Source organism: Mustelus asterias, unplaced genomic scaffold, assembly GCF_964213995.1.
Source record: "Mustelus asterias unplaced genomic scaffold, sMusAst1.hap1.1 HAP1_SCAFFOLD_102, whole genome shotgun sequence".
Classification (NCBI taxonomy): domain Eukaryota; kingdom Metazoa; phylum Chordata; class Chondrichthyes; order Carcharhiniformes; family Triakidae; genus Mustelus; species Mustelus asterias.
The window spans coordinates 343,341-453,330 of NW_027590149.1; the positions used below are offsets into that span (position 1 = coordinate 343,341).

Genomic DNA, 109,990 nt, shown 5'->3' on the forward strand with positions numbered 1-109,990 from the left:
TGATGGAGAGGTTTGAGTTCAGGGAAATGTAAACCGACACAACTTAGATTGAAAAGGGATGGGACAATGTACTTTAATAAATGATGAAAAGTGGAAGCTCAAAATGTTCCGATATTTCACAGCTGGATTCACACAATACACAGAGCAATGTCTCTGATACTCTGGAATTGCTGCAAATGTGGTTAATCTCAGTACGGAGGCTGCTTTCATGGTTCAATGTTAATCTGATCACTCTCATCAAAACAGGGTCAACATTTCTGTACAATGTGAGGGATTCGTAAGTTAATATAGTTCAGTTTCAATGTTTAAAATAACCAGTCACTTTTCTGTGGCTGCTTTGGGAGTGTCAGTGGAATGTACTTCACAGTAAAGTGTGAACAATTGTATTGGGGAATAACTGGAAGCAGTTTCCATTGAGAGCTTCCTGCATTCTGGAAATGTGTGTGATCTATTCAGAGATTGGAAATGACGGATGAATAAAGATACAGTTTGTTGTTAGTTTCATGACATTGTCTGCCTTGAAGGTTCACAAGTTCCATGTGCTGAGAGAAAGGAATGATTAAACAATGTCTGTAATTCAAATCCGTCAGACAAGTGAAAAAGCAGGAGAACAACTGAATCCACAAACGCTGCCACAGACAGTATTCGAAGCTTCAACTTCATGTTTGAATGTGAAGGGCTGATTGAAATAAACAGGAGGCCACACTGGGATGCTGAGCAATTTGATTCCTGTTTTTCCTAAACTAATAAAAACCTGTGATGAAACATTCCTTGGACAGAGCAGAGGGAATTTTACTCTGTATTTAGGCCATTACAGTATTTGTGTTGGGAACATTTGATGAACAGTGCAGATTAAACATTATTCTTAACCGCTGGAATTTAAATTAGAGCCTGATTTAATCAAACATTGAAAATAATGAGGTAAAGGGAGAGGCTGATAAAGAACAAGTTTTTCTGCTGGCTGGGAACTCCAGGATTTGGGGACATTTGGATGTAGCCTCAGTTTAGGATTTTAGAAATGTGGGAATGAAATCATTGCCAGATGTGGTGTGGAGTTAGTTTGAAACAATCTTCTGCAAATGGCTATTGATGCTCAGTCACTTGTTATTATTTTTAATCTGGGGTTGATAGATTTCCCTTAGTCCAAGGGGTAAAGAGGTAGAGAGTTAGATCACAGATCAGCCATCATCTTATTGAATACTGGAACAGGCTTTCAGGAAGATTATTCCAGATTCCAAGCAGCCTCTCGGTGAAGTGATTTTACTCACTTCACTTCTGATCCATTTCCCCATCATTAATAATCTGTACCCTCTTGATCCTGACCATCTCTTGAGAGGGAAGATTTTCTCACTCTTTAACCAGTCCATACCTCTGAGGATCTTGAATCTCTCTATCAAGTCTCCTCTCAGCCTTGTTTTCTCTGGGGTGCGGGGAGAAAACATTCATTTCCACATCCTTCCCATTATTAAACTCTGACCAAAGGGGAACAGATTTCAAAATGAAATGAAGGTGGTAATGCCTGGTGACTGTCCAGCATTAAATTAATTAAACACATCAAAGCATTTTGGTGGGGGGAGTGGGTGGGGGTGGGTTTACACCAGAGACTGGCAGTAAAGAAACAGGGGAGGCTCCCCACTCCCCCATCCCTTCCCTGATCTGTGTCTCCCCCTCTGCGTTTAACCCCCACCTCCAGCTGTGTTTCTGACTCATTTTACAAACCGCACCAACACTGAGAATCTCCCTCATTCGATATCAATACATTCAATCTCAGCAATGAAGCTTCTATCACCCCCGCCCCCCTCTCTGTCTCTTTCACTCTCCCCCCAGATCGAGACCTATCCAATACACAATCTCTGCACCCCCTTCCTCTCCTGCTCTGGATAATCTGTCCTGATCTCTGCTCTGTTTCTCTATCTCAGTGTGAATCTGGATGAAGTGCTCTCTCTGATAAGTTGCTGTCTGACCGTTTAAAATAATGATGTACGCTGTGCATCATGTTTTAAAGCTCAGAATGAGAAGAGAACAGTGGGAGGGGGAGCAGGAAAATCCACAATCCCACCCTGAAGTGGCTGCTGCACATTTTATTGAACCATTGAATTCAGCCACTTCAACCCTGTTCGGGAATTAAGGAAATACGAAGGTGCCCCTGAGATTAGGCCTTGAATTGAGACCCAGTCACATAGGCCTTGAATTGAGGCCCAGTCACACAGGCCTTGAATTGAGGCTCAGTCACACAGGCCTCGAATTGAGGCCTACTCACACAGCCCTTGAATTGAGACCCAGTCACACAGGCCTTGAATTGAGGCCCAGTCACGCAGGCCTTGAATTGAGGCCTACTCACACAGGCCTTGAATTGAGGCCTAGTCACACAGGCCTTGAATTGAGGCCTAGTCACACAGGCCTTGAATTGAGGCCTAGTCACACAGGCCTTGAATTGAGGCCTACTCACACAGCCCTTGAATTGAGGCCTAGTAACACAGGCCTTGAATTGAGGCCGAGTCACACAGGCCTTGAATTGAGGCCAAGTCACACAGGCCTTGAATTGAGGCCCAGTGAAACAGAACAATCCTTTCCATCCACAAATCCCAGTGCCCTGTTTAAAAACACAAGGAGGACTCTGGGATTGAGAACAAGCCTTTCCTCAGGCTCAGGAATGTGAATTTCAGCCCCCTCTCCCTCCCGAGTGCTTCACAGTGAGAGAGGCAGACGGAGAATGTTACAAAGAGAAACTCAGTAAAAGTAGATTGAAGCGCTGCCCTGGGCTCTCACACAGCACCGTGACATTACTGAGAGTAAAACACAGGCACTGTCCAATTGGCCAATTAAACCGGGTCCCAATCGCAGCCTTTTTCATTCCAAGCCCCTGTGAGAACTCGATCGAAACGCCCTCTCTGCAGCTCTGCCTTACCCTGTTCCTCTCCATATCCCACCCTCCTTTCCCTCAATCTTTTATGTTTAAAATGTGGACACTGATATAGTGTTAGGAATATGGGGCAGGGAGGAGGCACAGAGCATGAGTGCACAGCAAGATCCCACACAGTCTGAACATGATACAATGTGATATTTAAGTGAGGATTGAGGTGAAGTCAGTGGGAATGAGGGACCACACCTCTCCCTCTCTCCGCCCCTCTTCCTTCCACCCCTCCCCAGTTAAAATAAGGGGACATCACTCCTGCTTTGGTGCTGTTTGTACATTTGACATGAACAGGGAACCTTCCACTTCTAGCACAGTCACTCCTCTCTGATTCCCTCTCTCTTTTACCTCCACCATCTCTGCCCCTATCCACCCCCCTCTTCTGTCTCCTGCAGTTGATGATCTATCTCTGTTCTCTCTCTCTCTCTGCCTGTTTATCTCCCCCTATCTCTGTACGTACCCATCGCCCTCCTCTCTCTCTCGCCTGCTCTGGATAATCTCTCTCTCTGACGATGAATCTGGATTGAAATGCTCTCTGAAAGGTTTCTGTCTGACCATTTTAAATCATGTCACCCTGTGACCACTGTTTGTGTTGATCACTGATTCACATTGAGAAATGAGGCTGGGGGCAGTGGTGGGAGATGGAAGCAATCACAGTCAGTTGTCAGTGCACTGAACTTGGGGAGCAGAACCACGGTCTCCCAGCAGGATAGGCTGCAGGGAAAATACACACAGCAAGATCCCACAAGCAAACTGCTCTGTTACCCTCCCGTTCCCCCCGCCCCTCACTGTTACCCTCCATTTCCCATTTCTCTCACTGATAACTCGCAATCAGAGGAGAACGATGGGAGACAGAGAGAGAGAGAGAGAGAGAGCAGGAAAACCCACAATCACATCCTGAATTAAATGCATTATTTTGTTTTTAACCATCGAGTTCTCCCACTTCAGCACTGACACTGTTCGGGAATGAAGCAAATACAAAAGGACATTCTGAGGGCCCTCTGAGATTAGGCCTTGAATTGAGGCCTAGTCACAGAGGCTGCATTAAACCTCGGGGACAGAGAACAGTTTTCTCCCCCCTCCCCCAGTGAATGAGGACAATCCTCTCCAGCCCCGAAACTGCCCCAGACACGACTGGAAGGAGTGAGGGGGAAAAGGGAGAGTGGGGATGAGGGTGGAGCCAGTGATCTCCAGACCCTGCCCCTTCCACCCCCCCCCCCCCCCCCCCCACATTGAAACAACAAATCACGTTGGGATTTTCCTCGACTTTATTACAAGATGCAACACAGAAGCAAATAGGTGGAGCAACGGGGAAGGATTGCAGGAAAGTGAGTGAAAAAACACCCTCGCCCTCTCTCTCCCCTCCACCTCATTCTCTCCCCCTACTCTTGCCCTCCCTCTCGCGACCCACATTCTAGAACCTTTGATCTCTCCCCCTTGCACACTCTGCCTCCCTCACACTTTCCTCTCTTTTCCACTCCCTCTCCCACTGATTCTCTTCCCCTCACCCTCTCTTCTCCTCACTCCCTTCCTCCTCACTTAATTTCTCCCTCCCCCTCACTCAATTCCTTCCCTTTCACTCTCTTCCCCCTCAGTCTCTGCCCTCACACTCTCCCATTTACTTTCCATCCCTTAGTTTCTCTCCCTTCACTTCCCCACTCGCCCTCCCCTCTCTCTCCTCCTCACTTTGTCTTCACTCTCTCCCTTCCCCTTCAGTGTCTTTCCCCCTCAGTCTTTTCCGTCACACTGTCCCGCCTCAGACCTTCCACTCTCTTCCCCCTCAGTCTTTTCCGTCACACTATCCCGCCTCAGACACTCCCCTTCACTATCCGTCCCATCAACCTCTCTCCCGTTTATGCTCTCTCCCCTCAGTTGCTCTTCACTTACTCTCCCCCTTACTCTCTCCTGACTCTCTCCCTCATTCTTCACCTTTCTCCCCCTCACTCCGTCCCTTCACTCCATCTACGCTCACTTTCTCCCCTTCACTCTACCTCTCATTCTCTTCTCTCTCCTCCTCACTCCGTCCCCTCTATCTCTCCGCTTCACCCTTCTCCTCCCCCTGCGTCCCCCGCACTCCCCTCTCATTCTCTTATCCCTCATGCGCTATCTTCCCGTCACTCTCCCTCCCCTCCTCACTCTCCCTCCCCCATTCTCTCCCTCACTTTTCACCTATTCTCCCCCTCATTCGACCTCCCATCGCGCTCTCCCCTCACACCATCTGCCCTCAACCTCACTCCCCCTCACTCGTTCTTCACTGACCCTCTCCCTCACTCTTTCTGCTCACTCACTCTCTCATTGAGTGTATTTAAGACAGAGATAGATATGTTCTTGATTGGTCAGGGGATCAAATGTTATGGGGGAACGGTGGGAGAATGGGTTTGGAAACTTATCAGCTGTGATTAAATGGTGGAGGAGACTCGATGATCAGAATAGCTGAATTCTGCTCCTGTATCTTATGGTCTTTTCAGTTTCACGCTCACTGTTAGCATTTACACTATTTACACTATTATTATGACACAATTATTTACACCAGTCCCCCGCTCTTTATTAGCTTGTGTATGTATTAGTTTCAGCATTCCAATGATTCACAATTAACATTTAACTAATTAACCAATAAGCATTTAATTGTAAATAACTACAGTTATACATATTATAAAATCAGGAATATCCATTACAATTACAGAGCAGCAGCATTAACCCTTTCTCTTCCAAGACTCAATAACATAGATCATGTCACAAACTGAGCAGTATTCAGTTAAAACTAGCCCAGACCAGACAACACAAAGTTAATTTAAATTGAAATAATAGGTGATGCGAGGAGATTGTCCTGAAGAAATGATATTAATTTGAAAGTGATTAATTCATTGTCTTTGAAGAATTTCCCCGATCCAATGTGATGCTTTTAATGGTGTAGAATATCTACCCACTTTTCAGCGCCGGCATCTGCAACTGTAGATGGATGAAAAGGAACAATCCGACAAACACCAGGTAATATCTGTCATGGTAAAATAAACAGTTTGATAAATAATGGTAATATCTGACATCATGCATCTGTCCTGAGATCTTTGGGATAATCCAAAATAAATCATACATTCAGAAATTAAATAAAGCTGAGGTGAGTGTGCAGGAACAGAGTGAAATTGTGAATTCTACCTTTCTATGCTCTCGCTCTGCATCTGCTCAGTGAGATATAAGGAACAAGGAAAGAGGGAATCACATTTCCGAGGCTCTGATCCTGTGCAATGCTGCACCAGTGTTCCTGTGTTGCTTTCGTTCGAGGGATGTCGGTTTCAGAGGAAATGTTATCACTTGTTGTCCAACTTAAATGTTATTTGGTTACAGAGCGCTGCGATTTCATTAACCGCTGCAATGCGTGGGTTTGTTGCTTGATAGTGGTTTGTGATGTGCGTTTCTGTGGGTTTATGGCTGCGTGTTGAGAGTATTTAAGAGAGATTCTGTGTTTCTCTCTGTGTCAGTACGTGGATAAGAGTGTACAATTGTCTGTGTTTGTGAGTGTGTGGGTGTCAGTTTGGGCCTGTGTGTCTGGAAATAGGTGCAGGTGTGTTATCTTGGAAACAGGAATTACAGAGTGCAGCAGAGTTTACCCACTCCCATTCTGAATGGGATTAGTGTCTGATAACTGCACCAAATGTACACATTACAGTCTGAGATCATCCCCAACTACAATCTCCAGACAATATCTCCCATAGGGAATGAGGGAACAGAGTTCATGGACAGTGTCTGGTGATAAAAGGGTTAATTCACCAGCCGGGGTTCCTGCTGCAAACTCCAATCCCTGTCAATATTGTTCAATATTCACGCTGCAGGAACCGGTTCCCAGATGCAGACATGGGACTTACTGAACTTGTCTGAGGCTCACAGAGAGCAGCGCCTGCAGTAGCTGTGAGCCGCCAGCAGATGGTGGCATTGTGTCACTTTAATCACCAGATAGTGAAAGAGGTTTTGAGGAGAGGCTGGTGGAGCCTTTAATTCATTCACAGAGACAGAGAGGAAACTCTGACAAGATTGACCAATCTGCCCCCTGCTGGGTACTGTCAGAATCACACACACACTGTTCTCTCTGGAGAATGATCTCTGCTGCTCCCTTTTGAAAGGAGGTTGAAGACTCTGTTGCTGAGAACACTGACAACACATTGCTGCTTAAACAATGGTTTGCAGCAATCTTTCCTTCAATGTGGAGACTAAAACTACAACAGTTTTCCAGCTGGGAAACCAGGTAAGCAGGGAAATCAGTGCCAGGCTGGAGGGGCTGATGGAATAGGGAGGGAGAGGGGCAGGAATGAAGGGTTTGGAAGGAGCTGTCGAAGATCTTCACAATTCAGGATTTCACTGTAACCGGTGGAGCAGCAATGTTTATAGATTGAAATGTTCACACTCGCACTGTCAGTCCCGGTCTGGATTCCCGCAGCGACTCCAGCTGTCTCTCTCCATTTGGACTGAACGGATTCACCTCCAGCCTGAAACAGATTAAAGATGAAACAGGAAATAAACAGATTGAACAACAGAGTAAATAACAGGAGACTGGAGTTAATGGGACAAATCTTCTGGTCCTTGGATCGCCAGAGGCCAGACACACATCCGAAGATGAGCATCGGGACCCTGTGGATGTCCTGACGCACTGATCTACCTGGGAATTGTCCCAGAGGTATTAACTACTATTGGGGAACCCCCCTGCTGCAGTTAGAGTCAGATACTTGGGACAGATCCACAAAGTTTACCTGGATAGTTACTCAGGTAATGTTAGACAGCTCACCACCTGGGCTAATACCTGAATAGCACAACCAAGTCCCCCAATCACTTCCCACTGATCCCCATACTCCACCTCCCACAGTCTGACTAGACCCACTCAGAGTCACAGAGGTTTACAGCATGGAAACAGGCCATTTGGCCCAACTTGTCCATGCCACCCTTTTTTAAAAAACACCCGAAACTACAGTTCCACCCATATAGACTCAGTGGCTGAACCCTCGGATATATCCCCCCTCAGTACGGCCGTGATGCTTTCCCTAATCAAAAGTGCAACTCCCCCTCCTCTCTTACCTCCTGTTCTATCTTTCCAATAGCATCTGTACCCTGGAACATTGAGCTGCCAGTCCTGTCCCTCCCTTAGCCATGTTTCAGTAATTGCTATAATATCCCAGTCCCATGTACCCATCAATACCCTGAGTTCATCTGCCTTGCCCGTCAGGCCTCTTGCATTGAAATAAATGCAGTTTAATCTGGAATTCCCTTGCTCTCTGTCTTGCTTCTGTCTGATCTGTCTGGTACTAGGATTACTGACACTGCCTTTACTAATTAATGTGCTCTCTTTAACTTCCGTGCTGTCCTCAAACTTCTCTTTTGTCTCCCTACTGCTTTGGATCCCACCCCCCTGCCAACCTCGTTTCAACGCTCCCGAGCTGCTCGAGCAAATCTCCCCGCCAGGATGTTAGTCCCCCTCCAGTTCAAATGTAACCCATCCCTCTTTAACAGATCAGCCCTTCCCCAGAAAAGATCCCAATGATCCAAAAATCTATATCCCTGCCCCCTGCACCAGCTCTCAAGCCAGTCATTCATCTGCCTAATCCTCCTATTCCTACTCTCACTAGCACGTGGTACCGATAGTAGTCCTGAAATTACTACCTTCGAGGTCCTACACGTTAGCCTTCTGCCTAACTCTCTGTATTCACATTTCAGGATCTCATCCCTTTTCCTACCTATGTCGTTGGTACCAATATGTACAACGACCTCTGGCTGCTCACCCTCCCCCTTAAGAATGTCCTGCAATCGCTCAGAGACGTCCTTGACCCTGGCACCAGGGAGGCAACACACCATCCTGGAGTCTCGATTGCAGCCACAGAAACGCCTGTCTGTGCCTCTAACTAGCGAGTCCCCTATTACTACTGCTCGCTTGCTCTTTGCCCGACCCTGTCCCACAGCAGAACCAGCTGTGGTGTCACAGGCCTGGCTACTGCTGGTATCTCCCCCTGACAGGCTGTCACTCCCGTAAATCATCTCTCCCTCCCCTCCAGCCCGACTACCTCCCACTAGCCCTTGAACAAATCTGACTAAACCTCCCAACTTGGCCTCATCCGTCCAAACCTCTCCTGTCCTGACACAGAAACATGGAAGATAGGAGCAGGAGGAGGCCATTTGGCCCTTTAAGCCGACTCCAACATCCATCACAATCATGGCTGATCGTCCAACTCAAAAGCCTAATCCTGCTTTCTCCTCATAACCTTTGATCCTGTTCGCCCCAAGTGCTGTATCCAGCCGCCTCTTGAATACATTCTTGACTATCTCTCTGACTTAAACTGATTACTCAAGAACCAACCCAAACCCACTACTCTCCAAAGCTATTAACCAATCCCAACCCCCGACCTCGCAACCAAATCTAACTAGACACCCAACAACATTACCAACTCCCAGCCACCATCCAAACTGCTGATTAACCCTCCAACCCAACACAATACAACCCGACCACCCTCCCGACACCCAAAACTAATCCTTGAACCTCTCCTCAGCTCCCTGACTAACCATTCATCCAGCGACACACCAACCCATTCACTCCCACAATCAACTAACACTTATGGAGCTCCCCGGGGTCACTGTGCTGTAAATAAGGTGTGCTCGCTCTACGTGACTCCACTCCGCTATGATGGAGCTCCCCGGGGTCACTGCTGTAAATAGGGTGCATGCTCTCTCTTCCCCGACTCTACTCCGCTATGATGGAGCTCCCCGGGGTCACTGTGCTGTAAATAGGGTGTGTGCTCTCTCTTCCCCAACTCTGCTCTGATGGAGCTCCCCGGGGTCACTGCTGTAAATAGGGTGCGTGCTCTCTCTTCCCCGACTCTACTCCGCTATGATGGAGCTCCCCGGGGTCACTGTGCTGTAAATAGGGTGTGTGCTCTCTCTTCCCCGACTCTACTCTGCTGTGCTGGAGCTCCCCGGGGTCACTGTGCTGTAAATAGGGTGTGTGCTCTCTCTTCCCCGACTCTTGTCTGCTCTGATGGAGCTCCCAGGGTCGCAGTACCGAAGATCCTGGGAGAAATATGCAGCAGTTTCAGTTTGGGGGAATTTTCACACATACCATTGCTGCTACTTGGAAGATTCAGGCCCATTTATACTTTAAATCGATTTATATTTTAATTGTTACACTAAAAATTCACACAAACACTCACCAGATCTCCTCCAGACTGCTGCAGGTCAGTATGAGGCGGCGGAGAGCAGGGACAGATTGATCTGTGAAGGAGTTTGATCCCAGGGACAGAATCCTCAGTGACAGGTTTGTACTGAGAGCGGAGGCGAGATCCTCAGCACAAGAATCTGTGAGAGCGTTCTCATACAGACTGGAGACCAGAGAGAGGAATAACAGGAATCAGGCTCAATCCCCAGTGTTTTAAATAATACTGTCAATAACAATAATAATGTATTGTATCAGACATTCCAAACACACAACCTGCATTTCTGTAGAATGAGGAAATACTCAATGCTGAAAATGAAATATAAATAAACTGGAAATGCTCAGCAGGTTCGCTAAATACATGTGAAGAGAGAAACAGGGGTAAAGTTTGAGCTTCCATTGGAACTGGGAACGGGCAGTGAATTGACAGGTTTGAAGTGACAGCGGTGGGTGGCTGGGGAAGAAACAAAGAAAGGACAAACTGGAATTACAGGAGTGATTAAATGATAAAAGTGATGGTGGGACAGGACCACAATCACAGGATCTCCATGTCCTTACTCGGAGTGGCTCGGGAGGGACATGGGATGGTCAGTGGTTTGGGAATGCAGTTTGTGGTGAGGTTGAAGATAATGGCTGTGATTTTACCAGAAGCTCTGAAGTGCCAGCATGGGGATTGGAAATGGGTGGTGTGTCCGTGTGGGCAGGATAGGCAGAGTTATGAAGGTGATATTGTCAGAGGGGGACAATTAACGGCTGGCAGGCAGGGGGAGCTGCCCACTGAGGCAGCCTGGGCACGGGGCAGTCCCGGTTCAGGCAATGCTGGCACCATCTCCAAAGGCAGCAGGACTTTCAAACACAGCAGCTCTGGAGGGAGCAGCGAGGGAGCTCTGCTTACTGAATGAGGGGCTGAAATTTCAGACAGCAGAGCAAGGCTTGCGCCCCCCCCCCCCCCCTCCCCTCCCTCCCTGGAGGGGCTCCTCCCGGCTGCTCGGGTTCAGAGGGAGGTCCTGTTCCCTCAGGATGGGAGGAGATTATCCCATCGGTACAAGCCAGTCTGGATGGAGATTGCTGGGAGGTGAGCAGGTTTCAGACACGTGGTTACAGAGTGGAAAAGGATCAATGTCCTGATGTGTTCTGCCACGGTGAGTGCAGCACAGCCTGATATGTGAATAAGAATGAGGGGGAAATTGTGGAAAGAACATCTCCACCCAGACACTGGCAATGCAAAGGACTTACAGAATCTCACTGGCTGTCCTGTCTGGAGACAATACACATCTCTGTAACCTGTGCTTAATGCTGCCTTCTCTCACATTATCTGTCTCTTTCAGACCTGGTTGGCTGTCGGGATTCGCATTCTAATCAGTATTCTGGAACTTGATTTTGTGTCTCTGTGTCCTGTTTGAGAGCAGATTTCCACTCCATCTGACGAAGGAGCAGCGCTCCGAAAGCTAATGGTATTTGCTACCAAATAAACCCGTTGGACTTTAACCTGGTGTTGTTAAAACTCTTACAATGCAAAGGCAGCAGCATTGACTGTCAGAGACATGTCCGTTAGGCTGGCACCAGCATAGGCTCGAGCAGGGCTGACCAACATATTCACTGGGCAAACACACGTCAATGTTTTTCTCACTCAAGCGGCCGATGAGTAAATTTCAGAATGATAAAGTTTGGCACAGCAGAAATTTCAATTAAAAACTAAACTGAGATATGAAAAGAAACAACTTGCTGAGCACAATAATGAGTAATAAATAAAGATGATTATTAGAGTTTAATCCTCATCAATCACAAATTGTTTCTCGCCCACATTTGCAGCAGATTGGCTCAAAAACCTATCAGCAGCAAACATGGGAAAGAAACGGGATGTGATTGGAGGAGCAGCTCCATGCAGATTCTTCCATTCAAACTGAACTGTGTGACTGAGATTCTGGAAACTCACTCCGGGGGCCGCATTGAGGGGCTTCGAGGGTCACATTCCCCCCTTGGTCCACACGTTGGACAACCCTGGGCTACTGCATGTGTTTGATGAGTGAGTAACAGTTTATTTGTTTGGAAAGAGAGCAAACATCATCAGGGAATAAGTGAAGAAGAGTGGAGACATCCAGGTCTTGCCATCCTTACGCCAATGGAAGATGAAGTGCTGGATCAGGAAGGCCTGGGGGCAGAGTGGGTAATTACTGCTGGTGAGATGGGTGGCCTAGTGAATGGGGACAGGAGAGCGTCTGGTGAGGACAAAACATAGAGCTTGTTTATCCATCACTGGTCACAGAGAGCAGTCTGAAGGACGTATTGGGATAAGAACAAAATAACTAGGAGCAGCAGAAGGTCATTCAGCCCCTCGAGCATACTCCATCACGGCTGTTGGAATTGTAGTCACAATTATTTTCCCGCTCGCTCCTCTGTAACCCTTGATTCGCTTCTCAATCCAAAGTCATTGCTAACTCAGCTTTGAATATATTCAATGACTCTGCCTGCACTAGTCTCGAGGGAATAGAGTTCCACTCTCCCGCGACCATCTAAAAAAATAAATTTCTCCTCATCTCAGTCTTAAGGGACCGACAATTACATTTTAAAATCTGTCCCCTTGTTCTAGTCTCTCTTACAAGAAGAAACAGCCTCTCAGCAACCACCCTGTCTCATCCCCTCAATGCGATCACTCCCTGAGCCTCTCCACATCCCCTTGAAATATTTTTGCATCCTCCTCACAATGGTGCGAGGGGCAAGGTTTAAAGGAGATGCAAGAGACAGATTTTTTACACAGAGTAGTGGGTGCCTGGAACTCGCTGCCGGGGGAGGTAGTGGAAGCGGATATGGTGGTGACGTTTAAGGGGCATCTTGACAAGTACATGAATAGGATGGGAATAGAGGGATATGGTCCCCGGAAGGATACGGGGTTTTAGTTAAGTCGGGCAGCATGGTGGGTGCAGTCTTGGAGGGCCGAAGGGCCTGTTCCTGTGCTGTAATTTTCTTTGTTCTTTGTGTTTCTCTCCAATAGAGAGAGACAGTTTGTTACATGTAGCTTCAGGGATACAATTTAATAAACGTGCGGCAATGGGAGGAGATGGGACTCCATGAACCCCACAGCCGGTAAGAGGACCAAACCCTCAGATTTAGCATCATTCTACATCACACTCTAAACACCAAACCAAATGAACTAACCAACTCCACATATACCCAAACAGGCACATTAATATCTGACAGGTTCGGGAAATCCATGCACTCAGGCAGCACAGGCAGAATCACAGAATTGTTACAGAGCAGGCGGAGGCCATTCGGCCCATTGTGTCTGCACTGACTCTCCGAATGAGCAATTCACTAAGTGTCATCCCACCACCTTCCCCCAAATCCCTGTGCATTGCAGAGCTTAACCACTGGCTGCAGGGGACAGCACAATTCTGGCAATGCTGGCACCAGATTTAAAGGCAGCCAGCAGCACTTTTAAAGGCTCTGAAGGGAGCAGTGAGGGAGCCCTGGTTAATGAACAAAGGGCTGAAATGGCAGAAGGCAGATTAAACCCAATTCGCTGACACTAGCCTGGAAATTCTCAAGGATATATCGGTTTGGAGGGATGTTTTGTTCCCTCAGGAGTGGAGGAGGAGACCTGTCACATCAACCCAAGCAAGTCTGGATAGAAACTGCCGAGGGCCAGAGCAGGCAGCACGTGGCTGCAGTGAGGCAAAGGATCAATAACCTGATATGTTCTGACAAGGTGAGCGTTAAACTTACAGGCTGATATGTGAATAAGGATGAAAGAGGAATGGTGGAAAGACCATCTCCACCCAGACACTGGCAATGTCCAGACAGCAGCATCAATCTTCAGGAACATGTCAGCCTCTCTGTGAAGGGTTCCGGTCAGTCAGAGATGACTGCTGCACTGCCGACACTGAGTGACCATCCTGGTGGTCCCATGATGGGCAGTCTGGCAGCACCATAGGCTTGTGTGTGTCTTTGATGGGTGAGTATCAATGGAAATTTATGTGCTTGTAGAAGAGGGCACACAGCGTCAGAGAAGGAGCCAAGAGTGACAGTGTCTGGATTGTGTCATCCTTATGCCAATGGAAGATGCAGTGCTGGAGCTGGGAGACCTGGAGGCTGGGTGGGCAATCGCTGATGGTGAGATGGGTTGTGGATCCAGAGAGAGTGAGTGAGTGAGTGGATGGGCACAGGAGAGGCTCTGCTGCTGAGTCCATAACTTGGAGCTTGTGTGTTCATCATTGGTCACATGGAGCTCTGGGTTAGGAACAGTCAGAAGTTTAACAGCACCAGGTTAAAGTCCAATAGGTTTATTTGGTAGCAAATGCCACTAGCTTTCGGAGCGCTGCCCCTTCGTCAGGTGGAGTGTAGAAATGCTCACAAACAGGGCATACAGAGACACAAACTCAATTTACAGAATAATGACTGGAATGCAGTCTTTACAGATAATCAAGTCTTAAAGGTACAAACAGTGTGAGTGGAGGGAGCATTAAGCACAGGTTAAAGAGATGTGTATTGTCTCCAGACAGGACAGCCAGTGAGATTCTGCAAGTCCAGACAAGCTGTGGGCCATTCGGCCCATCAATCCTTCACTAACAACAATCCCGCCCAGGCCCTATAACAGTAACCCTACATATTAACTCTGCAAATCCCCCTGACATGAAGTGTCAATTTACCATCGCCGCTCAAACTAGCGTGCACATCTTTGGCATGTGGGAGGAAACTGGAGTAACTGAAGGAAACCTGCGCAGACACGGAGAGTACATGCAAACTCCACACAATCTGTCACCCAAGGCCGGAATTGACACGGGTCTCTGGCGCTCTGAGTCAGCAGTGCTAACAGCTCTACCACCCTGCCGACCATGATCAGCCGTGGTTCGTCCCAATTGCAGTGAGTATAGGACGAATAATTTCTATATTTTTTCATAAGATAAGCCTGGCATGCCATGAAAGACTCAAGCCAACATTTTCTCAAATGTTTATAAAATACGTTCATAAGGTGACCAAAACTATATACGTTACTTCAGCTATGCTGTGACCACAAACCTATCAGATTTGTGACTGGCGACCTTTGCTCCCAGGCGAATTGTCCCTCATTGCCTTTTCTGTTGATTTGTCAAAGCTGTCGGATCTTATAATATGAAGTCATGTGACTGGATCAGGTTGGGGATTCTGAGAGTCAGCACACCCGAAGGTAGAAATTCAATACAGTTTGCAGTTGCCAATGACTGGACCTCAGAGGGTGAACCATAACATTATTCCCCCACTCCCTCGACATAAGGATCTGTGGGACTGACATCCCATTGCTCAGGGATCAGAGAGAGAAGCAACAGGAATCAGAGGAAAAGCAGTTTTCCTGATTCATAACTGACGCCAATAGTAACGGGCAGTGTTTTTTTATACAAATACCAGTGGTGAAATTATATTGTTGAATATTCAGTTATTATAAACACAATCTCACACAGTCTGCTACTTACTACAGTTTCTGTATTTTACAGTCCGGATTCCTCAGAGCCACAGACAGCAGTTTCACTCCGGAATCTCCCAGTTTATTGTGACTCAGATACAGATCTATCAGTGAGCGGTTTGTACTGAGAGCAGAGGCCAGGTCCTCGGCACAAGAATCGGTGAGATTGTTACCAGAGAGACTGGAGATCAGAGAGAGAAAAATAACAGGAATCAGAGTAAATCCACAGTGTTTTTAAGAATAAGATCATTAACAATAATAATGTACAGCGCGGGACATTCAAGAAACACAACTTCAGTTGATACAGAAGGCAAAATTCTACTGATGCTGTAAATATGAAATATGAATAAATACGTTGGAGACTCTCATCAGGTCAGGCAATATCTGTGAAGATAGAAACAGATTTAGTTTCAGTTCAATTAGCTAAAATTAGAAATTGGAAATAGCGGTGAATTAAATAGTTTTAAGTGACAGGGAGCTGGGGATGGGCGGGTGACAAGGAAAGAACAAAATGGAAGTGCCGGAGTGATTAAATGATAAAAAGGATGATGGTGAAAGGGAAGAGCACAGGATTCCCATGTCCTTACCCTGAGTCACAGGGAGGGACATGGGATGGTCAGTGGCTCAGGAATGCAGTGTGCGGTGGGGTTGAAGATGATGCGACAGAAACCTTTCTCACACTGCCAGTGGTTCGGGTCTGGAATTCACAGCCGGGAAGTGTGGTGGAGGTCGGCTGCATCGAAGCAGTCAAAAAGGAATTAGATGATTCTTTGAATATAAAGAATGAGCGGGGATACGAGAAAAACGCTGGAGAATGACTCAAATTCCTAATGCTAATTTGGTGAGCTGGTGCAGACACGATGGGCCAAATGGCCTCATTGTGCACCGTAAGAATTCTGTGAAGATAATGGTTGGAAATGTATCGATATTTCAACTGGAAGTTGGTGATGTTGCCGTGTGGACAGTGTTAGTCGCCATAGTCCTCAATAAAATGTTAATACTGATAGGCAAAGGGATCTGGGTGTACAGGTCCACAGATCACTGAAAGTGGCAATGCAGGTGGGGAAGGTAGTCAAGAAGGCATACGGCATGCTTGCCTTCATCGGCCGGGGCATTGAGTTTAAAAATTGGCAAGTCATGTTGCAGCTTTATAGAACCTTCGTTCTGCCGCACTTGGAATATAGTGTTCAATTCTGGTCGCCACTCTACCAGAACGATGTGGAGGCTTTGGAGAGGGTACAGAAAAGATTGACCAGGATGTTGCCTGGTATGGAGGGCATCAGCTATGAGGAGAGGTTGGAGAAACTTGGTTTGTTCTCACTGGAGCGACGGAGGTTGAGGGGAGACCTGATATAGGTCGACAAGATTATGAGAGGCATGGACAGAGTGGATAGTTGGAAGCTTTTTCACAGGGTAGAAGAGTCAATTGCTAGGGGGGGTACAGGTTTAAGGTGCGAGGGGCAAGGTTTAAAGGAGATGTACGAGGCAGATTTTTTACACAGTAGTGGGCGCCTGGAACTCGTTGCTGGGGGAGGTAGTAGAAGCAGATATGGTGGTGACGTTTAAGGGGCGTCTTGACAAGTACATGAATAGGATGGGAATAGAGGGATATGGTCCCCGGAAGGGTAGGGGGTATTAGTTAAGTCAGGCAGCATGGTGGGTGCAGTCTTGGAGGGCCGAAGGGCCTGTTCCTGTGCTGTAATTTTCTTTGTTCTTTGTGTTTCTCTCCAATCGAGAGAGAGACAATTTGTTACATGTAGCTTCAGGGATACAATTTAATAAACGTGCGGCAATGGGAGGAGATGGGATTCCATGAACCCCACAGCCGGTAAGAGGACCAAACCCTCAGATTTAGCATCATTCTACATCACACTCTAAACACCAAACCAAATGAACTAACCAACTCCACATATAACCAAACAGGCACATTAATATCTGACAGGTTCGGGAAATCCGTGCACTCAGGCAGCACAGGCAGAATCACAGAATTGTGACAGAGCAGGAGGAGGCCATTCGGCCCATTGTGTCTGCACTGACTCTCCGAATGAGCAACTCACCAAGTGTCATCCCCCCACCTTCCCCCAAATCCCTGTGCATTCCAGAGCTTAACCACTGGCTGCAGGGGAAGACCCCATTCAGGCAATGCTGGCCCCAGATTAAAAGGCAGCCAGCAGCACTTTTAAAGGCTCTGAAGGGAGCAGTGAGGGAGCCCTGGTTAATGAACAAAGAGCTGAAATGGCAGAAGGCAGATTCAACCCAATTCGCTGACACTTCCCTGGAAATTCTCAAGGCTATATCGGTTTGGAGGGAGGCTCTGTTCCCTCAGGAGTGGAGGAGGAGACCTGTCACATCAACCCAAGCAAGTCTGGATAGAAACTGCCGAGGGCCAGAGCAGGCAGCACGTGGCTGCAGTGAGGCAAAAGGATCAATAACCTGATATGTTCTGACAAGGAGAGCGTTAAACTTACAGGCTGATATGTGAATAAGGATGAAAGAGGAATGGTGGAAAGAACATCTCCACCCAGACACTGGCAATGTCCAGACAGCAGCATCAATCTTCAGGAACATGTCAGCCTCTCTGTGAAGGGTTCCGGTCAGTCAGAGATGACTGCTGCACTGCCGACACTGAGTGACCATCCTGGTGGTCCCATGATGGGCAGTCTGGCAGCATCATAGGCTTGTGTGTGTCTTTGATGGGTGAGTAACAATGGAAATTTATGTGCTTGTAGAAGAGGGTACACAGCGTCAGAGAAGGAGCCAAGAGTGACAGTGTCTGGATTGTGTCATCCTTATGCCAATGGAAGATGAAGTGCTGGAGCTGGGAGGCCTGGAGGCTGGGTGGGCAATCGCTGATGGGGAGATGGGTTGTGGATCCAGAGAGAGTGAGTGAGTGAATGGATGGGCACAGGAGAGGCTCTGCTGCTGAGTCCAAAGCCTGGTGCTTGTGTGTCTTCCACTGGTCACATGGAGCTCTGGGTTAGGAACAGTCATGATGTGGAGATGCCGGTGTTGGACTGGGGTAAACACAATAAGAAGTTTAACATCACCAGGTTAAAGTCCAACAGGTTTATTTGGTAGCAAAAGCCACACAAGCTTTCGGAGCTCTTAGCCCCTTCTTCAGGTGAGTGGGAATTCTGTTCACAAACAGAGGAACAGTCTGCAGGACATGTTGGAATGTGTATTACTCTCTAACATTCTTCACTCTCTCACAAATCAACAGCTGCTGCGAGAGGGAGACAAGTGTCTACCTCAGAAAAAGAGGAGGGGTTCACAGAGGGTGCTCTGTCGCATTATTCCCCATAATCTCCACCAGAGCTGATACTGCCTCACACGATTCGCAAAGGGGTTTCAATCTGGCAGCACAGAGCAGCACACACAAACCTGAGCAGCTGATGGAGGCAGCAATAGCTGAGTTCACTCACACTCGAGGGAACAGGTCATTGTCAGCTTCAGGAAGATGAAATGTGACTGGAGTCTTTAACAATGCAGCAGATACTGGAGCTGCAGCGTAGGATACTTTAACATTTGGTGGAGTTTCCAAAGGCTGTGTGTATCCATACACAAAGGATGGAGGAGTCAATCCAGGCCAGCAGTGTTACCATGTCTCAGGTCTGAGCACAAATAGCATCCTCCACAGAGAGATTGGTGACATTCATGGAGAGTCACATCCAGCCTATCACCCACAGGAAATACACATGAACCTGCATGTTCCCACCACCTCCATGAGCTCTGTGGAACATGGGCTGTGGGAGGGGTGGGAAAATGTGTCTGGAGTAACTGTCAGGACCTCCCCAGCTGAGCAGGGAGGGTCCAGTTTGCCCTGAATGGATAGAGGAGCGGCTGCCTGCAGTATTCGGGAGCTCCTCTCAGGATGCCCCTGGTGTGGGCAGTGGGTCCTCTTCTGCTCCGACTGTGACACAAGCACCTCACGAAGCTATGATGACAGAGACAACTCCAGCATCTGTGCAGAGGACCCGCAGTTGGCCGGATCCTTCCAGGACTCAGGAAATCCGAGGACAAAGGCCACGGTCATCGAAATTCCCAGAGGAGAGGAGAGAGGTAAGATGCTGCCTGCAGCTCAGCGGAAAGTGCGGGGATGGCGGTGGTTGTCATGGTGGGGTTGCTTCCTTGGGTTTCACAGGATTATACTTTGTTATTACTGGTCACTTTGTTATGTCTGTATTTTGAGTAAATTCAGAGATGGAGCACCACTAAAAAAATGCTTCACCATATTACTGGGTCTTTAACAGTTCACTGGGAATGTGAGATGGGAAATACAGCACTGAATCAGGTCAATACAATTCCAATACCTTTGTTTCATGCCGTGACGGCTCAAGGGAAATTATAAAACATTCACAGAAACAGCAACAGGGCTGGAGATGGTGAAGATTTATTACACTGAATGGCTGTGAGAGTTAAGGTTCTTGGAAAACATGTCTGCATTACTGAATCTCCATCCTCCCTGACACATATCCCATGTCCCTGGCCTGTGGTCCATGGGGTTCCTCATCATGAAGCATCTGGTCAACATTGTATTGCATCACACTTTGTTCAAAGCTTCTCCACTCTAGATCCAGGTTGTATGGAACACAGCACAACACCTGGACATTTGAGACCCTCGCTGAGTATATTAAATAGTTCCACCAGATCTATCTTTAGAATTCCACTGGCCTGTGCAATGGTCACACTATTTGTCCTGTCGCAGCTGTTTTTTCTCTCTTCCGTGACTGTGTTTGGGTTACACACAGGCACAATTACCCACCTCTACAGTGGGTAGCGCTTGTCTTTATTAATTCTTTCAAGGGATGATGGTATCACTGGCAATGCCAACACTTGCAGCCCATCCCCAATTGCTTTTGAGAAGGAGGTGGTGAGCCATCTTCTTAAATTCTGCAGAGCATCTGGTACAAAACCGCGAGGAAGGGACATCCGGGATTATGATCCCGCATCAGTGATGGAAAAGCAATATATTCCAAGTCAGAATGGTGTGTGGTTTGGAAAGAAATCTGAAGCTGGTTGGTGTCCCATCCTTCTGATATCCTTGGCCATCTCGGTGATGGATAGTGCCTGTTTGGATGATGCTGGCTCAGGAACCTTGGTGAGCTGTTACATTCCACCTTGTATGTGGTAAAATACTGCCACTGTGCGTCAGTGGTAGAGACAGCCAATGTTTAGTTTGGTGAATGGCCAGCTGATCCAGTGGGCTCCTTTTCCATGGATGAGCTTCTTCAGTGTTTTTGAAGCTGCAGACAATCCAGCAAGATGAGCGGATTCCATCACACTGCTGACTTGTGTCTTGGAGATGGTGGGCAAACATTTGGGAGACAGGAGGCGAGTTCCTCATCTCCGAATTCCCAGACTGTGATCTACCCTTGGAGCCATAGTGTTTCAGTCTAGTGTCTGTTCAATGGCCCCAGTGCGCCCCCACCACTCAGGATGTTGATGGTCGAGGATTCAGCGATGGTGCTGCCATTCAATGTAAAGGGAATATGGTTAGATTCCCGTCTGTTGGAGATGGTCCTTGCCTGGCATTTGTGCAGTGAAACATTACTTGCTATTTATCAGGTTCAGCCTGAACGTTCTTCAGACCTTAAGACGCTCGCTCTGTCGACGAGTCATCCAGATTCGAAGGGTTAGCTGTTCTCTCTCCACAGAAGCTGTCAGACATGCTGAGCCTTTCCTGGATTTTCTGTTTTGTTCAGGTCTTGCTGTTTATGGACATGGACTGCTTCAGTCTCTGAGGAATTGTGAACAGTACTGAGCATTGTGCAATCATTAGTGAGCATCCTCACTACTGACATTATAATGGAAGGCAGGACATTGATAAAGCAATTGAAGGTCGTTGGGATTTGGACATCACCCTGAGGAACTCCTGCAGTGATGTTCATGAGGCACTGGAAGGATGACACTTTTCTGATGTTCAAGAGCAGACTGATGGAGCAGCAATTCATCAGATTGGATTTGCCCTGTTTTTTTCCACATTGTCCGGTAGATCCAGTGTTGTAGCTGTACTGGAACAGCTTGGCCAGGGGAATGGCTAGTTATGGAGCACAATTCTTCAGTACCATTGCTGGGGTACAGCCAGGCTGACAGAGTTTGCAGTATGCAGTGCCTTCAGTCATTTCTTTACCTCACATGCAGTGAATCAAATGGTCATCTGTAATGTTGGGGACCTCAGGAGGAGGCCGAGATTAATCATTCTACTCAGCACTTCTGGCTGAAGATGGCACTGATGCTCTGGGTTCCCTCATCAGTAATGATGGAATTCTTGTAGCATGTTTATAGAATCATAGAATTCCCACAGTGTAGAAGGAGGCCCTTTGGCCCATCGAGTCTTCACCAATTCTTTGAAAGAATATCATATCCAGGCCCTATCTCTGTAACGCCACATATATGGCCCACTAATCCCCGTAACCTACACACCCTGAGACACCTAGGGACAACTTAGCATAGCCAATCAACCGAACCTGCACATCTTTGGACTGTGGGAGAAAATTGGAGCACCCAGAGGAAACCCACACAGACACTGGGAGAATGTGCAAACTCTACACATCAAGTCACCCAAGGCCGGAATTGAACCCTGGTCCCTGGCGCTGTGAGGCAGCAGTGCTGACCACTGTGCCACCTTGTTGCCTAATGTAACCGGCATGTCCAACATTTTGTGGCATGTCTAACACTATTTATGACTGGATATGGCAAGACAGCAGATCTCTGATCTGATCCATTGTTTTTGGTGTGAGTGAGCTCGGTCTATCATATGCTGCGTCCGCTCTGTGGTCTGGTGGCCGTGTGCTGGAGCTTCACATCTCATCTTTAGATAAACCCAAGTCTCATTTGGTAGTACATGTAAAGAAAATTAGTCGTAGTAACACAGTACTGGTTGCTGGGGAAAGCCACTGTCAGCTTCCGATAAATGAAAAGGTACAGTTCACCTCTCCTGCCCGTTTCCTGTCACTCAGATAACTTCATATCCAGGCTGCCTTTGCCTCTTTTATTTCATGGTCTCCCAACTTTGCTCCCAAGCTTATTTTGTGTCTCCTAATAGCTGACAGTGTTTTTAATAACACGAATACTGACAGCAATGGTATATTTAGTATCATTATTTGTGTTCTTAAAAGCAATGTCCATTATTAATAGGGACATCATTCAGATTATTCTGCACTGTGATTATTGCCATTGCCAGCTGAGCTGTGCCTTGAACTGCTGGGCTGTGAGCTCTGGAATTCTCTTCATAACCCTCCCCACCTCCATCTCTGCATTCTCTTTTCAGATGCTCCTTAAGCTCCATTTAACGTAAATTTGAGAGTGGATCCCTCGGGGTAAAACTCATCAGAATTCCATGTAGTTTGTAATCCGCCTCACCGATATACAGCAGTTTTCTATGTTTAATCAAACTGAGAAGCCGACAGACATAAACATCTATAATCTGAATGACAAATTAAACTAAATTGAACATGCGACCAGCCATATCTGGGAATTCTATAAACATTTAATTGTTTTGTCCATCTTTTTTATTCTCATGAATGGATTTGAGAATAATTATAAATGATTAGTTAATTCTTTCACTCCTGAATCTCGCAGTTTATTGTAACTCAGGTTCAGACACATCACTGACTGGTTTGTACTGAGAGCAGAGGTGAGAATATCTGAGGCTGTTACTCTCCAAACTGGAGATCAGAGAGAGAAAGATTTCAGGAATCAGAGTAAATCCGTGGTGTTTAACACGAATACTGACAGGAATGATGTGGAATGGTTATTAATGACACGATTACTGACACTGATAATAATTTACAGTGTCAGACCATCCACTGATTATTAACACAATCTCACACAGTCTGATACTTACTTCAGTTTCTGTATTTTACATTCTGGATTCCTCAGAGCCGCAGACAGTAGTTTCACTCCTGAATCTCCCACTTCATTGCCACCCAGACTAAATGGAGAAAGTGAGAAACACATTAAATTCAGATTAATGTTCAGCAGGAAAAATAGCTGGATCTATTTTTGTGTCAGAAACTTAGCACGAGTGGTGACCTGATTCAAGTTACGATATTATATCTCATCCAAGTTGATCTTTCTCTGCACCCCAGCTGTGACTGTAGCACTGCATTCTGGACTCTTTCCTTTCCTTCCCTATGTACGGTATGCTTTGGCACTAATAAATGTGACAATATTAAATTAGATAATATCAAACCCTTTCTGTTGAATGGAAAAGGCAATAGTCAGCATTGAAAAATGATGAACAATTCACTCTCACTGGTTTGCCTACTGGGGAAACCACTTTTACACCTCTCAAAATGTATATTTTGTTTAATTGTCCATGGGATATGGGTGTCGCTGGCTGGACCAGCATTTATTTCCCACTGCTAATGGCCCCCAGAGGAGGTGATGCCCACATCCTGTGAACAAGCAAGTAACGTTTATACATGTCCCACATTCTGGTCTCATTTGCTGATCATCAGAATTACCCTCCTGAATCTCACTGACCCTGCTAAGATTCCAGAAATTCAAATCATTTCTGCTGTTACATAAATCCAGCATTTTATGAGAATTGTACATTTTACTGAGGGTTAAATGATAAAGCTGTGAGAGTGGATCGCTCGGGATTCCCTGTGCTTAACTATTGACATTATATCATCTGTATACTATCTCAGGGCGAGTTAAAGTGTGAAACTGTGCTAACTGTTGCTTTAAGATCCATCCCCTAGATTTGATACAACAAGGAAAGATTATTCTCCCATTAGAAAGTTGAAATATTTCTGTTTGATGAGTTTATAGGGGAGGGGTGTCTCCCGCTACATTCCACAGTAAACAGGCTCTACATTTTCTGCAGGTCTGGCTCGTGTTCTATCTCCGGGAATTACCGGGAGTTCCCTCTTCCCGGTAGATCCTCACATAGGAAAAGGATGATGCGAAAACCCTGTTTCATATCACTGACAGTTTGACTGAGATTTTCCAGCAGCAGGTTTCCTCATTCAGGAAATTCTGGTTTCCTCGGCTCAGATGTAAGCTCTGCAGTCCTGCCACATTTAGTTGTGAATGATAGTGGACGATGAAACAACAGAAGGAGGAGGTTCCACAAATATCCCATCCTCATGATGGAGGAGACTCGCACATCAGTGCAAAAGATATGGTTCAAATATTAGTAACTAACTTCAGTGGCTGAACCATCCAGAGGGCCCCAGCATCACAGATATCAGCTCATTCCATTCACCCCACATGATGTCAAGAAATAGTTAAAGATAATGGATACGGCAAAGACCACAGATCTTGACAACATTCCAGTAACTGTACTGAAGATTACTGCTCCAGAAGCTGCTCTGTTCCTCGCCAAGCTGTTCCAGTTGAGCTACAACACTGATGTTTACCCAAAATAGTGGGAAATTGTCCAGATCTGACCGTACACAAAAAGGAGAGAACAAATCCAATCTGTCCATTTACCACCCCATCAGTCTCCTCTCGATCATCAGCAGAGTAATGGAAGGCTAACGAGACTAACAAGTGACACTTAATTAGCAATGACCTGCTATCTGACTTGAAGCTTGTGCTTACTCAGGGTCACTCAGTCCCCTACCTCATTACAGCCTTGATGCAAACACGGACAACAGAGCTGAACTCAGGATGAGAGGGGAGAGTGTCTGCCCTTGACATCAAGGCAGCATATGGCTACATGTAGCAAAAAGGAGCCAGAGAAAAACTGAAGTCAATGGAAATGAGAAATGGGCAGCACGGTAGCACAGTGGTTAGCACTGCTGCTTCACAGCTCCAGGGACCTGGGTTCGATTCCTGACTCGGGTCACTGTCTGTGTGGAGTTTGCACATTCTCCTCGTGTCTGCGTGGGTTTCCTCCGGGTGCTCCGGTTTCCTCCCACAGTCCAAAGATGTGCGGGTTAGTTTGATTGGCTATGCTAAAATAATTGTCCCTTAGTGTCCCGAGATGCGTAGATTAGAGGGATTAGTGGGTAAATATGTAGGGATATGGAAGTAGGGCCTGGGTGGGATTGTGGTCAGTGCAGGCTCGATGGGCTGAGTGGCCTCTTTCTGCACTGTAGGGTTTCTATGATTTCTTTCTATGAAAACTATCTGCCGATTGGAGTAATACCAGCACAAAGGAAGTTAGTTATGGCTGTTGGACCATCTACAAGATGCAGTGCAACAACTCACCATGGCTCGTTACACAGCACTGTCCAGTCTTGCTCTGGGTTCCCTCATCAGTAATGAGGGGATTCTTGTGGCATGTTTATAGAATCATAGAATTCCCACAGTGTAGAAGGAGGCCCTTTGGCCCATCGAGTCTTCACCAATTCTTTGAAAGAATATCTCTGTAACTCCACATATATGGCTCACTAATCCCCGTAGCCTACACACCCTGAGACACCTAGGGACAACTTAGCATAGCCAATCAACCGAACCTGCACATCTTTGGAGTGTGGGAGAAAATTGGAGCACCCAGAGGAGACCCACACAGACACTGGGAGAACGTGCAAACTCTACACATCAAGTCACCCAAGGCCGGAATTGAACCCTGGTCCCTGGCACTGTGAGGCAGCAGTGCTGACCACTGTGCCACCTTGTCGCCTAATGTAACCGGCATGTCCAACATTTGTGGCATGTCTAACACTATTTATGACTGGATATGGCAAGACAGCAGATCTCTGATTGATCCATTGGTTTTGGTGTGATTCAGCTCGGTCGATCATATGGTCCGCTCTGTCGTCTGGTGGCCGTGTGCTGGAGCTTCACATCTCATCTTTAGATAAACCCAAGTCTCATTTGGTAGTACATGTAAAGAAAATTAGTCGTTATAACACAGTACTGGTTGCTGGGGAAAGCCACTGTCAGCTTCCTATAAATGAAAGGTACAGACCTAAGCATTCTATTTTAAGATGCTCCTTAAGCGCCGTTTAACATAAATTTGAGAGTGGATCCCTCGGGATAAAACTCATCAGAATTCCATGTAATTTGTAATCTGCCTTACCGATATACAGCAGTTTTCTGTATTTGATCAAACTGAGAAGCCGACAGACATAAACATCTATAATCTGAATGACAAATTAAACTAAATTGAACATGCGACCAGCCATATCTGGGAATTCTATAAACATTTAATTGTTTTGTCCATCTTTTTTATTCTCATGAATGATTTCGAAAATAATTATAAATGATTAGTTAAATCTTTCACTCCTGAATCTCGCAGTTTATTGTAACTCAGGTTCAGACACATCACTGACTGGTTTGTACTGAGAGCAGAGGTGAGAATATCTGAGGCTGTTACTCTCCAAACTGGAGATCAGAGAGAGAAAGATTTCAGGAATCAGAGTAAATCCGTGGTGTTTAACACGAATACTGACAGGAATGATGTGGAATGGTTATTAATGACACGATTACTGACACTGATAATAATTTACAGTGTCAGACCATCCACTGATTATTAACACAATCTCTCACAGTCTGATACTTACCGCAGTTTCCGTATTTTACATTCTGGATTCCTCAGAGCCGCAGACAGTAGTTTCACTCCTGAATCTCCCACTTTATTGCCACCCAGACTAAATGGAGAAAGTGAGAAACACATTAAATTCAGATTCATGTTCAGCAGAAAAAATAGCTGGATCTATTTTTGTGTCAGAAACTTAGCACGAGTGGTGACCTGATTCAAGTCACGATATTATATCTCATCCAAGTTGATCTTTCTCTGCACCCCAGCTGTGACTGTGACACTGCATTCTGGACTCTTTCCTTTCCTTCCCTATGTACGGTATGCTTTGGCACTAATAAATGTGACAATATTAAATTAGATAATATCAAACCCTTTCTGTTGAATGGAAAAGGCAATAGTCAGCATTGAAAAATGATGAACAATTCACTCTCACTGGTTTGCCTACTGGGGAAACCACTTTTACACCTCTCAAAATGTATATTTTGTTTAATTGTCCATGGGATATGGGTGTCGCTGGCTGGACCAGCATTTATTTCCCACTGCTAATGGCCCCCAGAGGAGGTGATGCCCACATCCTGTGAACAAGCAAGTAACGTTTATACATGTCCCACATTCTGGTCTCATTTGCTGATCATCAGAATTACCCTCCTGAATCTCACTGACCCTGCTAAGATTCCAGAAATTCAAATCATTTCTGCTGTTACATAAATCCAGCATTTTATGAGAATTGTACATTTTACTGAGGGTTAAATGATAAAGCTGTGAGAGTGGATCGCTCGGGATTCCCTGTGCTTAACTATTGACATTATATCATCTGTATAATATCTCAGGGCGAGTTAAAGTGTGAAACTGTGCTAACTGTTGCTTTAAGGTCCATCCCCTAGATTTGATACAACAAGGAAAGATTATTCTCCCATTAGAAAGTTGAAATATTTCTGTTTGATTAGTTTATAGGGGAGGGGTGTCACCCACTACATTCCACAGTAAACAGGCTCTACATTTTCTGCAGGTCTGGCTCGTGTTCTATCTCCGGGAATTACCGGGAGTTCCCTCTTCCCGGTAGATCCTCACATAGGAAAAGGATGATGCGAAAACCCTGTTTCATATCACTGACAGTTTGACTGAGATTTTCCAGCAGCAGGTTTCCTCATTCAGGAAATTCTGGTTTCCTCGGCTCAGATGTAAGCTCTGCAGTCCTGCCACATTTAGTTGTGAATGATAGTGGACGATGAAACAACAGAAGGAGGAGGCTCCACAAATATCCCATCCTCATGATGGAGGAGACTCGCACATCAGTGCAAAAGATATGGTTCAAATATTAGTAACTAACTTCAGTGGCTGAACCATCCAGAGGGCCCCAGCATCACAGATATCAGCTCATTCCATTCACCCCACATGATGTCAAGAAATAGTTAAAGATAATGGATACCGCAGAGACCACAGATCTTGACAATATTCCAGTAACTGTACTGAAGATTACTGCTCCAGAAGCTGCTCTGTTCCTCGCCAAGCTGTTCCAGTAGAGCTACAACACTGATGTTTACCCAAAATAGTGGGAAATTGTCCAGATCTGACCGTACACAAAAAGGAGAGAACAAATCCAATCTGTCCATTTACCACCCCATCAGTCTACTCTCGATCATCAGCAGAGTAATGGAAAGCTAACGAGACTAACAAGTGACACTTAATTAGCAATGACCTGCTATCTGACTTGAAGCTTGTGCTTACTCAGGGTCACTCAGTCCCCGACCTCATTACAGCCTTGATGCAAACACGGACAACAGAGCTGAACTCAGGATGAGAGGGGAGAGTGTCTGCCCTTGACATCAAGGCAGCATATGGCTACATGTAGCAAAAAGGAGCCAGAGAAAAACTGAAGTCAATGGAAATGAGAAATGGGCAGCACGGTAGCACAGTGGTTAGCACTGCTGCTTCACAGCTCCAAGGACCTGGGTTCGATTCCCGGCTTGGGTCACTGTCTGTGTGGGGTTTGCACATTCTCCTCGTGTCTGCGTGGGTTTCCTCCGGGTGCTCCGGTTTCCTCCCACAGTCCAAAGATGTGCGGGTTAGTTTGATTGGCTATGCTAAAAAAATTGCCCCTTAGTGTCCCGAGATGCGTAGATTAGAGGGATTAGTGGGTAAAATATGTAGGGATATGGAGGTAGGGCCTTGGTGGGACTGTGGTCAGTGCAGACTCGATGGGCCGAGTGGCCTCTTTCTGCACTGTAGGGTTCCTATGATTTCTTTCTATGAAAACTATCTGCCAAATAGAGTAATACCAGCACAGACAAAGTTAGTTATGGTTGTTGGACCATCTACATGATGCAGTGCAACAACTCACCATGGCTCGTTACACAGCACTGCCCAGTCTGTGATTTCTATCCCTAAGGACAAGGGCAGCAGATGAATGGAAACATCTCCACCTGGAAGTTCCCTTCCAAGATACACACCATCCTGACTTGGAAATATATCACCGTTCCTTCAGTGACCGGGTCAAAATCCTGGAACTGTCTTTCTCACAGCACAGTGGGTGCACCTACACCACAGGAGTCCCTAAATGCAACGATGGTGATATCATAGCGAGCATAGTTGCTTTCCAAGCAGTTGATACAGGTTTAATTCCCAGCTATCTCAGTTTGTTGGAGTGGATGAAGAGAGGACCAGGAGGCAGTAACCACAACCGAAAAGACTGGGTCAATCCAATTTAGTCAAGTCTGCGGCTCCAGCCTGGAGCAGTAGTGTTAAACTTAGCTGAGGGTTGGAGGGTCAGTTGATCATTCAGCTACTCTGAGCCGGCCCACGCTGAGTTCAAAAGGGAAATGGTGAATCTAATAGCGACACAGAGGAAACTAAATTCATTGGTTGGTAAAGAAAATGCCGTCTTCGACTGGCTTTATATTGCTGTGAATTGGAGGAAGCAACAGAAAGGGTCAGTGATGGTTCTGCTGTTGATGTGGTGCACATGGATATTCAAAAATCATCTGATGCAGTGACACAACAGACTTGTGGCATAAGCTCATAAAATAAATGGGAAAGTAGCAACGTGGATACAAAATTGGATGAACAAAGAGTAATGGATATTTTCAAGGCTGGAGGATGTCGGTAATGGAGAACCCTAGCGGTTGGTATTGGGATCCTTGCTTTTCCCTGATATATATGAATGATTTGGGTGTTTGGGCGGCACGGTAGCACAGTGGTTAGCACTGCTGCTTCACAGCTCCAGGGACCTGGGTTCGATTCCCGGCTTGGGTCACTGTGTGGAGTTTGCACATTCTCCTCGTGTCTGCGTGGGTTTCCTCCGGGTGCTCCGGTTTCCTCCCAGTCTAAAGATGTGCGGGTTAGGTTGATTGGCCATGCTAAAATTGCTCCTTAGTGTCCTGAGATGTGTAGGTTACAGGGATTAGAGGGTAAAACATGTAGGGATATGGGGGTAGGGCCTGGGCGGGATTGTGGTCGGTGCAGACTCAATGGGCCGAATGGCCTCTTCCTGCACTGTAGGGTTTCTATGGTTTGCAGTCTCGAGGAAAATTTCAAAGTTTGTTGATCACAGAACAGTTTGAGGCATTGTAAACTGTGAGGAGAAGAGCTTGGGACTGAAAAACAGACTATGGTGGAGTGTACAGATAGGTGGCAGATTAAGTTCAATGCAGAGACGGGTGAGGTGATACTTTCAGGAAACATGCACATGAGGAAGCAATATAAAATAATCGGTAGAATTGTTCACGGATTGCAGGATCAGAGGGACTGAACACATATGTGCATCGATCATTGCCATTGGCAGGGCAAGTGTAGGTAGCAATTAATAAAGAAAACAGCATCTTGGGCTTCACTGTTATGTAATAACTTGTGTTTGTGGGCATTACACAGTAATTCATGAGTTTAAGTTTAATTTGTGTTTCTGTGCTTGTGAGCTCAGAAAGGGCCAAAACTTTAATTTCACTTCATGTTAAACAAAGCTGCCCGCCTGCGGGTTTTTGGTTTCAATTTAAACTGTCCCTACATTTTAATTTAAGGTTTACGACGTTGTAAGAGTTATAGAGGTTTAAAGAAATGGTTGCTTCTATTCAGAGGCCCACAATGAATGATAGAAGCTCGGAGTTTCAGTTACAACCAGTTAATCCAAGAAGCAAGACGGAGTTCACAGAGGCTGCCAGTAGAGGCAGCGCAACGCAGGCATTCAGAAAGCAACCCGAACTGATGATGTCACCAGTGATCACGTGACTTATAAAGGGACATTGTCCCAATATAACACACACCGACTGTAATACATAACACAGGTAGAGCGCAGTAAAATAATCCTGATCATAATTAAACACAAACTGTAAGCTGCACCGAACAAGAGAAACTAATTTCTGTATAGCATCGTACAGAATCAGATGGTTTCTGTTGGGAGAGGGAATGATCCTTTTTCAGATTTTGGAGGGAGGCCTTTACAGCTCTAATTATTTAAAATGCATCCCAATAATGTTTTTATTCATTTAAGGAACGTGGGCATCGCTGGTTATGCCAACATTTATTATCCACGCCTATTCCAGGAGAATCTGCCTTCTTGAAACGATGTAGTTTTATCAGAGAATCTAGATTTATTACAGGTTCAGAAGGAGGCCAATCGGCCCATCATATCTGCATCTGCTCTCAAATGAGCATTATTACTTTGTGCCATTCTCCCACACTTTGTGACCATTGGACATTGTTTCTCTCTTGATGTCCTCGAATGAACATGCCTCTGTTTTATTAGAACAAAGGAAATGGCTTCTCAACAATGAAAATATCCGCTCGGAGACCAAACAGTTACCTCAACTCCTGACACTTGTGCAGAATGGGTCCCAGCCGCTGGAGCCCTTCACACTGAATGTTGCATTCCTCTAGATCGAGGTGTTTTATTGTATCACAGAGTCCAATGACATGAGACAGGACCGCACAGTCAATCGGGGTCAGTCGCAATTCACTAAATGTAAGTGTTTCCACAGATCCCACTGTGTTCCGAGCCAGTGCTTTATTCTGAGTCTCAAACAGGTAGTGGAATGTGTTCAGGAGCTTCCTCTTCCCAGTTCCAGTCTGTGTGTCTCCAATCCGCCCTTCAACCTTCTCCTTCACCCAGTCAATCACTCGGCAGGTTGTTTGATGAAGAAATGGACCCAGAAACTCCACCAGGGGTCGAGCTGACTGTGGGGAGGACAGACCAGCAACAAAACGGAGAAATATCTCAAATCGCCCATCTTCCTCACTGTGGGCTTCACTGAGGAGTTTCCCGATCTCCCCAGGATCTGGAGTCAGGAATTGTGTGAGTGCAGCTACAAACTCTTGGATGGTGAGGTGTGGGAATGTGTAAACCACACTCTGGGCAGAATCATCTCTCTCCAAAAGCTCCATCAGGAACCCAGACAGGAACTGGGAAGATTGTAGATTGTACTCAATCAAATCTCCATTTCTAAACACAATCTTCTTCTTGGAGACTCCTGTGTAGGCCATCTCACCAAGCTTCAGTAACACATCACGGGGGTTTTCAATCTCTCGGCCATGGTTTTTCAGAATGTTGTAAATATAGTAGGAATATAGTTGGGTGATGGTCTTGGGAACTTGCTGCTGTTTCCTGTTTCTTTGTGTAAAGAAGGGACCCAGTGACAGACCGAGGATCCAGCAGTAGGAAGGGTTGTAACACATGGTGTACAGGATCTCGTTCTCCTCCACGTGTTTGAAGACAGCTGCTGCCACCATCTGATCTTCAAAAAACTTGTTGAAATATTCCTTCCGTTCATCACCAACAAATCCCAGGATTTCAGCCCAGACACTGATCTCAGCCTTTTCCAATAAATGTAATGCAGTGGGGCGGCTGGTCACTAACACTGAACATCCAGGGAGCAGCTTGTGCTGTATTAAACTGTACACAATGTCAGACACTTCACACCAGCATTCAGGATCTGTGCACATGTACTGAGGTTCTGTATTTCTCCGATTATCAGCAAAATCAATACTGTCCTTGAATTCATCCAAACCATCGAATATAAACAGCAATCCCTCTGGGTTCTTCCAGAGCTCTCCCAGAATATTCCCAAAGTAAGGATACTGATCCAATATCAGATTCCTCAGGTTTATTCTACAGTTAATAGTGTTCAAATCCCGGAATTTAAAACTGAAAATAAATTGAAAGTGTGGGTATATTTTCCCAGTGGCCCAGTCATAAACAATCTTTTGTACCATTGTTGTTTTTCCAATTCCCGGCACTCCACTCATTGCTGCTGAACTCCCAGATTTGGATCTTGAATGGGATTGGTGGAATAATCTCCTAATTTTTTGCAGCAAACTGCCCGTCTGGGAAAAGCTGCTCTGGAACAATTGATCAGTTCGGATTTTTTCCAGTTCTCTCCGGAGATCTTTCTTTCTCCACTCTTCATGGTCTCGGCCTCTTGCCAGCAGTTCATGTTCGACAAGTGTCCGGTCTCGAACAGTAGAAATAACCGTTAGCTCAGCGTATCGATCAACCAGCTGGAAAATCTTAACCTTCTCCTTTATGAGGATAGTGTTCACTCTCAGTGTTTCAGTTTGTACCCGGAGTGTCTCCTTGTGTTTCTGTTGGAGATCTTCAATCAGAACAGAGAGAACTGTTAGTTGCATTAAAATACCATCTTTGCTGAATTGTTAGACTTACTTTACAGTGTCAGTCAAGGTTTGTGCAGGAATTGAAATTAAGTTATTGGAAACCTCGCTTCACAAGCACCAATTTTCAATTAAAGTTTCAGATCGTGACTTAACTCTAATATTTCCATAACTTTCCATTTTATGAAGGTGATGTTTCCTCTCTGATGGTTAATGCTTTCCAACCTGCCCTTAATACAGACACCTCACTGGGAGTCTGCAAGGATCATGGTTACATGATAGACGATTTTTGAGTCCATTAGTCTGTGAACGAGTCGGTGTTCCCAATCTGCTGCAGAAATGGTAAATGGGATATTGGATATGAATGGGAGACGGAGAGATTGTAATTGTTCAGGAGTCTGACTGTGACTGCATCCCTCCTTCAACAGGTTCCCTTTCATACTGTGTGAGCATTGGAATACCAACAGTTTTGAACATGGAAAGTTCTCCTATTCTATCAGGCTGTTGCCTGGTCACCCATGTTACTGGGGAGCCGGTTGGCTCAGTTGGTCAGATTGTGGGCCATATTGTGTCAGCAGCACGGGGTCCGATCCCCGTTGTATCTGGGGCAAATTCGGGACCTCACTCCTTGCCTTATCCGTGCCGGAGATCATTCAGCCGTGGTTCAAACCTGCCTTCAGACAGAGAACTCAAAGAATACCCACCCCTTTGATGTAGTGTATTTCAGTAATCAATAACTATGTTTCAGCAGTTGTACATGTAGATACATTAACTGTGTTTTGATAACCATTCTGCCACGATGGCAACAAGAAAAAGAACAAGGAGCTACTTTACCAAGTGTAATATGAAACCAGGAAACATTCACAGTTCATTTGAACTGTTTAACAATAATTATAATTCATGGTTAATTATGTTTCTTGTTTCCTATCACCTCGTTTTGGGAAAGTGAAAATGTCTTTATCTTTGTTCTTACATTGGGTTTGAAGGAAACCCCTGAATTAAGGGATTATCCTTTCAGTAGAGTAATGTGCTCTCTTTAACGACCATTAGGAAACTAACCAGTAATTTTGTATTAAGCCTAAATACTCCCTTTTCCTCAGAGACATTCTTCAGATTAATGTTCAATTGTGTGAACACCTGTAGTATCATCATTTTTATCAAAGGTTGTCTGACCTCTCAATCGGTTCTGTGATATGGTAAAGATTATTGGGGGCGATTCTCCCATCCCAACGCTCTAAATCTTTAGTGCGGCGGGCCGGGACAATCGCTTGTGGGCCGAATTGTGGGATTCAAGCATGCATTCCCGATGCGCACGCATCTCCGAGTGCCGGATATCCAGCACAGTGGGGACCACGCAGGAAACCAGTGGGAACAACAGGTACGAGATTTTAATCTATTTTAACCTTATTTTAAAGTTATTAGCGGGCCTGGGACTGAAGCCTCCGGACCCGCAACATCTCCCACTCCCGTCAGTGCGATTTCACTCCAGTGCCGTTCAGATTCGCTCCCCAGTTTCAGGGAACTAACAGGAGACCCCGCTGGAGTGAAGGGAGGGGTGCAATTGGGGCCCCTCAGGGGGTTGGGTGGCTTCAGGTTGTTCCCCCCTGGGTATGGGCACTGTGGCAGGGCCAGACTGTGCTCCCGGCACTGCCTAATGGGCAAAGTGCCCATGCCCACAGGGCACCTTGGCACTAAGAACCAGGCATGGGGCAGTGCCAAGGGGGCAGGGCCTAGGTGGCCTCCGCGGGCGGGGTGTCTGCTTTCTTTGGTGGTGGGGGGCGTCTGCTGGGTGGGATTAGGGTGTCTGCCTCCCATTGGTGGGGGGGGGGGGGGTAAGAGAGAGAGAGAGATCCGGAGAAGATCGCGGTGCTCCGGGACGGTAGAGGGTCGGGGCTGGCCTGGGACGTTGGGGGGGCCGTTAGGGGCGGTGGACCCAAGGGGCAGCACTACAGGGTCCCGTGACTGGCCAGCAAACTGCAGGCTGACAGCTCGGGGCCACTGCGCATGCGCAGAGGTCAGGAACTGTCAGCCTCTGGTGTGAATAGGCCCCACCCCCCAAACCTTTAATGAGATTCACGCTTGTGACCTCTGCATTGCACAGACTGTGGGAGATTAGAGTTTGAACTCCCACTGAAAAAACAATCGTCATTTATACCAGTTTCCCGCCAATTCAGCACATAGAACAATTTTGGGAGAATCGCCCCCAATGTCCCTCATTTCTTTACCATTTTCCCTACAGTTCAAAATGGAACAAATCAGAGCCCGGGAAATACAGGCCTCTCAGCCTGACCACTGTTATTGGGAAGATACTGGAAGGGATATTAAGAGCTATTCTTTATGAAACATTAGAAATTCACAATAAACTTCCACGTTTAGCCCTAACGTGGGGCAAATCAGAGCTCGGGAACTGCAAGTCGACCAGCCAGACATCCGTTACCAAGTGGACATTGCAAGGGATAATATAAAGTTTTCCTTATGATCACTGGGAAAGGGAAGAGACCATTAGAAATTCACAGAAGAACTGAAAAAGGTCCAACTTGCTGGAGTTTGAGGAAGTGAGTAGAATCATAAATGATGGAAATACGGTGGACATTACGGGCGGCACGGTAGCACAGTGGTTAGCACTGCTGCTTCACAGCTCCAGGGTCCCGGGTTCGATTCCCGGCTCGGGTCACTGTCTGTGTGGAGTTTGCACATTCTCCTCGTGTCTGCGTGGGTTTCCTCCGGGTGCTCCGGTTTCCTCCCACAGTCCAAAGATGTGCGGGTTAGGTTGATTGGCCAGGTTAAAAATTGCCCCTTAGAGTCCTGGGATGTGTAGGTTAGAGGGATTAGCGGGTAAAATATGTGGGGGTAGGGCCTGGGTGGGATTGTGGTCGGTGCAGACTCGATGGGCTGAATGGCCTCCTTCTGCACTGTAGGGTTTCTATGATTTCTATGATTGTCACCCTAGACTTTTAGAAAGCCGTTGATAGGTTTCCTCACCAAAGAATGTTGTTATATCAGTGGAAATTTGAAACTCTGCTTCAGGAATCGTCTTCAATATTGCAACTAAAACTTAGTGGACCAGATGTAGTTTGGCTTGAAGACATGTCACAAATGATCTGAACAGAAAATGTTGGATAAGATCAGCATCCATGGAGACAGTAATTATCATTTTGATTCCATATGGTGGTACCTCAGAACTCAGTCACATTGGACTCAAAATGTTAACTCTCGTTCTTTCTCCAGATTCTGCCAAAACTAAGTCTATCACACTTTTTTTTTGTTTTTACAGATTTCCACATCCATAGTTTTATTAAAAATGTTAGCCTGGGATTCTCTACTCCTCACAGTCTGATATTCAAGAGCTGAGCAAGGTTTAACATATGAACTCGGAGTTTGCAGCATTAACGTGATGTCTACAGTAAGTTTGCAGATGCCGACAATACAATGGTTTACATGGTAGAAGGCAGTGAGATAAAGAAAAGTTTAGATCTGTGATAGCAGTGGGCACACATTGTTCATAAGTTAATAACATATAGGAGCAGAAATTGGCCATTCGGCCCATCTAGTCTGCTTCGCCATTCGATCATGGCTGAAATGCTCCTTATCTCAATTTTCCAGCCTTCTCCCCATTACCAATTAAAAATATGTCTCACTCCTCCTTAAATTTACTCACTGCCCCAGCACTTCAGGGTCGCCAATTCCACAGATTCACAAAACAACGTATTAAGACAGATGTATCTCATACATAGTGGTCGAGCTAATATTGAACAGACGGATTCTTTGTGTGAAAGATATTGAGACACAAGAGACAGAAAAAGATCTCAGTGCCAGCGTACACATATCACTGGAGGTCTGTGATCAATGTTGAGAATCTGTAGCTAAAGGTAACACGACATTGGGTTACATTCACAGAACCAATCGATATTAGATAAAGAAGCAGTAGCTATAGGAGAGTGAGAGCAGAGGACACCGGGACAGACATTCAATAGCCCTTAGGGGAGAGAGTGTGAGAAGAGAACACTGGGATACTGAGACAGACAACAGAACCTAGAGGAGAGCGGTAGAGGACGACACTGGCACAGACATTCAACAGCACCGAGAGAAGAGTGAGAGGGGGGAACACTGGAATACTGGGACAGTCAGCAGCACCTAAAGAAGAGGGAGAGAGTAGGACACTGGGACAGACAGTCAGCAGCACCTCGAGGAGAGTGCGAGAGGAAGGCACTGGGTCACTGGGACAGACAGTCAGCAGCATCAAGAGAAGATTAAATATACAGCAAAGAGTGCAGTGAGAAATTTGAACACTAGCTTGGAGTTTGGAGATGTTGTGTTGACATCAGGATTCAAAAATGGTGCGGGGCCAGGGGAAGCAGCCGATTGGGTAAGTATGATCGGGTAAGTTTTTATTGGTTTTATCACTTATGGTTTTTAAAGTCTTTATTTTGTGGTTTCTTGTTTGTCCCTGCCATTATGCAGGAACAAGGAACCGGGAAGAAGCGATGTAGAGTAATTGATATTATTTAATTTTTGATATCTTTCAAAAGGTAAAGGGCTAGGTCATGGCAGGAGATCTCAAAGCTGTGGTGTGCTCCTCGTGTTCCATGTAGGAAGCACACGTGTGCAGCAAGTGTCTCCAACTGCAGCTGCTGGAAGCCCATGTTTTAGAGCTGGAGGTCGGCTGGGACACTATGGAGCATCCACAAGTATTGAGGATTGCACTTATGGACAGGTGGTAACACCGCAAGGCAAGTCTCAACAGGCAGGAAGGGAATGGGTGATGACCAGGCAGATCAGGAGGACTAGGCAGGCAGTGCAGGAATCTCCTGTAACCATTCCCCTGCAAATCAGGTATACCGCTTTGGAAATGACCTCTTAGGGGAAAGCAGCAACAGACAAATCTGTTGCACCAGGGTTGGCCCTGCTGCATAGAGGAGGAGAAAAAAGTATGGGAATACAATCGTTATCGGGGATTCAATTGTAAGAGAAATAGACAGGCCCTTCTGTGGTCACAGACAAAATTCCTGGATGATACGTTGCCTCCCACGTTCTAGAGTCAAACATTTTTCATGGACAAGTTAAAAAAAGACAGTAAGGGGAATAAGAAAAGTGATAGGCAGATAAATCAAGGGCCAAAATCAAACAGTGCCACAATGAACACACAGTGGGAACGGGACAATTGACAAAAAGACTTTGTGCTTTAACGCACAGAAAATTTGAAATAAAGTGGATGAATTAATCGTGCAAATAGATGCAAACAGGTGTGATGTCGTTGGGAATGACTGCAGGGTGACAAGCGATGGGACACCCAGTGGTGTTCACTATCTAGGAAGGAGAGTCAAAAACGAAAAGATGATAGAGCTGGTTTGCTGGTTAAAGAGGAAATTAGGTAAATAATGAGGTAGGATATTAGCTCTGATGATGTGTAATCCGCATGGGTAGTGCTGAAAAGGCTCAGAGGTTGCAGAAGTTTAACTTGGAAAAGTGTGAGGTCATGCACTTTGGTCTCAAAAATAGGAAGGCGACTTAGTATTTAAATGGGGAGAGACTTCGGGGTGTTCCGGTGCTGAGGGATCTGAGTCACAGAAAACTAGCATGCAGGTACAGCAGATAATAAAGAAAGTGAATGAAATAGAATATGATGGTAAGGAAGTTGTTGCAATTATACAAGGCATTGGTGAGGCCGCACCTGGAGTATTGTGCACAGTTTTGGTCCCCGTATTTGAGGAAAGATGTCGTGGCATTGGAGGCAGTTCAGAGGAGGTTCACCAGATTGATTCCAGTAATGAGGGGCTTGTTGTATGAAGAGAGATTTAAAATAGATTCAGCTATACTCTCTGGAATTTATAAGATTGAGGGGAGATCAAATTGGAGCTGTTCAAGATGATAAAAGGTATTGATAAAGTAGACATGGAGTGGATGCTTCCGCTGGTGGGGCATTCTCGGATGAGAGGTAATAGTCTTAGGATAAGGGGCAGCAAATTGAAAACAAAGTTGAGGAGAAACTCCTTCTCCCAAAGGGTTGTGAATCTGTGGAACTCGCTGCCCCAAAGTGCGGTGGATACTGGGACAGCGAGTACATTTAAGGAGTTAGACAGATCTTTAATTGGTAAGGGAGTGAAGGATTATGGGAAGAAGGCATGAAAATGAGGATAAGGAGCATGATCGAACGTTAGAGCGTACTGGATGGGCGGAATGGCCTAACTCTGCTCCTATATCTTATGAACTTATGAAAACCTTAATGGGGGTTGTAGATAGACCCACAAACTGTAGTGGTGAGGCTGGGGATGGCATTTAAAAGGAAATTAGTGACGCATGTGATAAAGGAACATCAGTAATTGTGTGTGATTTTAATCTGCATATAGACTGGCCAAGTGAAATCAGACACAATAACGTCGAGTAGGAGTTCCTGGAGTGTATACGGAATAGTTTTCTGGAACATTCTATTGGTAGTGGGGAAAGTGCTATAGTTCATTAATAGCACTTGAAAACAGTGGCAGGATTGGACAGTCAGCATGGATATATGAAGTGGAAGTCTTGCTCGACAAATCTACTTGAATTTTTTCCAGGAAGCAACTAGCACAGGTGACGAAGGTGAGTAAATGGTTGTGATTTATTTCGACTTTCAGAAGGCTTTTGACACGGTCCCAGGTAAGAGATGAGCCTGTAAAATTCAACACATTGATTTGGGAGCAGTGTATTGAGATGGACAGGAAATAAGCTGGCAGGGAGGAAACAGAGTAGCAATAACTGGGTCTTTTTCCAAATAGCAGACTGTGACTAGTGGAATACCGCACGGATCGGTGCTGGGACACCACTGAAAGGGTTAATGTCACACAAGCTGCTATGAAAAAAAAGTTCTTCTAAACGTTTTCACAGATAAGAACCAAAACCAGTTTAAGGGGACTGTGATTGGTTTTAATCTCTGAATGATATGAGCTTAATCAATAACTGAGTGGATTGAGGTAACTCCTAAATATGATTGGTATATGCTAATTACCTAGAATTGAATTTGAGGCTATAATTGTTTCTGTATTTAGGAATTCTGTATTCTGGCGAGTTACAGACTGTGACCCGTGACTTTCCAGAGTCTTCACTACTGAAGGAGAAAATTTTCCAGAAAACCATATTTTACATCGTCAAACATATTTACATATTGGACTAATTGGCACCACTCATAACGGGCCAACAATGCAGAGGGGCACCCCCGGATGGATATTCGATCGGGTCCCCCCCTGCACAGCTGAGAGACTCACGAATTTCAGAAACTACGGGAGATCCCTAATCTGCCTAGCAACAGCGCGCAATTGCATTTTAAACTGGCCAAGGACGACCAAGATCCCTATGAAACGAGACATAGAGTGGGTTATCAAAACCAAGCTATCACTGAAATATTACTAATTCGGCCAAGGCAGACATAAAAATCTGATAAACCAAGATATAAGAATAAAAGGTTAGAATGAAGTACTCCAGACATCCAACAAGACAGGATGACATTAACACTCAATCTCACAAGCAGGAAACACAGACACGGGACAATAGGATCAAATTCAAATAAGAGGACACATAGAGATGATAATGGGAAACGCATTTAGACACCGGGGCAGGACCAAGTAATCCCATTAACACGAACACACACCATACAAATGCAAATTGACAAGCCTCCCAGAGAACTTCCTGACCTGACAGACCACTTTATACATATTGTAAAAAGATGCATAATCAAATGTTCCCGCTCAAATTTGGAGCCCTATAAAGATCCAGGGCTGATGTAATTCAATTGAGATCAACGTGGCCAAGCCACTGTTTCTGAGCTGGCTACGGGGGTCTCCCTAGGATCCTAGTATTGTACAATAAAGACACGCTTTGAACCTTGATTTGCGACTCGACTTCTATTCTGTGCTGGTAAGGGAGATTTCCCTACAACAAAATGGCGTAGTCACGGCAGGATTTGATATCTGACTTCTGACTGATGGCCACAGTTTGAAAGTCGGGATCAAATTTAAACGAATCTGATACAAATCCAGAGCAGTCAAAGGCGAGTGCAGGTCTCCGTTCAAAGTGAGGTACCTTTAAGGGTTAGGGTTTGTCTGTTTTGAGTATTGTTGTCTTGTAGAACTGTATAATCTTGCCTAAGTTTTTAAATTGAAACAGAAGTCCGCACTAAAGAGGTACAGGTCAGAACGACCGCGTGGAAGAAGGTAAGTAACTTTTAACTTTAATAGGAGTAAAGGACCAGAGGTAAAGATAACAGGTTTTGGGCTATTTGATAACAAGAATTAAGACTAATATAAAGATAAGTACCGCATGCAGAACTAATTGGTGTAACTAACCCAGGATTGTAAATGAAACCGCTGTCTGTGCCAAGGCAATAGGACAAGGGAGTGCTTGACTCAAGGTGCCCTACCCTAAACTGGACGTTAAGAGGAGAAATCTCCCACGCTAAGGTTGGGTTTTGAAGCGGGCGCTAAGAGGCACAGGCACTCAGGGTGCAAGGCACGGACAGTGTAAATCGGGTAACAACACTGACTCTGAAGGGACGAACAACCTCAGAGTCGATACAGTTACTAACTATAACAGGGGCTTTGATAACAGAGTACAGGTGTGTAAGTGTTGAGGAAAAGTGGACCCGATCCATCCTGACCAAGAGACACGACGACGGAGGATCCATTAGGGACCCGGGCGGAGTTTGATAACCTTGTTCGTCTGTAGGGAACACCACAGCCCATAGCAGGATACCCGGGTTTGGGGTAACGGATCAACCCTGCTAGTGGGGGTGGTGGCCGAGCGGGAGGCGTTGTACTTAGAGGGGCTGGGAACAGGGGCGGACAAACCCACTAAACAACCAGCACACATCCCAATAAGACAACACAAAATAGTCCAAGCGTGAGGTGTCAGGAATAGTTGGGGGAGCCCAGGGGAAAGAGACCCACTGGAACCTCACTACGAGGCCCTACAGCAATACAGACGGTGCTGGGGCAGTATCAGTGACAGGAGTTGAGGCACTTTTACTGTAGCAGCCAGCATACGGGGGTTGCAGGACTGCTAGACAGAAAAATGGCAGACCACGTTGTTAAGGGAGAAACTGCAGTAGCTCTCATTTTGAAGTATCTGTTAGCCAGAGAAGCGATTGTTGCAAAGATGAAACGGAACGGGTGGAACGCATCACAAACTTTAGAAGATCAAAGAAAGTGGGTAGACGGAGTTAAACGGGACAAAACAAAAGTAATGGGAGTAATATTAGTGACCCAGTTAGCTGGACTAATTGAGGAAGTAAATGCCTCAATGGAGGAGAGACACAAAGAGACAGAACAAATTAAAGTATTACAGGAGAGAGTGAGGGAATTAGAACACAGAAGCCACACTGCGGAGATAACGCAGAGATCAGAGGAAACGGACCCTCGGCGCCCATACGAGTCAGTGCAGAAACATACAGCCACTCCAGCATCAAAAGAAAACATAGACAATTATAATCTAGCGCCAGTCACGAGAGGAGGGACGTTAGCACAACCAAAGGCAACCTATAAGCCTTTTACGCCAGGGGAAAGGCAGCAGATTATGGCATCCCTGGGGAAGTTAAAACCCAGAAGCGCAAACCTGGAATTTTGGGGCAAATTAGATTCGCTCTGGGTAGGACACCAGTTACATTTAAGGGACATACACCAGCTGGTCAGGGCAGCCTGTCCAGCGGATAAATGGAGGTTGGTGGCAGGAGGGCCAGCGACCCAAGCAGCACAGCACTATAATGGAGGAAGGTGGACACATGCCGTTCCTACAACGGCTGAGATAGATGACCAGCAGGCACCCTTTACATTATTCAAGACCGAAGTCCAACGGGTCTTAGGGAACTCCCCCACTAATTGGAGCAGGATCACAAACACTAAACAAGGACGGAGGGAAAATGCATCGGAATTTGGAGAGAGATTATTCCGGGTATATAGGGAATGTTCAGGACGGCACAACGTGGATAGGAGAGACAGGGCTTTTGTTCAGGCTTTTAAGGATGGACTCTCTAGTTCTCACCAGGTCATCCTAAAGATGGGAGTGATTATGTCCCAAGATTACGATGAATTGGTAGAATGGGCTAGTGGCATACCTGCAGATGGATAGGAGAGATCTTAGTTTTTGTATTTCAGTGTGTTTGTGAGATCTGGTAGCTTGTCGAATGTAGGTGGTTGTTGTAATTAGATTGAGAGCAGGGAGCTCTTTGTTCCTGTGGAATGTCTGCTGCAGGCAGTGGGTGCAGTACATTGCACCTTGGTTTAGCCTCAGGGGGCTGGGAGAGTGTTAAAACTGTTAAAGATTAAAGTGATAGGATTTCTTGAATTTACTTCTGTTTTGAGTCAATTACAGTTTGGAAGAAAGAAGAATAAAAGCGATTGTCTTAATCAATGTTCTGTATTCTCTTTGAATGTTTTACACTCATCCCAGTCTGAAATGATAAGTTTGAATGAAAAAGGATGTACTGTGGAATGACTTTTGGAAGCTTCCATGTGTGTGTGTTTAAACAAAGTCGTTGCGTGGATGATTTGTTGTTGTTTGTTTTAATGTTAAGAAAGGATTTAAACCTTGGAAGGAAGCATGTGCTCTTTCCTTTGTCTTGAAGTAGAAATTATAAGAGTTAGTTGAGGAGTTAAGAGAAGAAAATAAGTTATTTTGTGGAAAGGTAGAAAAGCAGGAACAAAAGACTGAGGTCTATGAATTAGTTTAAAGTATATCAAGACAGTGAAATACAGTATTAATCGCAGAATATCGCGATTTGCGAACGTCAGATAGTTTAGTATTCTGAACTAGTTAAAATTATGTACTGCCGTCGGAATTTCATGAGCCATCAAGGTTCAAGGTTTGCCAAATATAAAAGCACTGCAAAGCTTAAAACCTAGCCAGTTAAGAAACCAAAATGTTCCTAATCAAATAACTGGTATGTATTGTACCTGCTTTGATTTTGATTCGGCGCCTGTTACTTTTCCTAGAGTGCGGGGGTTTCGATCTGGAGCTCAGTTTAAAAATAGAAACGGCTTGAATTAAAAGGGTTTGGATATCACGGTTAAGATGTGTAAAGTGGTATGATACAACTGCCGCTTGATTATTTTTATTATACAGTATAGCACTGCCATATAGACACAAGAATAACATCAAATCCTGAAAAGCCTTAACCAACTTTGTATGATATATTCATATACTATATTGGGTATTGATAAAGACATAATTATTTTGTGAAGTACGGTGGTGTAGCGCTTGCACGCAAACAAATGATCAAATTAGAGATAGTGTAAGAGTACTCATATAAAGATCGGAACTGTATGGCATGTGATTTTAATGGGGAAAGCGATGTCTTTTGATAAGATTACATACAAACGAATGGATGTCCAATTGCAGCCAAAAAAGGCCAGTACAAAGTGTTATTTAATTCACACTAAGCTTGCTATGGATGGGGGATGCCAATTCAAGTTGATTCGGACCAGGGAACACATTTCACAGGAAAGGTTCTGAAAAACATTTGCCAACTATTAGGAATAAAACAAAAATTTCACATCCCCTATCACCCGCAAAGTTCCGGGATGGTGGAGAGGATGAATCGGACTCTAAAAATAACAATGGCAAAAGCAATGCAATCCTCAGGTAGAAATTGGACAGAAGTCCTACCTGCAGTTCTGATGAGGCTTAGGGCGACCACAAATCGAACTACCGGCTTGACTCCATACGAGCTGATGACCGGGCGAGCAATGCACTTACCCGAGAACATTATTACAGGCTGGACAGATGTGGGTCCGATAAAAGATAGGATCCGACAATACATCCGAGACCTTAGCACCCAATTGAAGGGGATGCGCCGGTCCGTAATTTCTAATCAGGCACAGGTCGACGCAGAGGGGGACTCAGAAATATTACCAGAAGTCCCAAAAGCCGGGAGCCGGGTATTAACAAAAGTGCTTCCTGCAAAACCAGGATTTGCCCCAAGATGGCACGGACCTTACGAGGTCATTATTAGCGGAGATACCTGTGCCTGTATAGATATAAGGGGACAGGGGGTCTGGAAACACTGGACCCAATTAAAACTATATGAGGACAAATGAACTAAAAAATACCGTTCTGCTCATTCAACTTCCACAGGAACCAGGACCAGATCTACTATCAAGACGTCGGAACCAACTACTTTTAATTTGATTGCCTGTTTATTTTCTGTATATACTGTAATTGTAAAATACTGTTGAAAAAAAAAAAAAGAGCGATATGGGAACAGGGACATATCTGATAATAACCCTGACCATTGTAAATACACTCCAACATACGAGGGTTAGGGGAGCAGAACCACCAATCATGGAAGGAAACCTATTCCTGAAAACACACATCCAGATCTATGGGAATAGGACCGCTTGTTACCCCTCAGCGCGATCAGTAAACTCCCTATTCATAGCAACACCAGGGTGGCTCCCACAAGAGTTATTCACTATTGACACATCAGGGGCACCCTGCAAAGAACATATTGGGTACTTTAAGCAAGGGATACAAGGAAGGTGTGTAGAGCTCACTGAGCCGGGAATTCTAAGGGGGACGGGACCCCAACCGGAGGAGACACATGGGAACTACCCACAATGTTTTAAGGGAGAGGGATGGGGGTGCGTGCATGCCTTTGTCCCTAAAAATGATTCGTGCGCTGAGGCACATTGTGCTCTCCAGGAGTGCCGGGTCCGGGAAGGACACTTCACTTGTGACTGCAAGCAACAGAAATGCATTGCAGTCACCGCGGGTAGGCAGCTTATGTGTGGCAAGTGCAACGGCACCCACGTAAGCTCAGCCTCAGGGACATATCCATTTGATTCTCACCAAGAGGTACAATCAAGTGGACAGTTCAGGGGGAGGGAAGGTCCCACAAGATGGGGCCATGCGGTCAAACGACCCCGGGGAAATGCATGTTATCGGGTTAAAGACGGGTACGTGTTTTTATTTAAAAATGTATACATGACGGCCACAGACAGGCCTCCAAGGTTCTTTTCCGTAGGGACAATCAGACCTCTCACGGTTCCATGCCCAAGTGAGGGGCATGTCCAGAAACGCATAGTGACCAGGGCCATCAGCGCAGAATTTTGCTCCGACTGGCAGGCCCCTGTCACACTAGGGTCTTCTTTAGGATATGGATTTCTGGGGACACTATCCCTGGGAGGCGCCGCAGGGGTGATCAGTGCCAGTAATAGGAACTTCTTCATATGTGGACTGACCATTTTAGGAAACAACACCCTACAAGCATTAGGCGCAATTGACCAAGAACTCGCAGAACTCAGACTATACACACAACAAACAAGATATGCGGTGGACTATCAGCTAGCCAGACAAGGGGGGGTATGCACCATCATCAAGGAAAAATGCATCACATACGTACATGACGAGACACTAAACATAACAGCAGCCATGTCCGGGATACAAAAGCAATTGGATAACTTTAAACAGGGGTTAACAGGGACTGATGGGTGGTTAGGATGGCTGTTTAACACAGTTTGGGGAGCATATATTATGAAGGGATTAATCCTAGTAGTAGCCATCCTGTTCACAGTCTGCCTTGGCCTAACCTGTATTAAAGTGATATGTGCAAATATTACATCAAGAATGCTACCCACTGCCAGTATCCAGATGCAAGAACTTAACAACGATACAGAAGAAGAGGAGCAACGGCAAGGACAACAGCTGTACAAATCACTGTTCCTCTGAAGGTCGTCCATGGGGGGTCAGCCATGAATGGCACCCCCTGGACGAGAGGAGGGACTGAAGGAGAAAATTTTCCAGAAAACCATATTTTACATCGTCAAACATATTTACATATTGGACTAATTGGCACCACTCATAACGGGCCAACAATGCAGAGGGGCACCCCCGGATGGATATTCGATCGGGTCCCCCCCTGCACAGCTGAGAGACTCACGAATTTCAGAAACTACGGGAGATCCCTAATCTGCCTAGCAACAGCGCGCAATTGCATTTTAAACTGGCCAAGGACGACCAAGATCCCTATGAAACGAGACATAGAGTGGGTTATCAAAACCAAGCTATCACTGAAATATTACTAATTCGGCCAAGGCAGACATAAAAATCTGATAAACCAAGATATAAGAATAAAAGGTTAGAATGAAGTACTCCAGACATCCAACAAGACAGGATGACATTAACACTCAATCTCACAAGCAGGAAACACAGACACGGGACAATAGGATCAAATTCAAATAAGAGGACACATAGAGATGATAATGGGAAACGCATTTAGACACCGGGGCAGGACCAAGTAATCCCATTAACACGAACACACACCATACAAATGCAAATTGACAAGCCTCCCAGAGAACTTCCTGACCTGACAGACCACTTTATACATATTGTAAAAAGATGCATAATCAAATGTTCCCGCTCAAATTTGGAGCCCTATAAAGATCCAGGGCTGATGTAATTCAATTGAGATCAACGTGGCCAAGCCACTGTTTCTGAGCTGGCTACGGGGGTCTCCCTAGGATCCTAGTAATTGTACAATAAAGACACGCTTTGAACCTTGATTTGCGACTCGACTTCTATTCTGTGCTGGTAAGGGAGATTTCCCTACAACACTACATAGATGATTAAAACAGCTGTTTAAGAGAACTCTGTGACTTGGTCTAGTTACTTGAAAGATAAAGTTGTGATCAATTAAAAGGCTGATACCAATTACTACAACATCACTTATTCATGATATATATTAATGATTTAGATGAGGGAACTAAATGTAATATCTCCAAATGTGCAGACTACACAAAACTGGGCAGGTGGGTGAGCTGTGTGAAGGATGCAGAGATGCTTCCATGTCAGATGGAGAAGCTGATTAAGTGGGGAAATGCAAGGTAGATGTGGTATCATGTGGACAAATGTGAACTTAGCCACTTTGGTAGCAAAAACTGGAAGGCAGATTACTATCTGAATGGCTATAGATTAAGGGAGATGTGCAGCGAGACCCGGGCGTCATCGCACACCAGTCACTGAAGGTAAACATGCTGGTGCAGAAGGCAGTAAAAAGGCAAGTGGTGTGTTGGGCTTCATACCAAGAGGATTCGAGCACAGGAGCAGTGATGTCTTGTTGCAACTACAGGGACTCGGTGAGATTACACCTGGATATTACATGCAGTTTTGGACTCCTTATCTGAGGAAGGTTGTTCTTGCTATAAAGGGGGTGCAGAGAAGGTATACCAGGCTGATTCCTGGGAGTTCCCCACCCCCGCTGACCCGGCCCTGCCCCCGCCGACCTGGCACCGCCCCCGCCGGGGTGCAGAGAAGGTATACCAGGTTGATTCCTGGTATGAGGACGTATGAGGAAAGATTGAGTCAGTTAGGATTATATTCACTGGAGTTCGGAAGAATAACGGAGGGATTTCATAGCAACCTAAATTCTAATAGGACTAGACAGGATAGACGTAGGTAGTATGTACCCGATGGCGGGGATTTCCAGAATGAGGATCACAGTCTGAGGATACAGGGTAGACTATTTCGGACTGAAATGCAGAGTCATGAGTCTATGAAATTGACTACTACAAAAAACCTTGAAGCTGAAACATTGTATGTTTTCAAGAAAGACTTATCTATACCTCCAGGAGCTAAAGGGATCAAACAATTTGCAGGGAAGATGGGATCAGGCTAATGAGTTGAATGTTCAACCATGATCATAATGAATGGTAAAGCAGGTTCGCAGGGCCGAATGGTCTACCCCTGCTCCTACTTTCTATGTTTCTATGACATGATTTTGCCTGCACACTTTCCTGCTCACATCACACCTGGAGAGTGTGCACATCTCTCTGCTCATCCACACTACCAAGTATCTTACCATTAGCCCAGTACTCTGTAACCCTGTTACTTCTTCCAAAGTGAATCACCTCACACTCAACATAGAGTGGAAAAGTCACAGACGAAAGCTACAAAAATGGTTAACAACTTTGCGAAGCTCAGCTACATGGTTTATTTACTTTGAAGTACAGATACAAACTCTAATTGAAAGAGGTCTAATCAATATCGGAATGAGTATAGAATCACTTCTGATCGATGATTCCAGTCATCAAATTGTGTGAGACCTGATAACACATGTTTGAACTATGTAAATGCAGGAATAGAGTGGATGTTCAGCGTTTCGTTATCTCCAGAGAACTATGAGCCTCTGTAAGATGTTTCGAGTAGCTGTGCTGACTCGAAAGAGGGAGCCAGACGAATCCTGTCTGGCACAGAGACTGCATCATGTGGAAGAGAAGTGCATATGAGGAACAATGGTTCAACGTGATCTGCACGATTGGAAACAATCAGCTGAGGGATTAGAGGGGAATATTAAACACAGCATTTTTCCATATCAACTCTGGGCATTTCTATTTTTGCTGCTACAAGAAGATTGTGTGGTCATTGTTAGTGGCAGGATTTGGACTGGGAGGCACCAGTGGAAGATGTCTTTCGCCATGATGCTTGAACCCTTGTTATCTTTGTTTGATGGACCTTCTGGGATTTTCCTGCTCAGTATTTTAGTTTGTGTCTGTTTAGAATGATTTCCATAGATCCATAGAATCCCATCAGTGCAGACGGAGCCCATTCAAGTCTGCACCAACTCTTCAATTCAGCATCTTACCAATGCCTCCGTATTCCTCCCTATCCCCGTAACCCCACACATTTACTATGGCCAATCCACCTAACCTGCGCATCTTCGGATTGAGAGAGAAAACCGGAGCACCCAGAGGTGTTCCACATAGACACAGGGAGAGCGTGTAAACTCCACACAGACATTCACCTGAGGCCGGGATTGAACCCAGGTCACTGGCACTCTGAGGCAGCAGTGCTAACCACTTTGCCACCGTGCTGCCCCAGTGTAGACAAGCCTTAACTTCTGGCTCAAGGCTCTACTCTTTATTGCCATCCAGACCATTCATGCACACACATAAGGTTTGTATAAGGTTCATAGTGTAGCAAGATTCTGTAAAGTGTATAAGACATCAGAAATAATAGAAATCAGCAGCTGATTAAGTGAAAAGATGCCATGGCAACGTATTAACAGAATGCAAGAAAAATTCTATGAATTGCAATTTGAATCTCTGCATAGTTGAGGATCAATGACAAACCCCAATCATGTTCAACCCTGTTATCCCAGCCTTTGACTTTCTGATTCTCAGGTTTTTGACAACCTCTTAAACAAAGGCTGTAATTAATCATTCTGATTCTCAGAAGTGAAACGGTTTACATTCTCAATTTCATCCCTTACCTTCCAGGTGACTGGGCAATTCAGATAAACCTTGTGTAATGTTCATGTCATCGAATGCATCAGAACCTGTTTAAATAAATTCATGAAATCAAATCAGTAACACCGGCAGTGTTTAAATGTGAAATTAAAATCGCTGTGTGATTTTACCGTACCAAGCTCCTGTGTTTCTTTCAGTATTTTATCCAGTTTTGGGACTCCGTGACGCATTCTCACAAAGGATTCCCACATCACCCTTCGAGCCCGAGATCCTTTTTCCATCACCAGATTGAGGAGAAGTTTGGAACTGTCCGCCCGGTTTCCCTTATCCACGAGCTCAGTGACTTTCTATGAAGAATAGTAATGAAGAATAATGAGACGCAAAGTGAAAGATAAACACTGAGAATGAGATGGAAAGGATCTGCTCGGTGATGGGATTTCCCAGTTGTTTTCAGCTCAGAAATCAGTCACTGGGCCGGGTCCTGATCCATAATAAACACGGACTGAAAATTCACTTCACATCTCATTCCAGTCATTAACGATTAAGAAATGAGAATCAACTAAACTCGAATCAAAAATATATTTCCAGGAGAGTGAGGGATCACTGAGAATCTGCAGTATTTTAATGTAATTAGTTGTCTGTCCTTCAGAGTCCAACATGACATCTGGTTGGTTACTGATTGGCAATATGATCCATTTCTTTCTCTCAATTCCTGCTGCATCACTTTGTGATTTACTCCGAAATCCTGAGGTGATGAGGTAGTTTGTTTCTCTGAGGAGGTCATAAGTCTTTGGAACTCTCTTCCTGAAAAGGCCATGGACTAATTCTAAGACGGAGGTAGATGGACACTTGGTAAACAAGGGGGTGATAGTTTATAAGGGATCGGCAAGATGCAGATTTGAACTCACTATGAAATCGGCCACAATGATGTTAAACAGAGGAGTGGAACAGCCCACTCCTGCTCTCTGTATGTAAATAAAACAGTGGCAAGTCAGAACTCAGGTAGCGAGGATAGGATGCTTCTGATTATTACGTTATTTAAATAGAAGAATGGAAATCCTAAAATGAAAATTAGCTGATGAATTAACTTTTGACTAACCCAAACATCGACTCTTGATTTATGTCAGGAGAATGAAGCAATAATAATGGTGAAAAATCTAATCATTTAATCATTTCTACTCATTAACTCAAGTGTCAGATACAGAATGTTATTTGTCAAATTATTTCTGGCATAAAAGCTCAGTAAGGAGGATTGATGAGTTAGATAGTTGAGAGATAAACATGTTGAAGAAGTGGCTGTGCAGAGTCAGAGCAATGGAGAATTTCAGACTGGAGTTTACAAAGGAAAGTTTCAAATTCATTAACTCATTTAAAATAGAATATTGCTGCTGCCTCACAGCGCCAGGGAGCCAGGTTCGATTCTGGCCTGGGTCACTGTCTGTGTGGAGTTTTCACTTCCTCCCTGTGTCTGCGTGGGTTTCCTCCGGGTGCTCCGGTTTCTTCCCACAGTCCAACGATGTGCGGGTTAGGTTGATTGGCCATGCTAAAATTGACCCGAGTGTCAGGGGGAATAGCAAAGTAAACATATAGGGTTACGGGAATAAGGCCTGGGTGGGATTGTGGTCGGTACAGACTCGATAGGCCGAATGGCCTCCTTCTGTATTGCAGGGATTCTATAAATCATTCTATGAATCTAGACCGTTTGGAGACTTGGGTGGAGAAATGGCAGATGGAGTTTATTCCGGACAAATGTGAGGTAATGCATTTTGGAAGATACAGCATGTCGGAATTATTTAGTAAATGGTAGAATCCTTAGGAGTATTGACAGGGAGAGAGATCTGGGCGAACATGTCCACCGATCACTTAAAGTGGCAACGTAGTCAAGAAGGCATACGGCATGCTTGTCTTCATCAGTCAAGGCATTGAGTTTAGAAATTGACAGGTCATGCTGCAGCTGTACAGAACCTCAGTTAGGCCTCATTTAGAAAATTGTGTACAATTCTGATCACCACACTACCAGAAGGATGTGGATGTTTTGGAGAGGGTAGAGAAGAGGTTTACCAGGATGTTGCCTGGTCTGGAGGGTATTAGCTCTGAACCCGGTTTGCACTCATTGGAACGACAGAGGTTGAGAAGCGACCTGATCGAAGTTTACAAGATTATGAGTGGCATGGACAGAGTGCATAGTCAGATGCTCTTTCCTCAGGTCGAAAAGTCAAGTACTAGGGGACATAGTTTTAAGGTGTGTGGGGAAATGTTCAGAGGAGATGTGCGAGGGAAGTTTTTTTTTTTAAAACGCAGGGGGTGGTGAATGTCTGGTATGTGCTGCCCAGGGGGTGGGGCGGTGATGGAAGCAGGTACGAAAGCAGCATTTAAAGGGCATCTGGATGAAAACATGAATAGGATGGGAATGGAAGGATACGGACTCTGTAAGTGCATATGGTTTTAGTTTAGGCAGGCATCATGGTCTGCGCAGGCTTGGAGGGCCGAAGGGTCTATTCCTGTGCTGTACTGTTCTTTGTTCTATCCTGGGTCCCTCCCTCTTACCCCATGCTCTTGTCCAGTGAAAATCCTCTCATATGTTAACGTTAAGCTGACTCCATCCACTCCTCCTTCCATTGCCTGTTCTAGTCTGTCCCGGTAGAGTTTTGTCAATTTGAACAGTTGGTAATCATCACACTTTGTCAGGAACTGAGGAATTGTGGAGTTTGGATCTGTAAACACAAATGGAGAAAAATAAACACATTTCTGTCAATGAATTCCCATTAATGTTGTTACACTTCCCTTTACAGAGAGCAACTAAAGCCTCCTGTGAGCCACATTATCAAACACCTTCTGGGAACACAGAAACATTCAGTGAAAGCATATTTGACCTGACAACAATCATCTTTGCCCCAAATCCATACCATAAGACCATAAGACATAGGAGCGGAAGTAAGGCCATTCGGCCCATTGAGTCCACTCCACCATTCAATCATGGTTGATTTCAACTCCATTTACCTGCTCTCTCCCCATAGCCCTTAATTCCTCGAGAAATCAAGAATTTATCAATTTCTGTCTTGAAGACGCTCAACGTCTCGGCCTCCACAGCCCTCTGTGGCAATGAATTCCACAGACCCACCACTCTCTGGCTGAAGAAATTTCTCCTCATCTCTGTTCTAAAGTGACTCCCTTTTATTCTAAGGCTGTGCCCCCGCGTCCTAGTCTCCCCTGTTAATGGAAGCAACTTCCCTACGTCCATCCTATCTAAGCCCTTGGTTAACAAGAGTCCATCAATTTCAAATATAAAATCAACATTTTTTAAATTGCTCACTGGGTGTGAGGGTTCCAGGCAAGGCCGGAATTTGTTGTCTATCCTTAATTGTTTTTGGAAAGCTGGTGAGACACCGTCTTGAACTGCTGCAATTTACATGCTGTCTATATACACAGTACTGCTGGGAAGGGAATATCAAGACTTCTATACAGGAAAAGTGAAGCAGCAGCAATATTGTTCCAAGTAAGAATGGTGTGTGGATTAAAGGGCAACTTCCAGATGATGGTATCCCCATGTATCTGCTGCCCTTGTCCTTCTAGGGTGGCAGAGGTCTCGGGTTTGGAAAGTGTTGTTGAAGGAGCCTTGGTGAGGTGATGAAATGCACCCTGTAAATGATGCATATTGCTATCACTTGCATCGGTGGCAAAGAGAATGAGGTGATGGATGGGTGGTGTCAATCAATTGAGCTACTTTGTCCTGGGTGATGTAGAGCTTCGAGTGTTCATGGAGCCACAGTAAACAAATTGCAAATTTTCCAGTTGTGCCTTGTACATTGTAGACTTTGGTGAGACAGGAGATGACTTACTCTCCAAAGAATGCTCCACATCTGACTGCTCCTGTATTTATGTGGCTAATCCAGTTCAGTTTCAAGTCAAAGTCACGGTGACCAACCCTGAGGTAAGGAAATACCTCTGGCATTGGAATGGGCAGGGGAGCGGCTACCAAACCTGTAATTGATGGGGCAGGTTGCTTCTTGATGGGTCAGAGCCAGAAAGGCTGTGCCTCTGCGAATACACACAGCGCATGTGCAGAATTGGAAACACAAAATTACAGGACAAAGAGCATCCTGGCAGGAGACAACCCAGAGATACAGGGCTCAAAAATAGGACAGTGCAGAAAATCTGGATGTTTGATTACCCTGGTCAAAAACAATCTCCAGATCTAGATGAGTATACGGCTTGTAGGAAGGGACTAAAGAAGGAAATTAGGAGAGCCAGAAGGGGTCACGAGAAGGCCTTGGCAGGTAGGATTAAGGAAAACCCTAAGGCGTTCTATAAATATGTGAAGAGTAAAAGGATGAGACGTGAGGGAATAGGGCCGATAAAAGGTGAAGGCGGGAAAGTCTGTACGGAACCAGTAGAAATGGCAGAGGTGCTGAATGAGTATTTTGCCTCGGTTTTCACGGAGGAGAAGGACCTGGGTGGATGTACTGCGGGCTTGCGGTGGACTGAAATGATTGAGCATGTGGACTTTAACAAAGAGGTTGTGCTGGAATCTTTGAATGGCATCAAGATAGATAAGTTGCCGGATCCGGATGGGATGTACCCCAGGTTACTGTGGGAGGCGAGGGAAGAGATTGCAGAGCCTCTGGCAATGATCTTTGCATTGTCGATGGAGACGGGAGAGGTGCCGGAGGATTTGAGTATTGCGGATGTGGTTCCTATTTTCAAGAAGGGGACGAGGGATAGCCCAGGAAATTACCGACCGGTGAGTCTAACCTCAGTGGTTGGTAAGCTGATGGAGAAGATCCTGAGGGACAAGACTTATGAGCATTTAGAGAGGTTTAGTATGCTCAAGAATACTCAGCATGGCTTTGTCAAAGGCAGATCATTCCTTCCGAGCCTGGTGGAGTTCTTCAAAAATGTGACTAAACACATTGACGAAGGGAAAGTGGTAGATGTGGTTTATATGGATTTTAGCAAGGCGTTCGATAAGGTCCCCCATGCAAGCCTTCTAGAAAAAGTGAGAGGGTATGGGATCCAAGGGGCTGCTGCCCTGTGGATCCAAAACTGGCTTGCCCAAAGGAAGAAGTCTCACAACACCAGGTTAAAGTCCAACAGGTATGTTTGGTAGCAAATACCATAAGCTTTCGGAGCGCTGCTCCTTTGTCAGACGGAGTGGAAATGTGCTCTGAAACAGTGCACAGAGTGCACTCACACCCCCTACACCCCCCCCTCAGTCTCTCACTCCCCCACACCCCTCCACTCAGTGCCTCACTCCCACCTTCCCCACCCCACCAATCAATGCCTCACTCCCACTCACTGGTCAGTCTATTCGCAGCAAATGTTGGGGAGATCCAGTCCCACTGCAGTTTGCCCCACCCAGAGATGCCTTTGCTTCTTTCTCACACGAGCCTTCAGCACGCTGTTCACTGCACCACCAATCGTGGTTTGTTTCTCCCAATCACAGTCAATAGTGGACAAACCAGCAGCAATGGGAGAGAGAAATTACCTCTGATTGGAGAATCAGCTCCAAGCAGAATCCCGAATTGAAACTCAGCTTCTTAACAACAATTTGGAAACTTTCTCCGGGACCACGTAGAGAAGCTTTGCGAGTCACACGCAGCCCCCTCGGGCCGAACCTTGGATAAACCTGCTCTAGATGGTCACTCTCTCCCACTTTCCACTCAGTCCCTGTTTGAGCTGCAGACAGGATAGAAATTATATTTGTATTTTTGTGATCCTACCTGTGTCCATTCTCATTTTTGATGAAGCTGTTGGATATTCTCCCCTGTTTGAACCTTCAGCCATGATATTGACAGGCCTTGCCTGATTCTGAGACTCTGTAATGAGGATAACATCAATGTCAGGATCAGGTGTAAATATTGAAATCAGAAGCAGGGCGTTGAGATCTTTACTAATACATAAGAACATAAGAAATAGGAGCAGGAGTAGGCCATCTAGCCCCTCGAGCCTGCCCCGCCATTCAATAAGATCATGGCTGATCTGACGTGGATCAGTACCACTTACCCGCCTGATCCCCATAACCCTTAATTCCCTTACCGATCAGGAATCCATCCATCCGCGCTTTAAACATATTCAGCGAGGTAGCCTCCACCACCTCAGTGGGCAGAGAATTCCAGAGATTCACCACCCTCTGGGAGAAGAAGTTCCTCCTCAACTCTGTCTTAAACCGACCCCCTTTTATTTTGAGGCTGTGTCCTCTAGTTTTAACTTCCTTACGCAAGATATATTTCAGAATATTACAGTCTCATATATGCTACCGTGATATTAGTAACAGTTGTTTCACAAAGTACCAGTTGCCATCATCACGTCCGTTGAAAAATCCTTTTCCCTTTCAATCCTCTGCCCCATTTCCAGTTTCCACTTTTCTCTCCAAAGTTATTGAACATGTTGTTACCTCCCAAATCCAGCACCATTTTTGCAGGAGCTCCATACAGTTAAGTTTGCACTCTGCCGCTGCTGTTGAAATCACAAATACTATCCTATCCAACTCTGACAAAAGTCAATGCAGTATCTTCATTCACCCGTCTGCAGCCTTTAGCATCTTGACCATGTTATCCTTCTCCAACTCCTCCCTCTTGTCGTCCAGCTGAGTGGAAATGCATCAAAGGCCCCTGGTTCAATTCTTATCTATTACTTTACATCCAGAGAATCAGTGACATTGCTTTCCCTTGCCACTCCCACATCATTATCTCTATCATTGGCCCTCTTCTATTCCTCATCAACATGCTGCCCCTCGGTAACCTGGCAGCAGGTTCAACATGCAAGCTGCTGATATCCAGCTCCACATTCTCACTGCTCTGAAACTCTGCTTCCTGAATCCTGACTAACTCACACCACGTCTCAGTTCATTCACCTGAGTTCACCAACTCTCACTGTCTCACAGCCTGACAACAGCTCAATTTTAAAATGCTCAAACTAGCTGTTCAATCTCTCCATGGCCCCTCACTTCCTATTCATGCAGCCTACAGCAGCCCCAGAAGCCAACAACATCTCTACCTTGCCCAATCTGACAAGTTGTGTATCTTGAGGATAATTTGTCCACAATCCAGGCCAAGTCCTGAGCTCCGGAATTCCCTCCCGAAGCCTCTCGGCTGCTTTACTTTTCCCCCTTCTCAGATTCACCTTAAAAAGATTAACAATCTGACAAAAATTAGTCACCTGCCCAGCTACCCCTTCGAATGTTTTATCTATTTGTTTTCCCACTGAATTTTTCTCTTGCTGAGTGTTTTGGGATGTTTTGCCACGTTAAAGGTGCTATACAAATGCACGTGGCTCCATATTCTCCACTCGTGTGGGTGTGTCAGTGTCCCTATACCTGTATCCCTAATCAAAGTAAGAAGTTTAACAACACCAGGTTAAAGTCCAACACCAGGTTAAAGCTTGTGTGGCTTTTGCTACCAAGTAAACCTGTTGGACTTTAAGCTGGTGTTGTTAAACTTCTTACTGTGTTTACCCCAGTCCAACGCCGGCATCTCCACATCATCCCTAATCAAACTCAGCTGATGTCCCCTCCTTTCTCCAATATGGAAATGGAAAAGTGATTCAGACATTTAATTTCTTCAAATTAGAATTGGAAGTTAATCAACAGCAATAATTTACAACCAAGGTTTAAAACCAGCAATGTAAAATGCAGTTACCCGTTTCACTCTTAATCTCATGCAACAACTCAGATTTCCAGTGTGTCTGACTTTGTGAAAACAATATCCCAAAGCACACATTCATTCCCCCTTATGGGTCTCTTCAATTTAACATTAAATTTACAATATCATTCTAGCGAGGCTCTGAAATACACATCTGGTCATCTGAACAGATCCGGATTTATTCCTCATCAACCCCAATGACCCGGCCTCGCCCACACCGAGCCAGCATCAGTTATTGGGTGAAGCCACACTGACTTTCAAGAGGACCCCAGAAATTTATCAGTGCCTCGAAATGGCTGCAATGCAAAAGATATCCAGAAGATCAATGGTGGTGCGCCACAACTCTCTCTCCTTTCTGATTAACATATCTCATCGCCTCTGTCTATCTCCAGAATCTGCCTCACACGGACTGATCCCCTCGCCTGGCCCCCCACCCAGCTGCTTTCTCTCCACCGGTTGGTGTCCACACCTCTGTCTCTGGTACTGAGATCAGTCAGATCGTTACCCTGGCAACACAGGAAATCGCTCAGCAAAAATAACTGAAAACGGAAATAACAAAACCACCATCACACACCCTGTTGGAGAGAAATCAAAGTAAAGGAGACAAAATGGTTACCCGGCACACAAAATGGACTCTGGAAAAAGACATTAAGAGGCACTGACTTTGGGCACTGACATTACATAAAGAGTTAAAACCTTTAGTGTTTAAATTACTGCAGGAAACAGGTCAGACCTTGAGGCACCTTAAACTTGAGATAAAAGCAGACCCAGAACAATGAGTTTGATGACGAGATCAGCCACTGATGAGGGACATAAATGTATATAACAAGATCAGCCATTGATGGAAGACATAACTGCAGATATGTATCTACTCTATGTATAACCATGTGTTAACTGTCGATGTCCATACCCGTCTACTCAACTTGTAACGATGTGCTATCGGCTAATGTCCACACTGTCTATTATCTAACAATGTATAAAAGATGCTCAACTACCATTGTGTAGTTGAGAAGGTGAGTGCCTGTACTGCGGAGTGCCAGCGCTTCTCCCAAAGCTTTGTCTGAATAAAACTGTTTGTTGAACCTCCAAGTCTGACTCCGAAGTGGTGAATTTCCCACAACACACCCTCAGTTCAGTTCAGAGGAAGATTAACCCAGAACAGTCAACCAGTTCTGTTTAACAATGAAACTGCAATTCCAATATTGCGTGTTTTAAACACCAAAACGTGACACTGTCGGGGGCTTGTGAAATTCAGGCGCGGTGTTTCACGAGACACAAACTGCTCCAACTTCATGGTACATCACACAGCCTTACACTGGATAATTGTGCTTGGTGCTCACACACTCCATATCTCACTCAGCATTTCCAACCTCACCTTATCATCTTTTTGTACTTGCTACAGGACCAGAGTAAATGGAACTTCCTCTTACCTTCCTCTCCAGAAAATATATGGAAGCTGTTTGAATGTGAAGGGTTCTCTCGGGCTGGCGCTCTCACAATACTGTGCTGGTTCACCTCTTATAGTTCTTCAGGCCACAATCCCTGCTGAATTGCAACTGTGGATTTTCACAATTAATCCAGCGACCCCCGGAGATCTGATTATGCCAAAAGAGAAAGAGAGTCAAATAGAGCCAGTGTGAATCAAAATGACAATTTAGCCACATACCCGACATCAAAAGATGCTGAAGGGGAAGCAGGAGTGTTGGAAATGTTTCAATTACGATATTATCATTCGAAATATGAACAAAGTTCATAAACTATCTGATCTCACTGACTCCATCCTCCCCGGGTTACACACTGTCTGATCTCACTGACTCCATCCTCCCCGGGTTACACACTGTCTGATCTCACTGACTCCATCCTCCCCGGGTTACACACTGTCTGATCTCACTGACTGCATCCTCCCCGGGTTACACACTGTCTCATCTCACTGACTCCATCCCCCTCGTGTTACACACGGTCTGATCTCACTGACTCCATCCTCCCCGGGTTACACACTGTCTGATCTCACTGACTCCATCCTCCCCGGGTTACACACTGTCTGATCTCACTGACTCCATCCTCCCCGGGTTACACACTGTCTGATCTCACTGAATCCATCCTCCCCGGGTTACACACTGTCTGATCTCACTGACTCCATCCTCCCCGGGTTACACACTGTCTGATCTCACTGACTCCATCCTCCCCGGGTTACACACTGTCTGATCTCACTGACTCCATCCTCCCCGGGTTACACACTGTCTGATCTCACTGACTCCATCCTCCCCGGGTTACACACTGTCTGATCTCACTGACTCCATCCTCCCCGGGTTACACACTGTCTGATCTCACTGACTCCATCCTCCCCGGGTTACACACTGTCTGATCTCACTGACTCCATCCTCCCCGGGTTACACACTGTCTGATCTCACTGACTCCATCCTCCCCGGGTTACACACTGTCTGATCTCACTGACTCCATCCTCCCCGGGTTACACACAGTCTGATCTCACTGACTCCATCCTCCCAGGGTTACACACTGTCTGATCTCACTGACTCCATCCTCCCCGGGTTACACACTGTCTGATCTCACTGACTCCATCCTCCCAGGGTTACACACTGTCTGATCTCACTGACTCCATCCTCCCCGGGTTACACACTGTCTGATCTCACTGACTCCATCCTCCCCGGGTTACACACTGTCTGATCTCACTGACTCCATCCTCCCCGGGTTACACACTGTCTGATCTCACTGACTCCATCCTCCCCGGGTTACACACTGTCTGATCTCACTGACTCCATCCTCCCCGGGTTACACACTGTCTGATCTCACTGACTCCATCCTCCCCGGGTTACACACTGTCTGATCTCACTGACTCCATCCTCCCCCGGTTACACACTGTCTGATCTCACTGACTCCATCCTCCCCGGGTTACACACTGTCTGATCTCACTGACTCCATCCTCCCCGGGTTACACACAGTCTGATCTCACTGACTCCATCCTCCCCGGGTTACACACTGTCTGATCTCACTGACTCCATCCTCCCCGGGTTACACACTGTCTGATCTCACTGACTCCATCCTTCCCGGGTTACACACTGTCTGATCTCACTGACTCCATCCTCCCCGGGTTACACACTGTCTGATCTCACTGACTCCATCCTCCCCAGGTTACACACTGTCTGATCTCACTGACTCCATCCTCCCCGGGTTACACACTGTCTGATGTTTTACTACTTTCCCCATTTTTCTGTCCCGGGTCTGTTCACATTTTGGGTGAAAAGTGGAAATTGGCTGTTTGCTCTCCGAGCTGAGGATAGATGTACAGAAACAGCGTGTGTTTGAAAAGTGTAACAGTAACAGGAGGTATACTCAGTGTTATAATGCTGTGCCTATTCAGACTAGAATCACCCAGAAACACTCAGGTTTGATGCTGTCTGTATTCAGACTAGAATCACCCTGATATCCTCTGTAATAATGCTGTCCGTATTCAGACCAGAATCTGCACGGTGGCACAGTGGTTAGCACTGCTGCCTCACAGTGCCAGGAACCAGAGTTCAATTCCCAGCTTGGGTCACTGTCTGTATGTAGTTTGTACAATTCTCCCCATGTCCACGTGGGTTTACTCCGGGCGCTCCGGTTTCTTCCCACAATCCAAAGATGTGCGGGTGAGGTGCATTGGCCATGCTAAATTGAACATAGAACATTACAGCGCAGTCCAGGCCCTTCGGCCCTCGATGTTGCGCCGACCAGTGAAACCAATCTAAAGCCCATCTAACCTACACTATTCCAATGTCATCCATATGTTTATCCAATGACCATTTAAATGCCCTTAATGTTGGCAAGTCCACTACTGTTGCAGGCAGGGCATTCCACGCCCTCACTACTCAGAGTGAAGAACCTACCTCTGACATCTGTCCTATATTCATCATGGAGTGCGGTTACAAGTGGTGTACCTCAGGGATCTGTTTTGGGGCCACTGCTGTTTGTAATATTTATTAATGATCTGGATGAGGGTATAGTTGGGTGGATTAGCAAATTTGCTGATGACACCAAAGTCGGTGGTGTGGTAGACAGTGAGGAAGGGTGTCGTAGTTTGCAGGAAGACTTAGACAGGTTGCAAAGTTGGGCCGAGAGGTGGCGGATGGAGTTTAATGCGGAGAAGTGTGAGGTAATTCACTTTGGTAGGAATAACAGATGTGTTGAGTATAGGGCTAACGGGAGGACTTTGAGTAGTGTGGAGGAGCAGAGGGATCTAGGTGTATGTGTGCATAGATCCCTGAAGGTTGGGAATCAAGTAGATAGGGTTGTTAAGAAGGCATATGGTGTCTTGGCGTTTATTGGTAGGGGGATTGAATTTAGGAGTCGTGGCGTTATGTTGCAACTGTACACAACTCTGGTGCGGCCGCACTTGGAGTACTGTGTGCAGTTCTGGTCCCCACATTACAGGAAGGATGTGGAGGCTTTGGAGAGGGTGCAGAGGAGGTTTACCAGGATGTTGCCTGGTATGGAGGGGAGATCCTATGAGGAGAGGCTGAGGGATTTGGGATTGTTTTCGCTGGAAAGGCGGCGGCTAAGAGGGGATCTTATTGAAACATATAAGATGATTAGAGGTTTAGATAGGGTGGATAGTGATAGCCTTTTTCCTCTGATGGAGAAATCCAGCACGAGGGGGCATGGCTTTAAATTGAGGGGGGGTAGTTATAGAACCGATGTCAGGGGTAGGTTCTTTACCCAGAGGGTGGTGAGGGATTGGAATGCCCTGCCAGCATCAGTAGTAAATGCGCCTAGTTTGGGGGCGTTTAAGAGATCCGTAGATAGGTTCATGGACGAAAAGAAATTGGTTTAGGTTGGAGGGTCACAGTTTTTTTTTTAACTGGTCGGTGCAACATCGTGGGCCGAAGGGCCTGTTCTGCGCTGTAATGTTCTATGTTCTATGTTCTATCTCTCACCCCTCAATTTAAAGCTATGTCCCCTCGTGCTAGCTATCAAGAGCCGAGGAAAAAGGCTCTCACCATCCACCCTGTCTAATCCTCTGATCATCATGTATGCCTCTATTAAGTCACCTCTTAACCTTCTTCTCTCTAAAAAAAAAACAACCTCAAGTCCCTCAGCCTTTCCTCATAAGACCTTCCCACCATACCAGGCAACATCCTGGTAAATCTCCTTTGCACCCTTGCCAATGCTTCCACATCCTTCCGAAAATGCGGCGACCAGAACTGTACGCAATACTCCAAGTGCGGCCGCACCAGAGTTTTGTACAGCTGCAACATGACCTCCTGGCTCCGAAACTCAATCCCTCTCCCAATAAAAGCTAACACTCCGTACGCCTTCTTAACAACCCTATCAACCTGGGTGCCAACATTCAGGGATCTATGCACATGGACACCGAGATCTCTTTGTTCAGCCACACTACCAAGTATCTTACCATTAGCCCAGTACTCTGTAATCCAGTTACAATTAAATTTACAATTGCAATTAAATTGCTCCTTAGTGTCAGAGGGACTGGCTTGTATAAATGCATGGGGTTGTGGGGATAGGGCCGGGGTGGGATAGTGGTCAGTGCAGACTCGATGGGCCAAATGGCCTCCTTCTGCACTGTAGGATTCTATGATTCTATAATCACGCAGATCTACTCAGTGTTGATGCTGCGTCGGAAGCTTTTTCCCAGGGTGGAAGAGTCAATTACTCGGGGCTATAGGTTTTAGGGCGAGGGGCAGGGTTTAAAAGAGATGTACGAGGCAAGTTTTTTTTTACATAGGTGGTGGGTGCCTGGAACCCGCTGCCGGGGGAGGTAGTTGAAGCGGATACGACAGTGACTTTCAAGGTGCGTCTTGACAAATACATGAACAGGATGGGGATAGAGGGATATGGCCCCCGGAAGAGTAGTTTTTTTAGTTCAGGCAGCATGGTCGGTGCAAGCTTGGAGGGCCGAAAGATGCATATTGCAAGATGCAGAATATCACTGGCATTTCAATCTCTGAGCTTTTCCCTCACATGCCAGCGCCCCACAGTCTCAGTCACCTTGCAGAAATGTCCCCCTCATTTCAGCAAAGAGCAGAAGGTTTTCCTGTGTCAGCAGCTGCTGCACCTCTGGGAGGGAGAATAGGGAGAGGGAAAAGGCGGGAGAAGAAGGGAAAGGGAGAGAGGGAGTGAGAGGTGGAGGTGGGAACCAATTGTGGTTTCGAGCGGTTAGAAAAAACAAATTGTGCAAATTGATGGTTTCTGAAATTTATAATTATAATGAAACCGTTAACGGCCGCGCCACGTGACCGCGAGCCGCTCTCACTGAGTGGGCGGGACCTCACCGCACCCTCATTCCCCATTGGTGCGTTCTGCTGTCCGTCAAATGAACACAGCCAATAGGAAGCCGCTCCAGCAGAATGATTGGCAGCCAGTGCGGGCGCACTCGGGCAGCTTGTGATGACAGTAAGAAGTTTAACAACACCAGGTTAAAGTCCAACAGGTTTATTTGGTAGCAAAAGCCACACAAGCTTTCGAGGCTCTGAGCCCCTTCTTCAGGTGAGTGGGAATTCTGTTCACAAACAGAACTTATAAGACACAGACTCAATTTACATGAATAATGGTTGGAATGCGAATACTTACAACTAATCCAGTCTTTAAGAAACAAAACAATGGGAGTGGAGAGAGCATCAAGACAGGCTAAAAAGATGTGTATTGTCTCCAGACAAGACAGCCAGTGAAACTCTGCAGGTCCACGCAACTGTGGGAGTTACAAATAGTGTGACATAAATTCTGATTCTAGGATCGCATGATAAAGACTCAGGAGGAAAAAAGCAGAAATATTTATGTGAAATAGTGTGACATAAACCCAATATCCCGGTTGAGGCCGTCCTTGTGTGTGCGGAACCTGGCTATCAGTTTCTGCTCCGCGACTCTGCGCTGTCGTGTGTCGCGAAGGCCGCCTTGGAGAACGCTTACCCGAATATCAGAGGCCGAATGCCCGTGACCGCTGAAGTGCTCCCCAACAGGAAGAGAACAGTCTTGCCTGGTGATTGTCGAGCGGTGGTCATTCATCCGTTGTCGCAGCGTCTGCATAGTTTCCCCAATGTACCATGCCTCGGGACATCCTTTCTTGCAGCGTATCAGGTAGACAACGTTGGCCGAGTTGCAAGAGTATGTACCGTGTACCTGGTGGATGCTCCTCCACATCAGAGCTTGTGATGAAGCAGCGACTCGCTGCCACTGGGGACAATCCCAGTCAGCGAGAGTCGGCGCCGCTGAAGTGGAGACTTTTTCTCTTATTTAATTCCTTACCGTGACTCAAAGATTCGGTGTGAAGCCGCTGGGAAAGCCCCGCACACGCAGTGAGAAACGGCGCGGCGCCTGAACTCCGCACTCGAGACGGCGGCGGCTGATTGTCCCGCTCGCCGATTGGCCAGATCCAGGTCACGTGCTGTGCGTCGGCAGTGACGTCAGAACGCCCCCTCCAGCCGCGCGCGGAAACCGTTTAACGGCCGCTTCCAGCCACGTCACTGAGTGGGTGGCACCTCATTGCGTCATCATTCAGATTTACATACAGCAGGGAAACAGGCCCTTCAGCCCAACTTGTCCAGGCTGCCCCTGTTTTTAAACCCCTAAACTCGTCCCAATTGCCCACATTTGGCCCATATCCCTCTAGACCCATCTAACTAAATGCTTTTTAAAAGACAAAATTGTCCCCACCTCTACTACTCCCTCTGGCAGCTCGTTCCAGACACTCACCACCCTCTGTGTGAAATAATTGCCCCTCTCACCTTCAACCTCTGCCCTCTAAGGTTTAGACTCCCCGACCTTTGGGAAAAGACATGAACTTTCCAGCTGATCTGTGCCCTCATTATTTTATAGACCTCGATAAGATCACCCCTCAGCCTCCTACGCTCCAAAGAAAAAAGTCCCAGTCTATCCAACTCCTCCTTAGAACTCAATCCATCAAGTCCCGGTAGCATCCCAGTAAATCTTTTCTGTACCTTTCTAGTTTAATAATATCCTTTCTATAATAGGGTGACCGGAACTGTACACAGTATTCCAAGTGGGGCCTTACCAATGTCTTGTACAACTTAAACAAGACGTCCCAACTCCTGTATTCAATGTTCTGACCAATGAAACCAAGCATGCCGAATGCCTTCTTCACCACTCTGTCCACCTGTGACTGCACTTTCAAGGAGCCATGAACCCGTACCCGAGATCTCTTTGTTCTGTAATCTCCCCAACACCCTACCATTAACTGAGTAAGTCCTGCCCTGGATCAATCTACCAAAATGCATCACCTCGCATTTGTCCAAATTAAACTCCATCTGCCATTCGTCAGCCCACTGGCCCAATTGATCAAGATCCCGTTGCAACCCGAGATAACCTTCTTCACTGTCCACTATGCCACCAATCTTGGTGTCATCTGCAAACTTACCAACCATGCCTCCTATATTCTCATCCAAATCATTAATATAAATGACAAATAACAGTGGACCCAGCACTGATCCCAGAGGACACCGCTGGTCACAGGCCTCCAGTTTGAAAAACAACCCTGGACAACCATCCACTGGCTTCTGTCATCAAGCCAATTTTGTATCCATTTAACTACCTCACCCTGGGTCCCATGATGGAGGTTGTGCAACAACCTGCCATGTGGTACCTTGTCAAAAGCCTCATTGATTCATTGCACAATCCATCACTGCACCCTCATTCTCCATTGGTGCATTCTGCTGTCCATCAGCTGAACACAGCCAATAGGAAGCCGCTCCAGCAGAATGATTGACAGCCAGTGTGGGTGGAGTCGGGCAGATTGTGATGAAGCAGCGACTCGCTGTGGATTCGCTGCCATTGGGGACAATCCCAGCCAGCAAGAGGCAGCAAGGGTGGCACCTTCCGTCCCCAAGCGCAGCATTCGCACCATCCCACTTTCTCTTACATTTGGGCAGCACCACAAACAGCTTCTTGTTGTCTCTTCCATTGGCAGCACCCCCGGGTGCTCTTGGTGCTCCCGTTCCAGCACCTTTCCTCTTAATGATGGGGGAATGAGGCTCTCATAGCCCAGAATAAACATCCAGCAACACCGACAACTCCCAGCTTCCGCACACTTATCGCCGTAACTCCGGGTGCTTTCTACTCGTCCTCCCTCTCTGGACAAGTTCCACTCCCTGCCTCATAACCGGATCACTCCGGGTGGCTTTCCGTAACTGGTTAGCGGTTACCGGAACTTTATCTTCTTGTGTGAAATGCATTGTCTGCACATTCCAGCGGGAACATCTTTATCTCCAGGCAAAGGCAGCCTTGACAGAGCATCCGCATTGCCGTGTTTCTCACTGACAGCACCAACACCCACCTCTGCAATCAAACTGCTGCCATGGACGGTATCCCAGTGAATGGTCCAAGGATGGAAGATAAAATATAGGAATTATGAATGGGAGTCAGTAATTCAGCCCTTCGAGCTCAGTCACAACATCATCATGGCAGAGCTTTTAGTTTCTTGATGCAAAGACGATGCCTCAGCCTTTTTCCACCCGAGCAAACTTTTCCTCAGCTTTCGTCAATGATCTAGAAGCGAATACTATGGATCTTCCTCTCCGTTTGACATAACGTTTGACAGGACAACCTCAATCCCATTGGGCGAGGCTTCGCATGTAAGCTGCAGCGGTAACTTTGGGTTAAATTGAACTCGCATTTCCAATCTCTTCAAAGCCTGCTTTACCGCCAGGGAGGCCTCCTTTTGTTCACTTCCACGGCTCTCCTTTCACCAGCAACTGGAGCATCAGTTTCAATGCTGCCGCCAGGTCCGGATTGAGCTTGTTGTCATAGTAATTGATTAGACCCAAAAACAACCTGAATTGGGACACATTGTCTGGTCTTGGGGCCTTCATGATGGCCTCCATCTTAGGCTTTGTGCCTCCATTTCATGACCCAGACATTCAATGGAGTCCTTGAAGAACTCATATTTCTCTCTTGATTTGCAGGCCATGCTCCTGCAACCTCTAAGGTATTCTGCAAGTACTGGGAAAATAGTCGAATCCATGACCAAGATACCATCCAGGTAAGTCTGGACTCCAGTCATTCCACTCAGGATTTGGTCCATGGCCTTCTAATCGAGATAAGGGCGCATGTAATCAAGATGGGGGCATTCCAAACCGAAATTGGGGGCATTCCAAACTGAAATTGGGGGCACTTATAATTCACCTGGGCACTCCTCATTGACAGGAGCACTGCGAGCTGATATGCGGGCACTCAGAATTGATACTGTCACTGCTCTAAATCTAAATGGGAGCACACCTAATCGGGATAGAAGTCTCTCTTATTCGAGATACGGCGTGCTCCCAATCGAGACAGGGGGGCACTGCTAACGGCGACGGTGGGGGGGGCGGGGGGGGGGGGGGGAACGACTGCCAACGGCGATGGGGGGGGGGCACTGCTAACGGCGATGGAGGGGGGACTGCTAATTGAATTAATCACTGCTCCAAATCTAAATCAGGGGCACCCCGAACTGATATAGAAGGCTCCATTATTCGAGATACGGGACACTCCTAATCGAGGGAGGGACAGACCTAATCGAGGTAGGCAGCATTCCTAATTGACCGGGGACACTCAGAAATGACGGAGGGGCACTTCTCACTGAAATAGTCACTGGTCCAAATCTAAACAGGGGGGCATTCCTAATCGAAATAGAAGGCTCCCTTATTGCAGATCGGGACACTCCAAATCAAGATGGGACACTCCTAATCGTTAGAGGGTCACTCACAATCGAGATAGGGGGCACTCCAAATTGAGATAGTTGGGACTTCAAATCGAGCTAGAGGGAACTACTAATTGACACGGGCACTCCTGTGAACCTGGCACTGAACCCAGCCAGGCCTGTGACACTGAATCCTAAAGGACAGAGTGAATCCAGCCAGGCCTGTGACACTGAATCCTAAAGGACAGAGTGAATCCAGCCAGGCCTGTGGGACTGTATCTCAAAGCACACACTGAACCCAGCCAGGCCTGTGACACTGAATCCGAAAGGACAGAGTGAATCCAGCCAGGCCTGTGACACTGAATCCGAAAGGACAGAGTGAACCCAGCCAGGCCTGTGACACTGAATCCTAAAGGACAGAGTGAATCCAGCCAGGCCTGTGACACTGAATCCGAAAGGACAGAGTGAATCCAGCCAGGCCTGTGACACTGAATCCTAAAGCACACAGTGAATCCAGCCAGGCCTGTGGGACTGTATCTCAAGCGACAGACAGAACCCAGCAATGCCTGTGACACTGAATCTCTAAGGATAGAGTGATCCCAGCCAGGCTTGTGAGACTGAATCTCAAAGGACACAGTGAACACAGCCAGGCCTGTGAGACTGAATCTGAAAGGACAGAGTGAATCCAGCGAGGCCACTGTTCGACCACCCCGAAGCCTCCTATGCTCCAGGAGAAAATGTCCCAGTCTTTGCAACTCTGCTTATAACTCAAACCATCAAGACCCTGCAGTATCCCAGTAGTTCTTTTCTGCACACTTCCTAGTTTAATAATATCCTTGGTATAATAGGGTGACCAGAACAGTACACAGTATTCCAAGTGTGGCCTTACCAATGTCTTGTACAACTTGAACATGATGTCCCAAATCCCATTCAGCATTCTGACCAATGAAACCAAGCATGTGGAATGCCTTCTTCACCACTCTGTCCACCTGTGACTCCACTTTCAAGGAGCTATGAATCTGTACCCCTAGATCTCTGTTCTATAACTCTCACCAATGCCCTACCACTAACTAAGTAGTGCGCTGGTTCGATCTACCAAAGTGCATCATCTTGCGTTTATCTAAATTAAACTCCATCCACCATTCATCAGCCCACTCGATCAAATGATCAAGATCCCGTTGCAATCCGAGATAACTTTCTTCACTGTCCACTATGCCACAAATCCTGGTGTCATCTGCAAAATTACTAACCATGCCTCCTAAATTCTCATCTAAATTATTAATATAAATTACAAATAGCAGGGGACCCAGCACCGATCCCTGAGGCACCCCGCTGGTCACAGGCCTCCAGTTTGAAAATAGAACAACCCTCCACAACCACCTTCTGTCTTCTGTCATCAACCAATTTTGTATCCATTTGGCCACCTCATCCTGGATCCCATGAGATTTAACCAAATCCAGTCTAGTTTTGCTTTTAAATGTTTACATTTTCAAACACTGAAACCTCTTGCCCTTGTTGGGAATATCAGTGCGGTTTGAGAAAAGCAAACACTGATCCCACACTCAACACCCCACAACACAGGACTGAGCAGAGAGTGTGAAATGTGAGTGGTGTGAGTGTGGATTATCTTTTAAAAGTGGGTAAGAAACACTCCTCCATTTTCAAATCTTTACCTTGTTTATGTAGCGTCTCGGACTCCCCTGACACTCACTATCCATCTGAATTAATCTCTATTCCTCACTGTCTAACTGTTACTCTCTGCATTGCTCCCTCTCTCTCTTCCTCTCCCTCTCTATCCCTCTCCCTCTCTATCCCTCTCATCCACTATGTTGTTTACCGTTAAGGAGTCTAATCACAGAGAATTCAAACACTCTTTCTGTTTCTGTCTTGGCAGAATTAGCAACATGAGTGCAAATTTCAAGATTGGATTCACACAATACAGACAGAACAGTATTTATATAATGGCTTCTGCAAATGCTGGTGAGCTCAGTACATGTGGTAGCTTAATGTTACAATAAGGTAGAATCTGTATTCAGACAACTGTTACTCTCTGCATTGCTCTCTCTCATTCTCCCTACCTCTCTGTTACTCTGTATCTCTTCCTCTCTCTCTCTATCCCTCTCATCCACCATGTTGTTTATCATTAAGGGGTCTAATCACGGAGAATTCAAACACTCTTTCTGTTTCTGTTTTGGCAGAATTAGCAACATGAGTGGATATTTCAAGACTGGATTCACACAATACAGACAGAACGCTGGTGAGCTCAGTACACGTGGTACCTGAATGTTACAATAAGATAGAATCTGTATTCAGACAACTGTCTCCCCACAGGGTCCAAACTTCACCGTGTTAATTTGATTTGATTTGTATTGGGATGCAGTGAAAAGTATTGTTTCTTGTGCGCTATACAGACAAAACATTCCGTACGTAGAGTACACAGGGGAGAAAGAGAGGAAAGGGTGCAGAATATAGTGTTGCAGTTACCGATAGTGTGTCGTGAAAGATCAGCTTAATATATGGTAGGTCCATTCAAAAGTTGACATTCTCCCCAAGCACTAAAGCTTCCCACAAAGCAAGGCTCACAAATTCAACACCAGTTTCCTTTGTCCGCTCTCCCATCATGCTGTGTTCGGAGTCTCTGATCGAAGCTGAGGGCCTAGTATTTGAGGCTCTGAGCTGAACCCACAATCTGTCTGATTCTGAGAGAAGATTACTGCCCACTCATATATATACCCTTGAAATATATCTGTTGTGTACTGAGTCACTTCTTTTTTCCCTGTGTCTGCTGTCATTCCAACCAAAATGGATGCTCTCATATTTACCAACATTGCACTCCATCTGCCAGACTCTCATCCACTCACAAACTATCTATATCCCTTTGCAGACTTTCAGCGTCCTCTGCGCACTTTGCTCTGCCACCCATCTTAGTGTCATCTGCGAATTTTGGCACACTACACTTGGTCCCAGCTCCAAATCATCAATGTAAATCGTAAACAATTGCGGTCCCAACACTGGTCCCTGAGGCACACCACTAGTCAGTGATCGGCAACCAGAAAAACACCCATTTACCCCCACTCTTTGCTTTCTGTTAGTTAACCAATCCTCTATCCATGCAATACATTACCCGTAACACCGTGCACCTTTATCTTGTGTAGCAGTCTTTGGTGCGGCACCTTGCCAAATGCTTTTTGAAAATCCAGATACACCACATCCACAGGTTCCCCATTGTCCACTGCACATGTAATGTTCTCAAAGAATTCCACCAAATTAGTCAAACATGACCTTCCCTTCATGAACCCATGCTGCATCTTACCAATGGGACAATTTATATCCAGATGTCTTGCTATTTCCTCCTTGATGATAGCTTCAAGCATTTTCTCTACTCCAGAAGTTAAGCTAACTGGCCTATAGTTACCTGCCTTTTGTCTACCTCCTTTTTTAAACAGTGGCTTCACATTTGCTGTTTTCCAATCTGCGGGAACCATGCCAGAGTCCAGCGAATTTTGGTAAATTATCACCAGTGCATTTCCCCCACCATCTCTTTTAGTTCCCTGGGATGCATTCCATCAGGGCCAGGAGACTTGTCTACCTTTAGCCTCATTAACTTGCCCAACACTACCTCTTTCATGATAATGATAGTTTCGAGGTCCTCACCTGCCATAGCCTTCCACTCATCAATTCTTGGCATGTTATTTGTGTCTTCCACTGTGAAGACTGACGCAAAATACCTGTTCAATGCCTCAGCCATTTTCTCATATCCAGTTATTACATCCCCCGTCTCATCCTCTAAAGGACTAATGTTTACTTTAGCCACTCTTTTTCATTTTATATATTTGTAGAAACTTTTGCTGTCTGTTTTTTTTTATTCTGAGCGAGTTTACTCTCATAATCCATCTTATTTTTCTTTATAGCTTTTTTTGTGGCTTTCTGCTGACCTTTAAAGATTTCCCAATCCTCCAGGTTCCCACTAATCTTTGCCACTTTGTTTGCATTTTCTTTCAATTTGATACCCTCCTTTATTTCCTTCGATATCCATGGCTGATTATGTCTTTTTCTACAGTCCTTCCATATCACTGGTATATACTTTTGCTGAGCACCGTGAAAGATCGCTTTGAAAGTTCTCCACTGTTCCTCAATTTTCCCACCATAAAGTTTTTGCTCCCAGTTTCCCTGAGCCAACTCCTCCCTCATCCCTTTGTAGTCTCCTTTGTTTAAGCACAAGACATTGCTTTTGGATTCTACCTTCTCACGCTCTATCTGTATTTTAAATTCAACCATACTGTGATCGCTTCTTCCAAGAGGATCCCTAACTGTAAGATCACTAATTATTCCCGTCACATTACACAGGTCCAGATCTAGGATAGCTTGCTCCCTTGTAGGTTCCATTACATACTGTTCAAGGAAGGTATCGCAGATACACTCTATGAACTCTTCCTCATGGCTAATCATCAAATTCAATATCCTGATCTCCCCTTCCCCTCCCTAATCCTGCGATCCCTTTAGCCCCAAAAGTTATATCTAATTTCTTCTTGAAATCACACGTGAACATGTGCAAGTTCCGGGCCATCTCCGTGTGTGCGTACATGCGTTTGTACGTGTGCATGATTGAAGTCAATGGTGAGATATGGTTAAAATTCCATATGTTTATTGTTATTCCCATACATTGGTAAATTCAAGAATCTCACACCAACCTTTGAAATCTTCAGACTATTTGGGTGGACAGGATAACCATGAGAGCACAAAGTGCTTCCAGCTGCTTGTGTGAGACTCACTGACCTGAACTAAGTTCCTGGGACAAGATGAAAAGACACCAGACAGTGAGTTTGATGCAACAGGTTAACAGAATTTATTCAGTCAATGATTGAACAAAGATGCTGAATAGGCAATTGATTGACAGCTCCTCACGTGACCTGCCGAGCTGACCTCAACGGGCTCGAGCCTGCGCAGTGTCTGAGCCACATTCCCTTAGCAACGGGCCGGGCCTGCGCAGTGTCTGAGCCACATTCCCTTAGCAACGGGCTGGGCCTGCGCAGTGATTGAGCCGCGTTCCCTTAGCAACGGGCCGGGCCTGCGCAGTGTCTGAGCCACATTCCCTTAGCAACGGGCTGGGCCTGCGCAGTGATTGAACCGCATTCCCTTAGCAACGGGCCGGGCCTGCGCAGTGTCTGAGCCGCGTTCCCTTAGCAACGGGCTGCGCCTGCGCAGTGTCTGAGCCGCGTTCCCTTAGCAACAGGCCGGGCCTGCGCAGTGTCTGAGCCACATTCCCTTAGCAACGGGCTGCGCCTGCGCAGTGTCTGAGCCGCGTTCCCTTAGCAACAGGCCGGGCCTGCGCAGTGTCTGAGCCACATTCCCTTAGCAACGGGCCGGGCCTGCGCAGTGTCTGAGCCGCGTTCCCTTAGCAACAGGCCGGGCCTGCGCAGTGATTGAGCCGCATTCCCTTAGCAACGGGCCGGGCCTGCGCAGTGTCTGAGCCACATTCCCTTAGCAACGGGCCGGGCCTGCGCAGTGATTGAACCGCATTCCCTGAGCAACGGGCTGTGCCTGCGCAGTGATTGAACTGCATTCCCTTAGCAACGGGCTGCGCCTGCGCAGTGATTGAACCGCATTCCCTTAGCAACGGGCCGGGCCTGCGCAGTGACTGAGCCGTGTTCCCTTAGCAACAGGCTGGGCCTGCGCAGTGATTGAACTGCATTCCCTTAGCAACGGGCTGGGCCTGCGCAGTGTCTGAGCCACATTCCCTTAGCAACGGGCTGGGCCTGCGCAGTGTCTGAGCCACATTCCCTTAGCAACGGGCTGGGCCTGCGCAGTGTCTGAGCCACATTCCCTTAGCAACGGGCTGGGCCTGCGCAGTGATTGAGCCGCGTTCCCTTAGCAACGGGCCGGGCCTGCGCAGTGACTGAGCCGCGTTCCCTTAGCAACAGGCCGGGCCTGCGCAGTGACTGAGCCAGGTTCCCTTAGCAACGGGCCGGGCCTGGGTGAGGAGGCTGTTTCCTTATTGTGAGTGTCCCCGCTCAGGGGAAAGATCAGCAACATTGGTGACCCAGTAACATGGAGAGAGTCTGTGTGAATCTGCACATTGTTAATGACCCTTCAATAAAAATAACACAAAGCTCACCGACATCAGACAAGGGATAAACTGTCTGAAAGGTGGGCTGTCCCATATTGAAGCGGCCGAATGGCCTCCCCCAGCTCCAGGAGCTGCACAAGCTCTGAGCTCCGGCAGCAGCAAGAGGAGGAGGCAGACATTCAGTCCCTGCAGCCTGAGCTGCCCGTTGATCAGGGAGACAAACTCCATCCAGCCGCCTGGGCTTCAGATCCACACCTTCTGGCAGCAGAAATATCCCCATCTCAGAGTGAAAATTGTTCACAGAATCCCCACAGTGCAGAAGGAGCACATTCAGCTCAGCACGTCTGCACCGACCACAATCCCACCCAGGCCCCACCCCAATAACACCCACATATTTACCCTGTTAACCCCCTGACACTAGGGTCAACTGAGCACGGCCAATCCACCTAACCCGCACATCTTTGGACTGTTGGAGGAAACCAGAGCACCCGGAGGAAACCCATGGAGACACGGGGAGAATATTCAACAGCTAATATCTGCAGCTATGTGTGGGAGAGAGTTCCACACTTCCCCCACCCTTTGTGTGAGCAAGTGTTTCCTAAATTTATCTCCTGAATATCCTGGCTCTGATAATAAGATATTTGTCCCCTTGTCCTGAGCTCTCATAGAAACATAGAAAAACTACAGCACAAAACAGGCCCTTCAGCCCCACAAGTTGTGCCGAACATATCCCTACCTTTTAGGCCTACCTATAACCCTCCATCCTATTAAGTCCCATATACTCATCCAGGAGTCTCTTAAAAGACCCTATAGAGTTTGCCTCCACCACCACTGATGGCAGCCGATTCCACTCGCCCACCACCCTCTGTGTGAAAAACTTCCCCCTAACATTTCCCCTGTACCTACACCCCAGCACCTTAAACTTGTGTCCTCTCGTAGCAGCCATTTCCACCCTGGGAAAAAGCCTCTGAGAGTCCACACGATCTGTGCCTCTCAACGTCTTATATATCTCTATTAGGTCTCCTCTCATCCTACGTCTCTCCAAGGAGAAAAGACCGAGCTCCCTCAACCTATCCTCATAAGGCATGCCACTCAATCCAGGCAACATCCTTGTAAATCGCCTCTGCACCCTTTCAATCTTTTCCACATCCTTCCTGCAATGAGGCGACCAGAACTGAGCACAGTACTCCAAGTGGGGTCTGACAAGGGTCTTATATAGCTGCATCATTATCCCCGGACTCCTAAACTCAATCCCTCGATTGATAAAGGCCAGCACACCATACGCCTTCTTAACCATCTCCTCCACCTGCGGGGCCGATTTTAGAGTCCTATGGACCCAGACCCCAAGGTCTTTCTGATCCTCTACAGTACTAAGACTATTTCCCTTTATATTGTACTCCTTCATCCCATTTGACCTGCCAAAATGGACCACTACGCATTTATCTGGGTTGAAGTCCATCTGCCACTTCTCCGCCCAGTCTTGCATCCTATCTATGTCCCTTTGTAACTTCTGACATCCCTCCAGACTGTCCACAACCCCACCAACCTTCGGCAAACTTACCAACCCATCCCTCCACTTCCTCATCCAGGTCATTTATGAAAGTGACAAACAGCAAGGTTCCTAGGGCACACCACTGGTGACCGAACTCCATTTAGAAAAAGACCCATCCATGCACACACTCTGCCTCCTTTGGTCAAGCCAGTTCTGGATCCACAGGGCAGCAGCCCTTTGGATCCCATGCCCTCTCACCTTTTCTAGAAGCCTTGCATGGGGGACCTTATCGAACGCCTTGCTAAAATCCATATAAACCACATCTACTGCTTTCCCTTCGTCAATGTGTTTCGTCACATTTTCGAAGAACTCCATCAGGCTCATAAGGCACGATCTGCCTTTGACAAAGCCATGCTGAGTATTCTTGAGCATACTAAACCTCTCTAAATGCTCATAAATCTTGTCCCTCAGCTTACCAACTACTGAGGTTAGACTCACCGGTCAGTAATTTCCTGGGCTATCCCTATTCCCCTTCTTGAAAATAGGAACCACATCCGCAATCCTCCAATCCTCCGGCACCTCTCCCGTCTCCATCGACGACGCAAAGATCGTCGCCAGAGGCTCTGCAATCTCTTCCCTCGCCTCCCACAGTAACCTGGGGTACATCCCATCCGGACCCGGCGACTCTCACACCAGTGAGTAAAATTTCTGTCAACTGATAATTCCATTCAAAACCCTAAAATCCTCAGTTAGAGCAGTTGGAGGGAGAACAGGAGGGGAGGTTATTTGCGGCCTCACTTTTTCAGATAGTTCTTTCCAGATCAGAACTTGCTGTTTAAAAGATAGCTCATCTCCCTTCTGGTTCCTTTACCAATTACAGAACGCCATAAATCTGTCCTTATCTGCTTCTGACCCTTTTGTCAGTGGAAACACTTCTCATTATCAAAGCCTCCTCATTTTGAACTCCCCTGTTCAGACGCTCTTTATTCTTTGCTCTCGGAGAATAGTGCCAGTTTCTCCATGGTCTACAAAACTGAAGTTTTTCTTCTCTGTCAATGGAATCGGGACATCACCGGCATTTGTTGCTGATCCCTAATTGTCGATAAGAAGGTGGTGATGAGCCACCTTCATGAACCTTTGCAGTCATTTGGTAAAGATCCTGATTCTTGGAGCTGTGCCAGAAATGCTGCTTTACATTCTTTCCAGAGACCTCAAATTGGGTGCAGTGCTGAAGCTGAGGCTGAACTGGTGAATGATAAACATAACCTTCTCTCGCCTTTTGTAGTTTATGGGGGTGATTCCCCCAGTCCACGAGCAGTGCAGTGAGCCGAGAGACGCAAGCGAAGACCGTGTAGCGGGCTTCCCGCTGGGTGCCACGGCCTCCGTGTGTCACTGGCCAGATTTTTGGCGCAGTCAGCTTTGTGCCAGAAATCGGTGCGGAGCTGTATAAATTATACTGATGACCATTTGCATAGCGGGCCTGGGACTGAAGTCTTTGGGGCCGCAAGCATCTCCCCCCAGTCCCCCTCCAGGCCGGTGGGGGAGGTTGGGTGGGGGGTAGAGAGGTCATGGCTGGCCCAGACATGTCTGCGAGACCAGTGATCAGGGCGTGTGGGGGAGGGGTGGGGGGTCGCACGGTCAGTAATGTGTGTGGGGTCGCGGGGCTGGACAGCAATCGGGAGGCTGGCAGTGTGGATTACTGCGCCAGCCCCAGTCTCTGCTCTGACAAAGCAGCGTCTGCACAGTGACCCGCTCAGTGCTCTGCCACCGGCCTCTCCGGCTGGAATAGGCTCTGCCCTGGGTTTTGAAGGAGATTCACGCGAGTGCATTCTGCAGTGCGCACAGTGTGGGAGATTTGAAAATCCCACCAAAATAAACCCCAGCGGGAATTACTCCAGTTTTTACGCGAATTCGGCACTTGGAATTTTTCCCAGCTTTTTAAACAGTGTTGTCTTTAAAAATCTCTGCCCTTTTTCCCAAGTCTCTCTGTTTTTGGGCTCCCTTTCAAATTGCAGCACAAATGATCATGAAGGATTTCAGTTGGAAGTGAAGCTGGGAGCTGCAATTGAATAAATGGAGAGCAGCGGGTGGATACGTTCTTCATTTGTATTTTGGGAAAGGGGAAGCTGGTGATTGCGGATTCAGACAAGGTGATGGTTGTTAAGACTGTCCACGCTCCATTGTAAGATCTTTCTCTTTTCTGTTCCAGCCATTCCTAATTGGCTAAATGTGTGAACTTGACTGCCGCTTTGACCCTGCCTACTTCTCCATGGACATTAATATCTTCTTTTACTGTCTGCCAGGCAGTGAACTGAAAGTGTTAATTTGTATATTACTGCCTTGGTCCCCAGTTGGCAAATGTCTGGCTTTTAATTTAAACACATCAGAAATAGTGTCAGTTGTAGACTGCATGGCCCCTTGCCCCTGCTCTGCATTGAATATAATCGTGGCTGCTCTTCTGCCCCAACTCCACTTTCCCAGCTGCTCCTCATATCCCTTCACTCGATAAGAGATCAGAAATCTCAGTCCTGAATATTTTCAGTGCTGGATCATCCACCTTCTCTGGGGTAGAGAATTCCAAAGATTCACAACCCTCTGAGTGAAAACATTTCTCCTCACCCCAATTCTAAACAATCCACGGCTTATCCTGAGATCCTGCACTGCTGTTTTCAATTTCCGAACGAGTGGAAAACAATTACTTAGTGTCTACATTGCCCAGCCCTTTCAGATACTTGTATGTTTCAGCGCAATCACCGCTTATTCCTCTCAACTCAGTGTATAAGCCAAAATTATTCCGTTTGTCATCCGAAGAGATCTATCTCATCCTGCATTTCATATCCCTTTGAGGCCTCATTTCTCTTTAGCACTGTGTCTTCTTCCAGACTGAGAATTTTCAACCTCCTGTTCACATAGGTCTATGGTTTTTCCCCTCTGAGATCTCAGCATTCCTCCACGTTTGGCCTCCTGTGTATCTCCACTCCCTTTGACCTGCAGCTCTGAAATTCCTTCCCTGAACTCTTTGCTTTTATGTCTTTTACCTGGAGATGGTAATCACTTTTTCATCCAACTTCCCACAGAGAAAATACTCAGAACTGAAGTGGATGGCCTCACACTGCCTATTCATAGATTTCCAGTTTTTTTATGCTGTAGCTTTACCAACTCACTTAGTCCCTCTGTGTTCCCGATTTCTAGGAATTAAATACGGTCAAATTCTGATTCAATTACAGCTAGTAGGTTAGGAAACTTAAAGAATGAGCTAAAATACAAGTTCAGATGAAGGGTCATCTTGACTCAAAACTTTGGCTCGATTCTCTCTTTTCATTTGGAGGCCCACACTGTCTGTAATTTACACACAGTAAAACAACAACCTGAATTGTTGTCTTGTCCTGCCAAGTGGGTGCAGGAGAACCAGTGGACCTCACCCAACAGAGATGGAGAGTTGGAAGCAGTGTTAGAGTGCACACTGCTCTCACCTGTCTTACTCTTATCAATTTAACATCAAAATTGATATTTAACCTCGTGGATCCGATCTAGAATCCTCAGCATGTTGGATCAGGTTATAAATCAGTAATTTCCAAATCTGTATATTTAAAATCACTCGATAGCAAATCTTTTGTTCAGAGATTTGGTTGAACCCAGAATAAAACTATCAGTAAGTTTAGGGGCCTGATTCTATAACTGGCACAGGATGGAACATTGAAAGTGTTTTTGCTAAACTATCGTTTCTAAAGTTTGCCCTTTGAAACCGATTATCTGATCATTCTCTGAATAAAAATGTTGCACCATCTGAAATAAACAATCCAAGATCAACTGATTAAAAGGGAGGTGCAAATCCTCCAGAAGTTTCACACTTCATTATTCAACCAACATTTAAATACAGTAACAGGATGAAATTATTCTGCCCCTTGAGCCTCTTCCTCTATTTAATTAAATGTTGCCTAATCTGCATCTTAACTCCATTTACCCTGAGTAGATGTCATCCTCGATAAGGACAGTTGACGATGACCTGCCATAGATTCACTTCACTTGTCATCCTGAGTTAGTGAAATTCTGAGCATCTTCTTGAATAACTCCATTGGGCCAGAATCTGGTGTCTCAGTTGCTGGTTTACAATAATAAATGTAACTGGAGTGTTAGTGCTCATTGCCCAGCAGCTGCAGCCATTGTTGCTCAGAGATCATTCAGTTTGGAAGTTAAATGGTGAATCTCCATGTATAGAAACAGCCCTTCTCTCAGCTCATTGACCAGGAACTGGCTCCTGGGCTCTGGGGTGAAACCACAAATATCAGGAAATCAATGTTTGCTCAAAGTTCCGAAGTCCCAGTTGGAATTTGTTTCTTATCATTTGACTGATTTACTGAACATCTCTGGAACAAGAAGAGTGAAAGTAAAATTTCGAATGAAACTTGTTGACAGTTGAATTAGCCGCAGGTTGTCAAACTGGTTGAATTTGATGCCTGGAATGGGGCCGCTCCCTTCTCTGCAGTAAGTGGGGAATGTTTAAATTGAATTCCATGCTGAGGATGGGCAGCAGCTTTCACACAGAGGGTAAAGCTGTGAGCCTCACTGAAAAGGGATACAATCACATTTCCAATTTGTTTCATTTCAGCAAGTTGCAAGAAATTTCTATCTCATTGATGCAGAGGATCAGGGATAGAACTGACACACACTACACGGAAATGAAGAGACAGGGATTTTTTGCAGACAGAAGATAAGATTAATGTAACTTCTTACATTTAATGCCTTGACCAATATTCTGTACATGCAGCTTGTCCTGGAATCCAACATATCTCTGTTTCTTTGGTCTCTCTTTCCCCAATCCATCCATTTATTGTGTATTTCATCGGCTTATTTGCCTTTTCTAAATGCATTACCTCACACTACTCTGGATTAATTTTATTTGACACTTTTCTGCCCAGCTGTTCAGTCCACAGACATCTTCCTTCATTCTAAAGCTTTCTGTCTCACTGTTAACGACTCAACCAATTTTCATATAACTTGCAAACTTCTTAATCATGGCTCCTATATTTAAGTCAGTGGAGGAGGATCATTTGCAACCTCAGGAAGGTTTTTCTTCTGCAATTCACTCCAGCCCCAATTAAGTCTCCCATGTGGGGTTTATGAGGCCTGGCCAATGGTGATGGGACCAGTAAATGTTTGTTCGCAATATTGGAAGTGCTGGATACCCGAGGTACAATGGCTGCTTACGGGTGGAGCACTCTTCAGGAAGAGGACTTGTGTTTAGTTTACAGGAAGTCAGGAAACTTCTTCACGCCTTTCGCTCGGATTATTGCTCGTTGAATTTGGAAATGGTTCACCAGGTTGATACCGGAGATGAGGGGTTTGGATTATGAGGAGAGGCTGAGGAGATTGGGTTTGTACTCGTTGGAGTTTAGAAGGATGAGGGGGGATCTTATGGAGACTTATAAGATAATGCGGGGGCTGGATAGGGTGGAGGCGGAGAGATTCTTTCCACTTAGTAAGGAAGTTAAAACTAGAGGACACAGCCTCAAAATAAAGGGGGGTCGGTTTAAGACAGAGTTGAGGAGGAACTTCTTCTCCCAGAGGGTGGTGAATCTCTGGAATTCTCTGCCCACTGAGGTGGTGGAGGCTTCCTCGCTGAATATGTTTAAAGCGCGGATGGATGGATTCCTGAGCGGTAAGGGAATTAAGGGTTATGGGGATCAGGCGGGTAAGTGGTACTGATCCACGTCAGATCAGCCATGATCTTATTGAATGGCGGGGCAGGCTCGAGGGGCTAGATGGCCTACTCCTGCTCCTATTTCTTATGTTCTTTTGTAACTACAGAGGAATATTCAGAACTGTGAAGAGTGGAGAAATAAGCAGATGACCTTCCTTGTGCCGATCACTGCTATATTTAGGACTAATTATTGATATTTGCCACAAACAGCAAGGCGCCGAGTACGGAGTCCTCACTGGATAGTCATTCAATTACAAAAAATATCCATCCACCATTACAATTTGATTCTAGCCACTGAGCCAGTTTTGGATCCAAATGACCACTTTCTTTCCCTTGGATCCAATGGCTTTTACTTTTCTGACCAGTTGTCAGAAAAACCTCACTAAAACCCATGTAGACTGCATCAAACAAGTGTCTCTCTAATCTGAAAAAAATCCAGTGAGGATAGTCAGACATCACCTTTCTTTTACCAATTGATGCCTTTCTAAAGGAGCATTTATAATAACTGTCGGAAGGTCTTTGAATAATTTGTCCACCAAGATCAAACTGACTGACCTGTAATTACCCCTTGCTGCTTTTTAAATAACTGTACAACATTAGCAGTTCCCCAATCTGACAACATCACGCTGCAGCCAAAGAGCACTGGAAAGTGATGGTTAAAGCTTCTTCTTTTTATTCCCTTACTCATCTTGGCAGCCTGGGATGCATTTCATCCAAATCTTTCAAAGATGGTGAATATCCCAACACTTCATCCCTCACTAAGTTTAACACATTCAATATTTCACAACCCTCATCTTTAACTGAGAGGTCTGCTTCGCTTCCCTGTTTTGTGAAAACAGACACACAGATCATTAAGAACCCTGTGCATTTCGTCTCTCTCCATCCACAAGTTACCATTTTGTTTTTTAATGCTTGGTATTCTTGTCTGAGTTATCTGTTTGCATTTTTTGTCTTTATAAAATATATTTTGTCTTTCCTTTTTACAGCCCCCTTATTGTTTCCTGCCCTCTCTTTGCTTTTGCGAGTTCCTTTTTAATTCCAGCTCTGTAATCGCAGACTGACACATTCCCAGGTTCAGGATAACGTACTGGGGCCACAGTAAAATCTGGGGCAGCTCCCACAAAGGGAAAAGGCTGCTTTTTAAGACCCCTCACCGAGAGAATGAAAACTCAAAATAAACCCTCAGGCTACACGTTTGACGTATGTTCACGCTAAATGTTAACTGTGATTGTGAATGGAGTAAATAACATACAGAATTGGGAGAAACTTATTTGTTTTGCACTTTGTGTGCTGTCAGCTTTGAGTAGTCTTGTAATATACTTTTGTAAACTTCATGTGTAGAGTATATTGTTGGACAAATGCATTTTGATTGCTCTTTGCCCCCCAACCTCAATTCATCTCAGTTAATTCTGGGACAGTTGAAATCCACTTTGATCGCTGCCATTTTGTTTCTGCTCTTGGAAAGGCCAGGCCTATTCGGGAAAGTCAGCATGTGCCTGTGTGGGGCAGGTTATGTCTTACTAACTTGATTGGTTTTTTTGAGGGGTGATGAAGGTGATCGATGAGGGTAGAGTAGTGGATTTAGTCTACATGGACTTTAGTAAGGCTTTTGACAAGGCCCCTTATGTTAGGCTCATCCAAAAGATTTACAAGCATGGGATCCACGGTGACTTGGCCACTTGGATTCCGAATTGACTTGCCCAAAGAAGTCAGAGTTGTGGTAGAAGGGTGTTTTTCTGGCTGGAGGTCCGTGACTAGTTATGTTCCACAGGGATACGCACTGGGACCTATTGCTTTGGGATATATATAAATGACTTGGATGATAACATGGATGAGTCAGTAAATTTGCAGACAACTCTAGGTATGTGGAGTTGTGGATAGTATAGAAGGTTGTCAAAGGATACAGCGGGATATAGATCAGTTGCAGATATTTGCAGAGAGATAGCAGATGGAGTTTAATCCGGGCAAGTGTGAAGTGCTGCACTTTGGAAGGTCAAATGTTAAGGGTAAGTATACAGTCAATGGCAGGACCCTGGATAGCATTGATGGACAGAGGGATCTTGGGGTTCAAGTCCATAGCTCCCTGAAAGGGGCTATACAAGTAGATATGGTCGTAAAGAAAGTGTACGGCATGCTTGTCTTTATTGGTCGGGGCATTGAGTTTAAGAGTTCGGATGTCATGTTGCAGCTTCATAAAACTTCGGTTCGGCTGCACTTCGAGTATTGTGTTCAATTCTGGTTGCCACATTGCAGGAGGGGTGTGGAGGCTTTGGAGAGGGTGCAGAAGAGGTTGACCAGAATGCTGCCTAGATTAGGGGATATGAGCTATAAGGAGAGGATGGACAAACTCGGGTTCTTTTCTCTGCAGTGGCAGAGGCTGAGGGGAGACCTGAAAGGAATCTATAAAATGATCATAGGGTTGACATTTACTAGAAGATTTTCTACCGAGAGTTACTACTAAGAGGCCTGCACTTAACGTGAGAGGGGGATTGTTCAACAGAGATGTGAGAGGCATATTTTTTACTCAGAGTGGTAGGTGTCTGGAACGCGTTGGCAGGGGTGGTGGTGGTAGGTGTCTGGACCGCGTTGCCAGGGGTGGTGGTGGTAGGTGTCTGGACCGCGGTGCCAGGGGTGGCGGTGGTAGGTGTCTGGATCACGTTGCCAGGGGTGGTGGTGGTAGGTGTCTGGACCGCGGTGCCAGGGGTGGCGGTGGTAGGTGTCTGGATCACGTTGCCAGGGGTGGTGGTGGTAGGTGTCTGGACCGCGGTGCCAGGGGTGGTGGTGGTAGGTGTCTGGACCGCGATGCCAGGGGTGGCGGTGGTTGGTGTCTGGAACGCGTTGGCAGGGGTGGCGGTGGTAGTTGTCTGAAACGCGTTGCCAGGGGTGGCGGTGGTAGTTGTCTGAAACGCGTTGCCAGGGGTGGTGGTGGTAGGTGTCTGGAACTTGTTCCCAGGGGTGGCAGTGGTTGGTGTCTGAAACGCGTTGCCAGGGGTGGTGGTGGTAGGTGTCTGAAACGCGTTGCCAGGGGTGGTGGTGGTTGGTGTCTGGACCGCGGTGCCAGTGGTGGTGGTGGTTGGTGTCTGGAACGCGTTGCCAGGGGTGATATGATAGGGGAATTTAATAGGCTTTTAGAGAAGCACATGAATATGCAAAAAAGAGAGTTATACGGACCAGGGGCAGGCAGAAGGGATTAGTTTAATTTGGCATCATGTTCAGCACAAAATCGTGGGCTGAAGGGCCGTTTCCTGTGCTATGTTCTATGCAGAGAAACATAGAAGATAGGAGCAGGAGGAGGCCATTTAGCCCTTTGAGCTGCTCCGCCATTCACTACGATCATGGCTGATCGTCCAACTCAATCGCCTCATCCTGCTTTCTCCCCAGAACCTTTGATCCCATTTGCCCCAAATGCTCTATCCAGCCCCCTCTTGAGTACATTCTTCTCAGCAATGTCACTACATATTTGCTCTTTGACTTCCTTTTGACTGTCTGGGGTAGATGTTATACTCCCAGAACTGTCAGTGTCCCTTTCTTGTTCTTCAGTTCAATCCATATGACCTTATTTGATGATACCTTTACGAATGATAATATTATACATTGATGTTAATATTAGTAGAAGAGTGGTAACTACTTTCACCTCCTACAGTGTTCATTGGTCAACTGCTGACACAATGAGAAATTTGGTCACTGTATTCAAGTTAGAGCTTCAACCAGGGCACTCATCTCATGGAGATTGTCACTGTCCAGAGGAACCATATCCACTTATAATGTATAAGTGCAGAGATATAATTCATACATTACCAGAGCTTAATATCAAAACTCCATCAAATCAAACACATCAAATATAAATGTTAACATAGTACAACCCTGCCAGGCTGTTAGAAACCAAGTGAAGGATTATTTAATTCACCATTGATCACCAAACTCCACATTTCCCTTGAGAATATTCTCTGCCATGGGAATTAGTCTGGTTTCATCCTGCACTGGGAGTAAATCTTTAACCAATGGGATTTCCCAGTGTGGAGTCTCAGTGAACAGGATCCCACCTGTAACCAGGTTGTGGAGACCAGTGGGACTCTCTGGATTTCACTGGACAGCTGTCTGTGTCACACCGGCTGTGGAGAGTTAATGATTACTCTTGGGAAATGCCTGATCCCAGAGCTAACAGATGTTGTATGATGGAAAGGTGGATTTATTCACTGGTTCGGCTAAAGGCAACACTTCAGTCAAATTGATCTTAATCGTGTTTATCTCCAGATGAATGTGGATCCAGATTCACAACAATATTTGATGATTGTGACACACCAAGGGCTATTCAGATAGACAAGACTTCCATTTGGCATCATGTCTGCACCTGTGCTGTTCCAATGTGCCATGGATCAAATTCTAAGCGGATTAGAAAGAGTCCAGTGTTTCATAGGCCATATCTAAGTTACTGGAAAGAATGAGGAAGAACATCTCCACAACCTAGATGCCACACTCCAGAGACTAGAAGATCATGGATTAAGATTACGGAAAGATAAATACGGAAGATTTCCAATCTTCTATAGATGCAAAGAGACTGCACAAATTGCCTTCAAAAGTCAAAGCCATTTCTGACGCACCTGCACCTCAACATCAATCATCTTAATTCTCCTTTGGGCTTATTAAAGTATTTTTCATGAAAGGTTTGTCACTAATCTAGCGACTATTCTTAAACATTTACACAACTTTTTGTGTCATAAGAGGAAACAGAAATGGAAATGGGTGGATGTGTGTGAGAAAGCCTTCGTACAAGCTAAAGAGGTACTAGTAAAGTCAGAAATCCTGACACACTTTAATCCAAATTTACCTTTGCAACTGGCACATAACGCATCGCCTTATGGGATGGAGGCAGCAGTTTCTCACGCAATGCCCGATGGGAAAGAGAAGCCGATAGTTTTTGCACCAAGACCTTGAACAGAGCAGGAATGAACTCTGCACACAAACAAAAGGAAGCTCCAGGAATCATTTTCAGAATCAGGGCAACACCGATGTGGAAGGAAATGTACTGAATTAATGGATAATCGGTCACTAACAATATTTTTTGGGCCTCATACTAGGATTCCATTTCTCACAGTCAGCCGGACATACCATAAAATATCGTCAGTCAAGTTTCCAGAGGGAAGCTGAGTTATTAAAGAAGTTATTTTTGGTGGTCAGGGCTCGATACCCAAATCGAGGAGAGAGCAGCGAAGTGTTTGTCTTGTGCAAAAGTTCAGAGCCTGTTGCCACGAGCTCCATTTCACCGAGGGGAATGCCCGCAAGGACCATGGTCAGCTCTGCTGAGGGCTGTTGGCTCTATTCACTCTCCACAGATGCTGTCAAACCTGCTGAGATTTTCCAGTGTTTTCTGTTTATGTTTATTTATTTGTGTCACAAGTAGGCTTACATTAACACTGCAATGAAGTTACTGTGAAAATCCCCAAGTCGCCACACTCCGGCGCCTGTTCGGGTTACACTGAGGGAGAATTTAGCGTGGCCAATGCACCTAAGCAGCACATCTTTCGGACTGTGGGAGGAAACCGGAGCAACGGAGGAAACCCAGGTCAACAAGGGTTGAACGTCCAAAGTCCACACACAGTGATCCAAGCCGGGAATCGAACCCGGGTCTCTCGCACTGAGAGTCACCGGTGCTAACCACTGGGCCACCCATCCCACCCTTTGGTTCAGATTCCAATATTCACAGTATTTTGCTTTGATTTCAACAAAAGCGATTTGCATTCTTATAGCTCCTTTAGTGCTATAAAATATTCCAAAGTCCTTCACTGGAGCAAAATGAAGCAAGTTTGTTGTCTTACTGTCCTTACTGGACAGGAGAGTAAAAGCTTGATAAAAGAGGCAGATTTGTAAAAGATTTCTAAGGGACAGATGGGAGTAAATTCTGGAGCTCTGGACCCAGGCAGATGAAGGCACGGCTGACAATGGAGGGATGAAAGAAATGAGGGACGCAGAATTGAAAGAACGCTGAAACTTTGGATGGTTCCAGCGTTGGAGAATGTTAAAGATATCGGAAGGGATGAAATCATTCAGAAAATTGAAGATGGGAATGAGAACTTTAAAATCAAGGCATTTCTGGACTGAATCCCAATGTCGGTCAGTGAACACAGGAGGCAGGGTCGACAGGCAGCCTGGAGTGAATAAGATCCAGTTTCATTATATGACTGAGCATGGGGAAATAAATTTCTCACTGTGCAGCCCCACTTCCATTCAGCAGTTAAACAGTTAATGTGTTCACCTTTAAAGTTATCAGGTCCTGCATTGAAACATCTGACACTGGCCCTTTGTTTGAAAGTCTAAACATAAGAAAATCGATGGAGTTTTTAAACAGTTTCAGGTTGAAACCCAGTGATTCGTTCTGGAGGCATGACTCCGATTGAACTCACTGTGTGACAGCAATTAATTACAAATTGTTTGTAACTAACTTTGTTCACAGTTCAAAGAGTTTTTAAATTGGCTCAATGATGTGTTTTCTGAATAGCAACTTCCAGTCGGAGGACAGAGACAGAGTCGTTTCAGCACAGCAGGAACCATTCAACCCATCGAGATGTAATACAAATCTCAAATTACAGAGATCAGATCCAATTACTGAACTGTGATTTGCTGAAAGAAAACCAGGAACAACATTACGTTTGGTAGCAAAGAGTTTACAAAGAGAAAACTAGCAGACTCCACACGGAAGCAGAGAATCTGCAGGTCAAGGTAAGATTTGTCTGCTCCTGTACTTTATGTATTTCTTTATTTTAAACCATTTTCTCAGTCAGATTATTTTACATGGGCTGTTGTAGCCATTCCCCTTCCATGAGGTTTTATACAGTGACTGAGCTGGAGCAGTGATGAAGGTGATCTGTTTATCAGTGAGGCTCCCAGAATCAGACCACTCCTGTTCCACACCATTATTTTCATTTTTAAGAGGGATGGAATGAGGTGAATCAGAGCATTCCCACATCCCAGTTCAGACCGGGCTGGGCCCTGGACCTTCCTCGATATGGGTTTTTGTAATTACAGGGAATTAATTTTAGAGCTCTGGCGCCCTCAACGCTACGACAACGGATGAATGAACACTGCTCGACAATTATCAGGCAAGAGTGTTCTCTTTCTGTGGGGGAACACTTCAGCGGTCACGGGCATTCACCTCTGATCTTCAGGTAAGCGCTCTCCAAGGCAGCCTTCACGACACACGACAACGCAGAGTCGCTGAGCAGAAACTGATAGCCAAGTTCCGCACACATGAGGATGGCCTCAACCGGGATCTTGGGTTCGTGTCACACTATCTGTAACCCCCACGACTCGCCTGGGCTTGCAAAATCTCACTAACTGTCCTGGCAGGAGACAATACACACCTCTTTCATATGTGCTTAACCCTGTCTCCACTCACATTGTCTGTACCTTTAAGACTTGATTAACTGTAAAAACTCGCATTCCAATCATTATTTTGTAAATTGAGTTTGTGTCTTGATATGCCCTGTTTGCAAACAGAACTCCAACTTACCTGGCGAAAGAGCAGCGCTCCGAAAGCTAGTGGCTTGTGCTACCAAATAAACCTGTTGGACATTAACCTGGTGTTGTGAGACGTCTTACAGTGTTTACGCCAGTCCAACGCCGGCATCTCCACATCATGCCCTCAACATACAGAGTTTAGCTGCACAGTCTGCATTTCCCTGCTCCAACCAATACTCGGGTAATGAACGCACTCTCAAGTGTTTGGTTAACAGTCAAAATATCAGATGTACACTGTGACTGTTTGTAATGTTACAGATAGAAATTCACTGCACTGACTGAATTGGAAATGATAACCTCTCTAATCAGCCTCAAACATTGTTTCTAGCTGAATTGGGTGCAGACTTGTCAAACTGGTTCAATTGGTTACTCTCTCCTATAAATAGAAACCTCGAAAGAATCTCATAACTTTTACCAGAGGGTGAAACTCAGACACGGGTATTATAAACAGGGTCAGCTCAGATGATTGGTATGATTTCTACTGAGATAACCAGGCTGCATTGAATTGACAAAGGCAGGACCTGCACAGTGACAGTAAAGCCGGTGTGGTTAAGGTCAAGTGGGAATGTAGTTTCTGAACTGATTGTGAAGTATCTCTTTCTTCCTTCCATTTAAATGTGTCGCCTCCCAGGGAGATTATTCTCCTCCACTCCCTGCAGTGAATCCATCCTTTGAGGCTGTAGCTATTACCTAACTGTGAGCTCCCGCAGTGAATCCATCCTTTGCGGCTGTAGCTATTATCGAACTGTGAGCTCCCGCAGTGAATCCATCCTTTGCGGCTGTAGCTATTATCTAACTGTGAGCTCCCGCAGTGAATCCATCCTTTGTGTCTGTAGCTATTATCTAACTGTGAGCTCCCGCAGTGAATCCATCCTTTGTGTCTGTAGCTATTATCTCACTGTGAGCTCCTGCAGTGAATCCATCTTTTGCGGCTGTAGCTATTATCTAACTGTGAGCTCCCGCAGTGAATCCATCCTTTGAGGCTGTAGCTATTATCTAACTGTGAGCTCCCGCAGTGAATCCATCCTTTGTGGCTGTAGCTATTATCTAACTGTGAGCTCCCCGCAGTGAATCCATCCTTTGCGGCTGTAGCTATTATCTCACTGTGAGCTCCCTGCAGTGAATCCATCCTTTGAGGCTGTAGCTATTATTTAACTGTGAGCTCCCGCAGTGAATCCATCCTTTGCGGCTGTAGCTATTATCTAACTGTGAGCTCCCTGCAGTGAATCCATCCTTTGCGGCTGTAGCTATTATCTAACTGTGAGCTCCCCGCAGTGAATCCATCCTTTGCGGCTGTAGCTATTATCTCACTGTGAGCTCCCCGCAGTGAATCCATCCTTTGCGGCTGTAGCTATTATCGAACTGTGAGCTCCCCGCAGTGAATCCATCCTTTGTGGCTGTAGCTATTATTTAACTGTGAGCTCCCCGCAGTGAATCCATCCTTTGCGGCTGTAGCTATTATCTAACTGTGAGCTCCCCGCAGTGAATCCATCCTTTGTGGCTGTAGCTATTGTCTAACTGTGAGCTCCCCGCAGTGAATCCATCCTTTGTGGCTGTAGCTATTATTTAACTGTGAGCTCCCCGCAGTGAATCCATCCTTTGTGGCTGTAGCTATTATCTAACTGTGAGCTCCCCGCAGTGAATCCATCCTTTGCGGCTGTAGCTATTATCTAACTGTGAGCTCCCGCAGTGAATCCATCCTTTGCGGCTGTAGCTATTATCTAACTGTGAGCTCCCCGCAGTGAATCCATCCTTTGCGGCTGTAGCTATTATCTAACTGTGAGCTCCCCGCAGTGAATCCATCCTTTGCGGCTGTAGCTATTATCTAACTGTGAGCTCCCCACAGTGAATCCATCCTTTGCGGCTGTAGCTATTATTTAACTGTGAGCTCCCCGCAGTGAATCCATCCTTTGCGGCTGTAGCTATTATTTAACTGTGAGCTCCCCGCAGTGAATCCATCCTTTGCGGCTGTAGCTATTATCTAACTGTGAGCTCCCCGCAGTGAATCCATCCTTTGCGGCTGTAGCTATTATCTAACTGTGAGCTCCCCACCTTGAATCCATCCTTTGCGGCTGTAGCTATTATCTAACTGTGAGCTCCCCACAGTGAATCCATCCTTTGCGGCTGTAGCTATTATCTCACTGTGAGCTCCCGCAGTGAATCCATCCTTTGCGGCTGTAGCTATTATCTCACTGTGAGCTCAGGCAGTAACTGAGAAACAGTTTATTCAACACTGGGACCCTCACAGCTCAACTTGTTTCTATTGCCCACCATCCCTCTCATTTTGAATAAGAGGTGATGCGATTAACCAGGGACAGGGAGCACAGGGTCTCCACAGACAGTGAAGAGATTGTGGGAGGACCTTCTTGGGGCACAATGTGAGATAATACTCTTTGGATTTAAAAGCGACAGATTTGAATGGAGTAGGAAATGAATGACAGATGGTCATGCTGAGACTGATTCTTGATACAGAAATCAGTATATGTTGGATTCAGTTTGAATAAGTTTTTACAGGTCGCTATAATGAGGTTAGTTGGAGCTCAGTGTGTTCAGCTTTGAATTCCATTCCAAGCGCCCACAATGGCTCCAGGTGGAGCTGAGCTGTAATTGTTAGGTTAATACCTGAGGTGCAGGGACTGAGCTGCTGATAGACTAGTTCAACTGGTTATATTTCTGAGGATGAATTAGCATTGGGTATAATTTAATATTCTGCCCCCATTTTTTTATCTTACTCTGTAAGATCCTGTCAATTCCATTCATTAAAATGATAATAAATCCTGTTAAAGGAAAGAAAGCACTGTTCATGTTCTGAAAGATTGATGGGTCGGAAACAAATACCCGTTCAGTAATACAGCGGGTTACTTGTGGTACCATCAGGATTGAATTGTTAGATCAAACAGTGCGTTAAACTGGGAGGGGATGGTTTGAATCTTTTCTGGTTCAGAACAGACCCCGACATCCTTGAAGGGAATTAGATAAATGATTGTAGGAAGAAGATGTCAGAGTGAGAAAAATTGAACCTTGTTCTCACAAAAAGCCAGTGCAGATATCAGAGCCTGCTGATTGAGTTTTAAACTATTTTAATATCCATGAAAATAAATAATATCAAGGTGTAGTAATCTTACCAAGGCCAGTTTTCCATCACCATACACCCATTTATTTACAGCGGCAGTTGAGTGCCATTCGACTGCTGTAGAGTGTAAATAAGCCCTGAGTCAACAACTGCTGGCCTGTGTGGAGCCAACTGATTTTAATGCCCCCTTCCCTCACCTCCCCCCTCCCCCACCAGCTGCTCCTTCCCTAGGGGAGCTGATACTCAGAGGAAAAGAGGTCCAGCAGAGATCTATTGATGATTCCCCATGGCCATCATAACATCCCTCTCTCCCCCCGCAATTCAATTTATTCCCTGCACCCCCACCGGCAAGCATCCTTTCTGCTGCTTAGTGACCGGCCTTGGGTCAGCTGGAGGTCGGACCAGATCAGTGGGTGTGAAGTGGATGGGGGACCTTTGCTTCTGGAGAAAGTGTGGCAAAGTCACCGATCTGGTTCCTTTTGAGGCCCCGCTTCACCAGGGGCACTGGACTTCTGCACTTCCATGTCGGAGTCCGTCGCAGGAGACTAAGGAAATCTGGCATATCCGCTACAACTCTCACCAACCTTTACCGATGCACCATAGAAAGCATTCTTTCTGGTTGTATCACAGCTTGGTCTGGCTCCTACGTTGTCCAAGACTGCAATAAACTGCAAAGAGTCGTGAATGTAGCCCAATCCCATCACGCAAACCAGCCACTGACACTGTCTACACTTCGCGCTGCGTCGGCAAAGCAGTCAGCATAATAAAGGACACGACGCACCCCAGACATTCCCTCTTCCCCCTTCTTCCGTTGGGAAAAGTATATAAAAGTCTGAGGACATGTACCAACCGATTCAAAAACAGCTTCTTCCCTGCTGCCATCAGACATTTGAATGGACCGACCTCGCATTAAGTTGATCTTTCTCTACACCCTCGCTATGTCTGTAACAGTACATTCTGCACTCTTTCCTTTCATTCTCTATGAACAATATGCTTTGTCTTTATAGCGAGCAAGAAACAATACTATTCACTGTATCTGAATACATATGACAATAACAAATCAAATCACTTGGAGGGGCCAGCGTGTGTTCGATCTCCATTTATGGCTCGTCGCTGGCAGTGGCCATGCCTGTGACTGGTACTGTCGCCTGTACTGACACAGGTTCTCTATTCTGGTGATGGTTCAGGTGCTTCCTGATAATCTTGACCTGCACTTGGACTTTGTACAACATGAGCCCTGTCTTTTCTGTTATAATCTTGGGGGTCCAATGGTTGCCGTCCTTGAAGTTCCTCACATGGACTGGATCATCGGTCTTAAATGCTCTTTCTGTTTGCACAGAATCCTGGTTCTTCTCCTGGGTCTTCTTTTGGGACTCCACCTTCGTTGCCAGGTTGATTGGCCATGCTAAATTGACCTGAATGTCAGGGGATGAGCAGAGTAAATATGTGGGGTTACTGGAATACGGTCTGGGTGGGATTGTCATCGGGGCAGACTCGATGGGTCAAATAAACCCCTTCTTCAACCTCGGGATTTTATGAAACCCCAGATTGAAAATTAGGATAGTCTGATGAGACATTTTGTAACCTTCATTAATGTGTCCAGTGAAAATACAGTAATTTAAACATTTCCAACACTCCTATTGAAATTCCCTGTTCGCTTCACTGGATGGACTGTCCCAGGATTGAGGAAATTGCCATTCTAATTGAAACATTTCCAACCGTCTTATTCTTTCTTTCAGTTCTGGTTTATGGGCTGACCTGGGAGTGAGAAAATTGTCGTTCTCGTTCACCTGGCACTATTAGTCACTTTTTTTTTCTCTCCTGCTTTAATCAGATCTCCGGTGAATGCTGGATTGATTGAGAAAGTCCACAGCTGGAAGTAAGCAAGGAGTGTGGACTGCGGGACTAAGAGGTGAACCAGCACAGGATTGTGAGAGTGCCAACCAGAGAGAGACCTTGAGATTGAAAGAACTTCCGTATATTTTCTGGAGAGGAAGGTGAGAGAATGTTGCATTTATTCCGGTCCTGTAGACAGTGCAGAAAGGTTACAAGGTGAGGTCAGAAATGCTGAGTGAGAGGTATGGAGAGTCTGAGCACTGAGTCCAGGTATCGAGGATATAAAATGTTATTTACTGTCAAGCTGATCAGTTTTTGTCTCAAACTTTAATTTAATAAAACCGCAGTGTTCGGCCTTGTTATATCAGTTGTGCAATATTGGAATCGCAGCTTCAGTGTTAACTTAAAACAAACTGACTATTTTGGGTTAATCTTCCTCTGAACTGAACTGAGGGTGTGTGATGGTGGTTTTGTTATTTCCATTTTCAGTTATATTTGCTGATGGATTTCCTCTGTTGCCGCGGTAACAATCTGACTGATCTCAGTACGAGATCTGACGAAGGGGCATCGCTCCGAAAGCTGATGGTATTTGCTACCAAATAAAACTGTTGGACTTTAACCTTGTGTTGTGAGACTTCTTACTCAGTACGAGAGGCAGAGGTACGGACACCAATTAGTGGAGAGAAATCGGATGGGTGGGGGCCAGGCGAGGGGATCACCATGTGAGAGGCGGGATTCTGGAGATAGACAAAAGCAATCAGCTATGCAAGGCAGAAGGAGAGGGAGACCAGGGGAAACAGACACAGACAGGAGTGAAGGAGAAAAGGAAAAGCAGAGAGGGGGAGAGAGAGAGACACTCTTGCAGACAGGCAAGGAAGTTTGAAACTGAGATGGCAAGTGACAAAGCAGCAAGGCTAAACATGGAAGCAGGTGGTGGGGCAATTATGTTAATTAAAGAGGGCTTTAGTCGTGCAGTCAGAGGTGACCTTTAGTTCTTGAAGATCGAAGTGTAAAATCAGTTGGGTGACCCTAAGAAACAGCCAGGGGCAAAATCCATTGGTGTGAAGTGTTTGTAGGTCACCCAGCAGCAGATGGAATGTGAATCTCAGGTACGTCAGGAAGTTTGAGGTGTGTTTAAGAAGGGTAATGCAGTAATCAATCTACATCGAGACTCGGTGAAACATAATTAGTAATGTTGTGGGGGATGAATTGTTTGAAAGTATCCTGAGCCATTTTCTAGAATAGTATATTGAAGAACCAACTAGGGAATCGAAAAACAGTAGACTACATGTGTTAATGAATGATCTTGTAAAGGAGTCTTTCGGAAAGTGTTGTCAGAGCAATGAACAAAGAAAAGTACAGAACGGGACAGGGCCCTTCGGCTCTCCAAACCTGTGCCGATCCTGATGTCCTAACGAAACAAAAAAAAACCTCCAGCCCTTACTCGATCTGCCTGCTTCCACCACCTCCCTCAGGCAGTGCATTCCAGGCACCCACCACTCTCTGCGTGAAAAGGTTTGCCTGCACACCTCACTTAAACTTCCCCCCCTCACCTTGAACCTGTGCCCTCTTGTAATTGACACTTCCACCTTTGCAAAAGGCCTCTGTCTATCCATCCTGTCTATGCCCCTCATAATTTTGTAGACCTCTATCTGGTCTCTGCTCAGCCTCCATCTTTCCAGTGTAAACTATCCTAGTTCGTTCAATCTCTACTCATATTGAGCACCCTCGTGCTGGTGAACCTTCTTTGCACTCTCTCAAAACTCCAGGTCCTGCTGGGAGTGTGGTGACCAGAACTGCACACAATACTCCAAATGCGGCCTAACCAAGGTTTTATATAGCTGCAACATGATTTCCCAGCTCTTGTACTCGGTGCCCTGGCTGATGAAGGCAGGCATGTCATATGTTTTCTTAATCACCGTGTGTCGCCACATTTAAGGAACTGTGGACCTGCACGCCCAGGTCCCGAGATATGTTAATGTCCCCAAGGGTTCTGCCATTCACAGTAGAATTCATGATAGAATTTTACATTTAAGTTTGAAAGTGATCAAGTTGCATTAGAAACTAGGGCATTAAATTAAAACAAAAACTCTGAAGGTGTGAGGATCAAATTGAATTTGGTGGACTGGAAAACTATGTTTAAAGATATGACAGCTGTCAGACAATGGCTAACATTTATAGAATTAATACATAGTTTACAATAGCAATACAATCTGAAACCCAGAAAGGAATGTGTTCCAATCATGGCTAATGGAAACAAAGCAAGGATTGTGTCGGATCAAAGGAAGCAGCATATAAAGTTGATGTGGATTTATGGGTATAGGAGTATGTTGAGAATCCAAACAGGAATGTCTGTCATCCACTCCAAAAGCAGAGTTCACTGGCAGTCCTTGCCACAGCAGCATTTTCTTCCTGTGGTCGGCACATTGGTAAAGGAAGACGACATGTGTCTGTGTCTGCGTTTGCATTGTCCTTCCCTGCCAGCCTTGATCACAATGTTATACTGGTTTGGTGACAGTGTGAGAGCCCAGTGCTGTATTCTCACTGAGGCCTTAGAACATAGAACATAGAAAGCCACAGCACAAACAGGCCCTTCGGCCCACAAGTTGCGCTGATCATATCCCTACCTCTAGGCCTATCTATAGCCCTCAATCCCATTAAATCCCATGTACTCATCCAGAAGTCTCTTAAAAGACCCCAACGAGTTTGCCTCCACCACCACCGACGTCAGCCGATTCCACTCACCCACCACCCTCTGAGTGAAAAACTTACCCCTGACATCTCCTCTGTACCCACCCCCCAGCACCTTAAACCTGTGTCCTCTCGTAGCAACCATTTCAGCCCTTGGAAATAGCCTCTGAGAGTCTACCCTATCCAGACCTCTCAACATCTTGTAAACCTCTATCAGGTCACCTCTCATCCTTCGTCTCTCCAGGGAGAAGAGACCAAGCTCCCTCAACCTATCCTCATAAGGCATGCCCCCCAATCCAGGCAACATCCTTGTAAATCTCCTCTGCACCCTTTCAATGGCTTCAACATCTTTCCTGTAATGAGGTGACCAGAACTGCGCGCAGTACTCCAAGTGGGGTCTAACCAGGGTCCTATAAAGCTGCAGCATTATCTCCCGACTCCTAAACTCAATCCCTCGATTAATGAAGGCTAGTACGCCGTACGCCTTCTTGACCGCATCCTCCACCTGCGAGGCCGATTTAAGAGTCCTATGGACCCGGACCCCAAGGTCCTTCTGATCCTCTACACTGCTAAGAATGGTACCCTTCATATTATACTGCTGCTTCATCCCATTGGATCTGCCAAAATGGATCACTACACACTTATCCGGGTTGAAGTCCATCTGCCACTTCTCCGCCCAGTCTTGCATTCTATCTATGTCTCGCTGCAACTTCTGACATCCCTCCAAACTATCCACAACACCACCTACCTTGGTGTCGTCAGCAAACTTACCAACCCATCCCTCCACTTCCTCATCCAGGTCATTTATGAAAATGACAAACAGCAAGGGTCCCAGAACAGATCCCTGGGGCACTCCACTGGTCACTGACCTCCATGCAGAGAAAGACCCCTCCACAGCCACTCTCTGCCTTCTGCAGGCAAGCCAGTTCTGGATCCACAAGGCAACAGCCCCTTGGATCCCATGCCCTCTCACTTTCTCAAGAAGTCTTGCATGGGGGACCTTATCGAACGCCTTGCTGAAGTCCATATAGACCACATCCACCGCTCTTCCTTCGTCAATGTGTTTGGTCACATTTTCAAAGAACTCAACCAGGCTCGTAAGGCACGACCTGCCCTTGACAAAGCCGTGCTGACTACTTTTGATCATACTAAACTTCTCTAGATGATCATAAATCCTGTCTCTCAGGATCCTCTCCATCAACTTACCAACCACTGAGGTTAGACTCACTGGTTGGTAATTTCCCGGGCTGTCCCTGTTCCCTTTCTTGAATATAGGGACCACATCTGCAATCCTCCAATCCTCCGGAACCTCTCCCGTCTCCATCGACGATGCAAAGATCATCGCCAAAGGCTCCGCAATCTCCTCCCTCGCCTCCCACAGTAACCTGGGGTACATCCCATCCGGTCCCGGCGACTTACCAACCTTGGGGGGAATGCGCTTGGATTCACTGCAAAGACTCATCAATGGCTTATGGTCTGTGCATATGGTGAATGAAAGACCACAAAGATACTGATGAAAATGTTTCACAGCGAAATCGATGGCTACACCTTCCTTGTCTGACTGAGAATATCCCTTCTCAGCTTCTGTCAGCGTATGAGCTGCAAAACCAATGGCTTGCTCTGACCTGTCCTCCATCAGATGAGGGAGTTCTGCCCCAACACCGTAGGATGAGGCATTGCATGATAGAATGAGTTCCTGTCTTGTTCAAAGTGATCGAGCAGATTAGCTAATTGCAGCAGAGCCTTCACATCCTTGAAAGCTTTCTTTTATGCTGACCCCCACTTTAATTTGGTGTCTTTGTGAAGCAGTATATACAGTGGTCCCAACACTGCTGAAAGATCTGGCAAAAACTTCCCGTAATAGTTAATCAAACCCAAAAATGACCTCAGCTCGGACATATTCTTGGGGTCTGGAGCTTTTTTCCTCCACAAGTGATGAACGCTGCACTATGATTTTGTGAACTAGATATTCCACAATTTGGCTATTACTGGCTCCAGGAAGACCAGATTCGATAGAGTTCTCCTTCAGACAATTTACTCATTTTCTGTGGCCAGGTTTACTGCTGGTTTCCCTGGAAGGGGAGCATGCCATGTCCACCGGCATGAGCGAGAAATTCCTTACCTGGAGGGCATTTGCAAGGTCTGGGATAGAGATTGAATCTCTTTACAGAGATTGTGTTTTGACGTTTCAATTTTCCCCTGGTAGTCTGCCTACTTGATGCCGTATCCCAAGATACAAAAGAAGTACAAGGAAGGACACCCAGAAACCTCACAGAAATAATAGAAACCCGACAGTGCAGAAAGAGGCCATTCGGCCCATCGAGTTTGCACTGACAACAATCGCATGTTGGACTTATCCCCACAACCCCACGCAGTTACCCCATTAATCACTCTAACTAACACATCCCGCCACACTAAGGGACAATCGTGCATGAATAATCAACCTAAGCCGCACATCTTTGGACTGTGGGAGGAAACCGGAGCAGCCTGAGGAAACCCACAATGATACGGGGAGAATGTGCAAACTCCAGACAGACAGTGACCAAGCTGGGAATCGAAGGCAGGTCCTTGGAGATGTGAGACAGTAGTGCTAACCACTCTGCCACTATATCTCCCAATGCTAAACCAGTTTGTTCAGATCCATAGCTCTAAATGAGTATCTCAATTAAAGAAAGGGTTCCACAGGCTGGAAGATGTTTGGGATGAGTATTCCAGAGCGTAGTCTCTTGGCAGCTGAAGGCAAGGGGCCCATGTGTTGAAGAATCCACATAAGGGCTGGTCAAACTTTCGGGAGCGCGGAAATATTGCCAACATCTAAGGCTGGACTATAATATCTGGCTGGGACGTGTGAGTCAGTGGATATATTTGAAAAGCTCGATTGAGGTTCCAGATGGTGTACACGGATCTAGGGTTAATGAGACGTGGTGCAAGTTAGGATACAAGAAACAAGTTTCAGGGCAGTTCGTAAGATCATCTTGCATGTGTAACACTATTTTTTATTTGCTGACTAGCAATATATTTATGAGAAACGGATAGCCCACCCAGTGGGACTCCAGAGAATGGGATTGGGAAGATAAACCAATGCCAGTGATATGTGCTCTGCGATTTACTGGATAAACAAAAAGACAGGGATAATTTCCACCCAGCTGGAAGGCAGTGAAGAGGATGATCATGTGATCAACTGTGCCAAAGGCTTCAGAGACGTAGAGTCGGCTGAAGATACTTCACTGACCATTTTATTTCTGCTAGAATGTAATGTTTGACTTTGATAAGAGCTGTTTCAGTATTGTGGGGTAGGTGGAAACCTAGTTAGATGTATTCAAACAAGCTCCAAGAAAGTTGTGTCTACATTTAACAGGTAAAGTTATCGTCATGTGTTTTGGAGAAAAGGGAGGCTGGACATGGGCCAGGGATTTTCAAGGGCAAATGAAATCAAGATGATTTTTTGAAGAGGCAGTACCAAGGTTGTGGGGTCACCGTCAGATCTACCATATCTACATGGTGTTTGTGAGATTGTAAATACTAAAAGATTGTCCCCATATAAAATTTGGAAATCACATTGCTGCTTAAAGATACAAACAAGGCATTTTCACTTCACAGTTTCCATTTAACCCTGCTCTGGATTTGTCTATTTCAGAGCACCAGAATCGAAAACACCTGTCACAAAAATGGCTGAAGGTTTCAACAGCGGAGTATATCCAATATCTTCAAAAAGATTGACTTTGGACAATGGTAGGTTCAGAAAATACTCCCAAGTTTTCACCGTCCTGTTAATGAATCCAGACCTCATTCATGAACCTGCAGTTCACACAAGGAACAGAGAAGAATATAGCGGCAGCAAATTATAAACCAGTAAAACTGATATAATGAAGTTGTGCTGAAAGCAATGTCTAGTGCATGTCGATAGGCATTGTTTACATGGACATCCAGAAGGAATTTGGACAGAGTTTCTTAAAATTTCTGTCATGCAATTGAAGGCAAATTTGTGGCCTCATTGTGAAATTGGTGGAAAAGCAAGGGATAGAGATGAGGTAAATGGTGATTTAGGCTGACTGTCAGGATGCAACTTGCTGTGTTCCAGAAGCATCTGTGTTAGGCTCACAATTACTAACCAAATTTATTGACAGCTTAGATGTTGGAATAAAAAAATGGATATATAAAACTGATTATGACACAAAGTTATTGAAACATTGTCGTCAATATAGCTGGCAATATAAGAACATAAGAAATAGGAGCAGGAGTAGGCCATCTGGCCCTTCGAGCCTGCCCCGCCATTCAACAAGATCATGGCTGATCTGAAGCGAATCAGTTCCACTTACCCGCCTGCTCCCCATATCCCCTAATTCCCTTATCGATCAGAAAACTATCTACCCGTGATTTAAACATATTCAACGAGGAAGCCTCCACCACTTCAATGGGCAGAGAATTCCAGAGATTCACCACCTCTGAGAGAAGAAGTTCCCCCTCAACTCTGTTCTGAACCGGCCCCCCCTTATTTTGAGGCTGTGCCCTCTAGTTCTGGTTTCCCTTCTAAGTGGAAAGAATCTCTCCACCTCTACCCTATCCAGCCCCTTCATTGTCTTATACGTCTCTATAAGATCACCCCTCATCCTTCTAAACTCCAACGAGTACAGACCCAATCTGTTTAATCTCTCCTCATAAGCTACACCCCTCATCTCCGGTATCAACCTGGTGAACCTTCTCTGCACTCCCTCCAAGGCCAATATATCCTTTCGCAAATAAGGGGACCAAAACTGCACACAGTACTCCAGTTGCGGCCTCACCAGTGCCTTGTACAGTTGCAGCAAGACCTCTCTGCTTTTATACTCCATCCCTCTCGCGATAAAGGCCAACATTCCATTCGCCTTCTTGATCACCTGCTGCACCTGCAGACTGAGTTTTTGCGATTCATGCACAAGGACCCCCAGGTCCCTCTGCACAGTCGCACGATGTAATTTTTCTCCATTTAGATAATATTCCAATTTACTATTATTTCTTCCAAAGTGGATAACCTCACATTTGTTAACATTATATTCCATCTGCCAGATCCTCGCCCACTCGCTCAGCCTATCCAAGTCTCTCTGCAGACTTTCCGCGTCCTCCACGCAATTTGCTTTCCCACTCACCTTCGTGTCATCAGCAAACTTGAATACCCTAGATTCAGTCCCCTCCTCCAGATCATCTATGTAAATGGTAAACAATTGAGGCCCCAGCACCGATCCCTGCGGCACGCCACTGGTCACCAACTGCCAACCAGAAAAGCACCCATTTATCCCAACTCTCTGCTTCCTGTTAGATAGCCAATCACCAATCCACGCCAACACCTTACCCCTAACTCCGTGTACCCCAATCTTCTGCAGCAACCTTTTGTGAGGCACCTTATCGAACGCCTTCTGGAAATCTAAAAACACCACATCCACCGGTTCCCCTCTGTCAACCGCACTAGTGACATCTTCATAAAAGTCCAGTAGATTCGTCAAACACGACTTTCCCTTCATGAATCCATGCTGCGTCTGCTTGATCGAACCATTCTTATTCAGGTGCTCTGTTATTTCCTCTTTAATAATGGACTCGAGCATCTTCCCAACTACGGACGTTAAGCTAACCGACCTGTAGTTACCCGCCTTATGCAATGAAATATCAGTAAATTAAGTGAATTGGCACGTTTGTGGCAAATAGATTAAAATGCAGGCAAATATCAGGTCCTTCACTTTCAATAAGGGATAGAACAGGGCCCTTTCCAAATGTGGAAAACCTAGAAACTTGGAAGCTCTACAGAACCTTGGGAATTCCTGAATATAGATTGTTAAAATATCGTGAAAAGGGAGCATAAAGTAAAACAAACAATTTAATGTTGGATTTTATGTCCAGAGGACAAGAGCATGTAGGGATAGAAGTTATGTTACAAGCGAGACAAGCTCCTGAATAGACCAATCCCGGCTGTGGCGATTGCAGTTAAAATAAAGGCAAAACCTTTCAGGAATGAAATTGAAAAATGCTTCGAAACGCAAAAACATTTCCTGCAAAAAAGGTAATTGATATTGGAAAGTTGATGTGAATTGCTTCTTACTAACCAGGGGTATGAAGTGATTTGGAGGTCAGCTGGATACATGGGTTTTATTCACAAATGAGATAAATATCATGAATGTTTTCTGAAAGATAGTTGATAACATGGCTCACATGACATTTAAGTGGGTTGTTTTAAGTTTACGGGAAATTAAAACAGTCCAGATAGGAACTCATTGTGTTTCATTTTTTTCCAATTTCTGTTCACAGATCCAAACTCTAAAATGACTGAGTTCTTGACAAACTGTAAAGATGACCAACTGTTGCTGTTGACCAAATTCTACCGGGACAGACTAGAACAGGCGATTGAAGGTGTGGCGAGACTCTGTCTGATGTTTGCAGCATGCGATCATATTGGTGTGAAAGAAAGTCATGTAAGTCCAGGATATAGTGGGTTTAGTGATTTTGCCCATTTTCACTTCGCAGACCTGATTAAATTAGAGGAAGAATAATTTGCTGAACAATAAGAAGCCATGGTCTCTCTTGCTGCTCTCCTAAAAAGACAACTGTTCCAGTACAGCTACAATGCTGGCATCTACCCAACAACGTGTAAAAAATGTCTATCCCATTTGCCCAAAACAGGACAAATCCATATGGAAAATTTGCACCCCACAAGCCTCCTTCCACTAAGTGGCAGAGATAAAATGAGTCATTGCCAGTGACTTAAAGTTGCAGATACTTTGCAGTTTGGGACGGCAAAGTGGCACAGTGGTTAGCATTACTGCCTCATAGCGCTGGGAACCCGGGTTCGATTCCTGGTTTGAGTCATTGTCTACGTGGTGTCTGCATGTTCCACGTTTTAAAGTTTATTTATTATTGTGAAAAGTAGGCTTGCATTAACATTGCAAAGATGTGACTGTGAATATCCCCGAGTTGCCATACTCCAGCGCCTTTTCGGGAACACTGAGGGTGAATTTAGCATGGCCAATGCACCTAACCAGAGCACCCGGAAGAAACCCACGCAGACACGGGGAGACTGTGCAGATTCCACACAGTGACCCAAGTCGGGAATTGAACCCAGGTCCCTGGCGCTATGAGGCAGCACTGCTAACTACTTTGGAACCGTGCTGCCGAGTTTTTGTGTGCATTTCCGTCGGGTGTTCGGCTTTCCTCCCACAGTCTGAAACACGTGATGGTTAGGTGCATTGACCATGTGAAATTCTCCCTCAATGTACCTGAACAGGCGCTGGAGCGTGACAACGACGGGATTTCCTCGGTCACTACATTGCATTCTTAATGCAAGCCTCTTTGTAACAGAGATAAATACACTTTAAGCATTTAATAACATGATAATTGAAGTTCCTTTTAGGTACTGCCAGTATCACTTGCCTCCTGATCTCATTAAACCCTTGGTCCATTCATGGACCAACACGAGTGTCTGCCTCTCACGTCACAACATTATTTGATTGAACTCTGTCATGGAATGCTCAGGCGATAGAAATGAATGGGAACTGCGCTAAATCTCTGCAATGGCTGCAGTCATACCTAGCACAATGATAGTTGTGATTGTTCGAGGTCAATCCTAGCAGACCCATGGCCCTCATACTTGAGTTCCTCAACGTCCTGTGTTCTCTGAAAATATATCTAGCTGTTTCATGACCTATCTGCTATCAATTGGTCAGAAGTGGAGGTGTTTTAGTGTTGATGTTAAAATGTACAACTTAATGTGTAACTCCTCAGATATCAGGAACTGAACAATATCCAGTCTAGTAAATGGTCAGTGATATTCCTGCCACACAACTCCATCCCTGTTTGACACTAAGTCACATTACCATTGCGGAAACCCACTTCAACAACCATGAGGGTTACAATTGAACACAACCTTAACTAGAAGAGTCAGAGGCTGGGAATTTGCTGCAAGGCTCACTTCCTGAATTCCCAAAGTCTGCGAATAATCCACAAGACAAAAATGGGCAACGTGACGGAATACACTCCGCAATCATGGATTATTGTGTCCAACATTATCTAAGCAGCTCGACACCATCGAGAATGGAGCTGCCCACTTGATTTGCATGGAATTTGTTCTTAAAAATATTTCCTCCCACGTCACAATGTCAGCATGTGCACCTGGTAAAAGATGCACTGCAGCAAATCACTAACGCTCCCTTAACAGAACTAATACTGTGGGCACATGCTTTCAAATAACCAGTATGGAAGATTTTGGAAATGAAAATCAACTAATACATCTTGAATTGAAATCTAGTTTCGGTAATGCTGACCATGAAAAGATTATCCATTGATGTAAAAACCCATACCAATCAATAATGTCGATGGTAGACTGAGATCTGCTGTCCTTGTTTGGACTACGTGTGACCCCAGCTCTAAAACAGTGTGATTACGTCTTGAAGAGTCTAACAGGCAACTCAGTTTTATTAAATGGCTGCAAAGTCTAAAAGTATTGAAACCGAATGATTCACCCGGAAATTACAATTACATTCCCAACCCTGTCGACCCTACAAATTTCATCATGTGGGGCCAGTGCTAAGATTCGGAAAGCTATCCCACTGACTAGTCAACCAGTTCCCTGAAACAATGAAACTCTTAACATCATACTTGCAGACAATGTCCCAAATACAACCATCATCATTGTTGGGTATGACCTGTCCCGCTGACAGGAAAGACCCACAAGACATCCAGTGGGGAGCGGATTGCCCTGGATTTCCTCAACATTGAGTCTGAACTCCCTGAAGTCTCATAATCTGGTTGGAAGCGTGGCAATGAAATTGCCTGCTGGTTTCAGCCTACAATGCCCACTATCTGATGAACAAGTGCTCCTCCATGTGACACAGTGTTTGGAGGAAGCACTGAGGATGGCAAGGGCAGGAAATATACTCTGGGTGGGGACTGAAATATCCATCAACAAGTCATGCTCAGTAGCGCCACCATTGAACGAGCGAGCAACGTCCTAAAGGGCATAGCTGCTGCACTGGGTCTGCGGCAGGCGGTGAGTGAATCAACAAAAGGTTTAACTTACTTGACCTCCTCCTGATCAGGCTGTCTGTTCCAGATGCACATGGTCAAAGTTGTCGGAGTGACCAACAAACTTTCCATTAGGAGGCAAATTCCTGACTTACCTTCAGGTGTTGTGTGGATTTACCAACGAGTTAAATGTGATAGGTTTTGTACAGGTCAGTTGAGTCAAAACTGCGCAGCCATTAGACAGTGTGATCAATCAGTAGGAGCAGCAGAATTGTATTCGACCTTCAGGGCCCAGCATATCATCTGCTCTGCTATTGCCAGTGTATCAGTCCTAGTGAATGAACAGTGCAGGAGGGGATGCCATTGATAGCGCCGGGGGTACCTCAACAACAGGTGTCAAACTGGTGAAAGTTCAACACGGGAATGCTTTTATAGCAAACAGCAGAACAAGCATGAGGGAAGTGACCCGAAATCTAATCAATCGGATCCAAAGCTCTGCATCCCTGCCGGATTCGTCCATGGCTGGTGTGAATTATTAACTAACCATCTGGAGTATTAGGCGCCCCAAATATCCACATCCTAAATTAAATATGTTTCAGTATGTCTGAACATTCCAGTACAAAAGATAAAGCTGAAACATTGGCAAATATTATTAGCCAGAAGGACGCCGGAGGTGAAAGAAAGAATTAAAGCAAAATAGTGCGGATGCTGCAATGTGAAACAAAAACAGAAAACCCCGGAAAATCTCAGCAGGTCTGACAGCACCTGTGAGGAGAGAATAGAGCCAACGTTTCGAGTCTGGATGACCCTTCATCAGAGCTCTGACGAAGGATTATCTGGGCACGAAACTTTGGCTCTATTCTCTCCCCACAGATGCTGTCGGACCTGCTGAGATTTTCGAGCCTTTTCTGTTTTAGGAGCCAGTAGATGATCTATTTTGACTGTCTATTGAGGTCCCTGTCATCACAGATGTCAGTCCTTAGCTAATTCAGTTCACTCCAAATGATATCATGAAATAACCAAAGTAAATGTAAACTGTAAATGCTTTGGGCCATGGCAATATTCTGGCAAGAGAAAGACGTATCAGTGATCGTAGTTATAACTTAATCTCAGATGTGGGGTGTTTGCTGACGATTACACTGTTTTCAGCACAATTTGCAACTCCACAGATGCTGAAGCAATTAGTGCACATATGCAAGAAAACCTGGACACCAGTCAGGCCTGGGCTGCGATATGCCAAGTAACGTTTGCGCTACAAAAATGCCAGGCAATTACAAATGCCATCAAAAGAGATTCCACCCCTCCCTCCTTGGCGATTGGATTTCATTACAATCATTGAATCCCCCTCTATCACGATGCTGGGGGGGTGCAGCTGACCTGAAACTGAATTGTACCAGGCACAAAATACTGGTGACGAGAGCAGGTCAGATTCTGTGGAGTGTGACTCACTTCCTCACTCCCCAAGACCTCTTCATCGTCTAAAAGGCACAGTCAGAGTGTGATGGAATCGTCTCCAGTTGCCTGGATGTGCGCAGTTCCAACAACTTTCAAGACGCTCGACAGCATCCCGGACAAAACAGCCACCTGATTGACACCCCATCTCACCAACATCAGCATTCACACCCTCCACTATCGACACACATGGCAGCGGTGTTTACCATTTACATGATACACTGCCACAACATCATAAAAAAGTGGATCCTATAGTCTAACAGTAATCTGATGTCATGTTGGGCACGGAAGTTCAGATGAAATTAATCCCATTGAAATTATTGCTGGTTCTCTGGGATTTCACACTCTCTTTGAAAATTATTTTCAATTAACTATTTGGTTTATTTATATGTCGTTTAAATTAAGGACGGAATCAAAATGTGATCTTTATTCAGTGTTGAGAAGGGATCAGGACCCAGTTCAGGGACTGCCTCCTGTCCTCAAAACACCTGGGAAATCCCTGAACAGATCCTTTCCTTCTCATTCCCAGTGCTTACCTTTCACTCTGTTTTCCAATACGCTCCTTATTATTCTTTACAGAAAGTAAAGGAAATCGCAGACAGTGGGAACCTCGCAGACTGTTCCAAACTGCTCCTAAATCTGGTGATAGAGAAAGGCCCTCGGGCTCTCAGGGTGATGTGGGAATCCTTTGTGGAAATGCACCGTGGGTTACCAAAGTTGGAGAAAATACTGAGAGAATTACCGACACTTGGTACAGTAAAATCGCGCAGTGAATTAACCATTGCAGATTGTTCTGATATTGAACATAGCTGATTTCATGACTGTAATTCCTTTAATCAGGTCCTGATGCATTTGTTTACATGAACATCCCACAAGGTTTATCGGAAGTACCCAGTAACCTAAAAGGTAAGTGATGACAGTGAAGAATTCAAACTAATTATTTCACTTCTAAGAGTCTGAATAATTAGTTGTCAGAGTTTGGGAATCAGAAAATCGAAGTCTCGGAATCAGGGTTAAATATTGTTTGAATTTGTCATCCATCCTCATCTGTTCTGCACAGGTTCAAGTTTGCAATTCATACGACCATACACATTAGGAGCAAATGTTGACCCCTCGGTTCCTCTAAACTGCTCCACCATTGATCAAGAAGGCAAATGGGATGTTGGCCTATATCGCAAGGGGAATAGAATATAAAAGCAGAGATGTCTTGCTGCATCTGTACAGGGCATTGGTGAGGCCGCAGCTGGAATACTGTGTGCAGTATTGGTCCCCTTATTTGCGGAAGGGTATATTGGCCTTGGAGGGAGTGCAGAGAAGGTTCACCAGGTTGATACCAGAGATGAGGGGTGTTGATTGTGAGGAGAGACTGAGCAGATTGGGTTTGTATTTGTTGGAATTTAGAAGGCTGAGGGGGGATCTTATAGAGACCTATAAGATAATGAAGGGGCTGGATAGGGTAGAGATGGAGAGATTCTTTCCACTTAGAAAGGAAACTAGAACGAGAGGGCACAGCCTCAAAATAAAGGGGAGTCAGTTTAGGACAGAGTTGAGGAAGAACTTCTTCTCTCAGAGGGTGGTGAATCTCTGGAATTCTCTGCCCACTGAAGTGGTGGAGGCTACCTCGTTGAATATGTTTAAATCACGGATAGATGGATTCCTGATCGGTAAGGGAATTAGGGATTATAGGGATCAGGCGGGTAAGTGGAACTGATCCACTTCAGATCAGCCATGATCTTATTGAATGGCGGGGCAGGCTCGAGGGGCTAGATGGCCTACTCCTGCTCCTATTTCTTATGTTCTTATGTTCTTATGAACAAGTCCATGGCTGATCGCATCACAACCTTCACACTGCATTCCTGTTTTTCCCAATCATCTTTCGTCTGTTGTGCTTTATATTTTTTCACTGAAGCAACTCTAAATTACCAGAACCTCATTTTCTTGTTCTGTGTATTTTCCACCATAGTCCAGAAATGCTTCGAATGCCTGAACTTCACTGAACCGTTGTCAAGTTTGTTTTTTCAAGTTTATTCTTTAAATAGTTCAAATTCTCAGTTAACTAATCCATTTAGGGGGATTAGTGGGGGTAAATATGTGGAGTTACGGGAAAGTGCTTGGGTGGGA

The 109,990-nt window shown here is 45.8% G+C and overlaps 1 protein-coding gene and 1 long non-coding RNA gene across 3 annotated transcripts; one reads left to right on the forward strand and one right to left on the reverse strand.

Moving 5' to 3' along the window:
- Positions 1 to 5,521: 5,521 nt before the first annotated feature.
- Positions 5,522 to 65,846, reverse strand: LOC144484382 (NACHT, LRR and PYD domains-containing protein 3-like). Its single transcript, XM_078202904.1, has 11 exons — positions 65,337 to 65,846; positions 59,846 to 60,010; positions 56,496 to 56,591; positions 53,323 to 53,489; positions 50,951 to 51,122; positions 50,799 to 50,864; positions 31,770 to 33,555; positions 23,381 to 23,467; positions 15,545 to 15,715; positions 10,096 to 10,263; positions 5,522 to 7,392 (listed from the first exon to the last, which is right to left on the reverse strand). The coding sequence occupies exons 3-11, from the start codon at positions 56,557 to 56,559 to the stop codon at positions 7,305 to 7,307; spliced, it is 2,769 nt and encodes a 922-aa protein (XP_078059030.1). The 5' UTR covers positions 56,560 to 56,591; positions 59,846 to 60,010; positions 65,337 to 65,846; the 3' UTR covers positions 5,522 to 7,304.
- Positions 65,847 to 68,391: 2,545 nt separating this feature from the next.
- Positions 68,392 to 103,872, forward strand: LOC144484381 (uncharacterized). Of its 2 annotated transcripts, none has more exons than XR_013496079.1 (5): positions 68,392 to 68,421; positions 71,256 to 71,314; positions 88,814 to 89,034; positions 101,070 to 101,164; positions 103,709 to 103,872. It is a non-coding gene; the product is annotated as an uncharacterized LOC144484381 (long non-coding RNA). The 2 variants fall into 2 exon arrangements; XR_013496080.1 differs by lacking the exon at positions 103,709 to 103,872 and adding an exon at positions 103,304 to 103,372.
- The last annotated feature ends 6,118 nt before the right edge of the window (positions 103,873 to 109,990 follow it).

Excerpts from the sequence above, each read along its gene's own strand:
- LOC144484382 (XM_078202904.1), bottom strand. The coding sequence starts at position 56,559 with ATGGCTGAAGGTTCAAACAGGGGAGAATATCCAACAGCTTCATCAAAA. Across the intron at positions 51,123-53,322 it reads TCACTGGACAAGAGCATGGG|AAAGTCACTGAGCTCGTGGA; the intron begins GTAAGAGGGAGG and ends TATTCTTCATAG. Across the intron at positions 50,865-50,950 it reads GAAAGAAACACAGGAGCTTG|GTTCTGATGCATTCGATGAC; the intron begins GTACGGTAAAAT and ends TTATTTAAACAG.